This window comes from Sceloporus occidentalis, unplaced genomic scaffold (assembly GCF_023333645.1).
Source record: "Sceloporus occidentalis isolate IW3139 unplaced genomic scaffold, rSceOcc1.0.p SCAF_186, whole genome shotgun sequence".
In the NCBI taxonomy this organism is placed as follows: Eukaryota; Metazoa; Chordata; class Lepidosauria; order Squamata; family Phrynosomatidae; genus Sceloporus; species Sceloporus occidentalis.
In genome coordinates, this window is record NW_028317166.1 from 566,597 (window position 1) to 697,462 (window position 130,866).

Sequence of the window (130,866 nt, forward strand, 5' to 3'; positions counted from 1 at the left end):
AGATGCCGTGAAACCAAATTACCTTAATGTTCATTTTCTTCATCATGTAAACATTTGTTCATTGTTGTACTGTATTTTTTATTTCTTGACTGACATTGTACATCCATGTTTTTATATTTGTGAATATAGATGTGTCTTAGGTTGGAACTATGCAACACTTGTTACTTATTTCAATGAGTTCTAGGTTCAATAGCTAGAGGCATTACTCTAGTCATACCTCCTGAGGAGTCAGGGGAGGGCTGGCAGCCTAAGGCCCATTGCACCACCGAATCAGCCCACCATCCATGCCCATCTTTTCCTGATTTTCTAATGCATATTGATGTAATGTGATGGGATTGGGAGTACATCAGTACACTAAAAAAAGGAATCATACACGGGACGCCTGAAGCCACAATTTAGTGCCACTAGTTCTTTTTAATACAATATGGAGATTGAAATAGAGTAAATAATACAATACCTTTACTTTTCCTCTGATTGTTTTCTGGGCCTAGGAAGTTTTGTCCTCTGAAGTGACTACAAATTCAGGAGGGCATTTTATCTCTGGATAAGTAAAAATGAAATAGTTCAATTTATTCCTACAGTAAGTAAAGTGCCAGAAAACAGACGACCAAACACACACGTACCAGGACAGGCTCTGCCACACGGACACCCAAACACACACACCAGGACTAGCTCTGCCACACTGACAGCCAGACACACACACACACCAAGGCAGGCTTTACCACACTGACATCCAAACTCACACACACCAGGACAGGCTCTGCCACACTGACACCCAAACACACACACCAGGACAGGCTCTGACACCCCGACACAAACACGCCAGGACAGGCTCTGATACACCGACACCCAGACACACACACCAGGACAGGCTCTGCCACACCGACAGCCAAACACAACCAGGACAGGTTCTGCCACACTGACACCCAGACACACACACCAGGACAGGCTCTGCCACACTTACAAGCACATCCAAACGGGCTTAGCTACAACAATAAAGAAAAAAAAAGTATTTTCCACACTGCTTTGTTGTTGACCCCCCTTTTGTGTTTTTGCCTGCTTGTGTATTGATGCTGCCAGCCCAGATAAAACACTGCCCTGCAGTATGAGGGATGTATATCTGACTACTTGGTTCCTGACATGATTCTATACATCTCCAATACTTCAGGGCAGCATTTTATCTGGGCTGATCAGCAATATGTAAAAGTTGTCCTAGGAAACATGGCCGACACCCTTGTGTATTGCCCCCAGCTAGCCCCACATTGTATTTTTATCTCACCACCCAGCCCCCCTATTTAGTATTGACATTTACAAATACTCATTCACAGATACTTATTCACAGATACTCATTCATTCCCTCAATCACGCATACTTGTTCATACTACCTCCCCGACCCCCTTACCTGAACTCCAGATCTCAGTGTCGCTCGCAGACTTTCTCAGGGGCCGCTGCATCCCTCTGTGTTGTTCACACTCTGTGCGAATAACTTCTCTTGTCCCGCCCAGGGGAAACAGGAGTGGTGCAGGGTCATATGACGTGATGTAAATTTCAAAATGTGTAAATAGGAGTAGAACTCCACCAGATATGAAACTCGTCACCCCTTGATGCTCCACATCTCCAGCAATTGGGAATATTATTCCTATACATCCTTGTTAATAGTGTTGGTACTCTGTACCATCTGTTCATTAATTTAAACTGAAGCTCATTAAGATTCAGGCAATGGATGTATTTGTTTTACAATTTAGATATTTTTCCCGTTTCTAATTAAAAATAAGTCTAATGGATTTACTTTTATCTTCCAATTGTAACGAATTACACAGATAACCCTTTATCCGAAGGGAGGGAGGGTTGTAATTGTAATGCAGCAAAACTTTTAATGCCTTTATTTTCATATAAATCTGCGATCGTATAAATACCTGCTTTTCTCCAACGTAATAAATTTAGGTCTTCATTTAAATTTTCAATTATATTTAGTGGTAGGCATGGAATAAGTTGTTCGAAGTCTTCATAAATTCTTTACGTTTTCCTCTAGGGATCCAGAAAAGAGTCTGGCGGTCTCTAACTGGGATATTATCTTTGAATTCTAATTCATACCAAGCTTCTTGATGTGTCGTGTAAAGTCATTAAAATATGAGTCAATTGGGCTGCTTGAACATACTCTTTGATGATTGGCATGCCTAGCCTGCCATTTTGTCTCTTATTTGCTAATAACTGGAGATTTAGTCTGGGTCTTTTTGAAGCCGAAATAAATCTTCTAAATGATCTTTGGATTAATTTGGACCAGGCGGTAGGTACCGTTAATGGGATCAGTCTAAAAATATCAATACATTTAGGCAAGATGTACATTCTGACTGCATTCAGTCTGCCCATCCAGGAAATATATAGACCCTGCCATTTTTTAAAGGATTGGTTCATTTCTTTTATTAACGGAAGAATGTTATTTTCCATCCAAATGGCTGGATTTGATGCAATTTTTAAACCCAGGTTGTTTAGTGAGTCTTTGGCCCACAAAAACCCACATTTTTCAATTTAGTAATTTTTGTGAAGGTTCTAAGAATAAGGGTAGTATGACTGACTTTGAGACATTTAACTTATAATTAGACAGTTGGCTATATTGATCAATCAAAACCATGAGATTCCTCAGCGATTCAACTGGTTTCCGAATCGTCAGGAGGATATCACCAGCATATAATTGTATTTTATGTGTCCCCTCTACTCTACAACCAAGAGTCCCCCGGCTTAGCCTAATTTCCCTAGCAAGAGGCTCCAGTGAGAGAACATAAAGAAGAGGGGAGAGGGGGCAACCTTGCCAAAAAGACTATATTCCCTCACCCACTACTCTACCTGTGGGAGCTGTGTACAGAGCCATAATTGCTTGATGGATTCTGCCGACGAATCCAAATAACATCAGAACTTCCAACATATATCGCCAGCTGACCCTATCAAAGGCCTTCTCCACATCTAGTGACAGGGTCAGCTGGGACACTGCCATTACCCTCGCCTCCTCCAAAATATCGGCCAAAGCTCTCACATGGTTGAGAGAAGGAATTTAACAAAGTATATGAGGTATGAGGTAAGCTTATTTCAAAGGAGGAGAAATGTTAAAGGCTTAGATGTAATGTAAGGAAGTAATGTAAGGAATTTGTACTTTACTGAGAGGGTGGTAGGTAAAGTGGAAAAGCCCTCCACAAGAGGTAAAGATGCCATCACAGGAATTTAAAAATGTATGGAAAAGGCACATGGCGGTCCTGAATCTAAGCTGAGACCAAGGGCTGATTAAGATTTGTGTCTTTAGTGCAAGAAAAAGACAGCAGACTAGATGAGTCGAAGGGCTTTTATCTGTATCAAATTCTTTGATCTTGTTTTTGCTTTAAATGTCATAGGATAACACCATCTCTGACCTTGTATGTATGTAGACTTTCAGAAGATATTGCTGCATTTTCAGCATACATTGGCAGGTTGGCTGTCATATGATGACACACACACACCTCTAGTTTGTCTGGTTTTGCTGCTTAAACCATCCATAAACATAAAAAAATCACATACTGAACTTGATGGGTGTTAAATGGATAACATTTAACACCCATCAAGTTCAGTATGTGATTTTTTTATGTTTATGGATGGTGAAACATAGACATATATCCGTTGAATGAGCTCTAGCTAGGTACCACCATAATTATAGGGAGATTGATTCCGAAATACCCCCCTCCTACTATTGTAACATCTTGCTTAATCCAGGTTACATTTAAAGCAGACACAAGGATATAAACCAGCATACTCTATAGTTACGACATTACTGCACATGATGCCTGCTTGGTCCCAGAAAAGGGTTGCCTGGTATGTCAACATGGGACACTCGGTTACCCAAAATGGGATTCTTGTTTAGAAACTCACCATGCGTGGTGTAAATAGCTGAGGGATGTGTTTGTACCTTTTCTGTTTATTAGCCCAGCGTGTAAAACATAATGATCTTCCTGTATTGTTGCTGATTCATTAGAACCAGACAGCGGCAGATTCTTCTGGCCCAAGGTGAGAATAATAATAGGGAGCACACACGTACTAAAGAACATATTGTGCTTGAACTATAAATTGCAATGTGCTTGAAATATGGTTGAAAAAATATAAAATAATATCAAAAGTACTCATCAAGCTTTACAAGGCGGACCTGTGATCTAAAAAAACAGATTGAAGGGTCCACCGCAAATAAGTATTACATATTATCTACTATATACCGGTATATATAAATATATATATATATATATATATAATGAGGTAGGAATATTTAATCTAAGCTCAAAGGAACTAACAAGCGAACAGATTAGTGTCCTAAATAAAGGATTAAAATATGCCCCCACACTGAAATTAGACCATTTCAATATTTTTATTGACATTAATAAATTCTTACGTAATTTATGTTTAAAAAAACATTATGCAAAGAATGTTTTTACGAATACCCCTTCGGTCCAGGAATCACAGTATATTCATACGGGTTTAAAAGAAAAGTCCACTTTTTTTCCGAGATCACAAAAATCATCAGCAATGGATATGTTTTTGGTTATGGTAATGGACGACGTCAACAAATTGGAACATACGTTTAGATATAAATACAATTTAACGAAAAAGGAACAAATGGCACTAAAGTAATTACAAAGTAACGACACAATAATCATAAAACCAGCAGATAAGGGAGGGGGCATAGTTATCCTCTCTAAAGATGAATATGTGAAGGAGGCACTGCGACAGTTAACAGAAAATGAGACCTATGTTAAATTAAATAAAGACCCCACAAATGAATATAAAAAGCTTTTAATTCGTCTATTAGAGAAGGGTTATGCTAAGGGTATCTTGAATAAGAAGGAATATGACTATTTGTCTATCACTTATCCTAGAATCCCAGTTTTTTATTTACTGCCGAAAATCCACAAAACATTCAGAACCCTCCAGGCAGACCAATAGTGTCAGGTATAGGATCTTTAACATCAAGACTATCAGAATATATAGACCACTTACTACAACCTACAGTAGTTTTGCAGAAATCTTACCTGAAAGATACAGGGGACATCTTACGGATTTTGAACGAAATAGAATGGCAATCCAACTACATCCTAGTAACGTGTGACGTAACTAGCTTATATACTATTATAGATCACACTAAAGGATGTGAAGCAGTCCGAAAGATTTTGGAGAAGGAGTTTGCATTTCAACAAGAACAAATAGATTTTATCATTGATGGGATCAGGTTCGTTCTGGAACATAATTATTTTTGGTTCCAGGATTTTTATCTCCAAATTAGAGGGACGGCTATGGGTACCAAATTTCCCCGAGCTATGCCAATTTATTTATGACAGCTTGGGAAGAGACCTATATGTATGCGGGTAATGAGCTTGGGGCAAATTTGGTGACCTATAAGGGCTATATTGATGACCTGTTTTTTATTTGGAGTGGGACGATTGACGAATTAAATATTTTTTTGGCCAGACTAAATGACAATCTATATGGGGTTCAATTGTCCTCTACATATAGCAAAGAGAAGGTGGACTTTTTAGATTTGAGCATTTATGTAGAGAATTTTAGATTGAAAACTAGAACATTTTTGAAACAAGTAGATGTTAATAGCTACATTTTTTCAGATAGCTGTCACTACACCCCTAGGCTTAAGAATATCCCTAAAAGTCAATTTACAAGAATAAGAAGGAACTGTACAGATCAAGAACAATACATTACACAAGCCACAATAGTTAGGGATTCTTTTATTGAGAAGAAATATGATCCACAACATCTGAATCATGTAAAGAATGAGGTGGCCATAAGAGAACAAAAAGATATCCTATACCCCACATATAAAAGGAAAAGCCAACAAATGTCAAATAAGGTGCCTCTTATTTTGGATTATAACGGAGCAGGAGGGAAATTAAAGAAAATCATCAAACGACATTTGAACCTGCTACAAAAAGATCATGATTTAAGAGGTATATTAGAGGAACACCCTAATATAGTATTCAGGGGAGCACCTAGAGTTACTTTAAGGAGAAAAAACAAATAGTTAATAAAGATAATTTTTAACTAGCACTAATGGTTTTTTCAAATGTGGACTTTGTTTGGCCTGCAGAACTGCAAAGAAGGGCAACAATAAGATAACCGAGTTTAAATCAAATAGCACAAACTATAAATATAATATTAAAAAACAAATTACTTGTCACTCTAAAAACGTGATATATTTACTGAGTTGTCCCTGTGGGCTACAATATGTGGGGCGCACGACGAGAGCCCTACACACTAGAGTAGAAGAACATCAGAGAAACATCAGAAATGGATACGATAAACATAGTGTTCCTATTCACTTTTTAACCCACCATAACCAAGATCCAAAAGATCTTGAATTTATTGGCATAACACAGGTTGGTAAATTTTGGAGAGGGGAGGATTTTTTTAAGAAGTTGGGACAACAGGAGATAGAATGGATGTTTAGACTTAAGACCTTGACTTCTAATGGGTTAAACAGTGATTTTGAATTGTGTAATTTTTTGTAATATCTATTCTTATCTATTTATTTATATTTATTCAGAACATTGTGGAGTTGAGAGGTGGAATTTTTGAATATCGATAGTCGGATTTCTATATGTATTTTTAAATATTTTATATTTTATAAACATAAGTATACTTGTATCTATTTTATATTTATTTTATGATTCCTGAGAACTCTGTATATATATAACTATATGGATTAACCTATGTGGGGGTTTTATATGCATTTATTGTTTGTCATTTTTATATATATTTTTAAAGAGTATTTGTATATGCATACAGGACATATACATAGGGGTTAAATTAAAGAACCATAGTGAATACTCACCTGAAATAAATTATTGGCATCAGCTGTTTGATTTCCTCAGCGGCCTTACACCAATTAGGATAGACCGGCTGCTTTATAAACCAGTAGGCAGAGCGTCAAGCGCATGCACCAGATGAAGCGATGAGCGAAACGCGTAGCTTGTGTTGACGACATTGGGAGGAGGAGTAGCATTACGGAAGTGGATCAGAGGACTAAGACGGCGTCTCTTTGTGGTAGCGCTGCTACGAAGTTTGAAGCCTGGACTCTGTAACATCCAAAATGGAGGACAACAAGTTTGCCTTTCATTTATACATTAAAATTATCGTTTTTACCTACTCACCTCCGCTGCCTACCTTCTTTATCTACAAGTACCAGTGTGGGATAAAGAAACTCCTAAGGAGACCATTACACTCTATGTATGGGCATATTTATGCCCTTTAAATTGTATGGGTCCGATCTGCTTAATAGCATTTTTTTAAAACGTACTTTGATATACTACACCATAATTTTTTTTTCTTTCTTTTCTCTCTTCCTTTTATATACGAACCTTTTGGATACTGTGTGTGGGAACTCTCGCTGAAAGGGTATCTTTGTACATATTATTTTTGTGTTGCACATATAATTTACTCACTTATTATTTGGGTGCGCAGACACTTGTGTGGTTTTGAATATATATATATATATATATATATATATATATATATATATATACTTACCTTAATGTTGCCAGTGGCTGGTGGATTGCAATTTGGTTGCCTTGGTGCTGCATGCACATGTTCAACTACCCAGAATGCCTTCTGTTCAGTCCCAGAATGCTGTATGCACACATGCACTCATGTTCTATGAGTGTAGAGGATTGTGGTTGTGCATGAGTGCATGTGTGCATACACTCGTTCTATGAGTGTAGGGGATTGTGGTTGTGCATGCAACCTTGTTTTAAGCTTTAATTGTCATTCCAGCTAAATCCTTGCATAGAAATAATAGAGTGAAAGAACGGGAAATACTTTTCACTTATACATTTCCTAGCCAATGGACTTTCACAATGTGTACGTTAAATGTTACCTCTACAATGTGATGATTTGTCATTTTGCTCCTGCCACAGATCCCCCTTCAATTATTAGATTTGCTTAATCTTAGCTTTATTTTTTTATAGATTAGTTTAAGGAGTTAGGAATCCCTTTATATTAGGGACCTTCCCAGTTTAGGAGTAAAAAGGCAATAAAAATATACATTTTTAAGACGTATAATGTATGCTTACATTTGTTTCTTAGCAATAGCATTAGGTAAGGCAGTGCTCCTCAACCCACTTCTCAAGGCACACCTAACAGTCCAGGATTTAGGTATTACTCAGTTGTGTCTAAGCTGCTGCAAATTTAAAAAACAAGAACATCTTAACCACCTTAGGCACACCTGAGTAATGCCTAAATCCTGGACTGTTAGGTGTGCCTTGATGAAAGGGTTGAGGAGCAATGAGGTAATGAAATCATTTAGATATGTCATCTGATTCAAACATTCAGTGTTAAATAAGGAAGCAGCCATGAAATTCACACAAGGAGGGTTGCATACTCACTATTCCTTCCTGGATCCTGGGACAAAGGGGGCAGAGCCTAAAGAGAACGGGCCCACACACTCTGCTTGACCCTGCAGCATTGAGCTCTAGGCTACCCAGTACAGATACTGGGCGGTTTGGAGCTCATTTACAAGCGTTTAGGCTGTGCGTGTCTTAGCCATACACTGTTAAAAAGCAATGCTGCCTGTGCCCACCTTTGCTGCAGCGCGAACACTTGAAGTTGACTTGTCTATTCTGAGTACTTTACAGGAAGCTGCTAGCACACTTGAGCAAGAGGAGTGAAAGAGTGAAGGTGGTGTGAAGTCATGAAGGACTGTGGAAATTAAATTACAAACCGCTACCAAATCTGCTTTACATGCTATCTGTAACCTGTTCCATTTTCCATACCACAAGTCAACTGGGAACAGTTAAAAAATGGTATTATGTTCCAGGTTTAATAAAAAAAAAAAAAAACGTGTAAGTTCCTGCTGGGGGACCCTGGGTCCTGGATATGATATACACTCCCTAACAATTTGTATTATTTAAGTGGCAAGAGGGGATATAAATGGCTATCACATGGATAGGGTTTTCCCCACACATGGTATATTGACTACCCTATACACATGTACTTTCTGATTAGATTAGAGCAAACAAAACACGTTTTTTTAATATTCCATTGGTCAAGCAATGCTGTATAAAAAAGTTTTTCTTATTTTTTTCGCACTGGCAGACTGTCCCCAGACACTGGAGAATGCTATCAGGACTGCGAGATCTCACTGTCCTGAGAAGCTCTACCTCTCTCAGAATCGAGTATGATGATGTATTCAAAATAATACGTTAGAAACTTAAAACAATAAACAGATAGCTATAACAGGATAGATTTGTTATACTCTCTCACAGCTAGCCAGGAAAGTTATTATATGATTATAGGACACTTAATGATATTCAACAACATATAGAGGATCAGTTACAAAAAGTCAAGGAATCGTCAGGCACGTCACAGGAAAACAGTCAGTTAACGATAACTGAGGTGCCTGTTATGTCATGGGGTTAAATGAGATCAGAAAAAGATCAATGTTTGCTTTATTCGCTCAGATGGTGTTGCTGAAATGCCTCAATATCATATTCATACAGTGTTTAACAATAATTATTATTAATTCATACAATTTAACACAGAGGTGTAACTAGAAACCACAGGGCCCTTGACCTTACCCCCTACTTCACAGACAACATGTGCTACCTTTGTCCCCCAAACAGCTTGTCTGTGCCATCTCTGCCCCCCACAAACCTGCCTGTGCCATCTTTGACCCCCAAACACTTACAAAGCCATGCTAACACAAAAATACACATACAGTACACATACAGATTCATGTTGACACCCACATTTAAATATACATTTTCAGTCTAACATAGATTCAAATATACTAGCTCCCTTACCCTCCCACTCACTAGCTCACTCCCTCCCTCTCACCACCTCTTACTTTCTCTCTAGGGCTAGCACACTGTGCAGCAGCCTTGCTTTTACCATGGGGTCCCGTCAGTGCTGCAGTGGTGAGGATTTCATATCCGCTCGTCCTGTAATTATACGTGTGCCCACAACCCCAGCCATCAAAATAGATTTTTCCCATGCAGCTTCATTTGCGGCCATGGTCGTACACGTATAATTAGATGGCCAACCTCAAGACCGGCCCCAAGGTGGTGGCCTACCAGTCCTTTTTAAAGAGGTTCAAAATAGGCCATGGGTGCAAAGATTACCAGATTTGAAAAAAGGGTTTTGAAATAGAAATACGCTACTTGTACTTATGCCCTGTTGCTTGCAAAAAGACACAAAACATTTGTAAGAATTTGTAAATTCAGGACAAATATTTCAAAAATAATTCCAAAGTGTTAGACCCATGTAAGACCCATCATCTTAGGTTTAGCTTTATGGTTTTATAGATTAGTTTAAGGAATAAGGAATCCCATTATATTAGGTATCTTCCAAGTTTAGGAATATAAAGGCAATAAATATGTTTTTTAGATTTATAAGTTATGCTTACATTCAGTTTTTTGGCAATAGCATTAGGTAAGGAAACAGTTATCGGGCTATGTTTAGATAAATCATCAGATTCAAACATTAGGTGTTAAAAGAAGGAAGTAGCCATGAAATTCAGACAAGGGGAGTTATGTTAAGAGAGGTTGTATTTAAGGGAAGTGTGAGAATGCTGTAAGAACAACAAATCAAGAGTTTGGAAATATGCTAATATAGCACATTGCATATGTAATGATATGTCTACTTAAAAAGTTGCAAACTATAAATAATTCACAATAAGTGTATGAGGAGAGTTTGTTCTTTCCACGGTTGTGTTGTCATTAGTGACGTGAGTAATGATTTTCCTGTTGATGCTGCTGGTTCATTAGAACCAGACAACAGCAGATTTTTCTGATCCAAGGTGGGTAAATCACAGGGAGGACATATTTATTAAAACAAATCGTGCTTGAAGTTAATTCTATAAATACATTTTAAAATGCCAGGAATACATTTGGAAAAAATATAAAATAACTAATAGTTTCAATGACGGGAAACACAATTTCATCAAGCCTTAGAGGATTCAATGTGACCAGTGCTGTATATAACACATGTAAAAGTGAATCAATTTTAGCCCTAGATTTATGAAGGATCATCAAAAATACAAAATATCCAGACATAATGACATTAGTATAATCTAATATGCTTTTTACATAACCCATAATTATGCGAAAGCAGTGTATTTGCTACGACAATACTTTACTTTAGGGCAATACTTAAAAGAAATCAGGGAGAAGGACTCCTCAACCTGGCCTGGTGATACATTTGAATATCTGGCAAATCCAGGCCTGATCCAGTTGAATCTAGTTAAGAATCAAAAGCTCATGCTCAGCTTTACACTTTGCTACTGATGGTTAATTTGATTTTTTTATTTGATTTTTGGGCACTCTCATTGTAAAAAGAGCACACATTTAAAAGAAAAGCATTATGCAGTCTCTGAATATCAGGAGTAGACACCTTAAGAATTTCTGACTTTTTTTATGCTTAAATTGGAGACGTTACCAAGGTTTGAAAACAATATTTGGAAATTGAATAAGTAATTTGGTAGCAATTGGCATAAAATCAACCAAATTAGCAATAAATCATCTGCTTTCCCTGGAAGCTCTCATACTTCCCTTTTTAAAAAGTCTAGGAATGATTAGAGAAATAACAAAGGTAATACAGAGTAACCACCGGTATCTAGCACCATTAGAGGCACCATTAACCATAACCTGTTATGGTATAAAGCACCAATCCAAACACAAATGTTTTTTTCCGAAACCAAGAGTTAAAATGTTAATGTTTCTATGAGATAATATCAATTAAGTAAATCAAATGTTTTATTACCACAAGAAAGAGCATGTTTTATTTAAATGAACAGGAAGGACTAAATAATTTCAATATGTTGATTTGTATAAGTGGGTATACTTCATAATATTCCCTAATTTATTGGTTTATATCTGGCTACATGACCACGGATAAAGCCTATCTGGTGTTCTCTCAAGTAAGACAGGAGGTTAGGGCTGTGTTTTGAAAGCTGACCTTTTGACCTTTGGAACTTAAAGGATCTTAGGAAATGTTGGGCCACTATTTTGTGTAAAAAATTATAGGATATACTTGTGAAAACATCAGGTTTTTATATCCTTCCCTATTAGAGGAATTTTCAGAGCCAAATGCAGTTCCACAGAAACGGGGAAGTCTCACCATAATGTCATATCCAGGTTCACAAGTTTCTAGAGAAAGGGAATTCCTTAATGTTCCTGAAATGGCAAGATAATTGTTCTGGGTGTTCAAAGGCATGGAAATTAGTATGAAAGAATAGTAGATTTGGAAACAGCATTATTTCTAGGTAAATGGTAAATCAAACATTTGTTGCATTTAAAGACGAGAATGTATAATTGGAGTTTAGCATTTCAATAATGTACTTTCAAAAGTGTAGGTTCAGCAAGATCTTCAGCTGAAGTGTTTCTGTAAGAATTATAGCCAGGTGATATCCGTGTAATAAAAAATCCGAGGCATGTTCCCCATGCCACATCTGGGAAAATGGAATGGAATCTTTGATAACAAGTCTAAAATAATAAATGTAATATTCTGTCTTTCTCCCATACATGTATTATTTATTGCTACAGTAAAACATTAATGTTTAATACGCCGATTTGTTTAATGTCTCTGTTCATTGTTATTATAATTAAAATGTTTCTGTTAATTAAGCACACAACTGGAAAAGAACATGATTTGGGACATATTGTCCTGGAGTAGTAACTCATAATGCCAAAGGCATCCTGCTTTACAAACAGAGTTAAAAGTTGCAAAAAGTGCCAACTCAATAGTGGAACAAGGTCATTAGGAGTGGCCTTGGGTATATAATGTGAATGCAGCATCTCCAATATTCCTGCCTTCAACAAAGCAGCTGCAAAAGACAGAGGAGGTAGGTATCATAATGCATGTACATTTATTTTGCACATACTATAATAACTTATAAGGCATCCACAGACCATCTGTGCACATGGCTGATTCTGATGCAAATGTATTATTAATAAAATATCACAAATGTATTTAATTGGAAATGCAGTACACATTTATTCCTTGATGACACTTGATTTTATTATTGCTATTTCAAATAAATAGTAATTGCTATTTATTTATTTAAATATATATGTTTTGTACTCTTGACAGAATTGAGTTTTACTCATACTCCAGAAAAATTACTATGCATGTAAAAAACATTGTAACTTAAATTACCAAAAGTAGTAAAATAATAGTCTAAGGCGTTTATCAATATTGAATATCCTTCATTTTTTCCTGTATGTGATTTGTAAAGGATTTGGTCTTTGACCATGGACGACATATGTGTGGCAAATAACCAATTCACCATCAGTCTTGTGAATGCAATGGGGAGTGATCAGAACATGGCCGTGTCTCCATTAGCCATCTTCACTTCTTTAGCAATGATTTATCTTGGAGCAAAGGGTACGACCGAATCCCAAATAAAACAGGTATCACTATAAATATGTCAAATGATATTACTGATTTTTTGTCTTACCCTTGTGTTTCTATAAAATTAGCATATTTTCCTTAGCTTGTATGGGTAAATGGCTAGGTTTTCTGGGCACAAGCATATGATGCTGGACATGAGTAAACTGACATGATCCCCTATTGGCTATTTTGAGGATTGAATCCAGTCAGTCTTCATTTTAATCACACATTATTATAAGCCAAGCCATTATGCGGAGTGTTTCAATGGGAAATGCTCTACAGAGTAATGAGAGGCCGCAACATCTAGAAAAAAGGAAGTCAATTTGCGTCTTTGACCCAACTGTTCCCAGTGATGTATTATATATGGCACTGCCCTATGCCTGTTGTAGGGCACCTGCCTCTGCAGCCTACATGGCTTAGAATAGAATGTAATACTCACCCTTTTTTAAGAGATGCTTAGATTCAGTCCTTGATGCCAACATTAAATTGAGCATTATATTATTATTGTTATCTTTTATTTATATAGCGCCAACAATTTACGCAGCGATTAATACAATACATATATTCAAAGGGTATGACAAGACGAGAATTGACAGACTAAGACAAACCGATACATTAGGTGGATAGTGTTAAATGATACAGAGTTTCATTACATAGATAAAAGGCAAATCAACGAGAAGGGAAGAAAGTATGGGTCATGGAAATATTTTTGGATATTTTGTTTATTTGGAAAACTCTAGGAGCACTTTCTAAAAGTACAAAACGAGTCCTAAGAGTAAAAGGTGATCTCCTTGCTTTATAGTGCCTAGCAACCACTGAACACCAACAAGGCCCATACTTTGTTCCTGAATGCTAAGGAAATTTGATACCAATTTAACATAATCCTGAGCAGGTACTCAGTGTAGGGTAATCAATTTAATCATTGTCTGTTTTTGGATAATCTGGTGTTGAACATGTTTGTATATTATATTTAGCATCTGTGTAAATAGTAAAGTGAATAAAAAATGGTTAGAAGAGGTTCTCACACCGAAATAGTGATATCCCGCAGCATGAAATATTGGTAAAAAACAAACAAAACAAATTCTCACTAGTTTCTTACTGGTTTACTTTTGGTTAAACTTTTTCAGTTTACTTTATGGCATCTCTATAACTAGCTCCATGATAAAATAAATCAGGATTAATTATATTACTTGTATTACTAACATGTGTTTCCATATTCAAGTGTAATGTCATCAGTTGAAAATAACTGCAGATCCTTTTTTTCCCTTTCAGATACTTCATCTAGAAAATGATGAAGATACTCATTCTGCATTAAAGGATCTAATATTTGCATTAAATATATATGATGACTATGTACTTGACATTATAAGCCAGCTGTTCGTGGACCAGCCCTTTAACATCTCTCAGGTAAGTATTATATTTGACATATGTTCTGTAGAATATCTTACACTGATTATCTATTCCTGTAATAAATTGCCCAGTAATGGACATGTGTCCTCTGGCTTACCAGAAGTGTAAAATAATATTTTATTAAAATCCAGATCACAGAAAGCAAGATAAGATCATACTTTTATAGTTGTTGAAATGACATCTCACAAATATTCAGAACATCCTGACCTGCATAATGTAGCATCATGTCCGGATCCAGCAGGTTTCTAAGATCGACCAACATTTTATGTCAATAATAGTGACATCACGTGATAGTCACTCATTTCTAAACAAAGGATTTCTGTTACACCATACCATTGATGTATATAATTAGGCATTATGTTCTCTCCACCAAATAACTAGCTCCATGATAAAATAAATCAGGATTAATTATATTACTTGTATTACTAACATGTGTTTCCATATTCAAGTGTAATGTCATCAGTTGTCTCTCCATTATGTTCTCTCCACCAAATGTATCGGTTTGTCTTAGTCTGTCAATTCTTGTCTTATCATATCCCTTGAATTTATGTATTGTATTAAGCGCTGCGTAAACTGTTGGCGCTATATAAATAAAGGATAATAATAATAATAATTATGTTAAAAGAACATTCCCGTGTTAGCTTAATATAATGTGACATTATTACTTGCATTTACCTGTTCAGAAAATAATCACCATCGACACTGTCATAATCTGTGAACCGTACTAAAAGCAAATGTAGCAGCAAGTCTCTATTACAATTCTAATTTATAACTTGTAATGTTAATAGGTACTGTCTTCTATGGTATTTGCTATTTAACTTAAATAGTTAGACCACATAGAACTACATACATGCAGTGTTAAAATAACCATAAATATGTTTAGCATACATTGTTATTTAAAAAAAAATATGTAATTGATACTGGGATTATTTATTCTAAAGCACAGAAAAGGCACATGTATAAATCTACTCAACATCCCTAATCTCTAAAATCCACAACAAACATAGAAACAATGCTATGCTCTAAGCAAATAGGTATTGTTAGTGAAAAAAATATCTGGAATATTTTTATATTTTCTGAACTACTCTAAACAGGGTTAACACATACAGATTTATGTACTGTTGGTTAGGGCCAGTGTTAGGGCCGTTTCTAATGAGGATATAAAAAAAAATCCATATTTCACAATGTTACTTTCTTTTCTACGGTAACCTAAAATCAGAGAAAAAAATGTAAAAGAAAAAAGGCAATTTTACTTTGGAGTTCTTCCAGGAGTTAGGTTTCAGTGTGAAAAACCCCCCCAATGTGTTTTGTTAGCATCATCTCCTGAATATAGTAATACCTTACATGAAACTTAAGTGTTTTATGATTTGGGGGACTACACTAGTTCTTACAATTTTTAAGACTTTTGGATTGAGGGGCACTAAAGTTTTCATTTTAGGTTTAGAATGAGACTGATATGAGGTGTTTGTGCACTTTTAAAAAAGAAAATATAAACATTAAATTTTTTTAAATTTATTATTATTTTACTTTTTTGCCTAGACATCACTTTGGGGTCTTTACAGAATTCGATACAGTATATAATGTCATGTTGACATAATTGCAATCCTTATATGTATTTATTATTAATGATATTATCAATTTATTATCATTCTGCCTCCTACTGACAGTAGAGACTCGAGGCTGGGATAAAATTGCTTTTACTGGTGCAAAATTCTTAGGATGTACTCGTTTTGGGCAACTTCTCTTAGGACATAATTGTATAATTGTACATGGGGCATTAATGGGTGAAATGTATAAATTAGCCTTAATATGTATATATAGATTAGGGGATGTGAAGATAGAGTAATCTCCAAACTGCATGGTACAAGTCAACCAATAGTCTTTGAAATTTATTAAATGTGGATTGTTCTTGCTGCATCAATTTGCAACAGAAGTGTTTACTTTCCATTATTTCAATCTATGTGCAAAGAAGTTAGCACTAGGGCTGCAACTAACAATTATTTTAATAATCGATTAGTTGACCGATTATTTTTTCAATTAATCGATTAATCGGATAAAAAATGCAAATTTTTTTCAATTTAAAATAATGTAATAAAAAACTTACAATCTTACACTTTCATCTCTTTATTGCAATGGCCTCTCTCTCTCTCTATTCACCTTCTTATTTTACTGACATAATAATAAAAGCTACAAGAACCCAAACACTGTTTCTCAAACTAGGTTTTAATGCAAAGTTATTAGTAAATATTAATTCATATGTTAACTATTTTTCATATTTAATAAAAACTATGAGAAGAAAGCCTTGTTTAAATTTTTTTTTATTTACCAAACTGCCCCCGGTTCTGCACATCTGACCCCCAGCTTGCCACTCTGCCCCCATATATGCCTTATACCTCTTATATGCCAGATTCCACTGTGCCCCTGATATGCCTTATACTCCTTATATGCCAGTGATATGCAACTGAGCCCCCTGATATACCTTTTACCCCCAGATATGTTTTATGCCCCCCTGATATGCCTAATATCGATATGCCTTATACCCCCTATATGCCCTGAAATACATAATACCCCCCATACACCACTATAACTCACCCATACACCACTCTGGCTCCTCCCCCTCCCATATACCACTCTGGCTCCTCCCCTTCCCATACACCACTCTGCCTCCTCCCCCTCCCATACTCCACTCTGCCTCCTCCCCCTCCCATACTCCACTCTGCCTCCTTCCCCCTCCCATACTCCACTCTGCCTCCTCCCCCCTCCCATACACCACTTTGCCTCCTCCCCCTCCAATATACCACTTTGTCTCCTCCCCCCTCCCATAATCCACTCTGCCTTCTCCCCCCTCCCATACTCCACTCTGCCTTCTCCCCCCTCCCATACACCACTCTGGCTCCTCCCCCTCCCATACACCACTCTGGCTCCTCCCCCTCCCATACACCACTTTGGCTCCTCCCGCCTCCCATACTCCACTCTGCCTCCTCCCCCCTCCCATACTCCACTCTGCCTCCTGTCAGCAACGGAGGTTCACAAGACACCAGGGAGCCAGGTAGAGAGGCAGAGTGGCGTATGGGAGGGGGAGGAGCCAGAGTTGTGTATGGGAGGGTGGCTCCCATACACCCCTCTGACTCCTCCCTCCTCCCATACACCGCTCTGCCTCTCTACCCGGCTCCGTTACTGACAGGCACTTTCACTGCAGCTTCATAGAAGCCTCAGCGTAAGTGAAGGTGAGTAACGGAGGCTGTCTGTGCGATGCAGACCCCCACCGGCTGACAGAGAGGATGATTCTCTGTCAGCCGGTGGGGGTCTGCACGATGTGCACAGCCAGCCTCCGTTACTTACGCTGAGGCTGCAGTGAAAGTGCCTGTCAGTAACGAGTCGGGAGAGAGGCAGATTGATGTATGGGAGGGGGGAGGAGTCAGAGGGGTGTATGGGAGGGGGGAGAGAGACGGAAGTGAGAGACCGGCCGACAGTGAGGGGAATCCAGGTCCCCTGCAGCCTTGCTGGGGGATCTGGATTCTAGTATTATAATCCGATCTCTGTTTGAGGTCGGATTATATAAGGAGAGGAGTTTTTCAGAGCATTTGCTCTGAAAAAAACCTCTTTTTATAATCGATAAAAATCGATTCGATTAATCGATAATGAAAATCGTTGACAACGATTTTCATTATCGATTTTATCGATTAGTTGTTTCAGCCCTAGTTGGCACATACCTTTTTTTTTATAGTCATGGACAAGTTTCCTTCAGTTGCTTTAAGTATTTAAAAGCAAAAATAAATTGTTACATTTATACTGAATATTATGTTATCATCGATGCTTTAGTTATATACTCATGTACGTATGCATAACATAATTTATTTATCAACAATTACATAGTTACGCCAACAGTAATTACATTGCTAGATCATACCAGTCTAAACAACTTGCAGCAATATTTTTTAATGGATAAAGTTACACCCTACAAAAAACAAACCTGTAACTAAGTGTTTTAGTTTACTTCCTTGAAACCTGTAGACAAAGTAATGTCATAAGATTTCATTTAGGAAGGAAATAATGTTTGGCTTTCAGTGACAATTTGACAAAGAGACAAGTATTTACACTAATTGTATGGCCATTTTCCAAGCTTTAGCTCAGTGCCAACAAAAGCTCCAGTTCATGTTATTGTTTGGAATCAATTTCTAGGGATGCAATGCACTTGTTTAGGGTCCGGGACTGGGCAGGTGAGTTGACTGGGGCAGACCACACTGCAAGATACTTACACGGTAATTTAGCACTAATACTACAGGAGATAGAGAGAATACTAAAAATTATCACACAATAATAAAACTAAGAGATGAAAGAGTCCTAACATTTAACTAGTCATGTAATGTTTGTACTAAACAGTAATTCTTAGTCTAAAAAGAAGTGTAAGCACTACAAAATAATCATAATAACTAGACTTGTGCATTCGGATTCATACGAATTGCAAATTTACCGAATTTTGGTAAATTCGGCAATTGCTACAAAGTTCCGAAAACAAGGCCAGACCGCCCATGAATCGGACGAAAACAAAATGCTAAGAATTTTCATCCGAAATTCGTATCCACATTCACTCACATTCTCTTCACTTACTCTCTCACACTCTTATTCTCATTTGCTCTCCCTCATGTTCTCTAAGTGTTTCTCTACCTTCTCTGTCGACCACTTCTGCTGACTACTAACTTTTTCCTTATCTTCTCCAGTCTCTTCTTTATTCTATCTTCAATCCTTAGTCTGCTATTTTCTTTTTTTGTCTGCCTCTCTGCAGACATAGATCGGTAGCAATTTCTGCTGAGGGCAAAATAACAGCACTTGCAGTGACGTCCTCACCCCTGATGGCAGAGAAGGTAAAAAAACATTTAGAGAGAGAGTGAACGAGAAAGTGAGAGTGAATGTAGTAACTGGGCAATGAATTTCGATTCCGAGTCAAAAATACAACAAAATTTTTGGGCCGAAAATAATGGGAAGGGAAAGAAATTTTTTGCCCGAAAATGAATGGCCCAAAAATGAACTGAAAGAATTGTCGAAATCGTTTTTGGCCCCCTCCACATGTCTAATAATAATTCCAAACATCATCAGCAGCTTAAGTAAACATTTTCAAAATTACTAATGGTATAATGAAGTACAAGGCAGTATTTGATTGACTATAAATTAGTTCATATGTTGAGATATGCTGCAAAAAATCAACTGTACTTATGAACCATATGTACCTAACATAGAAATACCCATGCACACCATGCAGAATGCCATTTAAGTAAGTTAATTACTCCAGTTAATTGTAACAATTAAGCAGGGATTTCACATAGTAAATATACAACTGTAGAAATTGTAGAGGACTTATTTCTCAGCTTCCCTTATGGATAATTAATTAATCAAGGACCATGTAGCTGTATTTATCACACATACTGCTCAGCAAGATGTGTGTAATTTTATAATTCTAACCAACCAAATTTAAAGATATCCAAATCATTGCAACTAAAGTGGGATATGACCCCAAAAATCAATTCCTTCCACTACCAAGTTAATTCTAAGGGTTAAGAAATACCTAAGGAGGCTTAAAAAAGAAGTAAAATAATCGGTTGGATTCTCTATAATCTGGTGCTGGTACTATGTTTGTCCATAAGTATGGGTTGATTGTGTACCTCATGTTATTACATATGTAAGGGTACAAAACATCTTCTGTCTAACGTCTTCATGTTATGAACCTACAATGAATCCTTTGAAGATACCTTGCTTAGATGCTATTCATGATTAGGCATATACAGTCTATATGAGTAGCAGCAGCCAATCGCATGTATGCATGGAAAACATCAGTGTTCACATAGCATAGATGTGATTGCTACTCCCATTGTTTTCATTATATGATTTAATAACACTTTTCCAAACACTGTACTTTCTTTTCTCATAGACATACTTAAATGCTTCTAAAACGTGGTACAACTCAGAGCCAGAAAAAGTGGACTTCAGACACAATCCAGAAAATGCAAGTAAACAAATTAATGAGTGGATCAAGGAAAAGACCAGAGGTATTAGATGTTCTTTGTCCATTTTTTGTTTTATCAGTTTTTTTAGACAGGTAATCCTTGGCATTGTACATTGTACAAACAGATAACAAGAAAATACTAATACCGTATTTGGTCGATTATAAGACAAGGTTTTTTTCAGAGCAAAAATTGGGATCGTCTTATAATCAGACCTCAAATAGGTCTGACTATGAGACTAAGATCCAGATCACCCGCAGCGCTGCAGGGGACCTGGATCCTCCTGTCTTATGCCCCCCCAAACTTACCGGTGCTTCTGACTCCCCAGTGTGTAGCCGGGGCAGCGTGTAGACGTATACGCGATTCGCGTAGACAACTTCCGCTGCAGCCAGAAGGAGGTGCGGTTAGCAGCGGGGGTTGCCTGCGTCCATCGCGCAGACCTTCCCCGGCTGTCAGTGAGGAGAGTTCCGGTGTGGAGAATAATCACTGACAGCCGGGAAGGGTCTGCGCGATGGACGCAGACAAACCTCGCTGCTAACCACAACTCCTTCCGGCTGCAGCGGAAGTTGCCTACGCGAATCACGTAGACGTTTACCTGTTGCCCTGACTAGTACACACCGGGGAATTAGAAGCACCGGTAAGTGTGTGTGGGGGTGTTAAATGGGGGCATAAGGCATTTCTGTAGGCAGAGCGCTCTATGAAATGCCTTTTAACCCTCTTAATGCCACTCTGCCTCCAGAAATGCCTTTTAACCCTCTATACGCCACTCTGCCTCCTGAAATGCCTTATACCTCCCTATATTCCACTCTGCCCCATAATATGCCTTTTAACCCCCTAAATGCCAGAGTGGCATATAGGGGTATAAGGCATTTTCAGGCAGAGTGGCACATAGGGGGTCAAAAGGCATATCATGGGGCACAGTGGCATATAGAGGGTTAAAAGGCATATCATGGGGCACAGTGGTATTTAGAGGGTTAAAAGGCATATCATGGGGCACAGTGGCATATAGGGGGTATAAGGCATTTCTGGGGCAGAGTCGCAAGCCTGGGGCAGATGTGCATAACTGGGGGGCAGGTTGCAAAATAAAAGGAAATAAAAACAGAATATTTTTCTCAATCATTGCTTTTATTTAAAAAAAAATAATTAACCTAGTTTACATGAATTAACATTTACTGGTAACTTTTTTCCTATAGGGTCGTCTTATATTCAGGATTTTTCTTTTTTCCTAACTTAATATTCAGATTTTGGGGGGTCGTCTTATAATCAGGGTCGTCTTATAATCATGCAAATAAGGTAATTCACACTACATAATACTAAACACTGCTGCCCTCGGTAGTCTGGGGGTATGTGTGTAGCTGTCAGGAACCGGGTAAGCAGGTCGGATAGGAGCCCAGTCGCAGGGGATACTTGGAGTTCCGTCTGGACCCCACGATGCCTCATAGCTGAGGGAAGATACAGATAGGCGCAAAGAAAGACACCACAGGCAGGATGTGATGATATAGGCCATATTGAGGGAACTGGCAAGACAAGTAAATACAGGTAATAAGTCTCTGTGGCTGGAAGCCCAATGGCAGGGCGCACAGCTGGAAGCCCGATGGCAGGGGACAAGGCAGGAAGCCCAATAACAGGGCGCACAGCAGGAAGACCACTGGCAGGGCGCACGGCAGGAAGACCACTGGCAGGGCTATGGAAAAACTTTTATTTATAATAATGTATAGCCATTGTAAAAAAACATTATATACTGGTATTTACCTAACAGTTTTTCTTCTTTTGCAAAGGTATGGTAAAAGACTGGTTAGGGGAAAATTCAATTTCTGCGGATGCTAAACTTGTTGTAATAAATACAATGAACCTATTGGCAAACTGGACACAGACCTTCCCTCACTATAAAACTGACTTGGAACCATTTACATTGAGTACAGTAAGTAATGTTTGCTAAAGCATACTCATCATGAACGTATCAGAGATGTAGCTTAAATAACAAAGAGCAAGTGCCATCAATGCATGACAATGTTGTGTGAAAACAATTTTTCTGTAATTTCATGAATTATTAACAAATTTGGCTACAAAAATGGAAATATGAAATTACATTGCCTACATCAAGTGGATGAACATTGCAGAGTGTACAGAAAACAGTAGTGATAGTATTTACGAAACTAGGAGGCAATTTATCAAGCTACCATGTGCCATTGCATTTCCTTGTGTTAGTATGTTCTTATTTATTACTAATTAATTATAATTGGTTAAACAACAAATATTGGGGTTGTCATTTATTCAACGTAACTAAAACATTGCATAAGTCGCTTATGTATTTGGAAACATATGGCCATGTTACAGAGATATACCTTTTTTCTACAGCTGCCTGAATGAAAGCTGATTAGTTGCAAGTGTTCTTGTAATTCTTGTAGGGCATACCTTTTGCTATAGAGGCTATTGTATATAAAATATATTTTGCATATGCCTGTAACCATTCATTTAGATGTATTGTTATTTTTTTATTCAAAATATTTGAGGGCATGCGCCCTTACATTTCAATGGCAGTTTGTACTGAGAAAAAGTGAAAATATAAATATATACTTTCTATTATATAATCTGTATAATCAGTTCAAGTAAGCAACAAGTCAGCTGCATGCTGAGATACACTATCTCAACAGAAAAGAACAGGGAATTAAATGTTAATATTTCACTGCACACGTACTAAAAACTGCTTGGATTGTTAAAAACTATTAACAACATAAAGACAGTTTTTAAGCAGCATGACATCAAGGTTCCCTGGTTGCTGGTTTACTCTAAAAACAATTGAGGTTGGCTGTTCCTATTATACAAATTAAAAGTATTATTTCTGTCTATTCTTCTGCTTTTTTCTCCATGTTTTTGTGAATTCTGCTTCTTACTATTATTAAAAGAAAGGTTGCCAAATATTTGCATAGTAAAATTTGCGCCCACAAATACAGGCTCAAAACAGCCTTTACATACGTTTTGAGATTTCATGTTTTATTGTATAATAATAGTTGCATGATACAGTATGCATTTTCTAAAATATATATATATATTTCTTTTTAATATAACAGAATGAACTTGTAACTGTAGAGATGATGTCCACATCAGGTACATTTCGTTTTCGCAACGTGAGTGATGAAGGAATCCGCATCCTTGAGCTGCCTTATGGAAAAAATGAAGGGCTCTCTTTATTCATTGTACTTCCTGACCAAGGGTTAGAGGTGAAAAAGGTGAGAATTTACCTGAAAAAAGTGGTCCCACCTGACATGATATTATGAGTTTTCAACTGAATGATATGAGTGATAGAACTATGGAGTATAGGGTTAAATGACAGATCATATTCATAGTCACCCTACCCACCATGTATAACATTATATCCCATTCCCTCTTTCCATTACCCTTCTGTATGGAAGAGAGATTTAGATGTCCAGCCACTTGTGATGTTAAATGAGGCTTTGAGGTATAGTGTACAGAAGCTTTGCTTTTTGTTCTACAAATACCATCCGATAAAGGCATATGGCGTCTCTTTAATGTAGCTTGGCTGTAGTAGGGTTTTCTTGCATATCATGCTATACATCACTACAGATTAAAAGCTTAAATTAATCTTAAAAAGTTTAAGTGTCAGGTTAAAGCTTGGTAGCACTAGACCATCATGCATACCTGGGAACTCTCTGGGTTGGACCTGTGATCTCCATGTAAAGCCCTGCTTCTCTAGGTCTCAGGGTCAATGTCTTCAGTCTCTGGACAGGTGAGTGGTGTTTGGCCGTGCCCAGTCACCATCAACTCTCTGCACACTAAAGGCTGTGTGGAGATAGCCATATCTTTACATGTGACTAACCTACCTGTATCTATAACATGACTTGCCCCTGATGAAGCCACTCCCCCAGAAAAGGGAGCACTCTGGGTACCACAATGCAAAGCATTGTTGAAATGTCATACTTATTACTATTGGTATTTCGTGTTCTAATTCTGTTTTTTATATTTAAACCTTTTGTACTTCAGGTTGAAAAATACTTGGACTATGAAAAAATGGTGGATTGGACCAATTCATCAAAAATGGAGGAAAGATTTGTTGATGTGTATGTCCCTCATATTAAAATCAACGGAAGTGTTCCCCTCAAAGATACTTTATCAAAAATGGGAATGCCTCAGGTTTTTAGTGACAAGGCCAACTTCTCAGGAATAGCTCAGGGTCCTTTATATGTGTATGATGTGATTCACAAGGCGTACCTGAAAATTGGTGAGGATGGTTTGGAAAATGAAGATGTTAATGCAGATGACATAACAACTCTTAGTTTAGTTATGCCAGATGTTGATTTTAAAGCCAATCGCCCATTTCTCTTCATCATCCATGAGAAGGCTACAAACTGTGTTCTGTTATATGGTAAAATTATGGTGCCAAAATAAATAAAACATTTAAATATTTTAATACATTCCTTGTAAATAATGTATGTATGTAATGTATGTATACCTTTAGAGCCTACATGTTTTAACATTTCACAATTTTGTAATAGGACTTTTTATTATTTTGCCAGACAGGTATAGGTTTATTTGGAAATGTACTTAAAGATACTGTAATACATATTCCGTTGAATCTAAAATTTTCCTAACTAAATGCCCCATTAGGAATGCCTTTTGTTAATATGGTTGTACGCTCAAATAATACTTTAACCATGTAGAATGTTACTTCCTTCATAATTTTTGCAGGCAACACTTGTCATGTGACACAGCAAGAGGCACTGATCGGTTGTTACCATAGAAATCTTAAAGTTATTTATTATTTTGTTTGCTTGATTCCTTAAGGTAGGAAATAAATGTACATATTTGCTGATGTTTACTTGATTACTATACTCCAGATACTTGTTTTGTGGATCACTGCCTATAACTGATAAGGTTTATTTGAAAGTTACGTTTAGTGGTTATATTTAGGTGATATTGTTTTATCGAAACCTTCAAAACCTAGAGGAATAAATCATTAGTGCAGATTTAGGAAATCTATATACAACAATTGTATGTGTATATATATATATATATATATATATATATATATATATATATATATATATATATATATAAGAATATTATACAACCAAAACATTCATGTAGTTGTGTTGGCGGATCTACCCATTTTGTACCTGTAATAATTTTAATCACAATAAAGTGATACAAAGTTCCAGTGTTTCAGACAATTTTTGATGTTATTAATATACTGTAGGAAAATGTTGTTGTTTTTTAGCAGGGGATTATTTTTCCTTAAAACCGGATTCAGGTTACTGTGCATTCTTCAAGCTGCTAAGCTCTAGTACGTCTTTGAATCTTTCAGGGACAACTTTTTTTTAACAAACAACACATACACACTCCATGTGAATGTGTACACCAATATGGAAAAATAACTCCCCTACTAGTTCTATTATTTATTTATCACTCCTGAGGAAGCCAGCACATAGCTGGTGAAAAGCGTTGAGGGAGCTTATTCGTAGCACACTTGGAGGAACAGTCTTCAGGAGTGGCAGTCCAGACTGGGTCCTATTGCAAGAAGTTTCCAGCCATTTGGAGTCATATATATTGCTGTCACAGACACAATAGTGGTATTGAAGAGGTTAACTCTGCATGATGGCTCTTAATAGAGCAATTGGGCAGCAAACGAGGGTTGGAGCTGCTCTCAACACTGACCAAAGAAACGATCAGCCCTGTCTCTGAAGTTGTATACAAAAAACAAAAACTGTCTGCGCTTCTCACCCTAATAAAGTTGGCAACAAATATATAAACATAATATAAATGAGAGGTTTTGGTTATATGAATTTGCCAAAGCATAATTAAGCTCACCCGCCACGTCAAGGCACACTCTCAATAGGGTGAGAACCTGCTCTCACCTCCTACATAGTGGGCACACAAAGCAGTTTATACTGCTACCAAAACCTTATTAATGTGTTGGGGGAGGTGCAATTAAACCTCCTCCCTATTAACCCCTGGACAGCAAGCTGCAACCAGACTGATGAGGAGCCAACAACCTCAAATATGTGCAAACAGGGAAAAGAAAAAATGTCGGTGCACTAAGCTAGTCACAGGCTCAAATAATACAAATGTATAATACGAGGCCTACCAAACAGTGTGAGCACGATAAGAGGAATTTGGTCTGTTCAAGAGAGAACCCTGCACATAAATGTGTTGGAATGGAAAGCCATAAGATTAGCTCTCCAAGGCCTAGTTCATTTGAATCCCTCAGGTTCATCAGTAAAAGTCCAATTGGACAACATGGCAGATGTTGCATATGTCAATCACAGAGGGGGAACGAGGTCAAGTAGTTTATGTCTAGAAGCTCTGGACCTATGGTCTTGGGTTCTGAGAAACGATGTTCAAATAAATGTCGTTCATGTATCAGGAGAGGCAAACGAACTAGCGGATTTTCTGTCCTGCCACCGTCTGTCTCTGGCTACAATACAATTAAAGACGTCTTTATTTCAGCTCATAGAGAGCAGACTGGGCAAGAGGCAGATAGATCTCTTTGCTTCTCAGACCTCAGCTCAGATTCCTAAATTTGTTTCCAGGACTTGGACAGAGGGGGCTTGGAAAATGGATGCAATGTCCTTTCGGCAGAGCTTCAACCCCCTTACGCTTCTCTATATTGATGAAGGTTCTGGAGAAGATTCGCAAGGACCAGGTGTTCAATGTGGTTCTAATATATCCAATCTGGCCCTCCAGACCTTGATACCCCCTGGTAGGCTGTTAACTCATCCTCTCTTATCTGACCGTGTTTTGGATATTGTTAATTCCTCTTTAAGGCACAGGACTAGAGTGAGATATAGACAAATGATTGAGGACTTTAAAGCATGGGAAGTTTCCTTTAATTCCCTTTGAATGAGTCTAACACCATCCCCCTAGCCTTGGAATTCCTCACCCTTACATTTTATTCAGGATTAGCTGTCAGTACAATTCAAATGTATGGGTCTGAATTAAACTTTTTGATCCCTAACCTGACCCGAGATGTCCTTTACCTCAGATTACTTAAAGGGTTATCCGTTTGTTGACCCTTTACCCCAAGATACATTTTTACTTGGGATGTGGATGTCTTACTAACCTTTTTTAATTCACTTGACAATGGACAGATAGGCCCAAAATGGACCGCAATTAAATTGGCTTTCCTTTTAGCATTGGCACTGGCAGCTATTGGTGCACAACTAATCCAAATTCATATAATCGAACCATGAATGTGACGGACAGGAGGATTTCACGTCATCCTCAAGGGGAGAATTGGATTTAGTCCGACATTTGTCAGAGCCTGGTCTATGTTTAGTTAAATTGCTAGACTCTTATTTGAATCTTTCAGCACCACTCAGACAAGAGTTTACACAATTGTTCATCACCTCTATGAAAAATGTTCATCCTGCTAAGGTTAACACTCAGTGGCGTCGCTACAGGGGGGCAATTGCCCCCCCTAGGTTATTCCTTGCCCCCCCTGTTGCCCCCCCGCCGAATTTGTAACCACCCAGGACAGTCCCAGTCAGGTGCTAACGACGGCACCTTGCCGTCACTAGCACTACCTTACCTTGATGGAGGTCTGTGGACCTCCATCACCACCTACCCCGGCGATCTGCCCCTCAAACTGAAGGGCATCACCGGGGCCACCCGATCCGCCCGGTGCCGTCTCGCGCAATGACGTGATGACGTCACCACGCAACTTTATTAACAACTGACAATTGTCAGTTAAAGAGGTATGGGGGCATGCTGCTTAGATGCCTGTATCTCAGGCATCTAAGCAGCTACATACCCCCACCATATACATATATAGATTGTAAAAAAAGAATAACAAATATTAAGTTAAAAAAAAAAAAACATTAAAAAAATGGATTTGGGTGTTTCTAAAGGCAGATAAAAAAAGATCAAAATTGCCTAGAGACTCCCAAATTAAATTATTTAAACATAAAGTAGTTTAACTTAAAAAAAAAAAAAGTATTCTAGCTAAATGATCACTGTGGTAGCCAATGTTACCACAGTGATCATATAGCTATAAAAAGTTACATTCCCTTTTTAAAAATGGCCGATACTAATTTTAAATCCTATTATGCCTTTGATCATAGGGTTAAATTTAGCCAACGGTAGAGGGAGGCAATTTTTGAAATCCTGATGAACTGCAAATATTATTAAAATCAGCCATTTAGCCCGTGCGGTACGTGAGTAACCATCTCATCCCTGCAGCGCCTTGCATTTTTACTGCAAAACTTATTTTTGCTGTGAAAGTGATTTTTTTTTTCTCCCTTTACCATCATTTCTTTTGGATTGTAACGGGAAAGAATGGCGTGTGCTTCTGCGAGTGAATGGAGATATGAAAGGCGTGTGAATGGTCAGTAATTAGGGTTAAAGCCTTGACGTGGCATTACTGCTCACGTAGGAAGTTAAATTATGGCACAAAAAGTACACATTTGCAAAAACGACATCCCTTGGCGCATCAAATGAGGGGCTGTATGTGTTTCTAGTACAAACCTGGAGTGCGTAAGACAAAAATTAACATGTCGCTATGGTTAGAAAAAACATATTTTCTAGCCAAAGCGACATATTCCATCATTATTTGTGCACTCAACTTTTGTCCTAGAAATACATGTAGCCCCTCATTTGAAGCTCCAAGGGGTGTCGTTTCTTAAAATGGATGAATTGCCTGAATGAGGGAGAACATGAGTTAATATGTGGATGAATTGTCTGAATGAGGGAGAGCATGAGTTAATATGTGGATGAGTTGTCTGAATGAGGGAGAGCATGAGTTAATATGTGGATGAACTGTCTGAATGAGGGAGAGCATGAGTTAATATGTGGATAAGTTGTCTGAATGAGGGAGAGCATGAGTTAATGTGTGGATGAATTGTCTGAATGAGGGAGAGCATGAGTTAATGTGTTTGTGTGTATCATAGATGTATAATTGTGTAAGGGCAAAGATGGCACTAGCAGGAGGTTTGAGCCTTGGGGACCAAGATGGCACAGGCAGGGTGTATATGGGACCAAGATGGCACAGGCAGGACTGTTTGGGGACAAAGTTGACTTGTGCTGGGCTATTTGGGGACAAAGATGGCAAATCTTATGTGTGTGATCTGGTGCTGGTCAGGTTCTATGTGGGCAGTGTGGACGCCAGAGCTTGCTTTGGGGTGTGCAACCTGTGATCTATGCCTATAATTTAGGGGGTTTTAAATATACCTTTAATGCAGTGATTTTATGTGAATTCCAATTGATCTATACCTGCAAAGCTGGGTTTTTGTGCTATTCTGTAGATCCATATCTGCTATGCTATGTTTCCATACATTATTTATGTATACCTGCAAATACAGGGTTAATATGTCTTATTCAGTTGATTAATACCTGCAATGCTGTTTCCATGTATTTGATCTATACCTGCGATGCTACGTTTCATATATTGTTATTGTATACCTGCAAATACAGTATTTGTATGTCTGATTCTGTTTATTTGATATATACCTTCAGTGCTGAGATCACAAGTGAATTTCAATTTATATTGATTTGTGTGTTGATCTATACCTGCTATCGGCAGCAGGGTCTAATATTTATATATTTATATATATGGGCAGCAGGGGCTAGTAAATTGGTTTAAGATATTTGGACAGGGGCGCAATTTCAGTGCTTGCCATAGGCGCTATTTTCAGTAGATACGCCTCTGTAAGTAGGTTAGTATGTTTGTGTGTGTGCAGCTGGACATGTGATTGGCTCCACCAGTGGCAGAATGGAGTTGTTTTTCTAGTCTGTTGAGCGGGATATAAAACTAGTTCATAACACTCTCTATCACATTGGAGTTGCCTGAAAGGCCGGATAAGGAAAAGACTATATGCATATTCAAAAGTAGGATGCAGCCACCTATGAACAGGCAGCATGGATAAATAACCTGTGAATGCATCTGATGCAAGTGTTCCAGCATCCAGTAGCAGAGGTCCAGCTTCCATGAATTTTGAAGTAAGCTGTAGAGTTCATGTTGTATTCACCAGCCTGGTAGGCCAGATATAGAGCAATCTGTTTTGCAGACAGAGATGCCACAGTCACTGGGTACCTGACGGCATATTTACCTCTAAAAAAGTAGCGCTGAAGCACAAATATAATATTCAGAGATGGTGTGTTAGTTAGAGCAGTTATTATCACTGCTTATACTTGTTACACATCACTGCTGCTTATCTATTATTTGTTGCTTAATAATATGGGCAGATGTTTAACCCCCTTCAATCCCAGGGGTTTTTGGTACCTCGAGTCCCAGAGCAATTTTGCCATTTTTGCGCTATGTCTGTTCAGCGATTATTCTCTTTTCCTGTGAATAGTGTACCCATGTAAACTATATATTGTTTTTTCAATGAGAGATAGAGCTTTCTTTTGATACCATAGTTGGGTGATTAGCTGAAAATTTAGAATGAGAAATTTAGTAAAAACTAACGAAAATTAAAAAAAGAAAAATTAGAAAATTGTCCCTCTGAATCCTGACAAAATTAGGTAAAGTGATGGAAAATCCCCTCCAAGTTTATCAATTCAGGTGTCCTGATTTCAGAAATACCTAATTTATATAGATTTTCCATACTTTCCCAGCACCAGGGAACATACTATAAGGTGTACATTTTTTGTAGAATTTTTATGCTTATGGCTTAACGGGTTTGGGGGTTGTGAACGGGGGCAGGAAGGTTATACTGGGTAGATGTTATGCTAGGGCAGAGGGATGTAAGGTTTTTTAATTTTTGTATGATTATTATCTTTTTTATATATATTTTGTAATTTTTTATATATATTTTTTTTTAAAAACAAAATGGTTAGAGGTCCTCTTAGGGACCTCCTGAACATGCCAGTGATGTCACAATGACATCACTTAGCTCACATTATTATTTTTTTATTATTATTTATATTATTATGATTTTTATCCCCCCGGGGGGGGGGGGGAGACATGGTTTCTCACTCCTCTCCCCGCGATCCCCCTGCACTGATCACACTGTGATCTCTATGCAGGTCCTCACAGATGTGCATAGAGATCGGTACGTCCATAGGGGATTCTTGGAATGCGTTTTTTGGACACACCGGTACGTCCATAGGGGATTGAAGGGGTTAATACCTTTTCCCCCCAACTATCAAACAGTCATTATTTTGTATTCACCATATACACCGATCAACCATAACATTATGACCCCCTGCCTAATATTGTGTAGGTCCCCCTTTTGCTATCAAAACAGCCCCGACCCATCAAGGCATGGATTCCACTAGACCTCTGAAGGTGTGCGGTGGTATCTGGCACCAAGACATTAGCAGTAGATTCTTAAAGTCCTCTAAATTGCGAGGTGGGGCCTCCATGGATGCATCCTGGTGCCATGTGGATTTGACCACATGGGCCAGCCTTCGCCCCCACGTGCATTAAGGAGCATTGGCAACCCATGACTCTGTTGCCGGTTCACCACTTTTCGTTCTTTGGATCAGTTTTCATAGGTACTGACCACTGCAGACCAGGAACACAAGAGCCGCAGTTTTGGAGATGCTCTGACCCAGTCGTGTAGCCATCACAATTTGGCCCTTCTCAAAGTTGCTCAGATCCTTACGCTTGCCTATTTTAGAGGACCAAATGTTTGCTTGCTGCCTAATATATCCCACCCACTGATAATATTATGGCTGATCAATGTATATGTCCCTAGCTATATATATTAGACCCCTAAGCCATGTGTAGACACTGCTAAACTCAATGGAGCGGCACACCTCAATGGCAGGTAACGACTGGTATTTATCTGGAATACTAGAATACTAGTGTGTGTGTGTGTGTTTACGTAGTAGTGCGTACGTGCCTATTACTGTGAGTGTATCTGTGTATATTACTGTGTGGGTAAGTAGGTTAGTATGTTAGTGTGTGTGTTTGTAAGAAATGTGTTAGCACTGTGTGTATGTTAGTGTGTGTATAAGTATGTTAGTATGTTACTATGTGTTAATGTTAGTGTGTTACTATGTTACTGTGTGTGTCTGTGTAAGTATATTACTGTGTGTAAGTATGTTACTGTGTGTGTGACGAACTTGAGGCTCCAACTGTAAGTTGGGGCCCCTGCAATTTTGGTTACACCACTGGGTTCATATGACTTTATGTATGTGTTGCATAAGTAGAATACCATGTGCCCTGAGTGTCCTCTGATTTTAGCACCTCGGAAATTTTCCTTAAATGAATGATCTGTCCAGTAAGGATTTCATGTACCACATGCTACATAGAAAAGAAAAACAATAGGAAGGTTATCTTTAGATCAGTGTCGAAAATAACTTTGTGACCCCGATAATGTCTTTTATTGCTGAAACCAAGTTTTCTGTACATGTAAACCAATGAGGTAAGCATTGTGGAGTCTCAGTAATGTAACACTTAAGCTTGTTATACCTGAAAAATCAGATGCAAATACAATGAAACTTTTATTTTAGCATTGTAAATGAATGTGCTCTATGTGTAATAATTGGTGGAACCAGTTTGGAAAAAACTTAAAGAATACTGTATGGGTGTGTTAATTATTACTCATTTCACAATCCGTTCTCCCTCATTTCAGCACACAGCCCTTGTTCGCTCCAGAGAGAAGGTAATGTATCATTTGTAAACCTGCAATTGATGCAAGATGCCTAATGTGATATAAATTAAATAGGCTTAATTGACAGTAATATTAGGATGACCTACATCATTTCATATGCACTGCACTTTTTGATTGCATGTTTTTAACCGTAATAATAGTTAAATAGTACATTCCAGTGTCAGAAAAGCTTGGTATATGATTTTTTTGTTGTGTTAAAAGTATTGAATTAAATTTGTTTAACCATTTTTTTAAATATGGGAGGAAGTTTTGCATGGCCAAGCAACAGCCGCCATTTCTTTCTTTACCCTAAGGCATTTTACACTGGTGAGGTTGCATTTAATATGAAAACCCCAAGTTCCCATGTCATTGTATTGGGCATGTATGCTACAGCACATATATTATCTTAAATTGCCTTTAATTCCGAGGTTGCCGTATTATTATTCTATGGTCTATTGCTTTGCTATTGAGTGCAGATTAAAAGGTGCTGTTTCACCTACATTCATAGTTTTTAGGGACGCCTTATTTGTGACACCAAAGCAAGCATGGATAGGTTGTTGTGCTTATACAAGAAATTGGTCTTTTTTTAATAGGCTTGACCATTGGAAAACATAGTTGACTTCTCATGACACCAAGCTGCATGTAACATGACCACACCCAATAATATGTTAGCTTTGGCTGGGTTGAGCAAACACTATAATTTGCCTTTGGAGCCAAGAAGCACCGGTTTGCTGAGCAGTCATATTTTAGGTTTTGTAAAGCACAATAAATCTATCTGTTCATAATTTACTGCAAAGCATATCGAGTACATCTGTTAGCACTATAAAATATGCATACATACTATATGGCTATAAATGATAGAATAAATATTAATATTTTAGAGCTTCTTGATCCAAAGAGAAAAGTGATTGCATTTTGGAATCACAGAGAAAAAATAGTTTAATTGGGAGTTTTTTTGCCTTGTTTTGGACCAAAAGCAGGAAGGATAGGTAGAAGGGTTGAACTTGATAGACCAAGGCCTTGTTTGAACCTACATTACTATGTCACTATACATTTAAATCGGATTTGCTTGCAGAAAGTGTTGTGGATGAGTGTAAGTGTCTCACTTGCATTTGGAGAAATAAAAAAATGAGCAACTATGAAAAAAAATAAAATATTAAGATTGCAAGGCATAGCTTGAAAAGTTTCCCTGCCTCAGGGACATTTGGTACTTTTCCAGTTACACCCTTACATTTTGACAGTGTTCTTTTTTGGGCTCATTTTTGAACGACATCCTAAAACAAACGCCCATAACCTGTTTAATTATGTACTGAAATCTCTTGTTCATTCAGGACATAACTTGCTAACATAAAAATCTTGAAAATACCACAAAATGACTCATATCTTTTGCACAATTAAAGAATATGTTCACGCACATAAACATAAAATTATGTTTATAGTAACATGCACTGTATTACATGGTAACAATGTTATATGGTGAATCATCATGTGTATTTATCTGTATCCATGTTCACTAGACAAAAAGAACACAAAATTAAACTGCAATACCTGACCAATATTTTCCTATCTACCTATGTTTTTTTTTAAAAATCATCGGCACATATAATTAAATTCTGTGAAGGGTGTTTCCTCCCTTGAGCCCCTATGTCTTACCAAACATGGATGAAGAAACAAAAGTAAATATTTCCTGTGTATTGTTGCATACTACTGATAATTTTATAAGACTTGGCATGATGCAATTTTCCCTTTCCCAACGAAGCATTCTGTTCTGCTTTTTTTTTAGCTAATGAGAAAGTAAATGCTTTTACAATAATTTTAACATTTTACTCAGGTTGTATCACCATGGGGTCCATCAATAAAAGTATCAACACATTTTCTCTTAAAATGTATGATGAATTGGGCAGCTCAAGCAATGCCAGAAACATAATCTTCTCACCCTTAAGCATGACATCATCTTTGTCGATGTTGCTGTTAGGCACCAAGGAAAACACCGCCTCTCAACTTACAAAAGTGAGTATATCTCCACAAAAATATCACTAATGTACAAATCGCCTAGAGCACCAGGTGCACATAATCTAGGGCCTAGCAGAAGACAGATGCATGCTGATAAGGGCTCATTGATAACAAGTCCAGGTCCACTTAGTTCTTGGTGCCTGGACATAGCTTGATCTGATATTACTTCTATGGTTATGGTGCTGTTATTTATGTTACTTAGGAGCAACATGCTACAAGCAATGTAATGTCCATGAAGCTCCAGATCTAGTTCTACAACTGGTCCACTTTTGCCTTTAAAAATATGTATATCTGTCAAGTGTCAGGACACAACATTAATAAAAATTCTGTGTAAGTGACAGATAGCATTATGGGGTTTTCGAGTGTATATATATATATATGTACCTCAGCAATTTTTTCAAAAATGCAGTGCTAATCAGTTTAGTACCTCTTGTTCCTATTGGCTCTAATTGGTTATATCACTGGAAATATATACATTTATGCTCAAAGGTTTGCATACCCTGGCAGAAATTGTGAAATGTTTCCTTGGATTTTGAGAATATGACTGATCATGCAAAGATCATGTATTTTATTTACAGATACAAAAGGTGACATACACAGGTTAAAATGGCAATTAAAGGATAATTTCCCACACCTGTGGCTTTTTAAGTTGCAATTAATGTCTATGTATAAATAGTCAATGAGTTTGTTAGCTCACATGTGGATGCACTGAGCAGGCTAGATAGATACTGAGCCATGGGGAGCAGAAAGGAACTGTCAAAAGACCTCTGTAACAAGGTAATGAAAATTTGGAAAGATGGAAAAGGATATAAAAAGATATCCAAAGCCTTGAAAATGCCAGTCAGTACTGTTTAATCACTGATTAAGAAGTTGAAAATTTGGGGATCTCTTGATACCAAGCCATGGTCAGATAGAGCTCAACATTTAGAGCGCTGGCACTCCAAAAGAATAAGTAGTTAAGCAGTTTATAGCTAATAACAATTCCTTTATTCTAATCTTCATATCAGCTTTTAACAAAGCACCTCTGGTGTGAAACGCGTTAAGCAGACTGTTGTTTCTGTTGGCTGGTATGTTATTTTTCTGTATCATTATTTTTGGGAGTTACCTTTTTAATTAAAGATTGGAATTATTATTAGCCATAAACTGTTTGACTCTCTCTCGTGGAGTGCCAGCACTTTACATTTTGAGCTGTTTTATGGTTGGAGTGGGTGCTCCACTTGAGCTTGAGCACCCATGTGGGATCATCTCACCCGTCATATAATTAATTTGCATATGGTCTGAGCTAGTGTTTAACTTGTTTCATGGTCAGGTAGACCAAGAAAGATTTTAGCCACAACTGCCAAAAATAATGTTCAGGATACCAAAAAAAACCCACAGGTAACCTCAGCTGCTCTGGAAAAAGACGGTGTGGTTGTTTCAAGGAGCACAATACAACGATATTTGAAAGAAAATGAGCTGCATGGTTGAGTTACCAGAAAGCCTTTACTGCGCCAATGCCACAAAAAAATGGTTACAATATGCCTGACAACATCTTGACACGCCTTGCAGCTTCTGGTATACTGTAATTTGGAGCTTTATAGTCACAACCATAAGCGCTATGTTTGGAGAGGGGGCAAAAAGGCCTATAGCAAAAAGAATACCATACCCACTGTAAAGCATGGTGGTGGATCACTGATGTTTAGGGGGTGAGCTCTAAAGACACAGGGAATCTTGTAAAAATTGATGGCAAGAGGAATGCAGCATGTTTTCAGAAAATATTGGCAGACAATTTGCATTCTTCCAAACGAAAGCTGCGCATGGGACGCTCTTGGACTTTCCAGCAAGACAAGGACCCTAAGTACAAGACCAAGTTGACCCTCCAGTGGTTACAGCAGAAAATGGTGAAGGTTCTGGAGTACCCATTACAGTCTCCTAACCCTTAATATCATTAAACCACTCTGGGGAGATCTCAAATGTGCCCTTAATGCAAAGTTCATGCAATATGTGGGCAATATAAAGTATTAAGAACTAAGGGTATGCTGATTTTTGAACAGGGGTCATTTCATTTTTTTCTTTGTTGCCATGTTTTGTTTTATGATTGTGCAATTATTTTATAACCTACAGTTGAATATGAATCCCATAAGAAATAAAATAAATGTTTTTTGCCTGTTTACTCATGTTTTCTTTAAAAATGGTACACATATTACCAATTCTCCAAGGGAATGCAAACTTTTGATTACAACTGTATAGTGTATGTGTATATATATATTAGAACGTTATTTGGACAGTGTTGATATCCAGTTCTTCACAGGTTCTCGGACTTCCTGAAACAGGAGACAACCGTCAAGCTGGATGTAAAGGTGGACCAAAAGCCCAAGGTGTACAACTTGAGCAAAGAGTTCAGAGACAGAGGGTAAAGTCATATACATGCTTGGTCATTGCATCTCTTTACTTTTTTATGATAGCTTTTGGGATTCTCAGATTCCGAAACTGTGTAAATAAGAGCATATTGTACTGTGTGACCCCAGTATGAGAGTGACTATACACTGTACCCATTAAATGTTTTCCTTATATTACATGTTATACTCAGAATTAAATTAGTCTTCCCTTTGCAATAGGCACCTCTGTGCGATCAGGTTCCAGATGTGCATCATAAGTTTCAAGCTCTCTTGTCTAAACTTACCTCTCTTACAAAAGATGCAGAACTTAAAATTGCCAATGGAATGTATGCACAAAAACAATTCCCATTTCTGCAGGTACGTATCGCTTATTATTTTTGTTATTAATATTGTGATAAGGTGCAGGGTGTTGTCTGCTAGAATTTGTACGGTCAGTCATCCCAAAGATGTCTAGTGGGGTTTGAGGTCAGGGCTCTGTGCAGGACACCCTGTGCAGGTTCCTTCACAGCAAACTTGTCAAATCATGTCTCCATGGGCCTTGCTTTGTGCACAGGGATACAGTCATGCTGGAACAGGAAAGGGGCTTCCCCAATCTGGTGTCACAACCTTGGAAGCATACAATTATCTAAAATGTCTTTATAAGCTGTAGCATTAACATTACCCTTTAGTGGAACTAAGAGGCCTAGCCCAAATCTTGAAAAACAACCCCTGACCAATATCTCTCATGCACCAAACTTCATACCTGTGCATTCAGGTAGGTAGGGTTCACCTGGCATCCACCAAACCCAGATTTATCTATCAGACTTCTAGATAGAAAAGCATGATTGTGTACAACCTTTTGTTTGGAGTTATTTGCTGATTGTCAAAGTTGCATATAATACATGTCACGGAGCTGGCTAGTCCGACCGACTACCTCCGCTGTCTTGTGCTCCCTTAGCCTGGGACAACACACTTTCCCCGGTTCCCCAGTCACTAGCCGAAACTCAGTGTAGGGTAAAACCAAACGAAAACTGATTTATTTTAGACACACAGAGCTGGATATATCCAGCAAAACACACATTAACATAAAACAAGATATTGGGACACAAACCTCCCCCTTAATCTGCCTCTCAGAGACAACAGGGGCAGTAACGGGATTAACAATACAATAGGGGGGAGACTGATTTATACAACATTAAACATCAAAGAATGGTGGTCACTCCCTGGTGGCAGATCCTGGCTGTCTGCCGGAGATAATCTCCTCAGCCAGTGATGAGATGATACTGCTGGGGGTAGCCACAGAAGTCTCTACAAACCCAGGGCCCATAGTCAATAGGGAGGAGGCTGGCAGTCAGGCTTCTCCAGTGGCCCCAGTGATGGAGGCTTCCGTCACAATTCTCCCCCCTTCGAATTGGACTGACATAGGATGAGACCCCAAACGGGTTGACTCCGTAGTCAGTCAGTTTATTTGGCCCATTAATTCCCTCCCAAAATTGGTGCTCCTGCTGCTGCTGGGGAGATGGGCCGGCTGCGCCATCTCCCAGGTACCGCTGGGGAGTGATGCCGCCTGCATCCCCTCCCTGGTGCTCCTGTTGCCGTTGAGGAGAGAGTTCCGGTTGATCCGGTCCTGGAATTAGGTTCTGCTGCTGGGGGGGGCGGGTCGGCCGCTGTATCTCCCTGAACTCCTGCAGCTTTGGTAGGTGCTGGGCAGAGGCCAGCGATGCTCTGCCTGGTTGCCAGCACTTCAGCTGGGGTTAGGGAATCTTGTGGGTCGGCCTGCCGCTGGGGAGGGAGGGCCGGTTCCTCTGCTCCCGGACATGTGAGCTGCCGCTGGGAAGATGGACCTGCTGTCACATCTCTCGGTTCCTCCCACTGCCGCTGGGGAGGAAAAACAAGTTCCTCCGCTCCCGGACATGTGAGCTGCCGCTGGGGAGAAGGGCTGGCTGCCACATCTCCCTGGATCCCTGTAGTCATTGCAGATGTGGGGCAGAAGCCAGCAGCGCTCTGCCCTGTTGCCAGCTCTTCAGATGGGACTAAGAGATCTGGGCAGACTGCCCAGCATTCTGAGGCCCCCGGTGTGGAGACTGCAGTGTTATCCACCCCTCTTGGGTTAACATCCTCAGATGTAAAATCAGTTAGATCCACAATCTCTGGATCTGGTTGTGGAGCACAGTCGCACAGCTCCAGTATCGGATCTGGATTAGCTGCCCAGTATCCCGCTGACTCAGGGGTGGAGACCGCAGTCCCATCCACCCCGCCTGGGTCAACACCCTCAGCTGACCACTCAATCACATCCACAAAATCCATACAATCCCTGGACACTGGGGCATTCTGTTGAACGCGGTCAAACAGTTTTTTATACGCCTTCTCCAGTTCCCACTCCTGCGTAATTAAAAAGTCTAAATCACTTTTAAGTCCTAGTGCATCTGGGAGGTCCCACTCCCTGAAATCCCGGATGTCCTCAATCCGCCACTCCGCTGTACTGCCGAAGTCCGGATCCTCCTGAAGACTATCCCATAATAATCCAGGGCCACCAAAGTCATAGTCCTCTGGAGAACAATCTTTCGCAGTTCCCCAATATGCTTGCTCTGTATACCACTGCAGAGCCCTATAGTGATCTTCCAGCTCTACCTCCTGTTGGACCAGCTTGTCCAATTCGGATACCCATTGCTCCTGGGGTTGCTGTCCCAGGAAAGACATCCGTAGTTCCCGCTGGTCTCTAATCTTTTGTTCGGAGCTTGGAAGACACCGACCCCGGCGTATAACAGCCCTCTGCCATACTGACCGTCGAACCACTTGCCTCAGGTTCTGGTATTGTTCTGTAGGCAAAGCAGTGGTGTAGCAGGAGAGGATGACCCGCAGCAGTCCCTGGAATTCGGATACCACATCCATGTCCTTGTCAAGGCGACCGAAGTCTGCCGTCCTGTCGGTCAATCCCGGTAGAAAGTAAGTGTCCCTCAGACTAAGAAGAAATCCCACCGCTTGCCACCAATGTCACGGAGCTGGCTAGTCCGACCGACTACCTCCGCTGTCTTGTGCTCCCTTAGCCTGGGACAACACACTTTCCCCGGTTCCCCAGTCACTAGCCGAAACTCGGTGTAGGGTAAAACCAAACGAAAACTGATTTATTTTAGACACACAGAGCTGGATATATCCAGCAAAACACACATTAACATAAAACAAGATATTGGGACACAAACCTCCCCCTTAATCTGCCTCTCAGAGACAACGGGGGCAGTAACGGGATTAACAATACAATAGGGGGGAGACTGATTTATACAACATTAAACATCAAAGAATGGTGGTCACTCCCTGGTGGCAGATCCTGGCTGTCTGCCGGAGATAATCCCCTCAGCCAGTGATGAGATGATACTGCTGGGGGTAGCCACAGAAGTCTCTACAAACCCAGGGCCCATAGTCAATAGGGAGGAGGCTGGCAGTCAGGCTTCTCCAGTGGCCCCAGTGATGGAGGCTTCCGTCACAATACATGTTTAAAAAAAAAATAAATGCTGCCACTATTGGGTTAATGCCTCGTACTTCAGAGTCATCACACACAAAAAAAATATTATGTAAAAGCACCTATCTCGGGCATAAATATAAACAATTCCTTCACACTACCCTCCACTATGTTAAAACTTTGGTCTTATTAGGCTGTATTGTTTACTATAGAGCTGTATCAGCCAGACGGCACTGCCATTTAACCCACTGATACTCTCCCGCAATTTAAAGCCCTCTATGGACACCATTAATAAGGCACCTCATATTTGCCACCTATATCTATTTTTTTTATCAGCCCCCAGTTCTAATACTAATCCTGTCCCAAAGTTATTCGTGGAACAACCATAGATGGTTGCATTGGGCCCCTAGGGTGGATAAAAAATGGGTATAGCCATAACACATGTTATGTTACTGGAGCAAAGACGTAATTGCACATTACATCTGTGTGTAAGTGTATTATTATACAATAATATATAAGTATTAATATATATATATATATAATATATAAATAATAATATATAAGTGTATATACTTTATGTATGTGGTACTGTATGCTCATGTTCAAGGAAGCTGGCTATCTTGTATGAGCCTATCAACAGTCCATAGAAGAGAAAAGGGGAGATAATTCTGGGTCCAAATTCTAGCCAATTATCCTAATATGTATTTATTTTAATTTGATTAGCAATACCTGACGTGTACCCAGTTGCTTTATCATGCCAAGCTGGAATCTGTGGATTTCCAAAAAGAGGAAACAAGAGAAGATATAAACCTATGGGTGGAATCTCAAACACAAGGTATATTTAAGTCACCAATATTTTTTAAGTTTAATGTGCACTTGCCATGATACAGAAGACAAGCTAAAAGGGAAACTTACTTTTTTCAATTTTTTTTATTTATTAAGACATACAAATATATAAATAAATATGTTGTATATTAATAGCAGCAGTGTTTCTTAAAATTGTTATCAAAATGGATGCAGTTTACAAAGACATCATGTAAACCATAAAAACGTGACGGAGAAGAAGGGTTCCTATAATTCTGGTTCAGACAATTTTTCAATCCAAATTTTCCAGGTTTCTTTATCATTTTCCCATTGTGGATGTGTATTTTCTACATCTATACTATATTCCATCTTACATTACAAGGATCACTTTTTTTTAATTGTTGGGTGCAATAAAGGACTTCCAATACTTGGCTATAGCAGTTTTAATAGCTATTAAGATGTGGTTTATGATGGCTTGCTTATCCCTTGTCATATTTGGCTAAGCTAAACGTCGAATGATAGACAATAGTATTCTGGAAATTTTTATCTCAGTAATATTTTCTTCTATAGGGTCTACATGACCACCATGTATGTGTATCGTCAACAGTTGTTGCCCCACATCTCCAGCACTCTGTGGATATAGATCTATACAATTGTGATAATCTTGTTGGAACTAAATGACACCTGTTTAGTATCTTAAAATGTGTCTCCACAAGGTTCAGGCAATGTACGTCCAAGCTGAACCTCCTGAGCGACGAGATCCAATCTTTCCTAGTTATTTTAAACATTAGATTTTTTTCTCCGCTTCTCTATCACCGTGATTTGATCATATTTTTTACAATTTATAACCAAATTTTTATTTGTATCGGTTTCGATAATCTTGCTGAAGAAGATCAGCCCTTTTAAATATACTCTTACCATATGTTGTCTTAAAAAGCTTCGAGGAGGGCTTTATATTATCTATTTGAATCAACTGTTAAATGTTAGTTATTCTCAAATCAATATCCTCAATAATATAAGAAATTATCTCTAATAGTAATTGTTTTAAAAAAAAATATATTTAAAAAAAAAAATAAATATAAATATAATTTTTAATTTGTTTTTTAACGCTTCCGAAACTGAATTAGATTATGTTTTATAGATCTCTGGTGGTCTCATATAATCTATAGTTAATTTAAAAAAAATTTGATTTAGAATGAAATTTTCTCCTTTACATTGTGCTAGCAATTTTGCTGATGGTTAACCCTTTAAAGATATTTGTTGCTGGTATGTAGTGCATATAAAATGAAATGCGTATCAGCAGTAGGCTGTGTGGATGCGTATTGATTATGAATTTTACTGCTGCAATCACCATGACCCAATCAACCACATGCCTATAAAACTGAACAAAATGGCCGGAACAAGTGACAGATCCTAAAGGAGACTGTACTTCACAAAAACAGGGACGCTTGGTGCTATTAAGCTAACTGAATGGACAGTCTGCAAAGGGGTCTAGACAATCTTTCAAAAAAGCTTTGGCACGACCCAATGCACTTAACTATAATATACGATAATCACCTGTGTATTCTAATCTTGTTTTTGTTTAATCTAGGTAAAATCAAGGAATTATTTCCTGCAAACTCAATTGACACTAATACTTCATTGATTCTGGTGAATGCAATCTATTTCAAGGGTCCGTGGAAGAACCCATTTAAAGTGGAAGATACAAACGATGCACCCTTCTATGTGAGCAAGGTAATAAGAGTACCTTGAAATGCTTACGCCAAGGGAAAAAAGCCAATTTAATACATTTCTGATTGACTTTAGTCATGCCAGTTTAATATGAAATTGTTGCTTTCGTTGTGCAATTGGGAGATGATTAATGACTTTACACATATTAACTGATTCAAGAAAGTGTCAGTTGCATACATGTTTACATTGACTATTGAGTAACTTTTCATAAGTTCACATTTGAAAGCACTAAAAGTGCAGATGTCTGGTTTTTTTTTTGCTATTTTTGACATATACTAGGGCAAATGTAGTTTATACATCCCACCATATATGTGCTGGTCATCAGTATGTGAATATGTCCCTCGACTGTACTGCAAATAGAGGTGGTGGGATACCAGCACCGGTGCCTCTCACAGTTGTGAGAGTGTTAATATCTGTGTTCTTTTATTGATCTGTATGATTTACTTCACCAAGCTATTGCACACTAACAGAGCACCAAGATGTTAAAATATTGTTGTGTTCTGCTCTGTGCAGCCACTAGAGGCTGTAAGTCCACATGGACTGTCACAGAGGAGCTCCCATCCACAATTTAAATGCCAGAAACATCTATACAAAGTGGTATGATTATATGACACAATGCAAATTTGTAATGGCATTTTTCTATATTCAATTTGTACGGTGGCAGAACCAACCCTTACCATTACGGCAGAAAATGTAGTTGAAGCTGCTAGTTTAACACGCGGTATATGTTCTGTTACTGGTGACCAGTGATGTTGGCAAGTGCTGCTACTGAATATCCAATAATTGTTCCTTTACTTTAAGGCATATCTTTTATATATGCTTTGAGGATTAATCTAAACTTTACCATCCAAGTAAACATGTTTACATTATTTTCTAGGATGTAGTGAAAATGGTTCCAATGATGACCCAAACCACTAAGTGCAATTTAGGAGTCCTAGAGGAACTGGGAGCCCATATTCTTGAGTTACCGTATGGAGATGGTGGGTTGAGTATGTTTATACTTCTCACAGATGAAAAATTTGGTCTTGAAAAAGTAAGTCAACATTTATGTTGAGAACGCTAGAGTGACCTTTTCACTTAATATTTACCCCAAGTACTCTTTCTATGCATCATAAATAAACATCCATCGAGTGGCAATTCTGTGCACGAACATACCTTATTAATGGGAGACATCAGCACACTTGTTGAACTTGCAGATAGTCTACAGCAGCAGAAGACCGTGGTAGTAGATAGGTGTACCTAATACCTCTGAGAGTATATTCCAAAACAAAATGAATACTGTGGTATTTAGTCTTACTTAGAGGTGTCTCAAATTATTTTCAGCTCTCTACCACAATAAATACCATTCCCCTGCAAAACCAAATATAGAAATAACTAGTGACTACCAGCTAGAAACAGGGGCGGATTAACAATGGGCAAATGGGGTATCAATGGGCCCCCAATTCCTGCTTGCATGCTGCAGTGCAATTTGTGTATTAGCCTACACTCCAGAGCATGCCTACAGCACTTGTTGTGCTGGGGAGGTCACGTAGGGGACCCTCTGCTGCAGCTGGGGTATCTGCAGAAATACACAGACTCCATCAAGGGCATCAGTGATATCAGAGTGAGCTTTCTACTTCCTGTCATGTTACAGGTTCTGCCTGTAAGAAGCTTTTTCTGTAGTCACATGTCACAGTCAGTAAGAGTGGAGGCTGCATGGTTATCTGTTTGTAAAGAAATGGCAAAAGAGTCAGAGTTAATGTGTGTGGATCCTCCAGCCTTCAATCTACAAAAAGAGATACCCTGTAGACAGTCAGCGCATATGCAGGTATTGGTGTATGTGGGGATATCTCCAAATGAATGCATGTAGTTATGATTAACATACCCCCCCAACATTTAAAAATGTGAAAGAGGGACACACTTTTTTTTTTTTTTTTTTTAAATCTCGCAGAACTCACAGATACAAGCAATTACACTGTACAATGTCGCGCTTGCATCGCCACTTAAAACACGCTTTGTTTTTGTCAGCACAGTCATGCATATTAAAAATAACCAACACATTGAATTGAATTCCCATGAGGCTCAGCCAGACATACTACTTCCATGATGTTGGCTGAGCGTCATGGGAAGTGCAGCCACAGTAAAGCTGCAGATGCTAGCTGTGAACTAAAATTCTCATGATTCTCAGCCAGCCAGGTGTCCACCATGAAGTTAAAAAAGAAAAAAATGGTTCAGCACTCAACTCCCAGGAAGCTGGGTGCTAGCAGGAAAAAAGGGACAGCATAAACCCTCTTGAAGCATACGAACACAGAAAAGAATCCCAGCACTCCAAACAGCTGTTTGGAGTGCTGGGATTCTTTTCTTTGTTCATCGGTGTCCACCATAAGGCTGGCTGAGCATCATCGGGAGATTAGTCCACAGCAGCAGAGATTTGTTAATTAAAAAAGGCTAATGTTAGCCTCCCTCCCAGGATCCATACACACTGCCTTTACACACACCTGCCCATAAACACACATATACACTGCCTTTACACACACACATACACTGCCTTTACACACACATATACACTGCCCTTACACACACCTGCCCATAAACACACATATACATATACACTGCCTTTACACACACATATACACATACACTGCCTTTACACACACTCATATACACATACACTGCTCTTACGCACACACATATACACATAAACTGCCCTTACACACACACATATACATGTACACTGCCCTTACACACACATATACATGTACACTGCCCTTACACACCAGCTAACAAATACTTATACTGCTCTTACACACACCGGCCCATACACACACACACAAGCTTAAACACATACATACACATACACTGCCCTTTCTCCCCATCTCTTACCTCTTTCACCATCCTTCTTCCTTCTGCCTCCATCCTGTATCCTGCATCCTGTGGTGGGAGTGCGAGGTTTCCTGTGGTGGGAGTTGCGAAGGTTTAGACATTAATGGCTGTGTGTTGAGTTATATTTGAGGGGACAGCAAATTTACACTGTTATACAGGCTGTATACTCGCTACTTTACATTGTAGCAGAGTGTCATTTCTTCAGTGTTGTCACATTAAAAGATATACCGTATTGGCTCGAATATAGGCTGCACCCGAATATAGGCCGCACCCTTAAAGTTTGGTGTTATTTTAAAGAAAAAATATTTTTAAAGAAAAAATACACATTAGTGGAATGGTAAAACAGTATTTTATCTAATGAACAGGAATACATGTATTTTAACATTTTTGGTATCTATTACTTACAGATATGCCCCTCTGCCCCCATATATGCCACTCTGCCCCCCAGATATGCCACTCTGACACCCCAGATATGCTTTATGCCCACTAGAAATGGTGATCTGTCCCCTAGATATGCTTTATGCCCCCTAGAAGTGCCACTCTACCCCCCTGATATCCCACTCTGCTTCCTAGAAGTGCCCCCCGACTTACCAATGCACCCCCAGACTCTCTGGTGTCTAGCATGGCCGGCCGGCCGGTGGACGTCTGTGCGAAGCGCGCAAACAACCTCGGCTGGTGGAGCACCGGAAGGTTATGTCAAGCTGGTGCTCAACCTTAGGGGGAAGTTTCGGCAGTGGAGGTCATCGCGCAGACGTCCACTGCTGCCAGAGAGAAGGGTCCAGGTCCCCTGCAGCGCAGCAGGGATAAATGAAAATGGAACAAAAACACCCCCCGGTGCCCGGAACTGCATGTCCCGGGCGTCGGGCGACACGAACTTCGCATCCCTGCACAAAACCCCGAATATAGGCCGCCCCCCCACTTTAAAGACCTAAAGTGTGGGGGGGGGACTGCGGCCTATATTCGGGCCAATACGGTAATAAAATATTTACAAAAATGTACTCACTTTTGTGAGAATATATATATATATATATATATATATATATATATATATGTGGGGCCTCTTGTAACAATGTTGAACCAGTGCCCTGCCTGACCTTGTTCAGCCCCTGTCTAGAAATTATCTCGCTATTGTGAATGAAAATACTACTCTCAATTGAAGATAAAGGGGTGCCAAAACATTATAGCAAGCAAATGCTTTATTCCTATTATTCTGATGCTAAACTACACATGTCATAATACAGTCCTCCAACGCATCATAGTGTTTCCTACTACATAGCAGCAGGATTAGAGGTTTTATCTTCTGCTTGGGAAATACAACTACTTTCTGATGTTTACATCAGGCATGCACCCACTAGGTGTGTCTAGTAATACATGTGTTACCTGGCTGTTTAACAGTCTTGATTGAAACTATGCTTTCTCTGTTAGGTTGAGCCCAAGTTAAGCTCTGAGTCTTTGGCCCTGTGGACAAGTTCTGAAAACATGATCAATACAAAAGTTGAGATCTACCTGCCACGTTTCAAACTCGAACAAAGCATTGATCTTGGCTCACATCTAATAAACATGGGAATGGTGGATGCTTTTAGCCCAGAGAAGGCTAATTTGTCTGGTATTTCAGATGTTGGCCTGTATGTTTCAAAGGTGGTACACAAAGCTTTTGTTGATGTTAATGAAGAAGGCACTGAAGCAGCTGCTGCAACTGGCATTGCCATCGTTCCGAAAATGCTTGTATTCCCTCATAAGTTCAATGCAAACCACCCATTTATGTTTTATATTAAACACAATGAGACTAACACCTTTCTCTTCCATGGGAAGTTTTATTCCCCATAAGGGAATTCTAAATACTGAAAAGCAAAGCTATCTCCACTATCATTTTTACAACGTTTGGCATTTCTAAATGTGGTTGCCATATTTCAAACCAGAAGAAACCAAGTATAATATGTAGAAAACACGCTAACATAACGCTTGCAGCTCTACGATGCTTCAGTGTAGCGCCACACGTTTGGCGGTAACAGTACAACTGCAGCAATAGCTGCTTACTATGGTGTGCTCTATATTTTAGAGATTATTATACTTTACACCATATTTTCATTAAGCCTTACACACTTTGGAAACATTTCTCCAGTCTCTGTATTCAGATTTACTCTGATGCAATTTTGCTTCATATTTGTTGCATTACTTTGTTGAAAGTAAAATCTTGTCTTTTAATCAGATTACCATGAAGTTTTGTTTTGGTTGTCTGTGCATGTGTGTTTTATTTGCATTTATGGAAGTTATTACAGTTTGTCCTTTTGTAACATTAAAATTCTGTCATCAATAAAAAGCAACATCTAATGTAGTGTATAATTTTATTGCAATGGGAAATTGTCTTTTGTAAGGTATACATCATTGTTTATATCTTATTGTAAATAAGGAATCTGATGTATGCAGTAAAGAGAACTAGCTGTCTGTTTCCTGGCACTTTACTTACTGTAGGAATAAATTGAACTATTTAATTTTTACTTATCCAGATAAAACACCCTCCTGAATTTGTAGTCAAACCTTTCTAGGCCCAGAAATCAGTGATAGGAAAAGTAAAGGTTTTGTTATTTATTTTATTTCAATCTGCAATATTTTATTAAAAAGGATTAGCAATTCCCAGGTACTTATTTGGGCCTTTTAACGGTCCCTGGCATTTTAATAATAATAATGTGGTATTCTATTATAACGAACAATTTAATATAGTTTTAAAAATAATGATTTATAGCTATTTGGATGGTTAATAGTGTGGCTCAGATAGGGATGTGCAAGGGGTGTGGCGTGTGCACACATTAGCTTGACCACGCAACAGCCGCCACAGAGCAGAGGGAGACTCCCATCCAAACCCCAGCAGCCACTGAGGAGGAGAGGGAGACACTCGTCTCAGACAGGGCCAGATTAACGTAGGGGCTGATGGAGCTGCAGCTCCAGGCCCCTACCTGAAAATAGGCTCAGTCTGACTGGGCCTATGCGTGGCCGATGCGGCCACCAGGGCCGTATTTAACGCAGGCAAAAGGGGCAGCTTCCCCTTGAGCACACGGTTATGACCGTGCCCACCACTTTAGGGGACCCGGGCGACCCCCGCGATCACTCCACGTCACACCTGACCCTACCGCGCGTCTGCTTCCCCTGTGCAGTGAGGCAGAGGTAAAGTGCGAGCGAAACACAGAAGGATGCAGTGGGCCCTCCGAGCGGCACAGAGACATCTGAAATTCAAGTAAGAGGGTGGCGGTGGCTGTATGAATGAGTATGTGAGACTGAGTGAATAAATGAGTGAATTCATGAGTATATGAGGGAATGAATGAGTATCGGTGAAGGAGTGAATATTTGTGAATGAGTATATGTAAATGAGTATCTGAATGAGGGAATTAATGAGTATCTGTGAATGAATGAATATCTGGATGAATAAACTAGCATCTGTGGATCAGTGAATTAATGTTTGTGAATGAGTGAATAGCATGGATGTGTAAGTGGGGGCATGGCACAGGGTGTAGGAAGCCCCAGGGAGGGCGCCAGGTAAATACAGGAGACCGGTATGCAGGTAGAAGACAGAAGTACTGGAGCCAGGCCTAGAACACGAAGGGTCAATCTCAGAAATAGCCGGGCCTGGTACACGAAGGGTTAATCTCAGAAATAGCCGGGTCTGGTACACAAAGGGTCAATCTCAGAAATAGCCGGGTCTGGTACACAAAGGGTCAATCTCAGAAATAGCCGGGTCTGGTACACAAAGGGTCAATCTCAGAAATAGCTGGGTCTGGTACACGAAGGGTCAATGTCAGAAATAGCCGGGTCTGGTACACAAAGGGTCAATACACGAATAAAGGAGCAAGGCACGAAGGTCCACACAGCACAATAACTGAGCACTGAATGAGTCTCAGTGCTCAGTTTTTGAATTGCCTGCCAGCGGACGCCACGCCTAAGTGCGTGACTTCACTCGAGCGCGTTCCCCGCCATCCTTGACGGGGAACGCATAAAGTTATGCCAGAGGGGGCTCGTGCGCGTCTAGTAGACGGCGTGCCGCGAGTAGAGGAGGAGGCGGACGGCGAGTCACGAGTGGAGGGGGCGCCGGATGCGACACGAAAGTGCTGCTACAGACGAGCGGGCGACCCGGTAGGTGATGCGAACCGGGACCCTGATACAGGGAGACTGTTTTGGGGGCAGAGATGCCATGGGCAGGCTGGTTTTGGATTTCTTATAGTTCAAAAATAAATTATGAGCTTAGAATAACATATAACCATGATGCTTACAAAATAAAATTTCCAATTACAATACAATTATACACTACATACTCTAAGATATGTTGCTTTCTATTGATATTCTATTGATTAATTTTAATGTTACCGAAGGACTAACTGTAATAACTTCCATACATGCAAATAAAACATGCATGCACACAACCGTCACAACCCGGGTGCATGCACAGACAACCAAAACAAAATCTCATGGTAATCTGATAAAGACACAAGATTTTTTTCTTCAACAATGTAATGTAACACTTATGAAGCAAAATTGCATAAGAGTAATGCTGACTACAGAGACTGGAGAAATATTTCCAAAGTTTTTTAAATTAAGGAATGCACAAGCAATTTACACCCTAAATGGTAGTGAATTAGGGATAACAACAGATAAAAAGGATTTCAGAATTGTTATAGACAACATGCAACAATGTGCAATGTCAGTCAGCAATTGCTAAGGCCTGTAAGATATTGTCATGTATAAAAAGGGGCATCAATTTGCGGGATAAAAGTATAATTTTGCCTCTTTTTAAATCAATGGTAAGATCGTACCTTAAGTATGCTGTGCAATTTTGGGCACCTATTATAAAGAATGATATTATAGAACTAGAAAAATTGCAGAGGCGGGCTACACAATTAATAAAAGGAATGGAACACTTTAGTTATGAAGAAAGGTTAACAACTTTAAATATGTTTAGTTTAGAAAAATGCCGCCTCAGAGGGGATATGATAGCATTATATACAGTGGGGCAAAAAAGTATTTAGTCAGCAAGTTCTCCCACTTAAAAAGATGAGAGAGGCCTGTAATTTTCACCATAGGTACACCTCAACTATGAGAGACAGAATGAGACAACAAAGTCCATAAATCACATTGTCTGATTTTTAAAGAATTTATTTGCAAATTATGGTGGAAAATAAGTATTTAGTCAATAACAAAAGTTCATATCAATACTTTGTTATATACCCTTTGTTGGCAATGACAGAGGTCAAACATTTTCTGTAAGTCTTCACAAGGTTTCCACACACTGTTGCTGGTATTTTGGACCATTCCTCCATGACGATCTCCTCTAGAGCAGTGATGTTTTGGGGCTGTCGCTGGGCAACAGGGACTTTCAACTACCTCCAAAGGTTTTCTATGGGGTTGAGATCTGGAGACTGGCTAGGCCACTCCAGGACCTTGAAATGCTTCTTACGAAGCCACTCCTTCGTTGCCCGGGCGGTGTGTTTGGGATCATTGTCATGCTGAAAGACCCAGCCACGTTTCATCTTCAATGCCCTTGCTGATGGAAGGAGGTTTTCACTCAAAATCTCACAATACGTGGCCCCATTCATTCTTTCCTTTACACGGATCAGTCGTCCTGGTCCCTTTGCAGAAAAACAGCCCCAAAGCATGATGTTTCCACCCCCATGCTTCACCGTAGGTATGGTGTTCTTTGGATTCAACTCAGCATTCTTTCTCCTCCAAACACGACAAGTTGCGTTTCTACCAAAAAGTTCTATCTTGGTTTCATCTGACCATATGACATTCGCCCAATCCTCTTCTGGATCATCCAAATGCTCTCTAGCAAACTTCAGACAAGCAGGGGGACACGTCTGGCACTGCATGATTTGAGTCCCTGGCGGCGTAGTGTGTTACTGATGGTAGCCTTTGTTACTTTGGTCCCAGCTCTCTGCAGGTCATTCACTAGGTCCCCCCGTGTGGTTCTGGGATTTTTGCTCACCATTCTTGTGATCATTTTGACACCACGGGGTGAGATCTTGCGTGGAGCCCCAGATCGAGGGAGATTATCTTTGGTCCTGAATGTCTTCCATTTTCGAATAATTGATCCCACAGTTGATTTCTTCACACTGCAAATTCAGTCTTCCCAGCCTGGTGCAGGTTTCTGGTGTCCCTCGACAGCTCTTTGGTCCTGGCCATAGTGGGGTTTGGATTGTGACTGTTTGAGGTTGTGGACAGGTGTCTTTTATACTGATAACAAGTTCAAACAGGTGCCATTAATACAGGTAACGAGTGGAGGACAGAGGAGACTCTTAACCCCTTAAGGACGGAGCTAATTTTTTCTTTTTGTACCCTGTGGGACCGAGGCTGTTTTAACACTTTTGCGGTGCTTGTGTTCAGCTGTAATTTTCTCCTCACCCATTTAGTGTACCCACATAAGTTATATATAGTTTTTTTCAGGACAAGATGGGCTTTCTTCAGATACCATTATTTTGATCATATCATCTTATTTACTATAAAAAAAAAAACATGGTGAAAAATTGAAAAAAAAACACTTTATGACTTTTATTTGAAAAATCTTTTACTCACCTAAAAAAGCAAGTAAAAAAACTAGCTAAATAGATTCTACTACTTGTCCTGAGTTTAGAAATACCCAATGTTTTTATGTTTTTTGTAAGTTATAGGGCAATAAGTACAAGCAGCGTTTTATGATTTCCAAACCTTTTTTAACAAATCTGGTCAGTCTGCCTCCATCTCCTCTTTGGAACATCTTTGAAGCCGGTTAACTCAATTTAACCCCGTCAAACCATATATTTTTGAAAACTAGACACCCCAGGGTATTTCAAATGCTGTTATTTTAACCCTTTCCATGCACCAATTATACAACCACACTTTGTCAAACTTTGTAATAGTAATTATTTTTTTTTTTTTCACACAAATTGTAATTTAGTTATAAATATACAGGTCCTGGTAAATGTCACTCTCAAACAACCCCCCAATATGTGTTCAGCAACATCTCCTGAGTGCAGCGATACCCCACATGCATGGGTTTGTGAGATTGTTTGGCTGGTAAAAGGCTACTTTTGGGGCATGCGTAATTCAGGTTTTCAACACAGACTTTTAGCATCTGGTCATTCTGCCTCCATCTCCTCTTTGGAATATCTTTGAAGCCGGTTAACTCAATTTAACCTCGTCAAACCATATATTTTTGAAAACTAGACACCCCAGGGTATTTCAAATGCTGTTATTTTAACCCTTTCCATGCACCCATTATACAACCACACTTTGTCAAACTTTGTAATAGTAATTTTTTTTTCACACAAATTGTATTTTAGTTATAGATATACAGGTGCTGGTATATGTCACTGTCAAACAACTCCCCAATATGTGTTCAGGAACATCTCCTGAGTGCAGTGATACCCCACATGCATGGGTTTGCCGTGTTGCTTGAGATTTAAAATGCCACATTTGGGAAGTGCGCTTTTTTTCTCCATTTTGGTCAGTCTGTACCTATGCCCTATCTTTGAGCTCGGCCACTCCAATTTACCCCATCAGCCATTTGGGTATTTTGAATTTGAACTCTGTTGAGATTTTTGAGAAATTTTTGCACTTGCCCAAAATAATAAACTTTATTTTTTTATTATTTTTTTTAATACTTTTTTAATATTTTTTTTACACATTTTGCTGGTACTGGATGGTTCCTCTAGTGACATCACTGCATAATTATTTTTAAATGTTAGCACATTTTTTTTTAATTTTTTTTTTTTAGGAAGCTGGGCTCCATTGACTTGCATGGTTGAATGCAGTACCTGTATTCAATCTGCAAGTGGAGCCAGAGTTCTCTAGAGGGTCTGGAAACCATCTAGCGAACTTTTAAAACTTGATTGTTTTTTTTACAGGGCGGCCGCCATCTTGCTGATGGCGAAGATCACTGGCAGCGGCGGCTGTGACCGCTCTCCGCAGCGGTCACAGTCCATCCAGAGGTAAGTGTCGCATTCCAGCGACACCATTTAAGTTTAGGAGGTGATCGTTGATCGCCTCCTAAACACTTTTAAAACGGGCGTCCGACATGGCCAGACATGGCCCCCGATGCCGATCTCGGCGTTACTGAATGCCTCGACATCGAGGCATTACAGCAACGCCGTTTAAGCGAAGAAAGTGATCGTTGATCACTTTCTAAGCGTATTTAATTTTTTGACAGTTCAGGACCGTCAAAGGTCGTTAAGTGACCGTTTTTCCGTGACGGTCCTGAACCGGCAAAGGTCGTTAAGGGGTTAAAGAAGATGTTACAGGTCTGTGAGAGCCAGATATCTTGCTTGTTTGTAGGTGACCAAATACTTATTTTACCGAGTAATTTACCAATGAATTCATTAGAAATCCTACAATGTGATTTCCTGTATTCTTTTCCCCCAACGTCTTGTCTATTGATGCCCCCACTGCCATGTGTATTACCCCCAGCCACCCCCCCTATTCATTTTGTAATGCCACAACCCAGCCACCCCCCTTTTGTATTATTTAATTTTTGTCCCAAGGGAATTTCTCCCCCACCCCTTTAATATGGGTCCACTTTCCTATAACCCCTATTTTTTGGTAATACTTACATTTTTGCAGGGGTTTTTTTTCCCTGCTGTCCTCCAACGTGACGATCCTCTCCATGTCAGGAGGATCTCTTCTGTGAGCCTGCCCCCTTGAACGTCACATCTTAAAAGGGGCGAGACGAAGAGCTGAGGCACTGCTGCCACTGGGCGGCACGGTGTGTGCACGCTGGCCGCTTTAACTTCGTTAGGTGGCTGACAGAGGAGGTCTTACAGCCGCACGACGGCTGCTTTGAATGGTGGTCTGCCGGCCCACAGACCGGCCGGCCCACCGGGAAATCTCCTGGGGCCCAGTCTGGGCCTCAAAGTCCGGCAGGCCGCACGTTGGATGCCCCTGCACTAGACACACCTAGTGGGGGCATGCCTGATGAAAACATCAGAAAGTAGTTTTATTTCCCAAGCAGAAGGTAAACCTCGAATCCCGTCCTGCTGCTATGTAGTAGGAAACACTATAATGCGTTGGAGGACTGTATTATGAAATGTGTAGTTTAGCATCAGAATAATAATAGGAATAAAGCATTTGCTTTATCTTCAATTGAGGGTTGTGTTTTTATTCACAATAGGGAGATGATTTCTAGACAGGGGCTGAACAAGGTCAGGCGTAGCCCCTGGTTACAAGGGGCCCCTTCTATATCTATATATTGACTGCTCAATAGGATTCTGTATTTTCCCTTCAACAAACTTAATCATAACTACATGCATTCATTTGGAGATATCCCCACATAAATACACCAATACCTGTATATGTGCTGACTGCCATAAACAGAGATGCCAACTCCTTTCTACAGGGTATTTCTTTTTGTAGCTGAAGGTTGAAGGCTGGAGGATCCCCACACATTAACTCTGACTCTTGCCTTTTCTTTACAAGCAGATAACCATGCAGACCCCACTCTTACTATGCATACCTGGGAACTTCTGCAAGACGCGGCCAGGACTGCCCACTGGCGTCGGGGGCGATGGGAGGTCTCCCTGACGTCGTGTAACATCGGGGGCGTTCTTGCTGACGTCGGGGGCGTTCCCGCTGACGATGGTGGGAAGCACCCCCATTTAAAGGGAAAATGGGCATGGAGCGCGGCGAGTGAAGACCCCGCTCCCGCGACCCGGAGAAGTGGTGCTTCACCCGGCAATCTCCGGGTCAAACCCGGGGAGTTCCCAGGTACGAACATGTGACTACAGAAAAAGCTTATTACAGGCAGAACCTGTAACATGACAGGAAATAGAAAGCTGATTCTTCCATCACTGATGCCCATGATGGAGTCTGCACTGCAACATGCAAGCAGAAATTGGGGGCCCAATTGCTACCAGATCCTCTGTTTCTAGCTGGTAGTAACTAGTTATTTATTTCTATATTTGGTTTTCTAGGGGAAGGGCTTAAACGGTGTTGCTGTAATGTCTCGATGTCAAGGCATTCAGCAATACCTAGGTCGGCATCACCATGTCCGGCCCCTCCCCAGGGCGTCATACACTGTATGGCGGCTGATGGCCTGAAGCAGCCTGGCTGTGCCACCCTTTGCCCCTGAAGTAGCCTGCCTGTGCCACCGCTGCCCCTGAAGAAGCCTGCCTGTGCCACCGCTGCCCCTGAAGCAGCCTGGCTGTGCCACCCTTCGCCTCTGAAGTAGCCTGCCTCTGCCACCGCTGCCCCTGAAGCAGCCTGCCTGATGTACCGCTACCCCTAAAACAGCCTGCCTGTGCCACCTCTGTCCCTAAAACAGCCTGGTTGTGCCACCTCTGCCCTGAAGCAGCCTGGCTGTGCCACCTCTGCCCTGAAGCAGCCTGCCAGTGCCAACTCTGCACCTGAAGAAGCCTGCTTGTGCCACCTCTGCCGCTGAAGAAACCTGCCGGTGCCACCTCTGCCCCTCTAAACAGCGTGCCTGTCACATTTCTGCCCCTAAACAGCCTTTCTGTCCCCCCTGAAGCAGCCTACCTGTGCCACCTTTGCCCCTGAAGGAACCTGCCTGTGCAACCTCTGCCCCTCTAAATAGCCTGCCTGTCCCATTTCTGCCCCTAAAATCTTACTCAATTAATTCATTCACCCTTTCACTCTCCCACATGTTCTTACCTCTCTTGCAGATCATTGGTCTGGGGCCCTGCAGCTCACTGCTGTGGCGCCCACACACTGTGAGAGGAAACTCTTTCCCCGCCCAGGTTCCTACTCCCCTGGGCAGGGAAAGAGTTTCCTCACATAGTGCGCAGGCACCACAGCAGTGAGCTGCAGGCTCGCATTAGGCGGCTGTCGCGGCACCTCCCTGATGAGTGGCACCCAGGGTGCACTGCCCCCCTCTAGGTATGCTACTGAGTGATATATACCAGGAGCTGTAAATTCACACCTGAAGTACAATTTGTGGGATAAAAAGAAAAAAAAATTGCTACCACAAATTTTGACAAAGGGTGGTGGTAAAATTAGTGTATGGAAAGGGTTAAAATACCACCATTTGAAATACTCTGGGGTGTCTAGTTTTCAAAAATATATGGTTTGATGGGAAAAATTTAATAAGCCAGCTTCAAAGATGGGCAACTTAGGACATGGGGGCAGTAGGACCAGATATTAAAGTTCCAAGCTAAAAAATGTGCACTTCACAAATGTGGCATTTTACCTCCCAAACAACCAAACTCATGCATCGGGGGAATCACTGTACTCGGGAGAAGTTACTGAACACATATTGGGGTGTTGTTTGATAGGGACATATACCTGGAGCTATAAATTAATACCTGAAGTACAATTTGTGTGAAAAAAAAATTACTACTGCAAAGTTCGACAAAGGGTGGTAGTAGAATAAGTGCATGGAAAGGGTTAAAATACCAGCATTTGAGATACCTTGGGGTGTATATTTTTCAAGAATATATGGTTTGATGGGGTAAATTGCATTGGCTGGCTTTAAAGATACCCTAATTAACACATGGGGCAGAATGACCAGATTTGGAAAAAAATGGTTTTGAAATAACATGATCCCAGCACTTGACAGCTTGTGGGTCATGCTCACGGGTTTAAAATATAATGTAATGTACCATAAAATAAATGAGCCGGACAACCAACTGGATTTTGAAAAGGCCACAGTTTTATTTATTATAAAAGCACTGTGACACGTAAAACTTTATTTGAATTTTAAACGTACATAACTTTGTAACATTGTAACCTCCATGACTTAGGTTCCCTCCACCCCTACTACCACACTTCACCCCATGGAGGTTACTACCACACCCCTTAAGGATAAACCGACATCCTTTTCAGACAGCTCCACCTCCGTCCGGGAGCTGTCACCAACTTTTGCCGTGCACCCCTACCACGAGCCGTAAACCGCACTAGCACGTGGCATAAGCACAATGGCCCCCTCATTCCCTTGGGACCGTGCCCATGGGAAACGCCCACAAAACGTGACAAATAAACACGGTTTGCATACTTCGGATGAGAAACCACCCAATTATAACCAGGTACCACGAATAAGTATCCTAAAAACAGCCAACCGGAACCTCAGTTCCCTGCCACGGCCAATGCATTCGAACCTACTTGAATGCAGTGGCTCCTCCACACAGCAACCGCCTTCTCCAAACTGAAACGAACATCTAACAACCAAATATCAGAACCTATATCCGTCAGATGAACACCATCCGCCCGAAACAAAGACGAATTATCGCCCTCGAGATCCAAGTGGGGCACAACTATCCCCCCAAACCGGGACACAAAACGGGAAATCGATTTATTAACCTTCACCCGTGCCCTGTTGACACCTTGAAGAGATTTAGCCCCCCTCCAAAACAGCCGAGGCGTGATGTGGGACCAAACCACCACTAGCCCAGGGAAACGGGTCCACAACCGCAGCAGATCACACTTAATATTCTGAACTAACACCCGCAAAGGAACCACGCAAAGATCGTTACCCCCCCCATGCAACACCAAAACATGAGGGGGCGAACCAACGGCAGCCCTATCATAAAACGCCGACAGGACAAAATCCCAAGACTTGCCCCGAAACCCAAACCATTGAACCTGAGCTTCACTGAGCGGGAGACCAAGCTGAGTACCCTGAACGCGCACCGCAGCCCTCTTTTCAGCCCAGTAGACGAAGGAGTGCCCGAAAATCCAGACACGGCAACGCTCACGATCTGCAAAAGAGCAAAAAATGAACAACAAACAACATCAGAGCAAGAAAACAACTAAACCAACGAAGGCCGAACATAAGATCGATAACGAGCAGAACCCCAACGCCCTAATCTCATAATAGTCTCCTCTGGAAGACCCCACCTAGCCACCTCCGTAGCGGCCCCAATACGGTAGGAATAAGAGGCAAATTCCCCAGGAGACAAGCCCAGACCCAATAAACCCTTACGGAAAACAGCCACAAATTGAAACCGGGACAAAAAGGAGCCGTCTGCGTGAATAAAAAGGGGGCCCGGGAGCTGCGGACGGAGCCGCAAAAAACGAACTAAGCAATCCACAGGACAGAGGTCAGAACCGACCAACTTGCGCAGTACCACAGTAAAACCCCTTCCCGACCGATCAGTTTTAGATCTCCTGATAACCAGACGAACGTCGTCACGACCCACACACACATCCTCAAGACAAAGCCCACCGCTGAGGACTCGCGACGGGCTGACCAACTCACTAATGCGGGTCACCCCAAAAAAGGCCACAACAAAAGCCGCGCAAAACAACACCTGCTCATAGAGATCCGTACAAACCAAAACCAACCAGCCACAGAGCTGACCCAGAATAGAAAAGGTCACCGGCCTCCGCGTATCCCGCGTCCGAAAACCCTTCCGAAAACCCCTAAACGCCTGTTGAACGAGAAACTCCTTACAAAAATCAGTGTCACCAACCAACTTGCCCCTGAAGGACACCGCGGCCATCAGCTGATTGACCCTAGACACCGACACACCTTGTTCAAAGGCCTCACCCAGATACCTCAGCATAGCCAACACTCTTCTTTCAGTTGAAGACGAGTCGCCAGACGAAGCCAGGAACGCATTCCCACACCGACCAAGCCCTCTGGTAGGCCGTCCAAGTAGAGGGAGCCAGGGACCGCTGCAGCAACATCAAAGTGCGACGTCCCCCAAGGTCCAAAGCCAAGGTGGGCAAGCCAGACCCTCCTGCGACGCTCCTGGCGCCAGCTCCCGGAACCGCGACCACAGCTGTCGAGACAAAGCATCCGCTAGGGAATTGTCCACGCCAGGGATATGGACAGCCGTCAAAAACATATTTAACTGCAGGCAGCGCAACACGAGATGCCGCAACAAACGTAACACAGGGGGGGAGGAAGCAGAAACATTGTTGATGGCCAACACCACACCCATATTATCACAATGAAGCCTCACCCTCTTATTCCGAAGCAAATCCCCCCAGAGTTCCACGGCCACCACAACTGGAAAGAGTTCCAGGAACACCAGATTCCTGCAAAGCCCAGAGGCCGTCCAAGCCGCAGGCCAAGAGGCCGCGCTCCACTGACCCTGGAAGAAAGCCCCGTAACCCACGCCACCAGCAGCATCAGTAAAAACTCCATATCGATGCTAGCCACCGCCTCGTCCATCCAAATAGCCTTCCCATTAAACTCACTCAAGAAGACGTCCCAAACAGCAAGATCTTCCCTCAAATCCGCGGTAATCCGAATGAAATGATGAGCCGAACAGACGCCCGCCGAGGCCAGAGCCAACCGCCTGCAAAAAACCCGCCCGCACGGAAACGACCGACCCACGAACGCAAATCAGTAACTTTATCCTCGGGCAGCTGGAAAATCATAGACACCGTATCGATTTCGATGCCCAAAAACTTCAGCCGGGTAACAGGGCTCTCCGTCTTATCCAGGGCCAAAGGAACCCTGAAACGATTCATGACCCCCTGCAACGTCATCAAATTCATGGCACAGACCGGAGAACCACTCGGACCGACACACAGAAAATCGTCCAGATAATGGATGACAGACGGAACACCAGACTCCTCCCTGACCACCCACTCCAAAAAACAACTAACTCAAAATAAAAACAGGAGATCGAACACCCCATAGGCAAACACTTGTCAACAAAAAACTGCCCATCCCACATACAGCCCAGGAGGTGAAAACAATCCGGATGAACCGGCAATAGCCGGAAGGCCGCCTCTATATCAGACTTAGCCAACAAGGCACCACGACCATAGCGCCGAAGCCAATGCAAGGCTGAATCAAATGAAGTGTATGAGACCCTACACAGCTCCTTGTCAATACCATCGTTAACGGATCCCCCTTTTGGAAAGGAGAGGTGATGTATCAAACGGTACTTCCCCGGTTCTTTCTTGGGGACCACACCCAAAGGGGAAACCCGCAAATTAGGAAGAGGAGAACTAATAAACGGTCCTGCCATGCGCCCCAACTCAACCTCCTTGGCCAATTTTTCTCCCACCACCCCAGGAAATGACAAAGCGGATTTTAAGTTCCGGGGGGCCTGAACAGCCTCCCCCTCCCGAAACGGAATGTAGAAACCCTCCGAAAAACCAGAAAAAATCAACTCGGCCGCCTGCCTATCAGCATACCTATCCAACCAGGGGACCATCTCATTTACCCTCACTGGAGTCGCCCCCTTTTCCCCCAGTACCAGAGGCCTTTCCCTCCTTTGCTTTTTTAAAGCACTTGGACAGGGGGTGGGACCCGGCACATCCCGAACACTCATGTTTGAACCTACAAGTGGATCCCCACTTACACTGGCCCTCGTTGAATTGCCAGCAATAGCCCTTTCTGGGACCCGCCGACGGCAAGCTATGGGCTCCGCCGGCAGACCCTGAAAAGGGCTGGCGCACCGGAGCCGTGACCTTAAGCCACAAAGCAATGTCCTTGTGGTCCCAACGAATGGAGGGACGCACCGCCTTGCGCTGACGGAATTGCTCATCATAACGGAGCCAAGCCAAACCGCCATAAACCCTATGCGCCTCGCCAATACCATCCATATAACAAAACAGCTGCGAGCAGTGATCAGACGCCTTTTCACCGATAACACTGGCCAATATGGCAAACGCTTGGAGCCAATTTTGAAAGGTCCTAGGAATCAGCCGAAACCTACGCCGTTCCTCATCCTCCTTCTTTTTCTCCTCCGTCTTGGATGACCTATCCAATTTAAATCGCTCCAAAGGCAGCAGGGTGAAAATATCGACATATTCACCCTTCCATATCTTTTCCTTAACCTCCTGCTTGAGATGGGCCCCCAAAGGGCCCTCGAAGCAAACATAAACTTCCCCTTTCGCCGTGTCAGAAGGGCGAGCCAAATCCCCTGCCTCCTTCGCACCAGCCGCAGCCGTAGGGGACACAACTGCAGAAGAGCCCGCGCCGGCACCCCCTTCCCCCACAGCAGCTGATCCCAAAGAAGAGCCAGGGACAGACGGCACTTCGCCGGCGCGAGCCACACCACTCAGATGCCGGGGACGCGCTCCCAATTGTAGCAGACGGAACAGCAGCAGAAACAGCCGGAAACTTGTCTAATACTGCTTTAAAGGCGGCAACCAGAGAGCCCCAATCCCCAGGAGGAGCCACAGGACCCTGTGCAGCCGCCCCAGCCCCAGCCACGTGCTCAACGGACAGATGAGTAGCCTGAGGCAACCAGTATCCCCTGTAGACTCACCGAGCTAGCCTTGAGATCCATGCACAGCCGTTCCAGACGCGCTCACATCGCCAGCAGCAGGTGTAGTGAAGAGAGCATGAGTAGCCGACAACTGCTGAGAAGACTGCGCCTTGCTACGCCGTCTGGAACCGCTGCCCGCATCACCTCGATCCCGGGAAAAGCGGTCGCCCGTCCGAGAACAGGGGGTAGAACCCCGCCGAGAGCGAGACCGCCGTGAAGGGGGGGGTCCGACCACGCGCCCTGCCCCGGACCAGACTAGAAGCCGCGGCAGAAGAAAGCGATCCCCGAGACGGGAACCGCCGTCGCGGGACGTCAACCGGCTGTGCAATCCCCCGCCTGCCACTGGTAGACGCTGCGTCAAGCTGCCCCCTGAACACTGGCACCGGCGAAGCCGAACGCCGACGACGCCGACGACGCCTGCCGTCCCGCCGTCCCTCCGACTCGCTGGCACGACGCCAGCCACGTGATCCCTGCTCCACCGGCGACTCGCGCGCCTCAGATGAGGCTGGCTCACCACTCGCCGCGACGGCCGATGGCCGGGATCTCAGATGTCTGCTCGGGCCAGCCGACACCTCCGGACTCAGCCTCACCGGCGGACGAGTCCTCCGCGTCCTGGTAGCCCTCTCCTGCGGCACGGCCGGATCCTGCGTCGCACCCGCCGACAGCTGAGCCATTTCATCCGCCAGCTGGGCCAAACGCTCCTCGATCCAGGACGTCCCAAACTGCACCGCAGAATCCCGGACCCGAGACAGCAACCCGTCCAGGTCAGCCATGGCACTAAAAATTGAGAGCAGGTAAGAAACAAAAATAGGGGTTTTTTTTTTTTTTTTTTGATAATAGGAAAACAGGAGAAAACTTCTTCACTGCTTCCAGAATTTTAAAAGTGGAAGGCCACGACCCCTGGCCTTCCTTAAATAGCCAAGTGGCCACACGCCCCCTTGATTTGCCTAGGGCCAATCTGAGGTCAAGCCTGACCCTTACAATAATCAAGGCCGGATCATGGGGCCCCTCCTGCTATTTTGTTGTGTCTCCGGGGCCTACTAAACGCTACTTGTACTTATTGACCAATAAAAAAAACACATAAAAACATTGGGTATTTGTAAACTCAGGACAAATAGTAGAATCTATTTAGCAGATTATTTCATTAGTTTCAAGAGTAAACTATTTTTCAAATAAAAGTGAGAAAAAGTTTTGTAAAAAAATTTTCAGCATGTTTTATTAATTTTTTATAGGAAATTAGATGATATGATCAAAAAAATGGTATGAACAAAGTCCTGAAAAATACAATACATAACTTGTGTGGGTACACTAAATGGGTAAGGAGAAAATTGCAGCTAAACACGTGCACCGCAAAAGTGTTAAAACAGCCTTGGTCCCAAAGGGTACAAAAAATATTTAAAAAACACCCTTAAGGTTAAAATAAAGTATACATTCCTGTATTGAATGGATTTTATAGAGAGTTACGGGTTCTGCTCTGTTCTGATTTTCCTATGCATTATAGTAGGCCATTCCCAATCGTTTTTTGTTTTTTGTGCAAGATCCCCTTACTGGCTGACCTATACTTTATACAGGGATCTTTATGACGCATGGTAAAGTTGAACAATTGAAGGAAAATGTTACCTGCAAAATTAATTTTGGAAAATAACTAATTTTTCTTGACATATACTAGAAACTAGGACGCAAACTCCATACTTCAACATTCGCAGATTTGTAATTTGGGCAAATTGAGAATGTGGGTCAAACTGCAACTTTACTTATAATCAACCACACCTTTATTTAGCATCTCCTTTGATTTTGTTGTTACCCCCACCCTTTTTATATATTCAATCTAATATCCCCGATAATTAAAATTATAAAGACAAATACAGGACAAAGGAATTGCTTTGAAAGTACTAACCACACCTTTACATACTATTATGCCCTGAAGAAAAAGGCTACAATGACTATGAACACATACTAGTACAACCTGTTTTTTTAATAGGGGTGCAGTACATACACTCATTGGCCACTTTATTAGGTACACCTGTTCAATTGCTTGTTAACACAAATAGCCAATCAGCCAATCACATGGCAGCAACTCAATGCATTTAGGCATGTAGACGTGGTCAAGACAACTTGCTGAAGTTCAAACCGAGCATCAGAATGGGGAAGAATGGGCTGGTCTGAAATATTTCAGAAACTGCTGATCTACTGGGATTTTCACGCACAACCATCTCTAGGGTTTAGAGAGAATGGTCCGAAAAAGAGAAAATATCCAGTGAGTGGCAGTTGTGTGGCCGAAAATGCCTTGTTGATGTCAGAGGAGAATGGGCAGACTGGTTCGAGATTACAGAAAGGCAACAGTAACGCGTTACAACCTAGGTATGCAGAATACCATCTCTGAATGCACAACATGTCAAACCTTGGGCTACAGCAGAAGACCACACTGGGTGCCACTCCTGTCAGCTAAGAACAGCAAACTGAGGCTACAATTCGCACAGGCTCACCAAAATTGGACAATGGAAGAATGTTGCCTGGTCTGATAAGTCTCGATTTCAGCTGCGACATTCAGATGGAAGGGTCAGATGGAAGGGTCAGACTTTGGTGTAAACAACATGAAAGCATGGATCCATGGAGCCTTGTATCAACGGTTCAGGCTGGTGGTGGTGTAATGGTGTGGGGGGCATTTGCGTGTCACACTTAGGGCCCCTTATTACCAAATGAGCATCATTTAAACGTGACAGCCTACCTGTGTTGTTGCTGACCATGTCCATCCCTTTATGACCACAGTGCATCCATCTTCTAACGGGTACTTCCAGCAGGATAATGCACCATGTCACAAAGCTCACTGTACTCCAATGGCCTTCACAGTCACCAGATCTCAATCCAATAGAGCACCTGCTCCTGCCATCAGGTCCACATGGACCAAAACCTCTGAGGAATGTTTTCAGCACCTTGTAGAAGGTATGCTACGAAGAATGAAGAAAGTTCTGAAGGCAAAAGGGGGTCCAACCCGATACTAGCAAGGTGTACCTAATAAATTGGCCAGTGAGTGTATGTTTCCTTAGGTTCTAATACATTTTTAATCTGATGCCAAAGGGCAAGACTATGGGAACCTTTTGGGGTAGGCCAACTCAAACTATAAAGATGACATAAATGCTCGGCCGATAATACAAAATAGAATCTTATGTGATGGGATTGGGAGTACCTCAGTACACTAAAAAAAATCATCATACACGGGACGCCTGAAGTCACAATTTAGTACCACTGATCCTTTTTGATAAAATACGCAGATTGAAATAGAGTAAATAACACAAAACCTTTACTTTTCCTCCCACTGATTTCTGGCCCTTGAAAGTTTTGTCCTCTGAAGTGACTACAAATTCAAGAGGGCGTTTTATCTCTGGATAAGTAAAAATTAAATAGGCCGCACCTTGAAGTCACAGGCCGCACGTTGGACCCCCTGGTCTAGAGTCTTAAAAATTAAGTTTTGCTGGACTATCTCTAGTGTAGAAAATACCTTTTAATGAGTTTGACAGTGGGCATCCTGCAGGACAGAGTCTTTTGACATTTAGTCATTTTAACTGTGATTACCCTGTAGTCACACAAATTATGTTTTTTGGGGTAATATAGAGCTTTCTTTTTAACAGTATGCATACATATAACACAAAATTCATTATGACTAAGATATTCTTGAATTTGTTCCACAGGATGTCATCGCTGACACTGCAGGAAGGAAAGGGAAATTTTTTGTTCGAGCAATGAAATTACATATTCCTTGATCAGCATCAAGCCTTTTTGACCACTGTTTACTGATTGTTATCTAGATAGTTCATGAACCAACACAATTATCCAATAAATGATTGTAACAGGTTCACCAAGAGAGCTGTAGTAACTCCCAGAGATCACCCACATGTATCCTCCTGTTGTCCCTAAAATCACTTCCAGCACCAGCCAGCATGCGCACCTTGGAACCCTGCTATGTGTACCCAATAAGTAGACACAACTACCTTGAACTGAGTACAGCAGGAATGAACAGTTTATTGTTGTAAAACATAGTTCCAGAGAACTTCATTAACATAAATCAACATTGATAAACAGGTACATGTAGGCAACCCAACCTTTAATCCCCTTTAGCCATCCTGTTAATGGGATTAGTTTCCACAATGGAGTTCCTGCCTGTTTGGCAGCCAGGCTGGAGCCATCTCTGACTACCTAGGGGCCCTGTATGACAGGTCATTCTGTCACAATGATATGCAGTAAAGTAACTAAAGTAAAAGGATTATCGATCCTATGGTACAATAGCAGGTTTTCGTTCCATATCATCTGAACAATAGACCTCTAAGGTCATGCTACCTTTGTTCCTTAATGGCTCAATAAATTGTATTACCTTCAACTACAGACTCCATTCTCTCTTGGACCAGTACGCTTTTATCCACTTTCCTTAGTGTTAATACACACTAAATAAAATCCACCATTGAGTTGGACTTTGTATGCCATTGTCTATTTGTTTTTTGTATGTTTTGGAAACATGTATACATTTTTGATTTGCATGGGCTGGTAGCAGTTGCATAAATCTTTATCTATTTTGAAATAATGTCGTAATAGTATGAAAATGGTCTTGTGTCTTAATTCAATGCTGCTGTAATATTATTTATGCAAAGCCATAGGCTAATGCAACATGTTATTACAAGAGAATAATGCATGGCGAGGTGCCAGTGGGCGTGGATCCTTGTTTTACATATAAATACTTTGGTGATTGAACTAAGCCCGTTTGGAAACATTCTTCGAACAAGTCAAGGTAAAGTGTTATTCTTCTGGGAAAGTACTATGATTTATGGGGAACAGTGAATGTCTCACAATTAAACAAAAACTTGTAGCTAAATAAGTAATTTCATGATAGATTTGTTGCTAAATTCACATGTATGTAAAATGTTTTTTTATATTGTAAGAGGATTGTTTAAAGCTTAATTTGTATTTTTTCCTATGGATTGGGTGAAATTCTCTATTTTTTCTATGCATATTTTGGATAGCGGTCTGATGCCTAGAGAAGGTACCATGGTTGGTACCATTCTTCAAACATATAAACATAATTTTAAATCTTTACTTAAAAGATATAACTGGCAAAACCATTCGTTTGCTAACTCCTTTATATGCCCTTCCCATATACAGAGATATTGGAAAAATCAGAATAAATAACAGTAACAAAAGAACCTTGTGTTCATAGACAAATTAAATTTACATCATTGTTGTTTATTGTCCTTTTAGGAAACAGAAAAATGGATAATCTTAGTAAATCCATAAGCAACTTCTCTTTTGATTGCTACAAGGAGCTAAACAAAAATGAACCTCAAGGAAACACCTTCTTCTCACCCGCAAGCATCTCACTGGCTCTGGGCATGGTTGATTTGGGAGCAAAAGGTAACACAGCTGCCCAGATAGAAAAGGTTAGTCATATCAGTGTTATATTATAATTCTTCTTATAGTATTCTTATAATACAATTATAGTATAATACAAACATAAAACTTTTATTAAGTTTTAAATATTAAACTTATTACTTGTGTCATTTTTTATCTTATTCCAGACAATGTATTTCGGAAGACCAGGAGACAATACTAAAAGCCTGCCATCTTCTCAGGAGGTAACAGGCTTTGAATTTAGGTCCGTGTTCCACAGATATTAATAAGCAATTAATGAATTACCTTTGTTTGACACTGTGTAGTTGATATTTAGTTCTTACAAAAAAAAAAAAGCACCTTTATTTAAGATAAACTAACTAAGGTCCCATGTCGATTTGGACTTCCAGCAATATGCTTTAAAGGTCTTTAAGTGTTGTTGAGCACAGGGAATATAGAGTGTATTGGGAGATGAGATGAGTCAACGGCACTTGACAACCACCACTTCAAGTAAAGTCTAGAAGCAGGGCTGAAAAAATACTGATATCTTGTTTATTCATTGTATAATGGTAAAACGGAACACGCGTTAAGCGTGTCCGGCTCTCTGTTCCATTTTACTATCCATGATAAATAAACAAGATCCCTCTGGAGTAATCAATCATTTTCAAGTGAAGACATCTGGCTTTTACTTGCATCAAGTGTGTTGGGGACTCAACTGAAAGAATCTTATACTTGCTTTCAAATGGTGAATTCATGAAGCATGCTAATCTATGAGGGAGTATGACTTAATTAGAACTTCCCCTCAGTAGATCATGAAAATCTAGATTTCCAAAACACTCTGCATGTGGCTAGACTTCCAACATTCTACTCACTGCCCACTTTTTATTAAATACACTTCTTTTTTTTAGGGCTGCAAAGTTGAAGGCGTCCATAGGGAATTCAAACAACTTCTCACAGATCTAAATGCGCACAGTAAGATTTATGAACTGAGCGTGGCAAACCGACTGTATGGACAAAAAGGTTTTGAGTTTGTTACAGTAAGTCAAAAGAATGAAAAATAATTTTGATATCCTCATTTTGTATACATAGTGTTTTAAATCAAATTCTTGCATGCACACATTACATTTAATAGTAAAAAGAATTGAAGACAGTGTTGATTTTCTTAAAGGGACACACCAATAGAACACATTTGCTAAAGCACATGAACACTATGCTCACAGCAAGCAGTGTTGGCTCTCCTTAGATTTCTAACCCTTTATATATCAGCTATTACAACCCTCTGCCCTCACATCCACCATCAAACACTCATTACTACATTATTACTTTGCCCTGAGTTCTAAACGAATGCTCTCCTAGCTGGATGCAGTGTGGGGCAGTGTGTTGAGGGTCCTATGTCAATGCAAGAAACTATTTCAACATGTCCTTTCTGCTTGCCCGTTGCCCGTTGCAGACAGAATGTGTCACCACAGTGCCACCATATTTGTTGAGTTTGCTGTCATGTTTCAACTCCGCACACATGATGTTTGCAATTATGAGATAATCACATAGTTTAAATAACATTGAATATATGACAAACTATTATAGCTTATCATCCAATGGGCAAAGCTGGTAATTGCCCAGGCTTATTATTAGTATAAAGTCTCATACAGTTCATATGCTTTTCCAGTGTACCATAGTCAGTCCAAGGATTTCTATATCTTTGGCATCCACCATTTGCATGTACTTGCTTGCTCACCTAGGAGAGAACCTGATAATGGCACCTTGGGACAAAATCAGCTCCATAGGCACCTACCTATATAGTAGGGTAAACCCTGCAGTGGCTGTTACTACAGATCTAGAGCAATATGTTCTGTGGAAAGAATGAAGCCCTGGGCTTTTTAGATATTCTGTTCCCTCAAAGCATTAGGGAGCAGAGCATCTACACCTCTGCTGGTAAAAAATCACTACTTCACCAATCCTATTAACCATGTTCAGAAGCTAACTGAGGAAGACTGGCATTCCCAGTATGATTTAGATATTAATCTAGACAGTAAGGGAGCAATGCTGTATGGGACATTTTTTATTATGTTACTATACCTATAGTACAATAATACTTTGTTTATATTACCTATATAGTAGGAAATATTAAAAGAAAAACAATTTGCACTTACACATTTAAGCCTATAATATAACCTTTTATGCATATATTTGTATATTACAGCAATATTTAATATGCACTGAGGAGCTGTACAATGCTAAGCTTGAAACTGTTGACTTCCAAAATGACACCGAGACAGCCAGACAGACAATAAACTCATGGGTTGCAGGCCAAACAAATGGTAGGCATTATTTTGTCCAACCTCTATAAAAATGTACACTTATGCCATCTTATGTCTAATGACGCAGCTTATTATTCTAGTTTACTACCTTTGGTATACCTTACTACATTTATTGAACATCAAGAGTCTTTTCTCTCAGTTCTTTAGGTTAAACTCCAGTCCTTCTTTGGTAAGAATATGTAGATAATCTAGAGCATAGCATACAGACCTGTATTTATATTGCAATATAAATAATCATATATTGTATTCAGTTTGAGCAAAGTGAAGAGAGATATTTCCTTATATAAAGTTACTAATAAATCTGGATAAAGGATAAGCATTTATACATTCCTTCAAGCAGTCAGTTTGGTAGATGTTTCAACCAACTTGAATCAGCTAACAAGTTGTAAGTGAGTCATTTTAGAATGGATTCAGAGAACTAAGAGTCTCTGTTGTCAATATAGATTGTTCCTTTAAGATGTCCAAAAAATAGCTTATATGTAATAATTTTAGTTATTCACTAATTTCCTTTTTTTGCCTCAGATAAAATCAAAGAACTGCTTGCCAAAAACTCCATTGATACATCAACTGTTCTCACTTTGGTAAATGCAGTTTACTTTAAAGGAAAATGGAAGAAACAGTTCAAAATAGAAGGCACGAAAGATGAAATATTCAACGTGAATAAAGTAAGCTATCCGTGTCAGTAACATTCTTATGTAATACATGTTCATAAATTTCAAGTTAGCTTGAAAGGACCTAAAGGTAAGCAGGCAATATATTAAAGTGTTTTTATTGCTAGAGGCATTAGCAGCAAAAAAAGGAGGTATTCCTGTCACTTTAAAATGCCTGGTCTGCTAAGGTATGTTAATATATATATGGATGAAAGTAGAGAAAGTGGGGAAATGTGATAGAAAGGTTTAAATACTTAGAGTGATTTAACAGAGTATAGGAAGGAAGTTTATTTCCTTCATGATAGAAGTAGAGGTCTTAAAACTATTAGGTCAGTGCTTAGATGTAATGTAAGGAAGTTTTTCTTTACTGAGATAGTGGTAGATAAATGGAACAGCCTCCAAATAGAGGTAGTAGAGGCTAATACAGTGAGAACATTTAAATATGCATGGGATGGGCATAAAGCAATGCCGAATTTAAGATGGAACTAAGGACTAATTAAGATCTGAGTCTTTGCATCAGGAAAATGGGTAGACTAGGTGGACCAAATGGTTTTTAGTTGACTTTAAATTCTATGTTTCTAAATTACTTTCTTATATTTACATTGGGTAGCTTTATTACAAAACTAGTAGAAATATTGGCAATATGCATTTCAACTTTTTTTCATTCTGTTGTTCTTGCTGCTGTTGTTTACTATTAATGCATTTTCAATCATTATTTAAGAATGAGAAGAAAACAGTCAAGATGATGTCTCAGACTGGGAATTTCATGTTGGGTCACCTGCCAGACATTAAAAGCAAAATTCTGGAGCTCCCATATGAAGGAGATTTAAGTATGTTTATATTGCTTCCAGATGAAGTAGATGGACTAACACAGGTAAGACTTTAAATATTAGCAACCTCCTAGAAGATAACCTGGATATACCATTTAGCATCCTGGTAGGCACTAGAGGAGTTGCACATGTAGTCAAATCTGAAGGGCCTAGAAGTAAAACTAAAATCTTAGGAGAAAATCTTCTCCTAAGATATTTTTACAAATGTTAAAAACTTCAGGAATAAGCTCCTTGAACGAATTCCAATCATAAATAGGGATTTTATGGATCTGGTTGTTGTTAATGATGATTAATGAATCTCATGATTGGAATATAGTCATAAAAGGAAAGAAACAAGATAGCAATACCTTTTATGTGATGTATGATATAAAAACAACAAAAATTAAGGGTCATGAGAATAATTTAGAAAGTATATCTGTGATTATAGAAACTAGAAATATATAAGCACGAAGACAAAGTAATTCTTAGGGATATCTTTAATATGCCACTTGTGGCTTGGAAGGTCCTTTTTGTTAATTAAGGAACCAGCTTTTGTTTGAAATTTTTGATCTGATACTCATAAACAAAAGTTAGAAGTATCTGTGGGTTAAACCCTGAGATCCAGTGATCGTCAGTGTGTTCAGTTTAGTATTTTGTTAGCATTTAACCGCTAGACATATGCATATGGGGCAAAAACAATAGGCCAAAGTTTGTTTTAGCCTATTTGTTTTCAGGCAACTAACTACCTTCCCTGCCCAATTGTTTGGGGCAAAAAATTTGGGGCATTTTTAATCCAGGAACAAAATTAATTTCCCAGAGCCCACATTCACTCACGCTCTCTAAATGTTTTCCTACCTTCTCTGCCGACCACAATTGCTTCTGCTCCCACAACTTCTTCTTCAATCTGTTATCTTCTGGCTTCTCTTCTATCTTTAGTCTGCTATCTTCTATCTTCATTTGCATCTCTGTGCACATAACATCTGCCAAAATGGTGGTGCTTGGGGCATTCCGTGCATCCTGCTACTGACATCTTCCAATCAGAGGAGAGGACATCACCAAAAGCACCACCATTTTTCCCTCACTTCAACTTGGGGCAATTTGGAGGCGTGTCTGGTGACACCCTCTCCCAGATCCTCCAATCAAGGGAAAGGATGTCACCGCAAGCGCCATCATTACTGTGTAGTGATGTTATGTGTAAATTATGTTTCTCTTGTAAATTCCTCTTGAATGTCAACTCCCTTTCCCTTGACCTTTGGTGAATAAACCTAATCATCATCAGGAGAAATTCCAGTAAACATAAATGGAATTTCTATTGAAATAAAAATCATAGCTAATAAGTGTCTTATTAGCTACAAAATCTCAGGCTGCATTGATTACTGAATGGATATCAAGTCAGATGAATCTTATTTAGTTCTTCGACACCTTACTAAAATAATAGATAACGGTGGAGCTGTGGGTGGAGCCTATATGGATTTTAATAAAGAATCTGACCGTGTTTCACTCAGTAAGTTCACAAACTGTACTTAGTGGGAATAGAGCCAAAGGCAATTGAATACAAGAAAAATGCAGATAGAGTGTCAAAGCAAATCGACTGCAAAGGTAGGAAAGGTTACATGTCTGTCCTGCGTCTCATACTGATAGGAACAGTTCATATGTACCACTTTGCTGCTGCATTTGAGCTGTCCCTTGTATAGTGCTGGGATCACTCATATCCAGTAGGCAGTCTTGGGAAGGAGTAGAAGTTCACTCGGCAGATTGGAGTTTTCAAGGGCAGGTGGTGGGCAAAAGGCCAACATCCAAGTCTTTAGGGAGCCAGCTCCACTGCAGCATTTCCAGGCATAAACAAGCCAGGTGCATATCAAATGAAAAATCAATCCATGTATAACAAACAAAAAAAGTGCTAAACTAAAAATTAGATCCATCACTTGCTTACCATAATGTCATTTACTGTCAACAAAGGCAGATGGGAAAGCTTTCTGGGTTCATCTTAAAATTATCTAATACTATGTTAATACTATTTTCAATTTTAACACAACTTGAATTTGTTTTTAAAAGTTTTAATCCAATGTTGCACACACCTGTACAGACAGACAAAGAATAAGAGGTTTTAGGATACTCTGATAACGCTTTTCCTTGGTGAATGGATACATGCACATCGTCCATTAGCTCAGTGGGTGGATTCATGCATATAGTTCATTAGCAAAATCTAAATATTTAATAATGAAAAAAGCAGAATATGAGTACAGTCATTCCTGAACTGAGAGACACTCAAGGGCTTACACTGCTTCACAGTGTGGTATGACCCACCAGGCTGGTTGATTACCACCATACACTCATCAAGGGCATTGTTTCTACAGTTACTGAAATTGTATACCCTTTAGTGATGCATGAAATTATATGTAAAGGCTTGCGCATTAACTGTTATTTAGAAACTTTACTTTAAACTTTTGGCATAAAAGGACAAAGTCTTTCACCAAACTAACTACAAACCAATATGCATTTCCATTAATACATTCTTTAACAATTAACAAAGATACCTTTATCATATAACCTATCAACCTTTACTCTTCCAGGCACTAGAGTGTGGTCCAATTCTTTATCAAGGAGTTGCAGTAATACAGATTTTAAGTACAAAGAGTGATGAAGCTATAATCAGAGATAATTGAAGTGTCCCATAAAAACAAGCCTATGCATTAAATGACAGTAATCATTTATGAACAATCAGTCTCATGTTGTTTTAGGTTGAAGGCAAGATAACAGCTGAAATCTTAGAAAATGCAACAAAAATTGAAAATATGCGAGAAGCAAAAGTTAACTTGAAGCTTCCCCAGTTCAGGATTGAGAAGACTTATGACCTAATTCCAGTGCTAAAGAACCTGGGAATGATTGATTTATTCTCAAGTAATGCTGATTTATCAGGTATTTCTTCCCAGACTTTAAAAGTGTCAACTATAGTCCACAAGTCCTATGTAGAAGTCAACGAAGAAGGCACTGAGGCAGCAGCTGCCACCGGGGTTGGAGTAGTTGTAGTAAGTGCGCCTTTGCTCATTGATTTTCACGTAAATCATTCATTCATGTTAGTTATAAAGCATAATCAGAGCAACACTTTGTTATTTCATGGAAAATACACCTCTCCATAAATATGAAAGGCTGCTACAAGTGCCAGTCAACAGTTCATTTTAATAAAGTGCCAGTCAACGGTTCATTTTAATAAAGTGTGATAATCAGGATGTTATCAAAGTGTACAAGCTTGATGAACCTCACATATAAATTTGCTGTATTCTATACTTGGCAGTATATGTAATAAACTTTTCATGAAATTGTTTATTCTCTGAACTTCTTTTTTCATATGAAAAATAATTTCATATCATATTAAATTTATGTACTCACGTTTCATGCATTTAACTTTATGCAGATAGACAAGAGGTCTTTTTTATCTGTAAAATGATAGTAAAATATCACCTTTTATACTCATTCTCTTTAATCCCTGCTGGTACATAAATGTGCTTGGTTCCTTGCTGGTACCGGGTTGGACCTCCTTTTCCCTTCAGAACTGCCTTCTTTACTCAGAGATTTTGGTCCATATGGACATGATGGCATCACGCAGTTGCTACAGGTTTGTGGGCTGCACATCCATGATGCAAATCTCCCGTTCCACCACATCCCAAGGGTGCTCAATTGGATCGAGATCTGGTGACTGCGGAGGCCATTGGAGTACATGGAACCAGAGGCGTATCTACTGAAAATAGCGCCTATGGCAAGCACTGAAATTGCGCCCCTGTCCAAATATCTAAAACCCATTTATTAGCCCCTGCTGCCCATATATATATAAATATTAGACCCTGCTGCCGATAGCAGGTATAGATCAACACATTAACACACAAACCCAGCTTTGCATGTAGAGATCAATTGAAATTCACTTGTGATCTCAGCACTGAAGGTATATTTCAAAAACAGAATCAGACATACAAATCCTGTAGGTATACAATAATAATATATGAAATGTAGCATTGCAGGTATAGATCAAATAAATACATGGAAACAGCATTGCAGGTATTAATCAACTGAATAAGACATATTAACCCTGTATTTGCAGGTATACATAACTAATGTATGGAAACATAGCATAGGAGATATGGATCTACAGAATATGTAAGGCACGTACCGTCCAGCGTACGGTACGTGCCGTCCGAGGTCCGGGACGTACCTCCCGGGGCAGACCGCATCTGCTTGTGGCAGGCTCCTGGTCCCGGTCACCAGCGCGGGCAGTGTGTTCTTCACTTCGTGGACGTGGGGAGCCGGGGAACACATCAGCGACGCGGTCCGGGTCCCCATGAAGGGGGCGGCGCTTCGGCACGCCACCCTAAGTTCTCCTCCTCCTGCTAACTGTATGCAGGAGGGAGGGGGAGGAGTGGGGACAGAGGCTACCCCTGGAGGGGTGGCATCTCTGGTGCCGTCCCATAGGAAAGAGGTGGTTGGGGGCGGTACGGAGGGTGGAGATCCAGACGTGACGTCAGACGCCACGTCTGGGATCTCTATAAAACTCCCAAGCTCCCTTATGTTGGCGCTCAGATATTCTGAGACGCTCTGTACCCTACACAGCGTCCCCAGTTCTGTGCTCCTTAACCTGTTTGTCTCCTGTTTGACCCTATCTGTTGCCTGACCATTGCCTGTGACCCGAATACGCTATATTTGATTTCTGCCTGAACCTGATCTCTCCCTGTGACCTGACTACGCTATATTTGATTGCTGCCTGAACCTGATCTCTGCCTGTGACCTGACTTCGCTATTGATTGCTGCCTGAACCTAATCTCTGCCTGTGACCTGACTACGATTTGTGTGCTGCCTCTATCTGATTTATTTTTATCGTGCCCTATCTCCACTACTCTGGACTGTTTCACTTACCTCCGGTAGTCCTGCATTCTGGGCTCCTTCTACCCTGCTAATACAGACACCAGCAAGTGTCTGACAGAATAACACAAAAACCCAGCTTTGCAGGTATTGGAATTCACATAAAAATACGGCATTAAAGGTATATTTAAAACCCCCTAAATTACAGGCATAGATCACAGGTTGCACACCCCAAAACCAGCCCTGGCGTCCACACTGCCCACATAAAACCTGACCAGAACCCAGATTACACATATAAGATTTGCCATCTTTGTCCCCAAATAACCCAGCACAAGTCAACTTTGTCCCCAAAACAGTTCGGCCTGTGCCATCTTTGTCCCATATATACCCTACCTGTGCCATCTTGGTCCCCAAGGCTCAAACATCCTGCTAGTGCCCTTCCACAATTATACATCTATGATACACACAAACACTTTTACAGTCACTCACTAATTCACACTTTCATTCAGACAATTCATCCACACATTAACTCATGCTCTCCCTCATTCAGACAATTCATCCACATATTAACTCATGCTCTCCCTCATTCAGACAATTCATCCACATATTAACTCATGCTCTCCCTCATTCAGACAATTCATCCACATATTAACTCATGCTATCCCTCATTCAGACAACTCATGCTCTCCGTCATTCAGACAATACATCCACATATTAACTCATGCTTTCCCTCATTCAGACAGTTCATCCACATATTAACTCATATTAACTCATGCTCTTACTCATTCAGACAATTCATCCACATATTAACTCATGCTCTCCCTCATTCAGACAATTCATCCACATATTAACTCATGCTCTCCCTCATTCAGACAATTCATCCACATATTAACTCATGCTCTCCCTCATTCAGACAATACATCCACATATTAACTCATGCTCTCCCTCATTCAGACAACTCATCCACATATTAACTCACGCTCTCCCTCCTTCAGACAACTCATACTCTCCCTCATTCAGAAAATACATCCACATATTAACTCATGCTCTCCCTCATTCATTCAATGCATCCACACATTAATTCACACTCTTTACTTATTTCAATATTCTTACTACCCTCTTCCTCACTATCTACCCCCTCTCCCTCCCTTGTCTCTTTCTACCCCCTCTCCCTTCCTTATCATTTTCTAACCCCTCTCCCTCCCTTGTCACTTTCTAACCCCTCTCCCTCCTCTTTCCCTACTACCCTCTATCACGGCTGACCCGTGAGCCAAAAAGGTAGATGGTTCCTAATAGCAGATGGCTACCACAAAGTCCGAGGCGAGGTACAAAAAAGGGAAAATCCATAAACAAGGTCAGGTCACACACAATGGTCGGGGCAGGCAGCAAGGAACGTAGGTCAAAAATAACAAAGAAGGGTCTGGTACACAGGTAGAATCAATCAGGAACGCTTAGATACAGAGGCAATAATTAGCTTGATACTTGAGCAATGATTTCTCAGCGGAAGGGGTTTTTATAGTTTGAATTTGGCTCCAAAATGACGTCATACGGAGAGACGCGTTGTCATAGCAACGCGTACACAACTTCTACGAAGCCGGCGTCTATCTGCAGCAGGAGGGAGTGGACGCGTCCCCATAGTAACCTGAGAACGCGTCCTCCCCCCTGCTGGTCTCTGCTGGCAACGGAGGGGGCGTGCCTGCACGCAGCCTCTGCTCGTGTCTGTGTCGGCGAGCAGAGGCTGAGAGGAAACCCGACGCTGCGTTCTGTCGTCGCTGGAGCCGGGGAGAGGGTGAGTAGATTTATGACACCCTCTTCCTCAATATCTACCCCCTCTCCTTCCCTTATCACTTTCTACCCTCTCTCCCCCTATCTCCCCCCCTTATCACTTTCTACCCCCTCTCCCTTCCTTATCACTTTCTACCCCCTCTCCCATCACTTTCTAACCCCTCTCCCTCCCCCTACTCACTATCTACCCTCTCCCCCTTTTTACTTCTCTCACCTTTAGGTCCAGCAACGGGAGCACGAGGCTTCTTTCTTCCTGCTCTGCTGCTCTGCCCGCTGCTTCACTGCTGAGCGCAGAAATATGACGTCAGCGACGGAGGTGGAAGAGAATGAGGGTCGCCGAGCAGTTGCTAGGCTCCCCTCTCTCTCCTCCGCATAAAAAAAAAAAGACAGCGTTTAAAAGCCGCTCACTGGTGCCCGCGGCTTCACTGCTAAGTGCCGAAATATGACGTCATATTCCGGCGCTCAGCATGAAAAGCCGGCACCAGGACGGAGGTAGAGGCCTCGTGGAGGAGAATGAGGGGCGCCGAGCGGTTGCTAGGCGCCCCTCTCTCTCCTCCGCATCAAAAAAAAAGACAGCGTTTAAAAGCCGCTCACTGGCGCCCCCCTTTCAAATGACGCCTATGGCGTGAGTCATAGGTGCCATACCTTAGATACGCGTCTGCATGGAACTCATTGTCATGTTTAAGAAACCAGTGTGAGATAATGTGAGCTTTCTGACATGGTGCATTATGCTGCTGGAAGTAGCCATCATGAGATGGATACACTGTGGTCATAATACTCAGGTAGGCTGTCACGTTTAAACGATGCTCAATTGGTACTAAGGGGCCCAAAGTGTGCCAAGAAAATGTCCCCCACACCATTACACCACCACCAACAGCTTGAACCGTTGATACAAAGCAGGATGGATCCATGTTTTCATGTTGTTTTCACCAAAGTCTGACCCTGCCATCTGAATGTCGCAGTTGGAATCAAGACTCATCAGACCAGGTAACGTTCTTCCAGTCTTCCATTGTCCACTTTTGGTGAGCCTCTGCGAATTATAGCCTCAGTTTCCTGTTCTTAGCTGACAGGAGTGGCACCCGGTGTGGTCTTCTGCTGCTGTAGCCCATCTGCTTCAAGGTTAGACGTGTTGTGCATTGAATGATGGTATTCTGCATACCTTGGTTGTAAGGAGTAGTTAGTTGAGTTACCGTTGCCTTTCTGTCATCTCAAACCAGTCTGCTTATTCCCCTCTAACATCAACAGGGCATTTTCGCTGGATATTTTTTCTCTTTCGGACCATTCTCTGTAAACCATAAAGATGGTTGTGTGTGAAATTTTACCAAGTTTTACAATTATTTTATTTTAATCAAGCTCTGTTCCTTCCTTCTACTTTCAACTAGGATAATGGTTGTTCAATTGCTTTTTTAGAGTTGCACCATTAAGGTGCACATCATGCTTTTGGGGGTAAAACTACCCCTAAATAGCAAAATAATCCCCCAAAAATGTATATTTCCTTAAAGCCACATTACCTGAGAATTTCAAAGGCACTCAACTTACCTTTCTAGGTGGCTCATTAGATTTGAAAGCACAAATCTAATGAGAACTCAGAATTACTGTTTTTATTTTCTACCTTTTCACATTTTGGGATTGGTACTGCACAGTGGGATGCCTGGAACAGGAAAGAAAATAATGTATCATATATATCTGAAATATCTGCGTTACACAGTCTCAAAAAAAAAACCAAATCACGAGCAATGAGGTTTCATTTTTTTTTTTTTAAAGCTGAACCAGGAAGACATACATTATGCTTTAGTGGTAAAACTACCCCTACACAAACAACCAGTGGCGTAACCAGAGTTGCATTTGCCCAGGGCAGAAAAAAAATTTGCGAGGAGTTGAAAGTTTCCAAGAGAACTCTGGCTCCACTTGCAGGTTGAATACAGGTACTGCATCCAACCATGCTAGTCAATGGAGCCCAGCTTTCTATGCGATTAGTAAAATAAAAATAAAAAAAATAAAAGTAGTTTGAAAAATAAATAAATAATAAATCACAATACGATTAGTAAAATAAATATATTTTTATGAGCAAGTCCTAAAATTAGCAATTTATCTTAAAACAATTCTCGCATGGAAAGAATTAACATACTGGCCCATGGGGTGTCTGCTTTTAAAAAATGTATGATTTGATGGGGTAAATTGCATTGGCCGGGTTCAACAATGTCCCAATTAACACATGGGGAAAGATGACCACATGTCTAATTTCCAATTTGAAAAATGCACACGTCCCAAAGTGACATATACCAGGAGCTGTAAATTCATACCTAAATTGCAACATGTGTGGGAAAAATACACACAAAAACTACTACTTCAAACTTTGACAAAGACTGGTGGTAGAATTAATGGAAAGAGTTAAATTACTAGAGTTGAAATACCCTGGGGTGTCTAGTCTTCAAAAATATATGGTTTGATGGGGTAAATTGTTTAGACCAGCTTCAAATATATAGCACATGGGGGAAGAATTTCCAGATTTGAGAAAAATGGTTTTGAAATAGCAAAACACTACTGGTACTCATACCTGGGAACTTCTCGGTCCCGCTGACGTCGGTGGGCGGTCCCGCTGATGTCGGGGAAACACTCCCATGTAAAGAAAAAAATGGGCGGGGAGTGGGGCGTGTCAAGACCCCACTCCCACGACCCGGAGGATTCGGGTCTTGACCCGGAGAACCGGAGAAGCAGCGCTCACCCGGCAATCTCCGGGACAAACCAGGAGAGTTCCCAGGTATGCTTGTACTTATTGCCCCATAACGTGCAGAAAAAAAGCAAAAACACAAAAACATTGAGTATTTCTAAACTCAGGACACATAGTAGAATCTATTTAGCAGTTGTTTTCATTAGCTTTTATAGAAGAATAAAAGATTTTTCAAGTAAAACTCAGAAATAGTAAGTGATATGATACAATTAAAATAATGACATCTAAAGAAAGCCCTTATTGAAAAAATCAATAAATAACTTGTGTGGGTTCAGTAAGCCACCCCGGACATTGCAGGAGACCGCAGGCATCAAAAAAAAAAACACTTCCAGGTACCAGGGGACAACTTGTACGCGAATAGGAAGTGATATGTGGTGTCTATGAGTAGCAGAGACCCTTCATACAGAAAGTGGAGGCAACCTGCCCAGAGACCTTTGAGTGCCCTAGAAAGGTGGTAGAATGGTGCACCCCTGACCTAAACAATCACCCTGTAACACCCATGCCTGCCACAGACATGTTAGGGTGGGCAGGAGGCCAGGAACCCCCAAGGTCCTAAGAAAACAAAAAAAAGTGAGCTGTTGTAACTTGGTCTTACCTGAGGGCACCTTGACTGCCATCACAAGTTACAAAGCTCTTTAATGCAGGATTTAAAACAGATTACAAGCTCTGCAGTCTATACATACTGTTTAAGCATAAAAACTGTTTGCTTGCTGTTTAAGTTCCTAAAGTATCTTAAGAAGCTTAGTCACCTATTCTTCCTCTTGGTGAACCTAAAAAAATAAATAAAGCAATTTCATTTACACTGCAATATGTCTAACAACTAGAAACTACTGGACCTAAGCATCTTGGAAGCTTTGTGTTGGCTCCCACAGTTTGATTCTAAAAGCTAAAATTTACAAATACGTGCTACGTGAGCAGCGATGCTCTGTTCCCTTCATCACAGGAGTCTGCTCTGCCTTAAAATGCGTACCGTGCCTTTAAGACACCTGTATATGACACTTTATCCCTGCGCCTCATGTATCCTTATTAAAAGGTGTTTTGAAAATGCAGAAATATTTATTAAGATTGGAAAATGTACATTTATACATCTCCTTACTTATTATGTTATACATGTCAATATTTCCATTTACCTGCAATGTTAAGCACTATATTGGCTTTGTTTATACCAGGAGCTATAAATTCATACAAGAAGCACAATTTGTGTGAAGAAAAAAATGACTACCACAAAGTTTGACAAAGGTTTGATGGAGGTAAATTGCATTGGCTGGCTTCAATTATGTCCCAAATAACACATGGGGCAGAATGACCAGATTTGGAAAAAATGGTTTTGAAATAGCGAAACGGTACTTGTACTTATTGCCTTATAACTTGCAAAAAGCATTGGGTATTTCTAAACTCAGTACAAATAGCAGAATCTATTTAGCAGGTTTTTATCATTAGCTTTTGTAGATGAATAAAATATTTTTCAAATAAAAGTGAGAAAAGGTGCTTTTTAAAATGTTATGTTATTATGTTTATATATATATAAATATAAATATATATATATATATATATATATAGGAAATTGGATGATATGATAGTGGGTACGAAGGGTACAAAAAATACAAAACAGCCTGGTCCTTAAGGGGTTAAAATATGATTGGTAAGTGTGTTTTTATACAGTTTCAGTAACACCGAACCTAAGTACAAAAAGTGGAACAATGAGGAATGTGGATACTTTAATCAAAGATGATTGAAGATAAGGGTGACCACATTGCCCAGGTTTTTTATTGACACGGAGGAGAAAGAGGGGCGCCAAGCGGTCGCTCAGGAATAACTTTTCAGCAACTGCGCGTGCCCCTCACTCTCCTCCGCAAGGCTTCTGTCTTGGTCGCGGTGCCAGCATTTCATGCTGAGCGCCGGAATATGATGTCATATGCTGGCGCTCAGCAGTGTGCACCATGGCAGAGCAGCGAGACAGAGGCCTCGCTCTTCCACTGCAGGACTGATGCCAGGTAAGCGAACTTCAAAGGGGGGAGTTAGGGGGGTAGGAGGGGGTAGATAGTGAGAAGGGGAGGTAGATAGTGAGAAAGGGGAGAGGGTAGATAGTGAGATAGGGGAGAGTACATAGTGAGAAGGGGGAGAGTAAATAGTAAGAAGGGGAGAGGGTGTAGATGGTAAGAAAAGGGGGAGAGAAGAGATTGAGGGTAATAAAGGGGGGGGAAGTAAGAAAATTTAAATAAAGAGTGAGAAAATGAATAAATTAATGTGTGGATTAAATGTGTGAATGAATGAGAGAAATAACTTGTGACAATGCATTAACAAATATGTGTAAATGATGTGTGAATGATTGAGAATAAATTATTGTGTGAATGAATTATGTGAATGAAAGTGTGAATAAGTGAGTGACTGTAAAACTGTGTTTATCATAGATGTATAATTGATTTGTAGAAAGGCAAAAATGGTACAAGCAGGGTGTTTGAGCCTTGGGGATAAAGATGGCACAGGTATGGTGTTTATGGGACAAAGATGACACAGGACTGGGTCCACACATATGACTGTAAAGACCTTGAGCGCCCAATGATGATATTCAGGAGTTATTGCGCAGTAGTGGAGTCAGACAGGGCCTGGTGCAGGGCAACTGCACTCCTCTGGATGTTGAGCACCTAGGGTTGTGTGGCCACAAGAACTGAGAAATGTGAAAACCAGTGTGAAAAGGGTGTTTTCAAGAATAAAGTGTATACTTTCCTTTCTTCTTTTTCCGGATACCCAGCTGCAAACCCGTAACAACACACTCCTGGTGTTGAAATTTTGATCCACTAGGGGGCGATTGCTTAAACCGGTTTCAAATGAAAATATAAACAAAAAAGACTATGATAGTGTAGTAGTTGAGACACAGTGGTCTTATGTATGGTATATTTATGCACTCACAATATGAATGTGCTGGTCTAGATCCATGTCTAAACCCACAGCGGTCCGTGTATGAAGTATATATATGAGGAAAAACACAATGACATAAAAAGCACAATGGTTTAGTACCGTTATACGTTCTGGTACGCCAGAATAGATGTGCACTTACATGGTAGTTCCATTTCCTCAATCCTTTGCAGCCACGGGATGGTGTATAGCAGGTAAGTGAATAAAATGATCCACCAAAAAGTGTATACTGGAGAGAATAATTTATTCTGGGCACATGGCCAGCTAAATAGAAAACACAATATGCGTATAAGTAGTTCCTTTGGAGTACTACAGTGCTTAAAATAAAATAAAAATATAGTTTAAAAGTCCGTATGTATAAAAAAGAGCTCTATCTATATTCCTCTCTATGCGTTTCGCCAAAAAGCGGCTTCCTCAGGGGTGTCTTCCAGGCTTCTCTGTAGGCTTTTTATCTGTGTGGGGCGCCATCTTCATTCTCCGACGTGTATGCGTCTGACGTCAGTGCGTCTGTTTGACCCGATGTCATCCGTCCTGATCATCCACGGATCTCTTCGGTGTGTAGGCGAGAAAAATAAGCATTAGGGCAGGTGGGCATAAGATCGTGATCGTTTATAGGTCGGATATGTGTGTTAAGTAAATGGACTGTGTTAATAATGTTATCCGTAGATGTTTATCCCGTAGGAAATGTGAAACGGAGAAGAGGACCCCAAGTATTTCACCGGAGAAGAGAAAGACAGACATTAAAAATACATCATAGATGAATGAACCACCGGTGCAGAACATAAGTAAATGCAAATAAAAATAGAATACAATAGGATACAATGAGACTAGATGTCCTTGATGACCAGCTAAGGTAGTTTAAATTGAGGGGAAAAGGATTTCTCCCTTGCTGTAGATTTTAATCAGGCATCTCCCACAGAGATGGACATTTATTATAAAGATGTGTATATCTTAGTATTATTTGGTTGTATTGTCTCTTGCTGCATGCAGCAAAATAGATGTCATGGAGGACTCATCGTGATTAATTAGTTATACCTATCATGAATATATGTAATGGAGAACTAGCTAATATGCATTTATACACGGAAGTGTCCTTTTCAGATATGTGCTAAGATGTCAAGCTCCATGTTAAGGCCTCCCTTTTTATAAGTTTTTAATTTAAAAATCCATTCGGTCTCTCGTTTGGATAGGTTTTCTACCGTATTTCCCCCTCTCCAATTAGGGGGAACCCAATCAATACCAATTATTCTTAGGGTTTCAACAGAAAACTTTGAGCATGAATTGCAGTGTCTGGTGGCCACAACCAGGACCCTGACGTAGCAGCGGATGTTGTCGGAATGATATCCTGCAGGCACCCTGGAGCAGGAATGAGACATAGCTCAACAGAGAAATGTGCAGGATGCTGCAGGCTGGGAGTAGGGAAGCTAAAGAGAGCAATAGCAGAAACATAAGCAAGCAAGCGGGACAGAGCAAGAAATATAACCAGACAAGACATGCATTGTACAGAACAGAACAAAGGACAGGGGACAAGGCAAGGAACACAGGGGATGGAGTAAGGAGCCGAGATCCTCAGACGCTTCTCCTTTAAGCAAGGATAGGATATCTTAAATTGGGACATGGGGAGAGGCGAGAGAATCAGATGATTCAGGGAAAAGAGGTACATGAAAGACTGACACACATAAATACAGGAACCAGCCTAGGACTATATGATAACAATTGAAGATTTAGTCACATCATATGGCCATAGTATGGCCAAAGTACTCCAATATACAGTGGATCCTAATGCTAAGCCCTGCCTACTAAATTACAAATAGGCTGAAACTAAACATGAAATCTAAACACTGAACCGAGAAGGACATACTTTTAGACTGCCGACAGAGACAAACATAATGTGTGGGGAACACCTTATAAAAGGAAACAGAAGCTGAAGCGAAGAGCAGGACTGGAAACAAAGAATCAGAAGGACAGAACAGAGCATAAGGAAATCCAGGAATGGATTACAGCGAGACAGGGGAACTGTAGCGAGACAAGGGAAACTAGAGATAAGCAGCTCCGCAGCCTGGATGGGGCCTGACCGTTGGCAAGCCCTATGTGTGTTATCTGGGTGCTGGTCAGGTTCTATGTGGGCAGTGTGGATGCCAGGGCTGGCTTTGGGGTGTGCAACCTGTGATCTATGCATGTAATTTAGGGGGTTTTAAATATACCTTTAATGTAGAGTTTTTTTGTGAATTTCAATTGATCTATACCTGCAAAGCTGTTTTTTGTGTTATTCCGTTGATCCATATCTGCTATGCTTTGTTTCCATACATTATTTATGTATACCTGCAAATGCTGGGTTTGTATGACTTATTCAGTTGATCAATACCTGCAATGCTGTTTCCATGTGTTTATTTGATCTATACCTTCAGTGCCGAGTTTACATGTGATTTCCAGTTGATCTATACCTTCAATGCTGGGTTTGTGTGTTAATGTGTTGATCTATACCTGCTATGCTATGTTTCCATATATAATTTACGTATACCTGCAAATATAGGGTTTGTATGTCTTATTCAGTTGATCTATACATGCAAGTGCTGTTTCATGTGTTTATTTGATCTACATCTGAGTAAAAGAGGTATGGCTTAGTGAGTGAGGGGACCAAGGGACTCTGGGGATGATTATGGAAGGATATTGATATATTATTGGGAGGTGAAGGCTATTAAAATGGTAAAAAGTGTGTAGGATGTCAATGTATAGATTGAAAGAAGACAAAGTGGAGATGCGATAGAAATATTTAAATACTTTGAAACAAACTTCCCTCCTGTACATTGTTTAATCTCTGAAGAGAAATGCTAGAAAAAAAGGTCATAGTCTAAAACTAGAAATTTAGATGTGTTGTATGGACTGAGAGGGTGGTAGAGACACTATTAGAAGTGGTGGAAGCTAAACATGTTTGGGACAGGCATAAAGCTATCCTGAATCTAAGACAAAACCCAAGAACTGATTACAGTCTAAGTCATCAGGAAAAATGGGCAGACTACATATTTTATTTTGTCTACATTAAAGGACTTTGTTGTTACTGTATACCACATAATTTCAGTGAGCGGTAATGTGTTATATTTAGATGGGTCGAATGGTTCTTATGCGCCATCAATTTCTATGTCAGTGGTCAAAATATCTGGATGACGAGGACAAACATACTGGGAAACGTATTTCCTTAAAAATGAAAATCAGGCTTTTCTTAGCAAACTTTAGTTTGCCTTGATGGGGGAATCACAGTTCCTTTGAGCATCCACCACCCTGGATTTAGAAGCAAACCCTGACAAACTAGGATTCGGTAAATCCTTTGTACCACTTTGGATATTTGGTGGAACGGGTATCTATTTAATCTATTAGAACATCATCCAAGGGCTCTGCAAGGACCAGGAAACAACTAGGGCCAATAAAAGAATAACATGAACCTTACAGCAAAATATTTTATATTTTCACTAAAGTTAGTTAATTTCTTAAGTTAGCCCCTAACATTATTTACAGAACATGAATTTGGTAAGCCATCATATCTATGTGAGTGCATTTATTTTTGCTTTCCCTAGGCTTCTTAGTTGAATGAACTGTCAGTTTACATGCTGGTGGTGTGAAAGATAGTACCTCTGCAAGTCAGCACAAGGTATTACATATCACATAATATTGATATTTAGTGGCTAAAGAGTGCCCTCAGCAAATCTTCATCTTCCCAATTATAAGCAAACCCAAATTTCTAAAAGCACAAAACCAGTCACAGAAAAAAGAAATTCTACGTGTATACATTATGTACTTTCAGAAAACTTGTTAAAACTCAACCACAAGGTGTCGCTGTTTTAAGTAATGTGGAGTTCTAACAATCTTATATAAATGTTTGTGTGAATTGTGTCCTTTGTAGCATTTAGTATAACTGAATTTATCAAAAGTAAATTAAGCTTGTGTTTTTGGTTCTTCAATCACTGTTGATCACTTAAGATTCAATAAACCAAACCATCATAGTCCAATCAATTTCTTTAAATAATTAGCCATTTTCTGTCTTTTTCCAGTTCCAAATTATTTTTTTTATGAAGCGGTGACCATAACTGTACTGCATAATGGATACTTTTGGTGAGGCCTAGTCAGTGATTTGTATAGTGGCAAAACAAATTATGTATTTGCACCAAAACCCTCTTTAACCTATTCAAGGCCATTAAGACATACTGGTACGTCCTTAAAAGCTATGCAAAAAAGTCTGCTTATATATTGTTACATAAAGAATGCCAGATCACGCAACCAGGCATTGCCTTCCAGTAGGGGTCAGTGCTCACACCCACTGGAAGTTCAATCTCAGGAAACATTCAGCAGGGGCTTTCTATGCCCCGCAGGGATCCCAGATTGCTCACCCTGCTGGCTGATCTTATGTACTAGGAACAGAACTAAAAAAATAAATACTTAATAATAGTGCACCAATATCCACTAGCCCACTACAGATAAAAAAAACCCTTAAGCCAATAGTATTAAAAAAATATGTAACTAAGATAACATGTAAAGTATGGATGTGGCCCTTGAACATAAAATATGTATGTGGGGACTGTAATCTGGATACGTTGCTGAATATAAACTGGGCCATTGCTCAGTTCCGACACTTACAGTACAATTTAAAACAAAAAAAAATGTTATTTTATTTTAGTATAGATTTTTTTTACCTATTGTAATAATTCTTATGTTCTTATATATTTACATGGTTTTACAGAAAAAGAAGGCCCTAATTCTCCTCAACAAAGCACTTGATAATAGGTAATGGGTAATTAACTTACGTTAATCATACATATCGCAATACAATTTAAGGATATCACTGTAGCGCTTTCATTTTCTCACAAACCTTATTTTTATATTATTGGAGATTAAATCTAAAGAACATACCTGGGAACGTTCTAAAACAGCTGGCCTTTGGCCTCTTTAAATATTTACCCTTTACAAGGCCATTGTGAAGATTCTATGTAGTGACTCTCCAAATTAGTTGCCCAAATGACTCTTCTACTGGTCCTCATGGAAATCTTGACATTATTTGCCCCTTCACCCCAAGATTAGGGCAAAAACCTGGAGACTCAGAGTCATATCCTAAATTCCCATGTATGCTAATGAAATGTTCTGGTAATTATAATTTGAATGATATAGATTAACTGTTGCAACACCTTAATGAATTATAGCAGTGCTCATCAACCCTCTCCTCAAGGCACACCTAACAGTCCAGGATTTAGTTATTACTCGGGTGTGTATAAGGTGTTTTTGTTTCATTAATTTTGCAACATCTTAGACACACTTGAGTAGCAATCCTTTAATGTTAACTTTAGGGGTTAATATTCGTGTCTGCAGTCCCCACAAGTTTCTGGACTAAATCACAGTCAATGTCATGCTTCTATGGAGTATCAGCATTGAAAGAGTTAAATAGTGTTAATAAAAAAGCTGCCTGTTCACTGCTACAGAACCAACCAAAAACTGACTGATGATGATCAGATCACTACTGATCAGTAGGAATTAACCGATCATTACGTCAAAAAGTGGACGACCCCTTGCCCAAGACAGAGTGGGATAGAGGTCATTCAAGGTTAAAAAAACAAAACAAAAAAATAAAATAAAGATTTTTAACATACAGATATTGTTACCTGATCCCTTATCAATGACACTTTAGATCATTGATTATTGCTCGGTCTCGCTGAGAGATGTCAAGTGATCTGATAGCAATACATTTTAAAAAAATGTTTTACAATATACCGTATTGGCTCGGATATAGGCCGCAACTGAATATAGGCCGCACCCGAAAAGTTAGGTGATTTTTTAAAGAAAAAAATTTCTTAGGAAAAAAAAAACCACTTAGTGGAACAGATATGCTGCCACTCTGCCCCTCCCCGAGTTATGTTGCCACTCTATCCCCCCCTGAGATATGCACTCTGCCCCCGAGATGTGCCCCCCCCCCGAGATACGCTGCCACTCTATCTCCCCCTGAGATATGCTGCCACTCTGCCCCCAAGAAGTCCCCCCCCCTAGACTTACCGGTGCAGACTCCCCGGGGTCTTGCAGGGCTGGCGGGGGACAGCTACGCAGTACGCGTATTAAACTTCCGGTGCTGGCACTTCCGGCATGGGAAGTGCCGGCACGGAAGATTGTTAGCGTACATCGCTCAGACGTTCACTGGCTGCGGCGATGCAAGCGTTAACAACCTCTCGCTGCCGGCACGTCTGCAAGATGTGCTTTAACAATCTCCCTTGCCGGGACTCCCCCCGTGGGAATTCCCGGCAAGGGAGATTGTTAAAGCACATTGTGCAGACGTGCCGGCAGCGGGGGCTGTTTACACGCATCGCCGCTGCACGTCTGCGCGATGCGCTTAGACAACCTCCCGTGCCGGCACTCCCCCCATTGAAAGTGCTGGCAGGGAAGGCTTTCTCTGCGTATCAGAGAGTAGGATACAGGTCCCCTGCACCGCTGCGGGGGATCTGTATCCTAACCCCGCTGCCTGTCCGGCGCCCGGGACTTTATGTCCCGGGCGTCGGGCGCTAGACCCCGAATATAGGCCGCACCCCCACTTTAAAGACTTAAAGTGGGGGGAAAAAGTGCGGCCTATATTCGAGCCAATACGGTATATTTAGTTTTGTAACTTTTTGAACCTAATAAAATGCTATGTGACCATAAAGCAGGTATTCGTACAAGCCAGGGGTCAAAACACTAAGCGGGAAGTGAGACTAGCCGAACTGGTACACGAATGATTCAGGCAGAAGTTCAGAATAACAAAGCAGAGAGTAGTCAGGCAGGCTATGGGTCAAATATCTGAGATCAAGGACACAGGCAGCTATACGCATTAACGGACCACAACAGGGTTCCAGAGACAAGCTTTTTCAGATTATCAAATCCGGCGCCTGCTCTGGACCCCACCTCCTAACCTACATCATAGCTGCACCTCTAACCGTCCATCAAACCTGCGGCACAGCCACACCCTGTTTTCCTGCTGCTGGACTCTCCAGCATCAAGAGGACGGGTAAGTCTCTTCTTCTGGGGATCCCTGCACTGACCCGTAGCTCTTTGCTCACCAGTAGCGGGACCTCCAGGCATGTCCTTCATGTCCCGGCAGCAGGAACCCTGACCTGAAACAGTGACTAACTAACCATACCTAACACAACGACTATCCACTAACAGGGCCCGGTGCTGCACCTTATGCTATTTGCTAACCCCTAACCTAATCCTTGGTATGTTCACTAAACTGTTAGGTTAGTTATTTGCATGCTAGTTGGTTCTGAGATGCTAAATACACATCTGAACAATTATCCCTAAACTCGGGTAAGAGTAGACACCAAAAGCAACATTTAAAAATGCCCCCAAACCCAAGGAAGGAGAGACACCAGCAAATATTTATTGTAAAACTTTTTTTGTTTTTTCCACACGAAATATGTAATGATAAAACATCATGGCCGTCAAAAGTCTTATTTGTGCAGACGTCATTGTTTTTTCCATTTTCATCCATTTATTAGTGGGGAGTGACTCTAGGAAATGTTGGCAATTGAGGCGGCGGGCATGTGCTTTCAGCTTTAGTCTTGGTATGCCAATGCCCAATCATCTGCACCACTCTCTTATAGGTGGCAGTTAAAAAGTTTTGTTTCCTGTCACTTGGAAGAATGTCTACACTGAGTGGTATTTCACGAGTCATGTGTAACATTTCAATGCGTATGTATGCATAGATGTTCTGATTCTTTTATAATGCATACACGAACTAATAACCAGAAAAAAAAAAAACACAAAATGCCACCAACCCCAGGGAAGGAGATACACTATAAACAATTAAAGGAAACAATTTCAGCAAAAACCATATCATTTGTGCAAGAAAAAAAGGAAATCCTGATATTCATCCTGATACTGAAATGCGATAAGGTAGAAGAAAGAAACCTCCTGTTAGATTTGTTGTTTTGGCGGTCCACTTAGTGTGATAAGCGGAGCGTTGTTGGAATTGTCCAGCTTTTGGGGACTATATAGTTTTTGGGATTATTTTAATGTTTAGGGGTAGTTTAACCCAAAAACATGAGGTACACCCTTCCTGGTTCAGCTTTAAAAACAAAGTTGAAACCTCTTTGCACTCATGATTTCGGAGTCTCATGTGACTTTGTAAAGCTGACTTACCACAGGTGTATCGACGTGCTCAGAAGTGGGATATTAGTTTGTATGTTGTATTTCTTGTACGTATTCACTCAGGTGCAACTACAAAGTGGATGTGAAAATGTGTTTTTGGTTTGTTACACTAAATTTGAAAGCTGCTGGGGTGGCATCAGCTGTATGGGAATATATCAATATGCCCCTAATCAGATTCCTTGTGATATATAGTTTGGGACAGATTGGTGCTAAAACTGTTATAAATAAACTGTTAAAGTGTTCCAAGCAAAATACTTTGTGAACTCAAGAATTATATACTTTTGTTTAGCAGTTTTCCTTTTTCTGGCTGCTATTGAGGCCCAACTGTCAGTATATCACCTTTAAAATAAATCTTGGCTTCTGAACTACCAAAATAGATGAAAACACCAGCTCTTTGAGGCATTTTGAAAACCAGGACAAATACATACACAGTTTGGAGGTTGGAAGCTTTTTTTCATTCTGATTGGCTATGTATAGTTTTTTTTTTTTTTTTTTTTAGAAGTTAAACCATTATAGAATTTATTTTTTAGTTGTTCCCACCTTTTTGTTTTCCATACCAAATGATGGTGTATACATACATATATATATTATATATTTCTTTTCAAAAAACCCTAACTGCCCTGTAAAAAAAATATATACATTTGTGTGGGTGCGCTAAATAAAATAGCAGGCAATCACAGTGGACTAAAACACAGCAAAAACATAAAAGCTGTTCTGGTCCTGTAACTCAAACATCATAAAATGATGGTCCCTGGTGCTGAAGGGGTTAAATAAATAAAAAGGGTGGGGCTTCAAAAATTTTTTATATGTAAAATGACTTCCATTTAAGCGCACAGTATTCTTATTACCATTTTTAAAATGTGGAATTCTAGTCCACCCATATATACAAGCTGTTCTAATAAAAAATATAAAAATGCGTAGTAAGATACACTTCGCTAGAAAAAGGAAAACAAAAATAGACACGCGTTATTTAAAAACGCTGTGACGTACGCTGTGAGATACTAAACCAGGAAGTGCTGTGGAGAAAAATGTTCTGACGGAAGCATATGCAGGGTTTTCAACGTTAAAAAAAAAAAAACACAACCCTATGACCACTTCCTCCCGTGTGTGTCTAAAGGCTCTGCCCCCAGCCCACAGCTGTCAGACGCATCGCCCCTCTGCTAGCAGCGCTATCTGCGGTGCTTCCTAGTGCGTGTTACCTGCCCACACCCACTGTGCCACTGTCTGCCCGCGGGTGACGAACATATCCCGGTACGTAGTTTGGCGCGCGTAACCCTGGCGGAGCGCGTCCTTTATATAAGATTCTCTTGAAAGCAATTATTAACTCTTTATTAGAAGCAGCCTGAACGTACAGGGATGGGGGGCGTGTGTGTGCGTTTTATATATCTGCCATGTGTGCTGACATTCTATAATATAGTTTTAGCAGGGGTCGGGTTGCGGGTTATATTTTCAATGGGTAGAATTGGATGGGTTAAATAGAAGTAAAATGTAAATTGCTTTTTTAAATGCCCCTTTTAAAACTCTTCAGGCAACTGAATCTATAAAACAATCTTGAATTTGTTCTATTTATTGCAATCAATGGGATTGCTAGCAATTTATAGAGCTTTTATAAATAGATCTCTTTTTCTTACCATTTCATTATCCTATTGATTATTGTTATCTATTGATCTATATAGCGCTGTCATATTGAGTCAGTAGCGCTGCACGACAGGTAAACACCTTTTGGACAGAAACAAAAGGCGAGGAGGGCCCTGCTCTAATGTGAATTATAGTGATTATTAAATAGCTGATTATGTACTGGTTATGCTGTGTCGCAATTCCTATCCATTGCCAGTCTTTCTAGATGGTCTTATAGGCAGGGCCGGCCGAAGACTTAACGCCGCCTGGGGCGAAGTTTAAAACGCCGCCCCCCCGCCGACGCCGGGGGGGGGGCGGCATTTTAAACTTCGCCGACGCCATAATCTACGACCCCCCCCCCCCCCCCCCCCCCCCCCCCCCCCGGTACTTACCTTTAAACAGTCCTGCGGCGAGTCTCCCTGCTCTGCCACGGTGCCGGCTTGTAATGCTGAGCGCCGGAAATTGACGTCACTTCCGGCGCTCTGCATTACAAGCCGGCACCGGGACCGAACAGGGAGACTCGCCGCAGAGGAGAGAGAGAGAGGGGCGCCGAGCGGGTAAGCGAAAACCACTCGGTGCCCCTCTCTCTCTCCTCCGCTTCAAAAAAAAAAAAAAGCGCTTGGGGCGGCAAAGTGCCGCCCCTTCTAAAGTGCCGCCTGGGGCAATTGCCCCAGTCTGCCCCATTATAGGGCCGGCCCTGCTTATAGGTCTAGGCATAAAACTTTCAGGAAGTTTAGTATCCCATCCATTTTTTCACAAATAGTCAAATGGTGCCAGTGGGATTGTGTGTATTTGTTCATATGGATGTTTTTCATTAAAACCTATGTGTTCTACATACTTACATGTATGTGATTTATTCATTTTTTCCTTTTCCGTTCGTACGCTCATGGATGCAGAATTTGCAGCTTTGTAGGCTTGGTCCTTCTGCTTGTTTTACATTGGCAAATGCTCCTTGCAAGAACAGCAGATGCATACATTTTGTAGGGGAAGATGAAGAATGACTTTTTATACAGTTTGGGCTGTTAGATTTCAGCCTAATACTAAGCTAGAAAAAGAACTTTAATGTGAATCTTACTGAAAATATATATGCTGCCTACACCCCATGAAAAGTGCATATAATATATATATAGATGTGTGTGTGTGTGTGCGTGAGGATATATATATATATATATATATATATATATATATATATATATATATATATATATACCGTATTGGCTCGGATATAGGCCACCCCCGTATATAGGCCGCACCCTAAAAGTTTGGTGCTTTTTTTCAAGAAAATTTTTTTCTTTAAAAAAGCACCAAAAAAAAACATGCTGCCACTCTGTCTCCCCCCCCCGAGATATGCTGCCACTCTGTCTCTCCTCCCCCCCAAGATATGCTGCCACTGTCCTCCCCCCTCGAGATATGCTGCCACTGTCCCCCCCCCCCCCCCCCCGAGATATGCTGCCACTCTGCCCCCCCCCCCCGACTTACCAGAGGAGACTCCCGGGTGTCTTGCAGGGCCAGCGGGGGACAGCTACGCAATACGCGTATACAACTTCCGGTGCCGGCACATCAGCTGTCTAAGCGTATCGGGGAGTAGGATGCAGGTCCCCTGCACCGCTGCGGGGGATCTGTATCCTAACCCCGCTGCCTGCCCGGCGCCCGGGACATGCAGTCGGGCGCTAGACCCCGAATATAGGCCGCACCCCCACTTTAAAGACTTAAAGTGGGGGGGGGGAGTGCGGCCTATATTCAAGCCAATACGGTATATATATTTATTTATTATAAACATAATGCAGCATTCACACACCTAGTAGAAATAATAAACATTGTAACGGTTATTGATGAACCCATAAACACTGAAAAATATAAACTAAACTTGTGGAAAGTCACAAATCTCTGATTTAACTCTTGCTTTAATACACTTCTTAGCATAATCATCTGAACTGTACTATCTTTACCTGTATTGAAATGTTTATATATATATATATATATATATATATATATATATATATATAATTACAATAGTATATTTGAAGGTTGCATGTTTTAGAGCCTCAACAACAAGGACTTTAGATAAGTCTTCATTGTTTTAATGATGGCTGCTGACATACACTCTATTATTTTATAAATATATATATTGTATGAACTGACAGAAATAACTTGGTAATAACCGGTGATTATGCAGGAATGAACCTTTTAAAATCAGTTGTATTTTTTTTAACTATGGGTGTGTCACCAAATGATCCCTGGAACTAGATTATACTTGTAATAAAATAGGAGAGTCTTTTGTGAGTAGTCAGATTAGGAAGGTTAAAGGTTCCTTGTCTATGTGTTCAAGAAAAGTTTAATGTTTCTGAACAGAATGACACATATGATATTTATTCCATGTAGCAATAGCATACGATATGATGAAAGGACTAAAAGCATGCATTATATTGTATAGCTGCCAATGTTTCTTTAAAAAAAGGGTTTTAAACCGAAATTGTATGGGTTTGAATACACAGAAGTCTATTTAGTTGTTTGATTGGGGCTAAAGAAGCAAACACTGTCATAGAAATGCCAACATGTTAAACACATACGCACCCTTTACTACCGAGCTTAGGAAACATCATTGTGGGCGAGGGTGCGTAGTCCAAAACTGTGAGTCATGCACATAAAGAAGAATATTTCTACTGCACTGCATTTGAAAGTAAATATGAAGATCCGTCATAATTTACATTGCTTAATAAATGGGTTTTCTGGTATTTATTAATACATGGAAAATGCCAAGTGTCCTTTTACCTTCAGAAGGGACAGCAGGTAGAGCTTCAATCTTGGGTTCTTCCCATTCCAATCCTGTATTAAAAATTGGTGTTTTTCACAAAGCAGACTTTTAATTGGACTGATTACATGTCATTAAAACCTGTGTTAACGGATTTTTTTGTTAGCAACACATGCTAGGGGGAGAATTAATCAAATAGTGTAACTTTCAGTAGGCACACAGTTTGGTTGTTCCCTAAAAATACACAGTGCTGCTTGAGTGGCATAGGTCAGGAAGATGTCTCTTTTACTCACCTGCAATTGCAGTGCTCCTCTTCTCCAAGAAGGGGGGAGACCCCAGCTTCCTCACAGTCGCCGCCGTAGCAGCAACCACCATGGAGATGAGGGAGACCCCCCCTCCAACCAGCAGCAGCCACGCAGGACAGGGAGACCTTTTTCTGCCTCCCTGCGGCAGCCGTATGCTATGCATATCTAGTGGTTGACTCCAGAACTGCAGGCCTTTATAATGGGAGATTACGCCACACACAAGATGGCCATGGGTCCAGAAAACCGGAAGACGTTCTCAGACTGGATTTTGGCGCCAAATTTGAATTTCATGCTCCTATCCCTCTGGTCCCTCTTTAAACCCTTCATCCCTCTCTCAGTCCTTACTTGTTTGACCTTGGCTTGTTTTTTGTTGATGTTGATTCTCCAGTATACTGACCTTGGCTAGTTATCCACTGATCCTTATTCCTGGTACCCTGACCTTGGCTTCTTGACCACGATTTGGTAACCACTGGGGTTGATATTGCCTGATATTGGTGTCTCCCACTTCGCTGTGGGTGTCCCTTTATTATTCCTCACAATCAAACCATAGAACTTCATCAACAAATATTATACACCAAGTATTCTGCGTAAATATAGCCAACTACAGTCATGCCAAAAGTTTTGAGAATGACACAAATATTAATTTTCACAAAGTCTGCTGAATGTTATGAAGAGTGATCAGATGAATTGCAATCAATTGCAAAGTCTCTCTTTGCCATTAAAATGAACTTAATCCCAAAAATCTTATTTCCACTGCATTTCCGCCCCGACCTGAAAAGACCAGCTGACATGTCTGTGATTCTCTCGTTAACACATGTGAGAGTGTTGACGTGGACAAGGCTGGAGATCACTGTTATGCTGATTGAGTTAGAATAACCAACTGGAAGCTTTGAAAGGAGCGTGGTGCTTGACATCATTGTTTTTGACAAAGTGAGCACTACCATCAGTCCTGTTTCATTCCAACAGTAAAGCATCCTGAGGCCATTCATGTGTGGGGTTGCTTCTCAGCTCACAATTTTGCCTAAGAACACAGCCATGAATAATGAACACATCCTTAAAGAGCAACTTCTCCCAACCATCCAAGAATAGTTTGATGACGAACAATGCCTTTTCCAGCAAGATAGAGCACCTTGCCATAAGGCAAAAGTGATAACTAAGTGGCTCGGGGAACAAAACATATACATTTTGGCCACGGTCAGGAAACTCCCCAGTTCTTAAGCCCATTGAGAACTTGTGCTCAATCCTCAAGAGGCGGGTGGGCAAACTTTAACCCACAAATTCTGACAAACTCCAAGCATTAATTATAAAAGAATGGGCTGCCATCAGTCAGGATGTGGCCCAGAAGTTAATTGATAGCATGCCAGGGCGGATTGCAGAGGTCTTGAAAAAGAGGGGTCAACACTGCAAATATTGAATCTTTGCATACATTTAATTGTCAATAAAAGCCTTTGACACTTATAAAATGCTTGTAATTATACTTCAGTATACCATAGTAACTAGGGACGCACCTTAACCGAAAATGACCCCCCACCTTTAAAAATAAATAAATAAAAAATAACCACGCTTTTAATAAAAGAAGGTAACACACCAAAATTGTACAAAAAAATCAATTATTCCACGACTATCCTGCTCTCCGGTATCCTGACCTCGGCTATTCCTACGACGATCCTGCTCTCCGGTATCCTGACCACTGCTCTCTGGACCATCCTTTGCCAGTCCTACCTGACTTCGGTGCCGTGACAAGGAGGAAAAAAAAACGTTAATTCATTTAAAATATAATAATAAAAAATCATTAAAATAATAATATAAATAATAATGTGAGTTGTGGTGTCATTGTGACATCACTGGCATGTTCAGGAGGTCCCTAAGAGGACATTTAACCATTTTTGTGTAGAAAAAAATATATATAAAAAATAAAATAAAATTAAAAAAAATTAATTAAAAAGATAATAAATAAAAAAAACCTTACATCCATTGCCCTAGCATAACATCTAGCCAGTATAACCCTCCTGCCTCCGTTCACAACCCCCAAATCGGTTAAGCCATAGGCATAAAAATTATACAAAAATGTACACCTTATAGTATGTTCCCTGGTGCTGGGAAAGTATGGAAAATCTATATAAATTAGGTATTTCTGAAATCAGGACACCTGAATTGACAAACTTGGAGGGGATTTTCCATCACTTTACCTAACTTTGTAAGTATTCAAAGGGAAAATTTAAAAATGTGTTTTGTTTTTCTGATTTTCGCTAGTTTTTACTAAATTTCTCATTCAAAATTTTTAGCTAATCGTCCAACTATGGTATCAAAAGAAAGCTCTATCTCTCCTTGAAAAAACAATATATAGTTTACATGGGTACACTATTCACAGGAAAAGAGAATAATCTCTGAACCGACAGCTCAAAAATGGCAAAATTGCTCCGGGCTTTGAGGTACCAAAAACCCCTGGGATTGAAGGGGTTAATAAATAGTTGTTTTTATTTAATTGAAATTAATTTAAAAGGACAATAGCGGTTATTACTCATTGTGCATTGTGGGACAATGGCTATTTTAACATTTTTCAGTGTTTCTGTTTAGCTGTGATTTTCTTCTTTCTCATTTCGTGCTCCCACACTTTTTATATATTGTTTTTTTCAGGACAAACAGGGCTTTCTTTAGATACCATTAATTTTATCATATCATCTAATTTACTATAAAAAAAAAAGATAAAATATGGGGATTTTTTGTTAAAAAATTACTTTTTCTCACTTTTAAAACAAAAAACTTTTACTCATCTGCGAAAACCTGCTAAATAGATTCTACTCTTTGTCCTGAGTTTAGAAATACCCAATGTTTTTATGTTTTTGTTTTTTTCTGCAGGTTATGGGGCAATAAGTACAGGTAGTGTTTTGTTATTTCAAAACCTATTTTTCCAAATCTGGTAATTCTTCCCCCCCATGTGCCATTTCGGGTATCTTTGAAGCCGGCCAATGCAATTTACCCCATCAAATCATATATTTTTAAAAACTAGACACCCCAAGGTATTTGAAATGCTGGTATTTTAACCCTTTCCATGCACTAATTTTACCACCAGCCTTTGTGAAACTTTGTGGTAGTAAATTTTTTTTGTATTTTTTTCACACATGTACTTCAGGTATAAATTTATCGCTCCTGGTATATGCCCATGTCAAACAACACCCCAATATGTGTTCAGTAACATCTCCTGAGCGCAGTGATACCCCCCATGCATGGGTTTGTAGGGTTATTTGGGAGGTAAAAGGCCACCTTTGTGAGGTGTGTATTTTTATGCCATTTAGACATCTGATCCTACTGCCCTCATGTCCCATATTTGGGACATCTTTGAACCCGGCCAATTCAATTTACCCCATCCACTCATGCATTTTTTAATACGAGACACCCTATGGGCATTTGTAATGCCAATATTTTAACTCTTTCCATGCTGGAATTTTTGTAAAGATAAAGAATTTAAGGACTTATTAAATTTTTTATTTTATTTTTTTTTGGTGACAGTGGGGCTTTTTACATGTTACCATATTATTTGTTTTAAACATTTTTTAACAATTTTTTTTTTTTTATTTTTTTATTTTTCCTAATCACTCAGTGAGCTGGGCTCCATTGACCTTGCATGGTTGGATGCAGTACCTGCATTCAACCTGCAGGAGGAGCTCGAGAGTTCTCAAGAGGGTCTGGATAGACCCTCTATGAACTCATATCTATTGTTGATGCCATCCTGTGAATGACGGCAATGTCATTTACAGGATGGCACTTGTGGTTGCTCCTCGGAGCAATCACAAGGCTATCGGGGTAGTGGGGTAGTGTTACTGACATGCCTCGATATCGAGGCATGTCAGCAACACCGTTTATGCTTAGGAAGCGATTCCGATCGCTTCCTAAGCTGTTTTAGCCGGGCGCCGCCGCGATCTTTGATGATCGGTGCGGCGGCGACCATTTTTCTTCCGGGGAGGGCTTTCCTCCCCGGATCCACGGTCAGCCTCACTTGTGAGGCTTCCGTGGATGCTGCAAAGCCGCCGATCGCGGCGAAAACGCGCGATCGCGGCAATGCAGCTATTTAACGACAGCCCGTACATGTACGGGCATTGTCGTTATCTCGTTGCACGGCAACCCCGTACATGTACGTGGATTGTTGTTAAGGAGATAAACATCCATCCTTATATGTTCGTGCATTGGTTAGTGGAAACAGTTGACTTGCAAGTTGTATGAAAATGCCACATAGCATGATAATGTATGAAGATATGGCAGCAGGTGTTAAAAAATTTTCAGTTGATCTATACATTTGCTTGAAATTTAACTTGCAGAAGTTTTACTATTTCAATGTATATATTAAGATTATAAATTGAGTGTCTAAAACAAAAGTATTTCTGTGTTACTTTTGTAGGTTTTTGAAGAATGGATTCCCTTTGTGCAGCAAATAGCTCCTTTGCTCTCAATCTCTTTAAAAGGTTGAGTGACAGTAATAATGCTGGCAATATGTTCTTTTCTCCACTGAGCATTTCCTCTGCTCTTGCCATGGTCTACCTTGGTGCTAAAGGTAACACTGCTGCCCAGATGTCTGAGGTACATTTTCATTGTTATTTATTCTTTTTGTGTTTAAGATATTTTTCAGTAGAAATTAGTGTAGATTTTTTTTTCTCGTGTCTACACTAACTATTTAATACATACAGTTTGTAGATTTACATAGCAACATCATATCCGACTGTATTGTACTATGGGAAATATGACTAACAAGTAGTGTGCTGTGCATGGAGAATTTGGATGAGTCTGCTAGGAAAAGCTTACAGTCACCACAAGAGCTGGTCTGGTCTCCATGTGGATTAACCTTAAAGCCAAAAGAACAATTGGCGTAAACTGTACTTCTATTTTTATTATTGATTAGAGGTTAATGAACACTAAAAATATGTCTGGAATTATCTGTTGCTTGAGCGTGCAATTGAATAGGGAAAGTCCTGCCAATTGTAAGGAAAGTTGTTGCGAGTTATTGCTTATTTTCTCATGGCCTCGCATAGTGTATGGTAAAGGTGGAAGGGAGGTGATTTAAAACAAAACTGAAAAATCTTACTTTTTCCTTTTCTGACAGGTGCTTCAGTTCAACAAAGCCAAAGATTTGCACACAGATTTTCAGTCACTTATAAGTGACATCAACAAACCCGGGACTGATTATCTCCTGAGAACTGCTAACAGACTTTATGGCGAGAAATCATTTACATTCTTAGATGTATGTTAAGTATTCATACTAACAAAACAAGCGTATTTTGGCCTTGAACCTTTTCCATGAATCAACTAAAATTAAAAATTTTTAGTTTTTTGTGTTTTTTGTGTTTTTTTTTAAATTATTATTTATTATTGTATTATGTAATTTGTAAAACACACCAACAGACAGCACTACAGCTAGGTCTTAAAGTACAAAATGTTTCCATTGAGCATAACTTTTGTATTCCTGACTGTATATCTTACATGTTATTAGGAATTCCTAGGATCAACTCTGAAGTACTATCATGCAGACTTAGAGTGTGTAGACTTTTCTGGAAAGGCTGAAGATTGCCGAAAAAATATAAATGACTGGGTGGCACAGAAAACAGAAGGTGAGGAAGTATCACAACTCTGTGACAAATTATGATACAAGATTGATTGTCAAACAATAAAATATTTTCACATTATATGATCAATGACTGTTTTCCAAATCTGCTCAGGTAAAATCCAGGATCTATTACCTGACGGCAGTGTGGATGCTCTGACGAGACTAGTACTAGTCAATGCAATTTATTTCAAAGGAAATTGGGCCAACCAATTTGATAAGAGTCAAACTAAAGAAATGCCATTCCGACTCAGTAAGGTAAGCGTATTTCAGACATCTATGTATAGGTTTATATCCTCTGTATTTATCCAATACTGGTTATTTTTTTTTCTTGATTTACCGTAGTTGATGGAAACTTAAAAGGCAGTAGTCGCATCTGAAATTAGACCATAATTCCATCAAAGCCTGAAAAACTACCACTTGTGTTAACTAGTTTCATTTATCTTTCATTACGATGTTTCAGTACTACATTCATTTCTCTTTTATCCTTTAGGATGCAAGCAGTATGGCTTTCTTTCCAAGCCATACCTTTCTATATGAGCTATTATTAGATATGGGAAAAAAAATCTTAAATGTATATATATAACATACGCTGACTAAGCTGCATAATGGATACCAAAAATGTTAAAATACATGTATTCCTGTGTATTAGGTAAAATATTGTTTTACTATTCCACTAATGTGTATTTTTGTTTTCTTTAAAAATAAATTTGTCTTTAAAATAGCACCAAACCTTTAGGGTTCGACCTATATTCGAGCCAATACGGTATTTGTTTTATTTGATATACTAGGACTGCAACCTTCATATCGCTTTCAAATTGCAACAGTGTTTCACAAAAGTGAGAAAAGTCAGAAGCCTAGGATATACCACAAGACAATGATCTTCCTGTCATTGCCCAATTAAACTCTTCTTGTAGTATGTGGTAAAAACTTTTTAGCATTTTAGGATTTCCACCAAGTAAAAAGCAAAAGTAAACATGTAAAATAGAAAACCTAAAAATTAGCCATGCATTTGGAGAATTGTCAATGTTTCCACCTTCCTTGCTGTGTTGTAATGGTTTTGCTCTTGATAAGTATTGACATTCATCTATTACTAGATTTATTACCAGCTGCTTAATTCTATGAAGTAATTTGTTAATTTGTTTACGAAATAATTAATTACACTTATTACCATATTTTGTATTTTAGAATGAATCCAAGCCTGTACAGATGATGTTCAAGAAAGCAAAATACCAGATGACTTATATTGGTGATTTACTGACCAAGGTTATCGAGTTGCCATACGTTAATAATGAGCTTAGTATGATAATAATGCTCCCCGATGAAATTGAAGATAACACTACTGGACTTGAAAAGGTAAGAAATATTTTTTTTATTGTGTTCTAGCCTTTGGTTCTAGGTTTCATATGATTATGAACCAAAGTTCTGTATTACTGGAGTCCTAACCAAGCAGCTTGAGGTTAGGAGCCCATATTATTGCCATATATCAAAGAACACTGAATATAGAGTTTTATCTCAAGTTAAGTTATCTAAATGTTCCAGTAAATATATGGAACATTATTAAGAGTTTTACAGTATGTGGGGTCTTTGTATGGATGGACTACAATAGGCACATCATTCCCACGTCGATGAAGCCATTGGTTTGGTAAAACGCTTTGGAATGAAGCAACATGCTGGATTTTATCTTGGTCCCTTATATCACGGTGTGACAAGGGTTGAGGTATGGAAGCTCCAATGCATAACCCAGCGCCCTATGTAGTGGTGATGGTATTTATGTGTGCTTTATACACTCTTACAACACTAAGTCTTTGTTTCTTTTTAAAATGTTGTGCATTAAAGATATTGTCTATGAATACTTTCTGTTTAATTATGTTAGTAAATCTATAATAAAAGAAGAGGAGAAGAACATACATTTTTTAATTGTTTTGCTCTGTACTTTGGGGGGGGCAACACTGTATGTGTATGTGTTGGTTTTACATATATTTTGTGTAGCTGCACATCTTTTTTTCAATATCTAGTGTAGACTCTATTTTGTTTTATTTGTATTGTATTGTTTCAAAAAGTATTTTCATTTATTCCTGTTAACGTTTCACAATAAATGTGCCAGACAGAATTAGAAGAGACTGATTTGGGAATTAGATGAACATCAAAAACTTACATTGATGCTTACCCAAGGACATTTGGGTTGGTTTAGAAGACTGGCGTCTTCTGATTACCCATAGCTGATCTTGCTTATGACCCTGCCCCTTAAAGACAATCCTCCTCAAACCTTAGGAGACTGCTGAAATTACCATGTGTATTCTCTTGAAAGCTAATGAAAAATACCTAACCTGCATTTCACTAGTTTTTTGGGTTTTTTTAGTTTTTATGTGACATGCAAAAACTAGTAGTTAACACAACACGATATATGGCCAAAGCTGACAAAACATTCAAGATTCTCCCTGGTATACTAAAAAATACTTTTAATCAACACCAGGGGGTCCCAAAGATAAAGGACCTATCTTAAATCTAATTCTTGGATAATTACATACTCTGTTTGCCGTGATGAATAATTTAAAATAGAATAAGGTGATAACCAGAATTGTGAAAGTGACTTTCAGGCATTGTAGAAATAGTCTCCAGCTATCAAATATCAAGTTAGCCCACACCAGCTCGTTTCTGGAGTGCTTTAAAGAAAGAATACAGGCAGAAAGCGTGAATGTTTACCTCTTGTTGAAGGCCAAGTAGAGTGGAAAACATAAAGGGGCCAAATGTTAAGAATTTTTTCTTACAATAAGTATTATTTTGCCAGTATGAAGATAATTAACATATTTTAAAGCTGATGAAAAAATGACAAGGTCTACTCCATATGCAAAACACATCTCCAACTATATAGTATGGCCTGCAGATGTTTAGATCAAGATTTAAGACATATGTTTAACCCTGGACTGAGATTTCTATGACGCTTAAGTTACCAATACATGGTACATCAACTTTGCCTGAGATGTGTATCAATGTTATCTTGACATTATGTTTAGACATACATTGCCTCCAATTAAACTACTCAATTACTGATAATTTAGTGAAGTCATAATTTGTAGCATGGCATTTGTTTACCCTACAGACTAAACAGCTTCCCCCCAAAAAAGGGTGGTTATAGTAAAACATTTCCTGGGAAAATATCGGACACCGTGAATCATCATGGCTGCAACCATCAGTAGACAGAACACAGAAGAAGTTACTTTGGCTTACTTGTATTTGCACCTTTGACAGTGCACCAAGGATGACAAAGTTTTAACATCATACATATAATTGTGCTAAAGGTTTTATTTTGTCTTGTTTTTCAGCTAGAGAAGGAAATAACATATGAAAACTTTTTGCAGTGGACAAACCCAGATATCATGGATGAAACTGAAATGGAGTTGTATGTTCCTAAATTTAAATTAGAAGATAATTATGACCTAAAATCTGTTCTTGTTGGCATGGGTATGTCACATGCTTTTGACCAAGGAAATGCAGACTTTTCCGCCATGTCTGCGGGTAATGAATTGCTACTGTCTAAGGTGGTTCACAAGTCTTTTGTGGAAGTGAATGAGGAGGGCACTGAGGCTGCTGCTGCCACTGCTGGAATCATGATGCTTCGCTGTGTATTGAGAACACCAACAATTGTTTGCGATCATCCATTCTTGTTCTTTATCATGCATGCACCTAGTCGTAGCATTTTGTTTTGTGGCAGATTTGCTTCGCCTTAAGATACCGTAAAGAGGAATGGAAAGGGCTGTCTTTTATTTATATATATATTATAGTAAGCATTCAATTGAAGTTCCTCTTCAAAAACAATTAAAGTCCAAAATTAAGGGAAAAATGCATGCGTTAATTATAAATAATACAATAAAAATTAAGTACTGTAAAGATCAACAAAGCTAATTTCACATCAAAGCCATTTCCTTATTTCACGTAGACAATGACTGTCAAGCTTGATGACCTGTGTAAATCTCTCCATTTATAGATTAAAAAAAAACATAGATCTGAGAACTTGATCCTAGTAAATGTCTGTAGTGTTTTGTAAGATCACACTATTCTCCTTGAAATATGAAGCTACAGCTTGTTTCGTCTGGATGAGTGATTGATATACCGAACAGTTAAATGTGGGAATAACTAGTACACTGAACATTCATATATTTGTCTGTGCAACGTTGAGCATGCACTACAAACAAAAGCATGTTTAACTTCTGCACTGTGGCCAAAGTTTAGTACATGGAGCAAATTCTTCACATATCAAATCTTCCCCAGTGGAACGACATTGAACAGTTTTGCACAGACTTCATGGGTGCATAAAAAGTTCTGCTATAAAGCCTGGTAAATGGAACATTGCAAACTATGATGAATGTTTGACACATGGAGTGTTCCAAACACTGAAGAAGGTTTGATACAGGGAACGTTCTGCACAGTGAAGAAGATTTGATACATGGAACATTGAGTACAGTGGTGATGGATGAGTAAATAGAAAAGTCTGCTGTAAGTTTCTTCTGTGGATACGTGGAACGGTCTGGGAAAAGAAGAATAGAAGCAAATTTTCCCTGCTCTAATGAGCTTTGGATATGCTAACCAAGTGCATAGAATTGTAAAAGTGCTATTCTTCACTTCTGAACTATTGATCCATTAAAATATTTTTACTATGGCATTACAAAATCTTAATGTGACATGTTTCTTCAATATTAAAAAAATATATATGAAGCTGATAATTGTCAATTATTACAATTAAATAATGTTTGACTTTGAGGAAATATATATGTCTTCATTTTTTTCTCTAACAAAATTAACAAAAACACATATAAAGGATGGACAACAAATAATGAGCTTGGGAAGAAAGATGATCTGTATGTGAATGAACACTAATACAATTTTTATTTCTTGTGGTCTGGCCATAGATTAAAATTGTAAAACTATAATCTTCCAATCAGAATGACACAATTTTGTAATTTAACTGTTATCGAACAATTTATCGATTTTTCCCCCCCCCCCCAAAATATCTTAATAATGTAATGCACAGTTTTCTTTGCACATCAAAAGACATGTAAAGTACATATTGGTCCTCCAACTGTATATTTCATGGACCACATATATTACAACTTGCTACTTGGAGCTTTTCCTTAAAAACATGTTTTTGGGGTTTTTTTTTTTTTTGCAATTCTGTGGTATTCTGAGTAAGTGACTGAGAGCTAGAGTTAACCCCGCGTATTAATGAGCCACCCATTCATGAACAAACTGAACTGGGCATGTGACTTTTAAAAATAAAAACAAATCTTTTCCGAAACCTTAAAGGAGACTTGCTTTCTCAAAACATTGTAGATACTGGGACCCTTTTATAATGACTAAATTAGTATGATTCAGTAATGTTATATTTTATGAATGTTACTGAAAGCGATGTTGGTTTATGGATATACATCCAATGCTAACTGTACAAAGCTGTGTCTTTTGTATTCAGAGCAAAGCGAAGATCATTGTATGCAGCTGATGGACTGGAGGTAAAACCAACGGTAGTCCAGTCTGATTGTAATCAGTTTTGTTAACTACCACTGGCATGGTAGAGTTGTTGGGGTAATAGAAGATCAATGTAATTGCGGAGGAGAAAATAATCTGGCCCAATAATTAAATTAGAAATCATTAATTTCTTGTAGTTTATAACATTTTGCAAATTAAAATCAAAATGAATGGAATTAGTATATTGAATACATATTCTGTATATATAAAACACATACATCCCAGTGCGTTCGGATAATAGCACAGCTTATACATAGTTAAAATACTTACCAAACAACAAGGATACTTGTGTCTGTAACTGCATATTCTGGATACTAATATGAAAATATGTGATAATATCTTATAAATGACTGTCTTGCATTACTGGGTGTTTGTATGAGAAATATAGTATTTATGTACCTACATTTATCTGGTTTGAGCAGGTTGAGTACGTTTAAATATTGGGATGTATTTGTTGTTTGATTTTCCTTGATAATCGACAATGTAATTTCCCTGCTCCTTATCAAACAATTAAGAAGATAATTCAGGTGTTCTCAGTTTATTTACCTTTATATCAACTTCAAGCATTAAGAATTGACAACTTCTGTTTTTCTTACAGCTTGAAAGGGAGTTAACCTATCTTAAATTCATGGAGTGGACTAACCCAGAAATGATGGACAGAACAGAAGTGGAGCTGTTTTTACCCAAATTTAAATTGGAAAACAACTATGACCTGGAGTCTGTTTTAAGCCAGATGGGAATGTCTGATGCCTTTGATATTGTACGATCAGACTTCTCTGGCATGTCAGGAAGCAATGACCTGGTACTGTCTAAGGTGGTACACAAATCTTATGTAGAGGTGAATGAAGAGGGAACAGAGGCTGCAGCAGCCACTGGGGCAATTATGATGCTTCGCTGTGCGAGAATAGTTCCAAGGTTTATATGTGACCATCCTTTCCTCTTCTTCATAATACATAAACAAAGTCGAAGTGTTCTGTTTTTCGGCAGATTCTCCTCACCCTGAAATGAATGAAAGTAGAATTAAGCTGCCAATGTTTTGCCGTCTTTCCCAAGTTTTATTATTATTGTAATTTTACCACTTATACGGTTTATTTCTATCTATATGTAGAATCTTTACTGCAGTTTGAAGTATATTAGCACTTTTCTGTACAGATTCTTACTCCACTGAATAGCAACCAACTTATAATTCAGAGGCTCAACATTTTGTGCTCTTAAATGCACCTTAGACTTTTTCATATCTAATGAAATCTATATATTGAGTTTGATGAACTAGGGAGAAGGTGGTATGGGTACACTAAATCATTCAGTTACAGTTAGATTATAAAATGTTTTTAACATGTATGACTGGAAATTGAATGTTAATAGATGGTTGAGACAGTTTGGCAGACAATCCACCATCTTTCTAGGGGTTAAAGAGAGACTTGTTACTGTTATAGGTTAAGTAACCCTACTGGGATCTATACGCTTCTTCTACTTGTGTCTTAAGGTCACAACCAACTTGAATGAAATGTTTTTGGTTTTCATGCACAGATTGTGACATCACTTCCCAATACTGAATGCCAAAAAGTTTTGCTGTTGCTTAAAATATACAATTTGTATAAATATCATACTCTATCCTATGTGTCTGTTACATTTTTAACAGTCCATCAAATTTCAGACCATTTTTTCCTTCAGTAAAATATAATTTTTATACACATTCTTTAGGACGTAATGATTCCCAGTATTTTACTATACAATGTATTTATTCTAATTTAGTGTTTCCTAATGCTACTTTTTTATAGTTACATTTCTATTTGCAGTGGACTGCTGACCTCATATTTCAAGCATTTCTATTGATATAAAATATTTTGGTGTGGCTAATTTTCCTTGCAAAATAAACAAACTGCAAAGATACATGTGTTTTTGTATTTTTTTCACCTATCTTACTCTGTTTGGGATTTATAATTATAAGAAAAATTTCAGCCTTTTTTTCTTAGAAATTGATTATGGGGTTTTTGAAAGGCGGAGTGATGACGTAGCCACGTAGCTGCGTGTGTTTGGGGCAGGTCCTCGGGCTGATGTGTGAAGCAAAGAGCGTGCCGTGGCAAGCTGGGTGCTGATTTGAACGGGAGGATCTCGGTGTGGGGAGTCTCGGTATTCGCTACGATCGGTTGCTGAATCGGGTTGACCGCCTTCACTCCATGTGCTGTGGCTTCTTCGTAGCTGAAGACTGCGCAGCAACTTCGTAGTGAGGGATTACCGCGACCGCTTGAATAGGAGAGAAGCCTCCGTTCTGAGAGTATAAAACGCAGCTTCACAGCTTTATGATGAACTCCTCGCCCCTGAGAAATCCAACCATGCTGGCTTGGAACTTGACAGATGAGAAAAACGTTCCAGGCTGGTACGATATAGAGTATCATGTGTGTAAAAAGTTCGACCCCTTTTTATTCTTCTGGATGCCCCAAATCCAATTTATAAAGAAAAAAAATTCTAGTCTTATTATTAACAATATTCTATCCACTTTCTTTAAAATGAAGAAACGCATGGAAGATGGGATCAAATTTACTAAATGTTGTCCGATAGACGTCCTATCATTTTTCATCCCCGATCTCTCGCTGGGTAGATGGCGATTGTTGGGTGTGAAAAAGATCGGCGACCTCTTTGCTGGATCTCATATGATCCTTTTTCCAACATTGATGGAAACTTATGACATACCAGCAAAAGACATTTTTATATATATTAGGCTCAAGCATTTCCTGTCTGTCAACCTACCAACTGAGTCTACTCCCTGGTACAAATTTGTTACCTCTATTACTTCGAAGAAAATATCTAAAATTCTGAAACTTTTTAAGGTTAATAAAAACTTTGAGAAGAGCAGGGCACATAAACAATGGGAGAAAGACTTTAATCTTTCTATCGCCCTACATACTTGGTACAGAGCTTGGCAGATTACCCGGAAATCATCCCATTGTTTAAATCTTCACGAACAGTTTTATAAACTCATGCACAGATGGTATATGGTTCCGGCTCGTATTGTTAAATTCCAACCAGCTAAAGGAGCTCTATGTTGGCGATGTCATTTGGAAATAGGTACCCACAAACATATATGGTGGGAATGTATGTGTCTAGATCAGATTAAAATTCAATTAACTAATCTCTTTTTTAATCTATTCAGATTCAACCTAACACTCTCCCCTAAGGGATTTCTTCTTCATTTAGATTTACCAGATATTAATGATAATGACTTAACCCTCTGGTTAAACATCCTACTTGCATTTAAAATCTGTCTAGGAACTGGAGAAATACGACCCTTCCTACATGGTCTGAGATTAAAACTCAGATTAATCAACAATGTTCCGCTGAAAAATATTTTCATACAAGAGTTAATGCAGAAGAGAAATATAAGTCAATTTGGCACCGCTGGCTCTTACTTATTTGATCCCTGTGCATTGGAACTGTTTGACAATTTCGATATCTTCATGGCCCCTATTTTTGAAATTTCCATTCTGCTCTCTCTCACTATTTGGAATCTCCTCTCAGAAGCTTGTTTTGATTTGATTGATAGGAATCTGAATGAAATGAGATGAGTATTTCTTTATTAATAAGTGATACTAGATTTATCCCATTTTATACTCACTCTTGAAAGTTGTATGTATGTTTGTTTATGTTTTTTCTTCTGTTTATATTCTTTATAAGAAAAAAAAAAAAAAAAGAAACTGATTATGGGAAGTTTAGTTAAGATCCCTTCTGTTGATCATGGATAAAAGCAAGTAGCCCTTTGTAAATGCACTGTGTGTCTGTGGCCAGAATAATGCCTGTGCCAATTGACATGAAAAAGTAGCCTGTAACTTCCCAAGTATGAGCTGCTTTCTGTGAATTAAAAAAAAAAACTCTACTTCAAAAGATAGCCTGTGTAAAATGTTAAGAAACACGAGGGGATTCAGCAGAATTCTTTGTGTATTTGCCCCTTCCCCCGCCTGCATCTATTTTCTTCACACCATATGTGTTCAACTGAACACTTATTTCATGTAATATACTCGCCTCCAGCCGGCTCTAGCTTTGGCTTATGAAATGCCTGACAGGAAGAGGTTGGTTTAGACCCTGGTCCACATGAGCACAAAGCGCTCCCATTGACTTCAAGCAGCCAATCAGTGTTAAGAACTGCCAGACCACAGAGGAACTGCTGTTTCTACTTCAGGTAAGTTTGGGGAATGCAAATGAAAGTAATTACAGAGTATTCCCACTTTTTAACGTTATGACCACTGACAGGTGAAGTGAGTAACGCTAATAATAGTGTTTTCATGGCACATGTCAGTGTGTGGCATATGTTAGGCAGTAAGTGAACATTTCATCCTCAAAGTTGATTTGTTAGAAGCAGGAAAAATGGGCAAGCATAAGGATCTTAGCGACTTTGATAAGGGCACATTGTGATGGCTAGACCGATGTGTCAGAGCATCTCCATAGCTGCAGCTGTTTGTGGGGTGTTCCCGGTCTGTAGTGGTCAATACCTATCAAAAGTGGACGTAGGAAGGAAAATCAGTGACATGGTCATGGGCAGCCAAGGCTTACTGATGCACGTGGGGGAAGAAGGCTGGTCCGTAGGGTCAAATCCAACACACGAGCTACTGTAGCTAAACTGCTAAAAAAAAGTTAATGCTGGTTCTGATGGAAAAGTGTCAGAACACACAATGCATCAGTTTGTTGCATATGGGGCTGCGTAGCTGCAGTCCAGTCAGGGTGCCTATGCTGGCCCTGTCCGCTACCGAAAGGGCCTACAATGGGCACATGAGCATAAGAACTGGACTACGGAGCAATGGAAGAAGGTGGCCTGGTCTGATGAATCACATTTTCTTTAACCATACCCGGAGAACACATGGCAAATTTTTTGGTTCGCTTTTGGCCCATTCGTTTTCGGACGTTTCCGTTTCCTGGCCGTTCATGTCGGGTGAAAGTTGGGAACCATTTAAGATTCTGGAACCACATTTGTTGTCCGATGCCCACATTTACCCTCACAATCTCTCTGACTCTCACGCTCATTTTTTTTCACTCTCTCCTGCTCCCTGAGTGTCTTCCTATCTTCTCTGCCGACCACTTCCGTGTCTTGCATCCTCTTGTTCTACTTCCTTTTCTTCTCCTATCTTCTATATTCTCTCTTCATTTACATTTCTGTGGACATAAGCTCCCAGGGAACTTCCACCAAAATGGCAGAGCTTCCAGTGACATCCTCTCCCCCATTCCTCCAATCAGGGGAGAGGACGTTACCAGAAGCAATGCAATTTTTGCAGATGTTCACACAAAGTTATCGTAGAGCGAAATGGTGGAGCTTCCGGTGACGTCCTCAACCCTCTGCATTTTTCCAGACATTTTCCCCAGGAGGTTATGTCAGCGAAGATGAGGGCTAAGAAAGAAAAGAACAAGAATAGGTCACCTAGCTATCATGTAAGTATCAGGTGGTACCATGGGCACATGAGCTCCTCAGAGTTATTAAAGTACAAGGTACCATATCAACAAAATAGGTGAACAGATTTAGGGTGTAGTAGCTCTAAGCCCTGTGGGGAGAGCGGTGAATGAGCCTGTGTGCTGTTTTTTTGACGATTAACCCTTTCATGCTCATGCTCCCACTTAATGTTACAATGAAAGGCAGCAAGGCAGCGGGTAGTGGTTGCTGCTTCTGTTGCTGTGTGTATTGGTTTCCTTGACACTGTCTAGTAACAGTCTAGCCTAGGGGATCTTACAGCAATAATGTAGTAATTACAGAAAAAAATTAATGCTTTATCTGCCAACTGCATTACTACTTCATAAACAGAAAAAGGTAAACCCTTTTTACGACCATGTAATTGCTGATTAAGGCAAGGACATCTCACGGTGAACTTTAAACCATGTTGTAGGTGACTGGCAGGCCATTTCACAAGTATTGTATAAAAGATTGTGTTTACAGCTACATTAGGCGATTGCTAAAAAGCAGGAGCATGCAAACAGGTTCCTGGAAATTGTACATATGGTATACTGTATATAGATAAAAATGTGATAAGAGGGCAATAATGTGTGGGTGCAAGGGCAAACATGAATGTGTATATGTCTGTATGGGCGGGCATTTATAAGGGTAGAGTATATGTGTCTATTTTGACAGTCTAATGTTACTGTGTTGTGCCTAAAGGGTATAGAACGAAAATATGTTGTGTCTGAGAGGAGCCCTGAACTCACTGTAGGTACGATCTGGATACTGGGCAAATCCTCTGGATGCAATCTGGGTGCTGGGCAAGTCGTCTGGATGCAATCTGGGTTCTGGGGCAAACCCTATGTTTGCAATCTGGGGGCTGGGCAAGTCCTATGTGTGGACCCTGGGTGCCAGGGATCGTGTTTTGGGTGTGCAACCTGTGAACTATGCCTGCAATTAAGGGCTTCCATAAGTGTTCCCTCTAAGCTGTGCGCTTGTGCGCACGCACATAGCTTTTTAAGAGAGCGCACACGTCCTAAAATTGTGCGCACAACAGTTTTTCCCCAAAAAAGAAAAAATATATAATTTTTTTGAAACTTTATGCGGCGCGGATATTGTGCGCACCAAATTTTTGCCCTGTGAAAATTTTTGCACAAGAGAAATTTTGTGCGCACACCAACTAAGAAAAATTAGATGGAACATTGGCTTCCATGCTATTTTAAGTTGATCTATTCCTGTAAGGCTGGGTTTGTGGGTTCAAAATAAATAGAAACAATGAAATAAAAGCGCTAGAAAAAATATAAGGAGCTTCAAACCAATACTCAGGGTAATCTCCCTTAAATTACCCAAAACATCAAATAATAGAAAAAAAAAAGTGAGAGTAGGTGAGCTTAAAAATACTAAATGTGTATCAAATCACCATAAGTGTTAATAATCAATAATAATAATATACTTATATGTGAAAGTGTATAATTTCTTCTTGAATATTGGACCAGGTCACAAGATGATAATATACATGTAAAAGAAAAAAGTGCAAACATAGCGTAACCTGTAGCTTCAGTATATACAGGAATCCTTATTTAAATAAGAATCAAAAAAAATGTATATGAAATATTTTATATATAAATAATTTTTCCTGTATATACTGAAGCTACTGGTTATGTTTTGTTTGCACTTTTTTCTTTTACATGTATATTATCATCTTGTGACCTGGTTGAATATTCAAGAAGAAATTATACACTTTCACAAATAAGTATATTATTATTATTGATTATTAACACTTATGGTGATTTGATACACATTTAGTATTTTTAAGCTCACCTACTCTCACTTATTTTTCTATTACTGGGTTTGTGGGTTATTCAGTTGATCTATACCTTCATTGCTGTGGTTCCACATGTTGTTTATTTTATATTTACATAAAATAAGCATAAGAGAGCAAAAGAGAGATGTAGCACTGTGAAGCAGGGGACGAAGGTTTTATTAGCCATGAGAGAGAGGTTGTGCTAACATTATCTTGAAACAATTTCGGGTTTGCGTTTCCACAACCATTTCCAGCGCACATAAATTTGTAGCAGGAAAAAAATGTACAACTTAAGATTTCTGCGCTCACTAACTACTAAAAATTAGAGGGAACATTGATCACAAGTTAGCCTAAAACTTCTTGTGCTAATGTTCAATACCAGCACTTGAAGACGGAGGGAATTCATGTCATTCGCTGAGGCTATCTTTCACAATGCACAACGAAGTTGAAAATGCAACTCTCCTGTAAACTCCTATGCAAAATTCTCACTTTTGTGAATAAACCATTCAGAGCTACTATTACCATACATTTTCATAACTAAGAGTTCTTCTCAAGACCAGGCATAGGGAAAAGTTAAAAGGAAAGCCTAGAGCGGTATTTGCTGGTACAAGTTTATTTCCTATTATACACAATGGGACCTCTTCAAGGTGATGATCAATTCCCTAATTTTAATTACCGTATATGAAGAATAATTAATAATAGTATGCTAAAATACATAATTTTGCATGATTTCCCTGAACTGACAGCCACACCTAGAAGCAGGCAAGCACACCTTGCACCTGAGTTGTATGCACTGTAAGGAGCCCTCCCCACACTCACTTCCGGTCTACACTGTATGCTCTGAGTCTACTATATATTGTGCCTTCGTATCAGTTGCTACATTCCCCACACACAGCAGCAGCCAGGAATACACCAAGCATAGCCACCGCCCCACCTATCACATACGGCTCGAACTCTACAGAGAAACTGCTGAACAGAAACAAAGGGTAAGGGTTTTTGTAAGGCTAGTAAGCAGTAATGCCTGTTGCAGTCACCCAAAGAGAACTAAATGCCTAAACATCAGGGAATTATGCTTGATTGCTCTCTCTGTCAAAAGGACAAAATGTATTTTGCAATGTCATTCTTTCTTGCTGCCATGGCCTGTATTTCAGTGTATTGTATGTTATATTAATTTTATTGTATTTTTTAGGGTAACCGCATGGTAAAAGCAAGATTTATGTACTGTTGGGTGTGAGAAACTTATATAAACAAATATAAATAAGTACCAATAAGTTTATGAGACACACCAACCATCATATGTGCTATATATATATATATATATATATATAATAGCTGAGAGATCCCTTTAATTTTTGTGGGGTGCCTGGGTTGCAAATGTGGGGAATTCTAAAAAATCCCGCCATACGCATTTGACTCTTTCCCCATTCCACATCTTTTTTCTGTGACAGAGACGTGTTTGGCTACACACATCGCCTGACTGGTGGTTTGCTTACCACTAGTCACCTCGCTGGCTAAGCGAATGTGTGCATGTGCTGAACACACTCTCATTGCTTTGGATGTGAGTTCTTTCCTGCTATCCTTACCTAGACGAATGGCTCCATCAAGTAAGTTCTCAGTCACAAGGTTAAGTTCACATCACCCTCTCCGTGCTTCTGCAAAAAGGATGGCTACTTTGCTAGTGAACTGGGACAAATCTCATTTCATTCCCGGCAGGCGCATTACTTTCCATAGCTTCATTCTCAACATTTCTCTGGGTACCTCAGTACAAGCAAGAAAATTTGACAGAGCGTATATGTCATATGCAGTATACAAAGAGACCAACCTTCCAAACAGCTATTGCTCTCGTAGGGTGTCTGACACCATCGAGATATGCCATCCCTTTGGCTCTAGTTTTTCCTGTTGCCTTGATGGGATGGTTGTATGACATCTCTAGACCATGATGTAAGATTTCCACCACAGACTCTGTCCTCCCTGAATTAGTGGTTAGACCAGGCCCAACTAACCTCCGGAAGATCTTGGCTGACACCTGCGCCTCTGGTCATCACCACAGATGCCAGGAGCTATGGTTGGGGTGCTCATTTGTCAGATCAGGTCATCCAAGACAGCTGTAGAAGAAAACAGTGGTGACCTACCTAAATCTGTCCCTGGGAAGAAAACTGACAAGTCTCTCTGGCTTTTCATATCAAGGGGGCTCTGAATGTTCAAGTGGATTTCTGAAGTCAACATTCGCTGATACCGGACAAATGGTCCCAGGAGACATTTCAGCTTTTGATCAACAGGTGGGGGTCCCAGACATCAACCTCATGAACTAAGTTCTCACTTAAGTTCTTTCAGCAGTAGATGCTTTATCTCAATTATGGGATTTTCGTCTAGCCTAGATTTTCCCTCCTATTCCCCTGATCTCACAGGTCCTAAAGAAAATTGTTACAGACACAGCCTTGGACATCCTCATTGCTCTAGACTGGCCTTGGTGGGTTTGGTCATCCAAATCTTAATTTACTAAGGCTCACAGGAAATTGAGAAAAAGGGAGTTCTCTGAGTCAGTTACAGAGTAGGAAGCTGGTCACCTCGTTATTTAAAAATCTGGATGCCCAATGTCCTTCCCCTTACACAGCCATTTTACTTTTGCAAAAAGGGTTTGATAAGGACCTCTCACCATCCACTATGAAGGTCAATATAGCTGCGCTCAGTTCTATCCATGACACAGACCTGGCTACACTAATCCCCCTCTGTAGGTTCTCCAGAGTAATCTACAGATTATGGCTTTGCCAACCAGGCAAAACCGATAACTTGGGACATGAACCTGTTACATAATCAACTGACTCTTTTGAGCCTCTGGACTTTTAGCCTATTCCATTTTTGTTGTAGAAAACAACCTTTATTGTGGCTATTGCATTAGCCAGGCGAGTGGGACAATTTGCAGGCTCTGTCCACAAAGGAAATGTTTATGTGCTTTTTTACTCAACCAAGTAGTCCTTTCCCTGTCACCTTAGTCTCTACCAAAGGAAACTTCTGACTGCCACAGAGTACAAGATATTATGCTTCCTACCTTTTTTCCTAACCCTAGAAACTAGGAAGATATTAATTCATCTGCTACTCAGGGTCTACCAAAGACTGCTACACCTCTAAGAAGACTATTACCCACTGGATTATTTAAACCATCCTTAAACTCCTTATCTATCTGTAGGCATAACTTCTCTTCTGGGACGTAAGGCCCATTCCGAGGGGGCTGTGGCTACGTTTTGGGCTGCATATTCGGCCCCTCCAGAAGAGATCTGTAAAGTGGTTACTTGGAAGAGTCTACATACATTTTCCAAACACTACTGATTGAGTAGCCTGACTATGAATTGAATGCTTTTTTGTGTTTCCCACTCTTTTTCTCTTGTAAATCTTACATTTTGTGCCACAGTTCTTAACCCCCTGAGTTTTCTTTTTTATCCAGTAAGAACCCTTCCCATGAATCTGTCTCTCACAATTTGTGCCACCAAGGTAATAGCAGGGAAAAACAGAATTCTCGGGAAGTAGAAGCTATGTTTCCTCACCTTCGGTCAACATTGCAACTAATCCCACATTACAGTTCTTTATGTTATTGCCAGTAACCCTTGTGTTGCAAAAGTACTTACTATAGTATATACACCATATGGACACCTGACCATTACATCAACAGGGACTTTTATGCCATTGCATTCTAAATACAATGACATTAATCCGCAGTTGCCTCCCCTTTGCAGCTATAACAGCTTCCACTCTTCTGGGAAGGCTTTCCACAAGATTTTGAAGAGTTTCTGTGGGATTTTTTGCTCGTAATCTCCATTCCAGTTCATCCCAAAGGAGTTTAATGAGGTAGAGGTCTGGGCTCTGTGCAGGCCAGTCAGGTTCTTCTACAACAAACTCATCTAACCATGTCTTTATGAACCTTGCTTTGTTCACTGGGAGCACAGTCATGCTGGAATAGAAAAAGGCCCTCCACAAACTGTTCCCATAAAGTTGGGAGCATAGCATTTTCTAAAGTCTCTTGAAATGCTGAAGGGGACATACCAAAATATTTTGGACAATGCTTTTTTTCCAATATTTTTCAAGAGAAAAAAAAGGCGTATTAAGTGAAAAATGGCTGCCCTTTAACATTCTAAATGGGCAAAAGCGTCTTCTAACAAAGCAAAATGGGAAGCAGGAAGAAAACCATACTTTTTGTGTGGAATTGGCTTAATGATTTGTCCAGTCTATATATATATTCTAGAACATACATTTATGCATAAAATGTATTTATGATGGCATTAAAAAAAGGAGAAACCATTGTCTGGAAACTTAGTCACATATACTTATATTGTCATTTTAGGAACAAACATGGAGAAACTGGCTTCTGCTGGCACCCAGTTTTCATTTGAGTTATTCAGGGAGATAAATGAAAGCAATCAGGGAAATGTCTTCTTCTCGCCTTTCAGTATATCAGCAGCACTGGGTATGGTGGTGTTGGGTGCAAAAGATAAAACTGCTGAGCAAATCTCTAAGGTATGTATTTTTTGCAGTTTGATAACTAACAATCACGTAGTACTTGTATATACTTGTATGTACCATTACTAATATGTGTATGTAGTCTAGATCAATGAAACTCAATGCAGCTGAAAGATAAATAAGAACTAATCAATTTGATATCAATCCATGGTTTTATATAAACTACTGTTTCCACATTTTAGATTTATTTATATCAGGATTATGGTGTAATAGCTATATGACTAGTCCTATATGCAACAAAAGGTTAATTATTAAACCTTATCTATGGTGGTTCCTTTAGAACAGTTAATAGGTCGTAAATGTAAGAGGTGGATATAAGCTGATTTATGGTCATGAAAGTTACTCATAAACGAAGGGAAACTTGGGCAATAGCATGCAATAGTCTAGCTGGCAATAATATACTAGTCATAAAAAAAGAACATATTCGCTTAAAAAAACATGGTTTTAGGATGACTTCATGTCCGCAAACAATTCAAACGTCAGGAAATTCCAGGCTAATGCATCTAATATTTAATTTGCATCTGACAATTCAAAATTGATTCTAACATTCAAGTCAAGACTAGTAGACAAGTGGGCACTTCCTTTGCAAACATCCAGTGTTTGAATGTATTAATTTATAGTGTTCAGCAATTATAATATTGTGTGCTAGAACATCTGATGTATATAATTACTTATGAATTTCAGAATTGTAATACTTATGTCCTTCAAACTTTTTTATGGCATTTCAGTTGGGATAACCATCCACACTTCCTAATAGTCTTGGTGTGCAATCTTTCTTTGAGGCCAAAAAATCCTTCTATCTTTCTTTTCCAGAAACATAATTTAACATATCTGCCCCCAAAACACCCAAACAAGTATTTGTTTGCCTTTTGTATATCGTGAAAAAATGTAGTCCCAGATGTCTTCAGTATTCATCAAGCAAACTGTTGTGGTTATGTGGTGAACCCTGTATTTTGTTAACGACAAGTTAACAAAGTAATGCTAACATTTAGAATATGTAACATATTTTGCAGTGTGATGTTGTGAGTCGACATAACAATATCAATGTGTAATGTTTGGGAAGTGTATTGTTGTTCTTAAATGTTGGTATGGTGGTTTAGTTATCATTTGGGTACGATACCCTTCAGTATTCAGACAATGCATAATAAAAGCAGTATTGAATCTTTCAATACATTTATTTAATTACATGCTAATACAAATATATTTAAGAGGGTAGGGTTTTATATTTTAGAACGTTGGAGTTGGATATGGTATCATCTCATACAATATGTTATTGTCATAACACTAAATAATATGTCTATTTTTACATATTTAACAATGTGTTTTCTAAATTTAGACCATGCACGTTGATGATAAGGATTTCCAACAAAATTTCCAAAGCCTTAGTGCTAAAATTAACAAGAAAGCAGATTCTTCATACGTTCTGAATCTGGCCAACCGACTGTTTGGAGAGAAGACCTCAAGCTTCCTTCCTGTAAGAGTAAAAACTGTTGTAAGAACACATAGTGGGGCAGGTGTTGTACCTAGTCAAGTATGCCTTCCAGTGAGCATGATGTTCCATGTTATTTGAGATTATGCGAATGTAATATTGGGAAGTCTAATTCTTAGACCTTATTTTTTATAAGTCGTGTTTAAAAATAAATAATTTATAAAGCAAAATAATCTGGCCAAATTGCTATATATAAGGATTGCACCAGAACAACTTTATATGTATGCCCTGTTATACTACCATGCTTTCCAGAGAATTTTAATGTGATACCTGATGGGCTGTCAAAGAAATATACCTTGGAAACAGTTCGTGTAAGTCCTAGTATGTGTTAGTGGGTTGGGTCTCTAAAGGGATCTTCTTGGACAAACTGTGAATTTGGTGTCTTTATTCACTAACATTCAAAAATGAGGGCTAGACCAAAAAGTTGTAGCGGTTATAGCCCTAGACGGTTTCCTATAAAAAATATTTGAAGAACTGTGTTTTTTAAGTAGTTTAGCAGAATACATGCTGAGTCCTACCCAGCTGTAGTCGATGCAGTAATGTTTTTATGACCTAAAGTTTGATTGATAAGTTTTGAGTTTATCAATTATTCCTAATAGCATTCAAATTTGCTTGTTGTGCCATTCATAGAATTCTGTCATTTTATGCTCTGCTAAATAAAAAGACACAGTTCCTGTCATAAGTTTAACCACTTACCAGACACTTTAAACAACAGCTGATCTGACTAAATGGTAGGGGTGAAATTCTCAAGACTCGGGATTCCCTGGTATTTGTGCTCACAAATATCAAATATATCAAAAAATACCTTAAGCTCCCAAAACATATTTACATAGCATAATATGGGCTTTGCTGGTTTAGGAAATAGATTGTGCTTGCATAAGGAACGAGTGTACCCTTTGAAAAATATTGAACAAGGATAAATGTACAGTAAAAGTGTTTTTTTACTTGTAAATTGTTCAACTCACTGCACATCTCTACGTCCATAGGAAGGTTGTGTGTGTGCAGTAGGATGTGCTACAGACAAATATTATTTATTATATAAAAAAAGGCAACAATTAAAAAATATGGTACAAGATTACGAGGCTAAAACTTTAGTGTGTTGTATTGTCATATTATTTATCGGCGTGAACATACATTTTTGTTTCTATAGCATGCACTTATTCTGTTGTGTTTGTACAAGGGGATTATACAGATGAACATAGAAAACAGGGACAAACGGAGTGGAAGAGGAGTGTTTTTTATTTATTTTGATTATTGTTCTTAAAACATTTTATACATATTTTACAGGAGTTTATATCTTCTATCCAAAGTTTGTACAAAGCAGACTTAGGAATAGTTGATTTCATGTCTTCTCCAAACGCTGCCCGAAAAGAAATAAACTCCTGGGTGTCAGAAGAGACTAAAGGTACAGTTCCCTAATACTGTGTGCTAGTGACCATGCAAAGAAAATAACTGTGATAAATAATGATTAATAATATGTTTAAGTTGTATGTTAATCTTGCAAGCATTACTGATGAAGCATTAGCAATGAAGAAATGAATCAACCAGCAGACAAAAAAAAACCATTGGTGTAAATCGTGTATGACAGATGCCAGAGGAATGGATGCTCAATCTGCCTTACAACAGGGAGCCTTTGGGTGATCTGTAGCGCCACTGCTCGACGGGCTAGTTAAAAAAGAGAGCACCGATCTGACAACTGGTCCATCAACACTGTGGAGGACTATGGTGAATTGGCACAGCCTCTATAGTTTATTTCTGAACAGCGCTGCGTATCATTAAAAGGCAGGGTGGCAGGATATGACATCATTTCCCACTTCTCAGAAGAATGGTGGTATGGATGGGGGCTTGTTTAATTAACACAGCACTGCTTGAGGGCTATGTGCAAAGACCATTTCTGGAGCAATCACCATAGAAACCAATGGACATGTTTCTGTTGACAATTATTTAAAAATTTGGGACCAGAATTTCTCTTTATACATAACCCGTAAAGTGAACAATTATTTCTAGCAGAATGGTTCAATGACTTGTCTACTTGATCCTAGTCTTAGATTGATTACAGTATAAGGTGAGATAATTATTTGCTTGACACTGTATACATAATATGACGGTAACAAGGGCTGTGAGGGTAAAACCTTAGCCATCATTGAAAGCTATCCTTTTCCAGGGTGACAGGGAAGTCCTGCTGCTTTTTGTGGGTCTTTGTATCCCATCAAAGGCCAGTAGAGACATGATTAGGAGATATCAAGAGGAACTGTTTATTGGGAAAAAAACAACCTTTTACCAGTAGAGAAGAGGGGCAATAAGACAACTAGATCAGTGGGCGTTTGTAAGCACCCGCTTCTGGGTTGGTGGAATAACCGCTAATAGGGGATAGTCACTTCATTAAACAGCTACCGATTGGAGGGCAACCAACCTTCCTCATGTTATGCTTTTGGGAAGAGCAACCAATCACAACCAATCGGAGTAGCGCCTAAACTCTCTGTATTACTCCTGGTGGATTGGCACAGGCAGCCCTGCTTCGCTTTTATTAAACGTAGCCACCTGATGCCAAGCTCAGGGGAATACTCATGAATGCTTCCACTATCATCATGCACATTCTGTCACATATAAGATCTACCTTTTTGTTACCCTATGATACCACTGATTGCCTTAATGCACTATTCCACATGCAATTTAATGTACTCTTAATTATGGTAATTGTTATATTAAGAATAACACCATTTCTGCTGTAGGAAAAATTCCTGAGCTGCTGGCTGAGGGATCAGTGGACGAAACTACCAAGTTGGTGTTGGCAAATGCCATTTACTTCAAAGGTGACTGGGCCGAGAAATTCAACCCTAAAGAGACCACAGAAAAGCCATTCAATTTAAATAAGGTAAACTTGAATTGCATGTTCAGATATACATGAAATACTTTTTGCATGTACTGATGATTATTTTATTTTGCACAGAATGAACAGAAGATGGTAAAAATGATGTATCAAATGAAAAAATTCCCCTTCGCTTACATCCCCGATATCAACTGTAGAATCTTGGAGCTTCCATATGCTGGAAAAGATATTAGTATGATTATCATGTTGCCAGATAAAATTGACGATGACACCACTGGACTACAGAAGGTATATAATTTTATAATAAATAATTAAACCCTATTACATTGGAAGATACCACTTGGTCAAAGGCAAGTAGAACAAGTCATTACTATTATGATAAATATTTTTTTTACCAAGTTTCTTATCTATTTTCTATGTAAAGAACCATAATCAAATGTCCTTGAGAAACTTTAAAGCTATATAGGATATTATTTATCAGATGCAGCATGCAGCAAAGAGTCTCAATTACATATCATAAGAACTAATCTTTCCATAAAAATAATTTACTTATATGGCCTGCTGGACAGGAAAAACACAATGTACCAAGAAGGCGGCAGATAAATGTTCTTTAGAGCTGAGGGACCCACTGAGTTCTGTTGCCAATTTGAGCCAAGGTAGATGAGTACCCATTTAAATAGTTGTTCGTATTGGTAGCAAAGGACCTTCTTTTGTTGTATTTAGCTTTCTTTCTCTTTGACCACAGCTTGAAAATGAACTGACTGTAGAAAAGTTTCAAGAATGGACAAAACCAGAGAATATGAGTTTAATTGATGTTCATGTTCATCTACCAAAGTTCAAGCTGGAGGACATGTACAAGCTCAAGTCTAAGCTGACTAGTATGGGAATAGTGGATCTCTTTAATCCAGGAAGTGCAGATCTATCTGGTATATCTGGATCAAGCAACCTGTTTTTATCAGACTTTGTTCACAAGTCCTTTGTAGAGGTGAATGAAGAGGGCACAGAAGCAGCAGCAGCCACTGCAGGAATTGCGATGGTTTGCATGTTGATGGAAGAAGAATTTAATGCTAACCATCCATTTCTATTCTTAATTCGCAACAACACAACAAAGAGCATTCTTTTCTTAGGCAGATTTGTATCCCCATAGAAATAAACATTCCCTTTTAGTTAATGATGTAATTATGACACAGCCCCATCTATCGTCAATCTTAATAAATACCTTCATGTCTACGAAAGCACAGGGCTTATTGTTCTCCAGCTTGTTTGTATTCACAGAAAAAAAGTTAAGACATTAGAATCAGCAAATTCTATGTTCTTTAACATTAGGTTATGCAGCTTTTTCTTCCTACCTACATATTATCAAAAGTGAAAGCCATGCCCTGATTAAACCCTCACACATGTCAAAAAAAGACATTCTATTTCATTGCAAGTTAAAAATTGAAAGAGATTACTGTATAACCAAGTGAATGGCCTTGTGATTGTGATAAATTGTTATTTATTTTTTTTATCAAACATTGCAAATACAAAACGTTGAGGGTTTAACAAGAAACTGAACTGTCCTGTGGTGACCAGTAGCACCCACATATTTTTATTTTATTCATAAAGCAGAAAGGAACATTTTAAATTAACAGAGCAAAAGAAGAAAGGAGATAAGCCTCACAATAAAAAAAAACATTCAAAATAAACTGCAACATTTCAATATGTCTACAATAAATAACTTTAGACACTTATCATATTTCTTAAGAAAATATATTTGGGTACTAATTACAGCATTATTACCTATAGTATAATGTGTGCTGCTGCCACATCTGGTCCAAATTTTTTTCCAAAATACCTCTACCCTAAAATGAGCAATTTACTTTGTCACTCCCTTTATCTCTACTGGCATGTGGGTGGTTGGTATCTACCTTAAGTGGTGCCAACCACTTAGTTGTAAATGAATTAATTACTTAATTGTAAATGTGGTGCTTCCCATTGTGAAGTTAAAAATGCAAGAATTCCTATAGAGGATGTAATCAGCAAAGTAACCCTATTGTAATTTCTGTAATATTAAGTTTTAACACAATTGAGAAATGAGGAAAGTGCCACTATAAACATATGGGATACATGGTTGGCACCCTAGGCCCACTTTGTGAATAATGTGCCCCATAAATGATTGGCACTGAAAAGGTGTAACACACAACTGTGGATTTTTGGTAGGTGTTCCAGTATTTGACAAACCCGTTAAAAGCCTCCATGATTATCAAATGGCTGTATTTTATGTCCTCACATTTTCGGAACCTTGGAGTTCGGCCGAGATTATTCCAATTTTCAGACATGACAGATTACTTACTGGCTCAGTGTGCTAATGCAGTGGCAGAGACAGCATAGTCAGATATATTCTTTATTGTAACAAAAAAGACAAACCCTCCATTCACTTTCTACTGATGCTCAGCAGTTTGTACAGGCCTAGCTCGATCACAGTAGCAGCCAGAATCATTTTAAATAAACAGCTGAGCTTTCATTCCCCATCCTTCTGTTCTACTAAGCTGCTATAACCATTCTTTTTCATTTGTGTTAGAAAGTAACATGTCTATAGAGTTCACAACAAACAGTGAAGAGAAGGTTGCAGAGGCAAGGCTCTTTGTTTCTCAGTTATGCTACATTGCAAACATTTTTTCTTGGTTAACCCAATTTTGTCCTGCCAAAAACATGAACCCCCAAGTTCATCATCAATGTAGTGACTTTCTCTATCTGTTAGATATTGGTTAGGGTGGTCTCTGTACATTGTGAACAAATCTCCCTGATGCCAGTGATTGTCAGTTGGTCAGTTATTGTAATTGGGAACCAGAAACACAGTATGGTAAGTGCCCATGTTGGTATATATCAACTTTTTCCTCATGTGGCCCAATAAAGAGAAGAAAACTTGACATACCGATTCCACGCATATCAGCAATCTGGATTGTATTTGTTATCTCTCTAGAATTTGGTAAGTAAAGGGTCTATGTCTGGATTACACTTTTCAGTACCATGGAGAGCCTGTAGGGCATGGTTATGTGATGGTGTCTGGGAATTGCTCAAAGGAAAAACATCCCCCCATTCTTCTAATCAGGTGTAATTGGGCACACTGAGCAATTAGCAGATAGAGAATCCCACTCACCCCCATGGAGTGGATGTAATTGGTTAACCACCTGATAGATGTACACATCAAATGACTGTGATTCATCGGGTCTTGAAAACGGTAAGGTTAGTACAGGCAATTTCTTTCAAGGCAACCAACACTCCAGATGTATTCCTGACTTTGCAGTTCTGATCATTCAGTTGCATACCTCTTATGGGGGGATGTCTTGGAAGGTAATAAGAAGAATTATCTTCTGAATTATTTAGAGATGTAGAAGACTGTAAATCACTTTAATACACTCCTACACAACAAAAATTTAAGCTAAAAGTGTAGGGATGTATGAAGGTGCTGATAGAATTAGTAAGGCTTACATGTCTGGATTAGACTATTAACTAGGGTGACCGAGAAATAGGTATCACTTAAAGGCATGGGTGCCCACAGGCAGGGACATTGCTAGGTCTCCAAAATGTGATAGCAGTGGAATCCGCTTTGGGAGTGGGGCACATTGCACAAATATACACATACAACACACAAATACTTGCAAAACATTTCAAAATTAACACAATTCTGATTTCTTCCAACAACCTCTCTGAAAATATGCAACCAAGTCTATCTGTATTAGACATCCAATATTTACTCTATGATATGTACATATAGACTTGCCCCAGCACCCAGATTGCATCAACAGGACTTACCCCTCACCCAGATTTCACCCAGAGTGGTCTCCACTCAAGTCTCCTCTTAATCTTCCCCTTTCTCGTTATCTCAACTTTTCACCTCTCCATTTTCTCCCTATCTCTCCAATTTCTCTGTATCTCTCCCCTTCTCTTTATCGCTCTTCTTTTTTCTCCTTTCTGTCTCTTCCCTTTCTGTTTATCTCTTGCTTTTTATCTGTCTTTGTTCTCTTTATCATCCCATCTTTCTCTTTATTTCTCTCTCGTTTCTCTTCATCACTCTTCCGCTTTCTCTTTACCTCACATTTTTCCTATCTCTCCCGTTTCTGTATATTTCTACTTCTCTTTCTTTCTCAATTGGGCCAGGAACCGAGCTTGGTCCTCGGGTGGTACGCAGGGTGGACCCCCCCACATAGGCCACTGGTGCTGAGCGCTGGGATATGTTGTCTTAACTCTGCACTCTGCATTCATTTCTGGCCCATAGCCCCAAATGGAGACTCTGGGGCTAAAGTATGCTTTGAGCTATGAATTTGAGACTCAGGGCTTCAGCCCCAGTAGCCGTCCCAGCGATGCCCCTGCCCAGGCAGCATTAATGGTGCTTATATGCCCTGCCCATTCCAATTAGGCATAGTATTGTCAGAATGATATGGAGCACTGGCTCAGTGAATATCATTGCTGTAGTAGCCTCACCTGTCCATCACACGAACACATTCATCTATTTTATTTATTATTCCTGCCTGGGCTAGCCTTGTGCAGGAATCCAGCACAACTCCATGGTGATCTCCCGGAGAGGGATGTGCCTATAACAGAGGGCACCTGAGCAGCAAAGTCACGCCATGTGACATCTAAGTGCATGTTGTGGCTCCTCTTGGATATTTTTCTGCTGATGATGTAGTCATGCGGCGGCACATGAAATCGGAGACAAGAGAGCTTGAGATAGAGTTATCTCTGCCTTTTTGCAGATTGTGCAAAACCATCCCCGCTATGTAGGATAGACATTTGAATTATCCAAATGCCCCTGTCTTTTTGCCATTTATTGGCTACTTCAAATTGTGATATTTGGTTTAAAATAAAGCATCATATGGATTTGCGGTTTTTGCTTGTATAGTTAGCATTGAACTCTGGTTGTTTTTCATCATTGACCTCATACAGGTATACATTTTCAGAATTTTCATATTGCTCCACCAACCATGAAATAAGAGGGCCAAAAAAACCCCATGATTATTGGTTAACATGTAAGAGTACAAAAATGTTTCGTAAAATGTTGCCCTCTTGTGGACAAAAAGGAGTACACCAATGCATTGATTGTAAAAAAGGACCTATTACCCAAATATTTTGGGGAAATTATATAGCGAAAGAGAGACTGAAAGAAGTATAAATGCATTGTAGAATATGTTGCGTAAAGGGGATCATACAATAAAAAAGCATGAGATTATCTAAAAAGGAGGTTTGCTCAAAATGAGTAGATAAATGGGTAGATGGGTGAATGTTGAGCAAAAAGTAAAGAAGGAGGCTAAATTTTAAAAGCAAACAAATTATCTCACTATGGTTGTTTTGAGTTAAACTGTTATCCCTCACCTCTCACAGTGGACCACCTTCCCTGTGCAGTATGATGGCCACCAAGTTGACCTGGTCTTTCTGCCATCTCTGTACTGTATAACCTTATTTTTCTGAGCACCATCTCTGTACCTTGCTATAACACCCAGCCCTCATCTACACTATATGTCCCCTTTAGCATGCCAAGACATTTTGGACAATGCAATGCTTTCAACTTTGAGGGAACGCAGTCATTGTATTCCAGCATAACTGCACCCCAGGGCACAAAACAAGTCCATAAAGCCATGATTGGATGAGTTTGGTGTTGGGAAACTTGACTGGCCTGCACAGGGAAGTGACCTCAACCCAGTCGAACACCATTGAGGTGAACTGGAACAGAAATTGCAAGCCTGGCCTTCTAATCCAACATCAGTGCCTGAACTCACAAATCCTCTACTGGATGGATGGGCACAAATTCCTACAGAAACTCTACAAAATCTTGTGGAAAGCCTTCCCCGAAGAGTGGAAGCTGTTATAGCTGCAAGGGAGGGGGGGCTACATATTAATGTCTATGTATTTAGAATGCAATGTCATAAAAGTCCCTTTTGGTGTAATGGTCAGCTGTCCCAATACTTTTGTCCATATAGTGTACCTAAACCTCTGTAGCCATAATGCTTTACAACTAACAGACTTCTACCTCTCATTGCTAATAACTCCTACTGCCCTAATGTTACAATAGCATCATACAACTATAGGCTAGTCATAGATTATGGTGTTACTGCTGTTATGTTCCACTCTCAATGCCTCCTTCCTCAGCTATTGCATTCCTCACAGATTTGCTACCTCCAAAGGTGTTCTGGTACTGCTGAGTATCTGTAGGACATTACAGATTCATGTTAAGTTCCTTTACCGCCTCTCTGCACCTCAAAGACTTACCTCTTAAAAATTAACCCCATTAGGACCAGGGATTTTTTTTATATATATACCCAAAGTGTTTTTATTGAGAATTTACTGGAAATTTTGCCTAGAATTTCCTGTACACAGTAAGTGCCACAGCTGAACAATGACCTCATTTATATATATATATATTTACTTCTAGTGGTAGGGCAAAGTGATATTACGACACTTTATATTAAAAAAAAAAATATATATATATATTCTCCTTGGTACTTTACAATGCAGCTTTTGCTGCCTTGGTGTCATGCTTGATTCTGCCCTCCAGCCCTGATATCAAATCACAAAGCAAATTCTTCACCTATGAAACACCTCTCAAATTAATCCTTTCTTAGCACAATAGACTACGAACGGTAAATTCACTTGTGGAACTCCCTAACCTACTACTAGCCCCACTTCCACTTTTCACCTCTACAATCCCTTGATAAGATTGCTACA

The 130,866-nt window shown here is 39.8% G+C and overlaps 4 protein-coding genes across 7 annotated transcripts; all 4 read left to right on the top strand.

The window, feature by feature from the left end:
• The first annotated feature begins 35,209 nt into the window (after positions 1 to 35,209).
• LOC149278665 (serpin B11-like) lies at positions 35,210 to 48,418 on the top strand. The gene is made up of 7 exons (XM_089501883.1): positions 35,210 to 35,377; positions 37,671 to 37,772; positions 37,978 to 38,115; positions 41,918 to 42,029; positions 43,590 to 43,732; positions 44,670 to 44,762; positions 48,017 to 48,418. The coding sequence occupies exons 1-7, from the start codon at positions 35,210 to 35,212 to the stop codon at positions 48,416 to 48,418; spliced, it is 1,158 nt and encodes a 385-aa protein (XP_089358009.1).
• Positions 48,419 to 67,991: 19,573 nt separating this feature from the next.
• Positions 67,992 to 75,026, top strand: LOC149278666 (serpin B3-like). Its single transcript, XM_089501884.1, has 7 exons — positions 67,992 to 68,159; positions 68,298 to 68,354; positions 69,018 to 69,146; positions 70,310 to 70,427; positions 70,950 to 71,092; positions 71,799 to 71,951; positions 74,628 to 75,026. The coding sequence occupies exons 1-7, from the start codon at positions 67,992 to 67,994 to the stop codon at positions 75,024 to 75,026; spliced, it is 1,167 nt and encodes a 388-aa protein (XP_089358010.1).
• A 25,707-nt stretch (positions 75,027 to 100,733) lies between these two features.
• Positions 100,734 to 109,116, top strand: LOC149278667 (serpin B6-like). 4 transcript variants are annotated; one of them, XM_089501901.1, is made up of 7 exons: positions 100,734 to 100,744; positions 101,404 to 101,572; positions 102,093 to 102,230; positions 102,480 to 102,597; positions 102,706 to 102,848; positions 103,779 to 103,946; positions 108,712 to 109,116. In XM_089501901.1, the coding sequence occupies exons 1-7, from the start codon at positions 100,734 to 100,736 to the stop codon at positions 109,114 to 109,116; spliced, it is 1,152 nt and encodes a 383-aa protein (XP_089358027.1). The 4 variants fall into 4 exon arrangements, with proteins under 4 accessions (XP_089358027.1, XP_089358028.1, XP_089358029.1 ...); XM_089501902.1 differs by lacking the exon at positions 100,734 to 100,744 and having other exon boundaries at positions 101,405 to 101,572; positions 102,706 to 102,854; XM_089501903.1 differs by lacking the exons at positions 100,734 to 100,744; positions 108,712 to 109,116 and adding an exon at positions 105,917 to 106,321 and having other exon boundaries at positions 101,405 to 101,572.
• A 10,561-nt stretch (positions 109,117 to 119,677) lies between these two features.
• Positions 119,678 to 125,311, top strand: LOC149278668 (leukocyte elastase inhibitor-like). Its single transcript, XM_089501906.1, has 6 exons — positions 119,678 to 119,842; positions 121,182 to 121,319; positions 122,622 to 122,739; positions 124,067 to 124,209; positions 124,285 to 124,452; positions 124,910 to 125,311. The coding sequence occupies exons 1-6, from the start codon at positions 119,678 to 119,680 to the stop codon at positions 125,309 to 125,311; spliced, it is 1,134 nt and encodes a 377-aa protein (XP_089358032.1).
• The last annotated feature ends 5,555 nt before the right edge of the window (positions 125,312 to 130,866 follow it).

Bases quoted from the DNA above. Each gene is read 5' to 3' on its own strand.
- LOC149278668 (XM_089501906.1), top strand. From the start codon at position 119,678: ATGGAGAAACTGGCTTCTGCTGGCACCCAGTTTTCATTTGAGTTATTC. The intron at 119,843-121,181 runs GTATGTATTTTT...TTCTAAATTTAG, and splicing joins CTGCTGAGCAAATCTCTAAG to ACCATGCACGTTGATGATAA. The intron at 121,320-122,621 runs GTAAGAGTAAAA...CATATTTTACAG, and splicing joins AGACCTCAAGCTTCCTTCCT to GAGTTTATATCTTCTATCCA.
- LOC149278665 (XM_089501883.1), top strand. From the start codon at position 35,210: ATGGGGTCCATCAATAAAAGTATCAACACATTTTCTCTTAAAATGTAT. The intron at 37,773-37,977 runs GTAAAGTCATAT...CCTTTGCAATAG, and splicing joins AAAGAGTTCAGAGACAGAGG to GCACCTCTGTGCGATCAGGT. The intron at 44,763-48,016 runs GTAAGTCAACAT...TTTCTCTGTTAG, and splicing joins AAAAATTTGGTCTTGAAAAA to GTTGAGCCCAAGTTAAGCTC.
- LOC149278666 (XM_089501884.1), top strand. From the start codon at position 67,992: ATGGATAATCTTAGTAAATCCATAAGCAACTTCTCTTTTGATTGCTAC. The intron at 70,428-70,949 runs GTAGGCATTATT...TTTTTGCCTCAG, and splicing joins GGTTGCAGGCCAAACAAATG to ATAAAATCAAAGAACTGCTT. The intron at 71,093-71,798 runs GTAAGCTATCCG...TCATTATTTAAG, and splicing joins AAATATTCAACGTGAATAAA to AATGAGAAGAAAACAGTCAA.
- LOC149278667 (XM_089501901.1), top strand. The intron at 102,231-102,479 runs GTATGTTAAGTA...ACATGTTATTAG, and splicing joins AATCATTTACATTCTTAGAT to GAATTCCTAGGATCAACTCT. The intron at 102,849-103,778 runs GTAAGCGTATTT...TTTGTATTTTAG, and splicing joins TGCCATTCCGACTCAGTAAG to AATGAATCCAAGCCTGTACA.